We start from the raw sequence: 132,555 nt of genomic DNA on the forward strand, positions 1-132,555 counted from the left end.
ACACAAATTAGTCTGGACTGAACCGGAGGAATACAAGGGGGTGAGAGGTGCAGGGTAGTGTCGTGGGAGGCTAGCATCCTGTCCTTACCTTTGGGTCCTTGTCTATGTTGGTGCCACTGCTCTCCTGGCGACGGGGAGCTTCCAGTTGCTGCTGGTCTGCGACTCTGCGCAGAGGTGGGAGATGAGAAGCGGCTTTCCTGCTCAGAGCTGCTGCCAGCTAGAGGGTGGCTCAGCAGGGACGAGGAGAGAAGCCACAGCTTAATGGCAGGCCTCGGCGGGGATAGGAGCCGCAGCATTGTGAAAGGGTGAGGATGGGGGAGAGGAGAGTTAGCTTCCGAAGTTCCAGGTAGAGGTAGGACGGAGGCACCGGGCAGAGCTTCACATGTTAGAGGGAGGATGCTAGGCAGGGGGGACACGCCGGGTCCCCTGCTATTGCCAGCCGTGCTGGGTCTCTTGCTACTGCAGCCCCGCCAGTCCCCTCCGCCAGCAGCAGCGCTGGTTCCCTGCTAACAACGGCCGCATTGGGTACCCTCCTACCTCATCATTGCTGAGACGCTCTCACAGCCGCGCAAGGTCCCCTCCTCCCACAGCAGTGCCAGCAGTCATCCTCCGGCAGCAGCGCCTGGTTCCTTCCTCCAGCAGCAGCAGCACTTTGCCCAATGCTACCGCTTGCCGCGCAGGTTCACTTCACACTATTTTTTTTTTTTTAAATTGACAAAAAAAAAAATCAAGCGGGTGACTGACAGCTGCCGCCCGTACTAGGTGCCGCCCCTAGGCCCGTGCCTCACGGGCCTAGTGACAAATCCGGCCCTGGTTGCAGACATTTTGCAGTTTTTTGCTGTACTATTCTGCCATGGACAGCTTGATATTGCTTGTTGTGCCCAGCGTTGCAGAGCTGCTGCTGGGAAGCCTGCTCGTGGTCAGCATCTCCCAGCGTGTCTCTAGGGGCCTTATTCTGGTCGGTGCGGATTTTACCGCATGCGGACGTCCCGCCGATGGTTATCATCTGCGCATGTGCAGAGGTCACTCTGCGCATGTGCAGGCGATTTCGCCGCACGTATTCTTGACACGCCGCACAGGGGGCGTAGAGGGGCGTGAGGGGCTACTTAGCCTCATTACCCTATGCATACGCCCCGCGTTTCATGGGCGTTCCCATGCAAACGCGGGGCGTATGCATGGTAATGAGGCCGTGACGCGTGTGTAGGGGGCGGGCATCTGACATCGCCGGATGTCAGCTGCCCGCCCCATACATGATTTCACACGGACAAGTGTCCGTGTGGTCTTGTGTGGCGGGACCTGGTGGAGCGTGCGGCCCTGCATTCGATGTTCGGCGACCATCGAATGCAGGGGCTGCTCCCAAGACGGAGGAGGCGTATCCCCGTCCAATTTCATGTGGATCGCCACATATCCGCGTACGGACGGAGGTGGCGATCCGTATGGAAGGCGGGGATTCGCCTGCACGGTCGTGGCCGCATATTCTGATCGGGCCGCACCGATCAGAATAAGGGCCTAGAAGATGACATCATCTTCAGGTGCCCCTGAAGAATCAATAAACGGCCTCAGAGCGCTACCTGGATATAAAAACCCGGGTAATGTGCGTTTACACTGCACACAGACACGTGTAATTGCAGTGTTTTACCCTGGTAGATACCAGTGTTGAATTCCCTGGTCTCTCTACCCATGTTTTGGAAGTCTGACCCGTTCACATTAACAAAAAGCCTGTGTCGGTGCGTGTCCCCGCGCAAAAAACCCGGGTACAATTTCCTAGTGGAAAAGGGGTATTAGTGACATTCTTTCTTTCCATGCTTCTATGGAAATAAAATCTTCTTGGGTTTGATGCACTGTACATCAGGAGACTTAAAGGAATCACATGCAGGCCATGTGTAATATAAATAGCTTATGTGGATAAAAGAATTAATAAAAGTGGAAGTCACTTCGCTGTACTATGGTTTATTAGTCTTTCGGCACTCCACCATGGGCACTCTCCCCAGTTGGACCTCGGTGATCTAGGCATATATGTAAACAACTGTCAACCTAATACTCTAACCTGCACCCTTAATTGTAACCCCTAACACTAATATCCTAACCCTCAATCCTAACCTATAATGTTAATACCCTTAACCTCAATCCTATCCTATAACACTAATACCCTAACCCTCACCATAATACTCTAGCCTTCACCCTTAAATTGGAACCCCTAACTCTAATAACTGAAGTCGCAAATCTAACCTGTAACACTAATACCTGAACTCTCACCTTAGCAATTTAACACTCACCCATATATCCTAACCCTCACCATTAATCATAACGCCTAACACTAATACCCTAACCCTCACCATAATACTATAACTCTCACTCCTAGTCTATAATCCTCATACCCTAACCCTCCCCCTTAATTCTGACCTATAACATTACACCCTAACACTCACGCTCAATCCAAAAATATATCATTAATACCGTAAACCCCCACCCTAATACTCTAACCCTCAACCTTAAATTTTAACCCTAACACTAATACCCTAACCCTCAATTCTAACCTCTAACACTAATACCCGAACTCTCACCCCATACCAGAACACTCACCCTTAATCCTAACCCATAACATTTGTATCCTAATCCTTGTCCTTAATCGTAACACCTAATCATAATACCCTATCTCTCAGTCTAATTTACCAAATCTCACTAACCTTTAACCCTAATACCCTGACCCTTCCCCTTAATTTTGACCTGTAACATTAATACCTAGCTATCACCCTTAACTCTAATCCCTACCGTTAATACGCTATTGTTCACACACACTAATTGTTCTAACCCTCAATCATTGCCTGTTACACTAATAGCCTAACTCTCACTCTAATGCCCTAACTCCCATCATAATCTAACCAATAATATTGATATCCTAACTCTTAATCATAACCCCTTACACTAATACCCTAACACACACACACACACACCATAATACCCTAACCCCCAATATCAATATGTAACACTAATACCCTAACCCTCACCATAATACTGTAACCCTCACTACTAATCAATAATTATCATAACCTACCCCTCCCCCTTAATTCTGACCTATAACATTACACCCTAACATTCACGCTCAATCCAAAAATATATTATTACCGTAACCCCCACCCTTCTAAACTGTAACATTAATACCCTAACCCACACCCTTAATTCTGACCCTTAATATTAAAATCCTAACACACTTTTAATCCTAATTTGTAACACTAACATCCTAACCCTCAACCGTACTCTTAATATCCTAAAACTAATACCTTATCCCACACCCTTAAGAGTTTGAGTCCAATTGGAGAAAATATGTTATGTCAAGTGAATTATCACCATTATTAACCCCAAACACTAATACTTAAACCTTCGCCTCAATGGGCAGCACAGGCAGTGTAATAGTTAACATTACAGCACTGAGGTCAACGGGGTTAAATCCCACCATGGCTCTAACTGTGCGGAGTTTGTATATTCTCTCGGTGCTTGCGTGGGTTTCCTCCGGGTACTCCGGTTTCCCCCCACAATCCAAAAAAATATACTGGTAGGTTAATTGGCTCCAAACAAAAATAACCCTAGGATGTGTGTTTGTGTGTGTGTGTGTGTGTGTGTGTGTGTGTGTACATGTGGTAGGGAATATGATGTGAATGTTCAACTATTCTCTGTAAAGTGCTGCGGAATATGCGTGCGATATATATAGATAGCTGGTAATAAATAAAATAACTAAACCCTACCATTAATACTCTAACACTCACAATGAATCCTACTACACTAACACCCCAATTCTTACCCTTCAGCCAAACCCTGGCCCTAATTCCCTGACATTTACACCCATAGTCGGATTAAGCCTTCCGGTGGCCCGGGTCACTTTAGACAAGGGGGCCCCCTCTCACTTCATTATTGGCTGCAAACTGCACAGGAGAATATTACACAGAGTAAAGGCAGTATACTGTAAACTTGGTCAATGGGTAACTGCAGGGGGAAGGAATTTATATTTTATATAAAATATGCAAACTATTGATTTTTATCAAATTGATTGTAACATTTATTGATTGTAAAATATGCAAACCTTTTCTAATTGAGGCGGTAACAGGATCTTAATCATTATGTAGGTCACTGCTTATTACCTGTTGGAAAATACCATTCATTGTTGGAAACCTTTTGTTTTACATTTGAAATCTGTTTTCCTGCTGGGTATGTATATTAGCCTACCCCCATTTGCCCTCATCCTTAATCATGCTCACCTTCTAAATCAAATTAATACGTTTTTTGTATTTTTTTTTCAGAATAAAGTGTATACTTATTGACACAAAAGTTATCCTTTAACAGGATCCAATCTTTAACCTGTATTTAATGGTTTAGGTATGTACTATTTTTAATTATTTTAATACTTTTACGGCAATTCTTTTAATGTACAAATGGTTACATATTCATATATCTTTCACTATTTAGAAATACTTTTCCCTGATGAAGTCACTTATGACGAAACGCGTTGGGCGCTCCATTTATGGATGACCTGAACCATGAAACCTTTGTCTGAGAAATAAAAATTATTTTGACATTTTTATTGTTTGGTCTGCCATAAAATTGCATGTAATTGCATGTGGATATCACATATACACACACACATACACACACACATACATACATACATACATACATACATACTACATGAAAAGCCTATGTTTGTTTCTCTGCACCTTACTCTGTAGGACTGTAGGAGACCTCACAATCCCAGTGCTGCCTCTGATTAAAAATCCTCCCATGACTAGGCTGCTGCTGTCCTCCATGGGCCTGAGAAGCATGTAATGAGCTCCACCAATCAGAGCTCAGCACACCTCTCAGTTGTTCAGAGCTCAGCACAGCCTATGCCCTCTTGTGCAAAGTGTCATGGGACTTAGTCAACTCCCAGTAATGCATAGCACACGTGTGCAGTCAGTGTGCCTTGGCTCCCCATGCTCAGCACCATTAATCATTGTCACATTGGCAGATAGGTGAAGCTGCATCACTACCCCACTCCCATGCACAAAACCTTTAGCAAAAAAATTATATATATTTAAAAAAAAAATACATGCCAACCACAGGGGGCCCCTAGCTGCACTTACTGTAATCTCTCAGCGTCCCGGTGCCCTCCACAATATACAGATAGATACAGACGGTAAATAAATAAGAAAAACGGCAGCCACACTCAGTGTACTCAATGTTTCAATTCTATTAAAATAATTTTCGTCAGCAGCATAACATATAAAAGACAAAACATACCTAAACATACCTTATATACCTTCACCGTACAGACCTCATGCAGTGCAGCTTCATGATTCTCCGCTGACGTCACCACTGTGGGCGCTCATTCCCACCATGACGCCTCTGGGGGCAGGTGCTGTTGCTGAGTGACCTAATCAACACAAAAGGGTATATAAAGGATGGAAGGACTATAAGGATGGTACCATAACATTACTATGCCAAGGAAAAGAATATTAAAGAGCATAATTGTAGATTGGATCAAAAGCCACTAGAAGCAAAAGTTAAATATTCCAAGAAGCAGCTGCTCCCATGGGAGACACACTGTTAAGTTCATAGATCCATCGAGATTCTCTCATGAGCAGAGCCTTGGCTTTGTTTCCTCCCTCTTGCTATCTGGCACACAATCAATCATCTTGTACCTCAAGGTTGACAGTCCATGGCCTTTTTCTTTAAAGGGGGATTTTTCTTTTAGGGGGATACTCAATCCCCGCCGATATTTCAGATGGGGGAAAAGATGGCAGGGGCCAATTCAATGCTGTCAACAGCATTGAAGAGGCAAATCAACAGAACAGGCCTGACTTTAAAAGTTGTTGGGCCTGTTTTGCCTAGAACGGCTGTGAATTATCTCAATCACGGCCGAATCTCGACAATCCACAGCCGTTTACACGGACACGCCCCCTTTTCACCAATATATACATGGTCGATATACAGGAGAGGAAAACGCAAATGGGCAAGGGTCATGGCTGTCGGGACGTACAGACAGTCGTGACCCGGGATTGAATACCCCCATAATACTTAAAGAAAACCCCAAATCCAACTCAAACTCCTAACCATACTAATTGCACCCTAAAAGGGTAGCCAAATGGTTCTTACCTGCCATCATATTCTATGTTTCTATGTAATCAGTCAAAAACTTCGCCCATCATTCAGTAATATGTCAGATAGTGGTGTGTGTGCAACCCCTACGGTACTCTCGGACGGTGCTTACAGCTCCCAATGCCACCAATAAAGGACAAACAAAGAGAATAATTTCCTCTTAAACTTACACACGATGGTTTATAAGTTCACCATTACACAGCATTCAGCACTTAGGGGGGTATTCAATCCCACCAGTGACAGTCCGAATTGTCGAGCATTTGTTTTTCTCGTTTTGCTCGACATGAATATTTAGCTCGACAAGTCGAGTTCTCGCCTATTCAAACTGTAATTTCTATCCCACCAGTAACAGTCCGAATTGTCGAGCATTTGCATCTGTTTTTCTCATTTTGCTAATTGAAAATTTAGCTCGACAAGTCGAGTTCTCATCTGCTCGACAAGTCGAGTTCTTCCCTGCTCGACAAGTCGAGTTCTCCCCTAGAGAGGAAAGTGGCAATTGTCAGAGATAGGCTTCATTTTTATAGTCAATTATATAAAAGTAGATATCTTGTTAAAAATGAAAATTCTCCTATAAAAACCATTTCCAAATCAGCAGACTGCACAATGCTGGTATCTCCCTGAAGTCTCAGTACAGGAATGAGAGCTCTGAGGTAAATTGCAATGCATTGCATTGTAGAAGTAAACAAAAGAATGGCAACAAACACACATTGTATTCTGAGTAATTCTGCCCCAGCATGGATACAAGGGACCTAAACATAGGTGTTTGATCAAACCAGAAGTAGACATAAATAGACATGTATACAGAAGACTTTCAATGGGCAAAATGCAGCACAGTGAACATGAAAGGTGAGCAGGAAAAAAGATAATACTTCTTATATGCCAAATGGAATAATTTAAACAAATGCGTAATAATACAAGCTGAAAACTGATGCTGACAATGGAATAATGGGTTAAAGCATACCATATAAACATGCAGCAAATGTAAAGTTAATCAAAAGAGGAATATTTAGCAAAATATCACAAAGACAGAAGTCAAGATAAGCACTACAAACATTAGTACAATCCTGCATATACATTTAACACAATTTATGAACATGCAACAAGAGAAACTCCCTTGTCACGACAGAAATAATTGTCGAGTTAAATTTGAGGGAAGAGTGATTTCAAACAGTCGAGGTCAGGTGAATTCTTTGACATTGAATAGGATGCAGGAATTATCTCGACAGATTTTACCCAAAATAACTCGACAAGTCGAGTTATGTTCAACTCGACAGTCGAGCAAACCGAAAACCAAATCAGGTGAGCTCTGCTCGACAAGTCGAGAAAACTAGACAATGAATAGGCGACCTCATAAATAACCAACCTCTCGTCGAGAAAACAACAAAGCTCGACAAAAATAAGGAGCTCGACAGACATTGAATACCCCCCTTAGTGTGTGCAAGACTATTGTGTGTGTGCTTAATGATATGCACTGCTTGTGCCTGGTGCCCAGGGCCAGCGCCACCACTAGGTAGCTCTAGACATTTGCCAAGGGCGCCTGCCACTGGAGGGTGGTACTGAGCCGCTAGGCACCATAGAAAGTTTAAGGGTCAGGGAGCGGGGAGCAGGTGAGTTAAGTGACACGACGCCCGCCCCCGGCAATCTCCGTGCGGCACCCACCTGCAATCCCATGGCACCCCCCCCCCCCCGGAGCACGGTAATGCTGCGCTGAAATCCCCCACCCCCACCCTGGAGAGAAACAGAAACACTAAATCTGGGTCAACTAAGGATGTGAGAGCAGAAAGGATGGTTCCCTTGAGAGAAAGAGAGAGTACAGGACCGAGAAGAGGGGATCCCAGGAAGGAGGGAAAGGGACAATGCACCAGGGCAGATCATTTCAAAGAGAGAGCAAGGAGGATGTGCAAAGGCAGAGAGTAGGATTCCCAAGTGATAGAAAGGAGACAATGTACCAGGGCAAAAGGATGGGGTTCCAGGAGCGCGAGAGAGAGAGAAGGGGTCCCTGGGGATACACAGAAGACAAAGATGCCACGGCAGACTTCAAGGGCCAAATGTAATAGGGTGAGAGTTTCAGAAAGTTAGAGATTTTGGGAGAGTTTTCCCATGTTTTTTAAAGCAGCAATCAATTACATGGCAAAATCAACCTGGTTTTGCAGTGTAATTGATTGCTGCAGGTTGGACTATTGGAAGTCCAACCTGCCAGTCACCAAGGCAGTCCCATTGGGAGGTGTTCCCTCCCTCCGGGATTCCTTTCTGCGGGCTGACGGGCAAATTTCCAGGACCATGATTCCCTTCTATGGGCTGTTACCAAAGCATCCCATAGAAGCTGGCCACGGCACCAGTCCCGGCACCTGTCATCATAGCACAGGCGCTGGGGCCCAGGCCAGGAGGAGAGGCAGCAGCAGCATCGGCAACAGGGGGAGGGGGTGCCAGCATCGCGGTACCCCAGCTTTGGCTGCGGCAAGAGGCAGCCCCCCCTCCCCCAAGAAGGTACAAGCCACCAATGCCTGTGACCCTTTTCTTTGTGCCCCCTGGCACCTTGTCCCTTCTCCTCTCTCTGTCCTGTGGCCCCTCATTTCTGCCCTGGCACCTTCACCTCTCCATCTGTCCTGTGACCCAACCTTTGTGCCCTAGTACCTTGTCCCTTTTCCTCTCTCTGTTCTGTGACCCTTCCTTTGTGCCCTAGTACCTTGTCCCTTTTCCTCTCTCTTTCCTGTGACCACTCCTCTGTGCCCGGCACCTTGTCCCTTCTCCTCTGTCCTATGACCCATCCTCTGTGTTCTGGCACCTTGTCTTTCCTTCTCTCTCTGCCCTGTAACCACTCCTTTATGCTCTGGCACCTTGCGCTTTTCCTCTTTCTATGACCCTTCCTTTGTGTGCTGGCACTTTGTCCGTCTTCTCTCTCTGTTTTGTGACCACTCCTCTGTGCCCTAGTACCTTGTCCCTTCTCTCTCTCTTTCTGTCTTGTGGTGACCTCCTCTTAAAAATACACATGAAGAAGTTACTTATTTGTTTTACAATATATACCTACAGGATGCGGTTGTCATCTCAGTGATCAGAATGGTGGCATTCACCCTGATTACTCACACAAAACCGGCACGCAGAATACATCAGGATTCCAACACCGGAATACCAACAGCTGGGATGAGGTTTAGGCGCTAGTGGGAGGACTACAGACCACTAGTGCGAATTTGACCCAGTTTTACTTATGGACTGTGAAATTGGGTGAAATCCATTCAGACTCGGTGCCTAATCTGTGCGCATCAGGTCGGAGGTCGTATGGGCTGCACATAAGATCAATCGCACATTGTGGGTGCTTTTTAGCATCTGCAATGTATCGTATCTGACTTCCCTAAAACTCCCCTGGCTACTCCCCATGAGTCCTTTTTACATGCGATAAATTTCATGTAAAAAATGGAACATCAACTGCCAAGTCTGATGTAAGCATTCCCAAGGAGCTGCCGGGGGAGCTCAAGGTAAATCGGGTCCGACTTGCCGTTAAGGCCAGTCGGACTAGTGTATGGGGGCCTTTAGAGTTACCCTGCGGATGGGTGGGTTTGGATTAAGCACCTACAAGGGGGATTAGGATTAGTCTGTGAGGAGGGGGGTTAGGTTTAGGTTAGACACTGGCAGGGAGGGTTATGATCAGGCTGCGTGGGAGGAGGGTTAGGAATAGGATGCTAGAAAAGAGGGTTAGGGTTGAGGGATAGAGGAGAGGGTTAGGGTGCCCTACGGGCCCATAAGCATTTTCTCCATAGGGATGCCAGGATTGGTATTATGACCGCCGTCATCCTATATGCGGGATGCCATATTTATCTATAGAAACATAAAATATGATGGCAGATAAGATCCATTCAGCCTACTGTATCTATTCAGCACCCACTACCTACAGCTATTTTGATCTTCAATAAAAATGTAATGTTAAGCTCTTCTCAGTTATGTAATGTTATTTTGTAAGCTACAGTATTCTGTAACACTGATTGTAAATTAGGCAGCGATGAAGTAAAAAAGTAAAAAAAGAGCACGAAATAATCAGAAGTACAAGATATCAGAGGCAGCGGGTTTTAGCATGTTTATTTCTACATACATTATACTGCATATAATATAAAATAGTTACTGTACTATTTGGCAGAGTAGGGGTTAGTAAATATTTCTAATAAAGTAAATAAGTAACTTCTTCATTTCTAATAAAGTGCAAGTCAGCAAATCAATGATTATCTTGCACAGGTGTAAAATTGAAATAGCAGTTCTAGAGTTACACAGCAATGTCATCTCAAAATAGGTGCAAGGATGCCACTTTCTCATTTGTGTTTGCATTGTATTTATAGACTTAGCCTAAGTTTATTTTCACTACCAATTCATATTATCATACTACAGCACAGTTAAATCTGTTTTCTGTATAAGGGCCTGTTCCCTCAATGCAGCTTATCCACTCTTGTGGTTACATGGGGAGACCTTATGTGGCCACAGGAATGCATTTTTCTTATGTGCCTGATTAAGTGGTACTCATCAATGTTGATGTTGGATGCAGCAATTGAATAGCAATAGCACATTTACAGTTAATTTATTTAAAGTGAGTATCAAGTAGTAAAAGTGCATGATTGAATGGCCAATATATCAATGCAGCATCGGCCATTGTGTATGAGCGACATATCTGGGAATGGTGACATTCACAGATATATTGTGTCGGCTGTTCACCACAGTACACTGATGCAGGCACCCAGGGCATTCTATTGTCTATTACATGGATCCTACAGTTTACACACTATGGGGCAGATGTTTTAAGGGTACTGTTAGTTGGGCGCCCACTATAGTTAGTACGCTCATACCCCCACTATTCATGTCGGCATGGAGTTGATTTTATATAGTGCGGCGAGCGCAGCAAGCCCCGCGAGGGGACGCAGAAAACTAAGCAAATAGCTTAGTGGGCGCCCAACTAACATATAAGTACCATATTAAGCCTTAACAAGAGATATTATTATTATTATAATTTTATTTATAAGGCGCCACAAGTGTTTCGCAGCGCCGTACAAAGGAACAATACAGGGAGACAAAGCATGGCATAACATTGAATAAATAACAAAAATACAGTACAAATAAAGAGCGCCACAGATCAATACACATTACAGCTTAAATGTGAGGACTCAATCAACATAAAATAGAGGCTTGAGGCCAATGATGGAGATGAGTATGCAGACAAAGATGGTCACTGAGTGTTGGAGTATAGGAGAGCTGTGAGTGAAATGTGAAGAGAAGTGGGCTTTGACAACAGGAGGGAAGGGGGCCCTGCTCGGAGGAGCTTACAATCTAGTAGGAAGGGGAGACAGACAGATTACAAGAGGTGCAAGCAAGTGGGTGTTGGTTAGATAGCAGGATGTAAACAGGCAAGGGGTCGGAGAACCAGCTGGTTTATGCAGTGGAAGGGAATGCTTTGATGAATAGGTGAGTTTGCAGTGCCCGTTTGAAGCTTTGCAAGGTCGGGGAGAGTCTAATGGAGCGAGGGAGTGCGTTCCACTGAAGGGGTGCAGCACGGGCAAAGTCCTGTACTCTAGCATGGGAAGCAGTGATCAGGGTGGAGGAGAGACGACAGTCGTCAGCCAACCGTAGAGGGCGGGAGGGTGTATGAATGGAGATGAGGTTAGAGATATATAGAGCAATGGAATTAGAGATGGCCCTGTATGTGAGTGTGAGGTGTTTGAAGAGGATTCTGTAGGGGAATGGGAGCCAGTGCAGATTTTGTTGAAGGGGAGTGGCAGAATTAGAGCGGCGGGAGAGGAAGATAAGCCTGGCTGCAACATTGAGGACAGATTGGAGAGGAGCCAGTTGGGATCGAGCGAGGCCGGTGAGGAGAGCATTACAGTAGTCAAGCCGTGAGATGACCAATGAGTGGATGATCAGCTTAGTTGCACTCTGTGAGAGAAAGGGCCTGATGCGAGCAATGTTGCGTAACTGGAACCGGAAAGAATGGGCCAGGGCTTGGATGTGGGGTGCAACGGAGAGGAGTCAAGAGTGACACCCAGGCGGTAGCTTGTGGGAGACAAAGGGTCAAGGTTTGGTTTTTTAAGAATAGGCAAGACCAGAGCATGTTTGAAGGGTGAGGGAAAGGTGCCAGTAGAAAGAGATAGGTTAAAGAGGTGAGCAAGGTGGGAGCAGCCAGTGGGGGAGAGGGAACTGAGGAGACGGGAGGGGAGAGGGTCCAAGGGACAGGTAAAGGGGGGAGAGGATGAGATGAGGGACCGGACTTCCTCAGCTGTAGTAGGGCAGAAGGATGACAGAGTGGGGTAGTTGGGAGGGGAGGATGATTGGGGTGGGTATGCAAGGGATAAATAAAAGATAAATGCAAGGGTGATAAAGAGAGATAAACGTCCAGCCAATCACATCTTTTTTTTTTTCAAGATTAAATTTTTATTGAAATTTTTTAAACATGTCAAAAACAGACTTTGTAATAGGGGATACAGAATAAAGTAGGGGGAAGGGGGGGAGGAAAGACAAGGGGGGAACGTGGGGGACGCACGCGCGTCTCAGTCCGATAGCGGCCCCGTGTTGCTGGCGATCCGCCAGCAGCATGCTGCTGGCGGATCGCCAGCAAGGATGAGGACAGATACATCTGTATGAAAATATCTAGGCATATGGGAAGAAGGCTGTCACAACCTATGAGATCTAGACTAAACATCTTAGGACGGGTTGGCTAGTTTATAAGCCATCCATGCAACCCACTTAGCTGATGGAGACGGGGAGGAAGTGGCGCAGGCAGATCCCTCCGTTTCAAACCCGTAATGGCTGTGGACCGCTTCCTCAATAGTTAGTATTGTGGGGACTAAGGGGGTCAGCCAGTGACTGGCCAGAAATAGCTTGGTAGATATTAAGATATGCCCCAACACATAATGAACATCTTTAGGAATGTGGTCTGGAAATAGGTGGAAAAATCCTATCTTCGGCAGTGGAGATATGGTACACCCCGATATATCCGAAAGGAGCATAAATACTCTGGCCCACATTCCCTTCAGTTTTGGACATGACCAAAATATATGGTATAATGTTCCCACCCCCCCACACTGTCTCCAGCAAGCACTAGCGGTAGTTGGCCACATAGTATGTAGGAGGGCCGGGGTAAGGTATAGCCTGTGTGTCAATTTGTAATACTGCTCCAAATGTGAATTTAGATAAATGGAAGCAATTATAATATATCGTTTTCCACTCATCGTCTGATATGGACGTCTGTAAATCTCGTTCCCATTTACATTGAAAATTTAATTTGTTAGGCTGCTGTGAGTCCGTAAATAAATTATACCACCATGTTATGGAGCCTCTGGTGTTCAATCTTGTAAATCTGTGAGAGATGAATTTGGGCAAGGGTCCTATTTTGTGTGGGTGGGGGCCCGTGCTCTGCAGCCAATGTCGCATCTGAAAGTATTTATAGAAATGTTTGGAGGGGATTGCGAAGGAGTTTTGAATGTCACTGAATGGGATCAGGGTGCCTTCTTTAAGAAGAGAGCCTAATGTAAGAATACCCTGGGAAACTCACATGTCTATAGACAGGTTTGGAATCATATGGGCCAATCCCTCTAAGGACAGATCAGGAGAAGGAAGAGTGATTTCTGGTGTCCTCGACACCAAAGTTAGCCAAGAACGTCTAGTAGATACCAGTATAGGAGAGTGTTCAATGCTCTTTAGGACTGCTGATGGGGGGAGCCACAGAATATCCGTGATAGCTGATGGTAAGGCGAAGCCCTTTTCTAGCAAGACCCAAGGTTTGGCATTCTCTTTGACAAACCACTCATTGAGAGGTCAGGGAACGCCAATCCCCCTTTGGCTTTAGGTAGGCACATTATACTTCTGGCCAAGCTAGGATTTTTGCCTCTCCAGATATATTTCATGAATAGCCCATTAAATTTGGTTAGTAAATGTTTTGGAAGGAGAATGGGGATGGGGATGGTCCTAAAAAGATATAGCAACTTTGGGAGTAATACCATTTTAAGGGCTGCAATGCGGCCTAGCCATGACATTTCGAGAAGCATCCAGTCGTTTGTCATCTGGGAGAATCTACTTAGTAATGGTGGGTAGTTGGCAGAGATTATATCTGAGACTTTAGGGGTGATTTGAATACCTTGGTATTTTATGCTCATCGGCTGCCACGCGTAGCCATAGGTCGCCTTTAGTTCTGTCAATTGATTTTCTGGTATATTGATGGGCAGAGCTTCTGTTTTTGAACTGTTCAATTTATAGTAGGAAGCCAAAGAGCAGGTATGCAAGATCTTATGGAGAGATATAAGGGAATTGGAGGGATTAATGATCATAAGCAGGACGTCATCCGCAAATAAGGATATCTTATATGAACGTCCAAATAGTATTGGGCCTTCTATGTCTGGGGCTGATCTAATTGCTTCGGCTAGTGGCTCTATTGCCAGTACAAACATGAGCGGGGATAGCGGGCATCCCTGCCTAGTACCATTAGAGATTGTAAATGCGGACGATAGCATACCATTTACAAAAACTTTGGCCGAGGGGTTGGAGTAAAGGGCCATAATAGAGGATAAGTCTAATTCCAAATTTATGTAGGACAGCTTGTAGGTAACCCATATGAAGTCTGTCAAACGCCTTCTCTGCGTCCAACGACATAACCAACAGCGGCTCCGCCGACCCAGAGAAGGCCTCCAACACATGTATGGTTCTCCTTGTATTATCTGGGGCCTGTCGGCCCATCACAAAACCCACTTGGTCTTGGTTGATTAAGTTTGGAAGTATTTGATTGAGCCTATTCGCTATCAGTTTTGCATACATTTTTACATCGGTATTTAATAATGCTATGGGACGATAATTTGTTAAAAGCTTAGGATTTTTGCCAGGTTTTGGGAAGGTCACAATTCGGGCTTCTAGCATCTCGGTTGGGAATGAGCCCAGCTTTGATGCTTCGTTGAAGAGGGGAGCTAACAATGGAGGCAATTGGTTGCGGTAGATTTTATAGAATTTATTGATATACCCGTCTGGGCCTTTTTCAGATGGCAAATTATCGATAACTACACGGATCTCGTCTTCCGACCAAGGGCGCTCTAGGAGCGTTAACGTGGACTGGTCCACTGAGGGTAGGTCAATGTGCCTTAAGAAAGAGTCTATAATTTCTGGATTGGGTTGGGGGTGAGAGAGGGTCTTGGCGAAGGTTGTATAGGGAGGCATAGTATTCTGCAAAAGAATTAGCAATATCTAGAGGATCTGTTACCGTGACTCCCTCCAGGTTAGTAATTTGTTTGGTGCGCTCCATCGCTTGTTTCCCCCTTAGTTTCCTCGCTAGCAATCTACCTGCTCTGTCTCCTTGAGTATAACATTTTTGCTTCATTCTTAATAGGTTTTTTCGAACTTCGGCCATGGAAAGGGTATTCCATACATCCCTCGTCTTGAGAAGCTTCCTGTATAGAGATCGGTTGGTTGGATCTAATTTAAGTTTATTTTCTAGATCTAGCATCCTAGCTTCAGTTTCCACCCGTTTCTTGTTTATTTTTTTCCTATGTTGCGCCGCCGCTTGGATAAAAGATCCTCTAAGGACAGCTTTCAATGTACACCAATGTGTAAAGAGGGAGGTCTCGGAAGGAGAATTAGTGGCGAGATAGAGGTCAAGGGATTTATCAATTAGGGCTTTAGAGTCCCAATTGGATAGGAGGTACCCGGTCAGTCTCCAGGGTCTAGGGGGCACCCTGGTTGGGCATAGGTGCCAGATGAGTGTTATGGCTGAGTGATCAGACCACGCGACCAGAAGTATATCCGCGGCCCCGATCTGCTGGAGGGTCCCCCCATCCGAAAGTGACAGGTCAATCCTGGAAAATGATCTATGGACTGCGGAATAGAACGTGTAGTCTCTACAATTGGGATTTCTCGCTCTCCAGATATCATACAGGCCAAACTCATATATAATTCGTTGGAATGCTTGGGATTGTGTTCTCTTGGGGGGTGTAGCAGGCTTAGACCTGGGGGTTGATTTATCCATGCTGGGGTCAAGGACTAAATAAAATCCCCCAGGATGATCAGTGAGCCTTTATGGGTCGCATGCAGGGTTGAGCACAGTTTCCGTATAAATGGGATTTGTTTAGTATTTGGGGCATAGACACATGCGAGAGTAACTGGATTATCATTAATTTGTCCTATAACTATTAGATACCGCCCTCCTGGGTCTGCAATCGAGAAGTTGCACCTCTGGGAAAAGAGAAGGGCTACTCCTGCCTTTTTTTGGGACCATTGGCTGTGTAACATAATGGTAACTTGTTGTTAAAGAAGCGAGGCGGGGCAGAGGCGAGGAAATGAGTCTCTTGGACTGCTATAATATGGGTCTTACTTCTGGCGAAGTGTGTTAACGCCATTTTTCGCTTATTGGGGGAGTTTAGGCCCTTAACATAAAGAGACAGGATTTTAAGCTTATTCAGAGTCATGAGTAAACAGATAGAGTAGGTTTAAGAATATCATAGGCATAACAAACATTGTAGTGCAGAATGCGGATCTGAAACATCCCTATATATACCCGCCACAGGGGCGCAGGGACTAAATCAAATGTTGTATGTTTAAGATCGATGAAAGTAGATACAGAGTATCTAAGTGCGGTGTCAGTGTTGCATAGGGGATGGTAATTGGGGAATTGGGTGAAAAGGAATAGACCATGGGCTACCAGCCCAGTAGGATGAAGGAGACACAATAGGGGACATGACCAAAGGAAAGAACACCTTATAGGTGTTTGAGAAGGCCGCCCAGGTTGGCGGCACATAGGGGCGTAGGTGTCAGCACTAGGGAGCACCGGAGGGTCCCCAATGGTAGGCATATAATAAGTATACATACAGATATGCATATCTATGACACATTAACGGAATAAACAAAACAAAGTCCAGGGTATCTGACTGTACCACATATCTGCAATTCCTCCTCAAGGATATATGTAAATATCACAGTTCCATTGCTAGATAAAACGTAGCGTTTAAACGTGTTAACTCAGTAAATATAATAAGCTAGTTAAACTAAACATGTCTATTTTCATAATCATAACCACACTTGTAATCCTCTAGTGGTGGGTCCTCTGGCTAGGGTAGGCAGGGAAAACCAGACCGTGATCACCATCAGACTTGGCTAAACAGCCGTCTCTCCACTCCACCCCCCAGCCCGAACCACCAAGTGTAGGAGAACTAGGCCCCGGATCACAAATCTCTTAAACTAGACCAGAACTATCATCGCATGCAACAAAAAGAAGCAATCTAGGGCTGAGTAAAACAGAAAAAAGGGAGGCATATACTTTACAGTCAGGCATTATGTTTGGCTGTTGACCATTCCTGCGTCACCCTATTGTTGGGCGGCGTGCAGAGGGCAATGTTCCAGTCCGCTAGAATCTTCTCCCCGGCTGACGGAGAGGTGATGATGGTTGTGGTCTCATTACGTCTCACTATCAATTTTGTTGGGAAGCCCCAGCGATAGGCGATGTCCGCATTCTTGAGAGATCTAGTGATCGGTGCAAAGGACCTCCTCAGAGCCAAGGTAGAGGTGGAGAAATCTGCAAAAAACTGTAGATCGCCCAGGATTGATTCAGATTCATCCGAAGATCTCGCTGCTCGGATGACGTTCTTTTATGTGGAAGTAATGGAATCTCATCAGGGTGTCACGTGGCGCTCCTTGTGGTGCGTTTTTAGCTTTTGGGATACGATGAATGCGGTCTAGGAGGAAGTCGGACACATGTACCGTTGGTAGGAGTTTTGTGAACAGGTCCGTCACATATTGCACTAGGTTATCTGCGGTAACTGATTCTGGGATCCCCCTGATTTTGAGATTATTTCTGCGTGACCTGTCCTCCAGGTCACACAGTTTACCGCGCAGGACTGCATTCTCCTCCTGTAGTTCTTCGTGGAGGACAATCAGCTCGTTGTGGGACTTCACGACCTCCCCCATCTCAGTTTCTAAGTGATCAACTCGTTGCCCCACCGCGTCAATAGATTGCTGGCATGATTGAACAGCTATTTTGAGTTCTTGCGAGAACGCCTGCAGCAATTGTTTCATGGCTCCAATTGTTAGTGGGTCGTTGTCCCCCATATTAGGGATATGAGTGTCCGGTGCCAGAGTGGGTTCGGATGGTACCCCACGGCACGGACCCCCCCTGCCCGCTCCCCAGACGGCGCAGCAGGTACCACCCCCACCCCGACTCGCCTGGGGCGCTCCGGTACCTTGCCTCTGCCCACGATGTACACCAGGGTTGGTGGTAAACCCATGTGCCCGTAGATACTTTAAGATGGGCACACGGTAGTTGTGAAAAACAACAATGTGGGGTGACAGCAACTTATTCATAGCTCTCTGGAAGGTTGTTTGGTCACCATATAAGCCAAATGGTAGCAATTTGTACTAAAATAAGCCCTTTGGGGTGTCACGCCTGGGGTCTGAGTCAACGTGGCGAAGGCCTCAGGCGTAGGCTCGGACCGATGTTTGAATTGATTAGACCTTTGGACATGTACACACAGATATGCACCCAGAGGCAGAATGAGCATGGAGAAGACAATGGTAAAAGTACAATCACATTTATTGAAGCTCAGCAGATGATAACAGCGAAGATTGTACTTGGCAACTGGCAGACAGTAACGTATGCACAAGAGCAGGAATTGGTACACAATAACTGTGATGCAACGAGATGCTAAGGTGCAGTGCACGGATGCAGTTTGTAGATGCGGCTAAAAGCCGGTAACCACAATGAGGGCAAAGTACGTTACTTGGGACTGCCTTGGAATACTGATGAATAGGAATGTTGTTCAGAACATCGGATGCTTTAGAACGATGGTTACAACATCGGATACAGGAACGATGGCTGGAACATCGAATGTAGAAACGATGGTTAGGATATCGAATACAGGAACGATGGCTGGACCATAGAATGCAGGAACGATGGTCAGAACATCGACTGTGAACGATGGCTAGCTAGGCAATTAACTACTGAGGTGAGTATCCCTTTAACTGGACACAGTAGCTGGAATACCTGGAACAAAGCACACTGCAGCAGAGAGACACAACTGTACCAACAGGAGACAATTGAAGCACTAGCAACATGTCTTGGCTTTCCCAGTATACATATACCCACTGAGAAGCCAGGATTGGTTAGGCAATTATGACAGGGAACCAGACTACACATGATTGGCAGCAGAAGATCTCACACAGCCTACCACAGGTGTTAATTACTAGCAAGCATATTCTCTCTAGGAAGCATGATTGCAGTCTAATTGCAGCTGGCTGGAATACACAGAAGTGAATAGCAGACATGACAGACCAGATACACAGGATTCAGGCAGGATTGTGACATGGGGTAGATAAGGCTGTTTTTGCCTTAGCAGTTTCTGTCAAAAGAATCGGTACTTATTTCCTAGCACGGCACCCATCGCATAGATTGTATGCCTCAAGGTGCCCACAGACGCTACAATTGTACTGTGCTATGCGTTTTTGACTGTACAATGGTTCTATACAATTTTTCTTCCAGCTTGCTATGAGATGTGCACTTGGATGTGATGTGATGAACCCATGTTTGTAATGTTAAATTTCAGACGTAGTCTAAAAAGTACGTGCAGCACGTACTTTTTTAGACATACAATATCGGGCTCCCGGGAACGCGCATCGCATCGCACAAGCCCATAAACACCATCCAATAATTGTACATAAGATGCAATTTGTGCTTAAAAAGTACAAAACGCATTCGATAATTGATGCGTCTGTGGGCACCTTAAAGGTGCCCACAGACGTATCAATTATCGAATGCGTTTTGTACTTTTTAAGCACAAATTGCATCTTATGTACAATTATTGTATGGTGTTTATGGGCTTGTGCGATGCGATAAGCCTGATATTGTATGTCTAAAAAAGTACGTGCTGCACGTACTTTTTAGACTACATCTGAAATTTAACATTACAAACATGGGTTCATCACATGCATCCAAGTGCACATCTCATAGCAAGCTGGAAGAAAAATTGTATAGAACCATTGTACAGTCAAAAACGCATAGCACAGTACAATTGTAGTGTCTGTGGGCACCTTAAGATGCATAAGATCCATGAGATCCATAAGATGCTATAAGATAAAAATCGTGAGCCCCCAATAACCATTGTTAACGCCACCAGCACTATCAACGCCAACCCGAAGCGTGGCGAGCGCAGCGGGCGGCGGTACGCGTCCTCCAACCTTTTCATACCCCCACTATCCATGTCGGCGTGGAGTTGATTTTATATAGTGTGGCCACGCTTCGGGCTCGGTGGCTCGCTGCGCTCGCCACACTTTATAAAATCAACTCCACGCCGACGTGGATAGTGGGGGTATGAAAAGGTCGGAGGACGTGAACCGATTAGAATGGGGCTGAAAATGGGAGCGCGCACCCGGGGATTTATCGCCGGGGCACACTCTCATCAATGGCAATATGGTCGCCAGCGACCATATTCCCAGCAATTTCAGCCCCAATCGCCCCCGTGTGTACACAGCTTTAGGTCATAGAGCTGGTCCCCCTGGCTGCAGACGTGAGGCTCCACCTTTGACCCTGTCATGAAAGTGCACTCCTATGTTCTGATTGCCCCACAGCCACATGTATAGCCAAACAGGGGCAACCATTGATGGATAAAACCATCAATGGTCCCACACGGTTGAGTGCACACCATCGATGCTCTCTATTAATGTTAATATCAATGGTAAACTCACCGATGGCCATCCCTACTATGCAGTGCTCCAAAACGTTGCATATTTTAATAGTATATATTATCTAGGAAACAAACTTATGTTCGTTGAGCCTACACTTTAGCAAATGTGACTAAAATATGCACACCATTGCAGCAAAAAACAATCTCTATAATTGCATTTAGATGTTTTATAATGTATATATGCCCATGAGTCATAGTAGACTGCGCTACCATACCCTCCAACACATACTTGCCTACTTTTGAAAATCATTTTCAGAGAGATTTGAGCGGGTCAACTAAAGAGTGGGGCAGCAGGTGGCTCATTCACAAATTGTAGGCAACGCTGACATACACCAGCAGAGCAGGGTTGCTGTCCCCAGAGTGGGGTGGCGGCAATGCAGGAGAGTCAGCTGTGGTGGCAGTGCAAGGTTGCCAACAGTGCCATCCTGCTGCCTGGCTGTTGTGGGGATAGAGGCTTGGCGCAGTTTAGGAACATGCTGTGGCAGCAGTGGGAGAGCAAGATAATTCGAAAATCCTATTGAATTAATGGGCGGCTGCTGACTGGCTGAGAGTCCCCTCTGTCACGGCTTTCAGTTAATTAGTGGCTTTCCGATTGAAAGCTGTCAAACATGGTCCCGCCAATGTCTAACTAGCATTACTGCCACTCTAGAGGCCGACGACGAGTTTTACGTGTCAAACTCAGACAGGTCAACTAAGGGTGGTCGACCAAAACATGGTTGATATAAACCTTATCGACCCGGCGCCCGGATACCAAGGCAGAGTGGAGAGATGCCTGTCCTGCCCAAAGTCTCCTTGCTCTGCAGACGTGTGCCGACAGTCGGGATCCCGACAGGCATTCACCGGATGTCGACATAGACACTAAAAAAACCATTAAAACCTCATTTTGACCATGTTGTCCTTTTGACTGTCAACCATTAGCAGTCAACTATATGACTGTAGACTTAGACATTATAGATCTAAAATACCATAACCGCAGAAGCATACTGTACCTGCAAATACATAAAACTACAGGATCGGGACACTTGAGCGGCAGACACGCAAAGGAAGCGTTGCCTTGTGGAGGTGCCATGGCCATACACCCCATTTTCCATTACTATTGCAGCATAGCAAGCACTGTGTAAGCTGCTGGCCATACCCCCAGCCCTTCTGAATAGATGCTGTGGGCATGTGCACAACATCTTTTCCCCACAGAGCAGAGTAGGCAGGGGGAACTCGCAAATGCCTCCACCCACCCGCCGGGAGACACTTCTGCTCCTGGGTACTCTTCATCCTCTTCGCTCTGTCGCTGACCGCCGACTGACCTCTCACCTAATCACCCCCTCCTACTCCCGTGTCCAAGACTTCTCTTGCGCTGCCCCCCTGCACTGGAACAACCTGCCGCCACCCATCAGGCTTTCTGATTCTCTTACCTCCTTCAAGCGCTCCCTCAAAACCCACTTTTTTCAACTAGCCTATCCCTCCTCCTAACCTCTTTTGATCCTGCCTCCGTTCCCATCCGTTCCTGCCTCCGTTCCCATCCGTTTTTTAAAATCCCATTGCAGTTGTGCAGGACTTGGGATTTTAGACAACTAAAATCCTGGGTAAAGCCATTCAGACATACGCTAGTCAAGGGATTGTGCAAATGCACGTGAAAAATCCCGGGATCATACGCTCCAACAAGATCCTCTCCATTAGACCCGGTTCAACCCCGGGTTTTTAAAAATCCCGGGTCCATTGCAGGTGCGCAGAACCTGGGATTTTAGACAACTAAAATCCTTGGTAAAGACATTCAGACATATGCTAGTCCTGGGGTTGTGCACATGCACGTGAAAAATCCCGCAAACATGACCCTCACCATTAGGTACAAAATGATCTGTTCCTGGACATCCATCTTAATGTATGATTACCATCACTTGTGTGGAAACACCCTTCTAGTCAATTAACTAGTTTAACACAGGTGATGGCAGTTTCAACACAAGTGATGGTAATCATACATTAATGGTGCCCATACACGCACCAATCCCGGCGTGCGTTCTGGGCTAAAATAGCATTGCATGTGTTGTGCAGCACATACTTTTTGTACTGTGCGATGAGGTACAGTGGGAGCGCACACCTCAAAGCACAGATCACACCGCCAAGATCGGTGCGTGTATGGGCACCTTAAGATGGAAGTCCAGGAACAGAGCATTTTGTACCTAATGGAGAGGATCATGTTGGAGCGTATGCGGGATTTGGAGTATGTCTGAAAGGGGGTACTAGTTATGGCCCTGTGTGCAGAGATCAGAGGTAGGAGCAGATAGGAAATGGGGGTGGGGGTGGTGCGTTTGTGGGCTAAAAATTGGCACATCTCAAAGTGAAAGAAAAACCTGTCACATCTCAAAGTGAAAGAAAAACCTGTCATCTCAAAGTGAAAGAAAAACCTGTCACAGCTCAAAGTGAAAGTACATAGCAGAAACCGTCATTTTTTAGTAGTATGCAAAAATTAAATATAGCTCAGAGCCAAAGAACTCCAGAGAGAGAACACGCGATTATGCTCGAAATGCTCGTCCCCGTTTGCCGTGCGCGCTCCCTCCTCTCCCGCAGTGTGCCCACTTCCTGACGTCAGGCTCCGCCCCAGGGGCGCGCACAGCCAGTCAGTTAGGAAGAGGGGAAAGAAGATGGCGGATATGGACGAGCAGCTCTCTGACGAGGAGAAGGTGGGTGGTGTGATACATGGTGCTGTCAGTGACCGGGCGGGAGAGTAGTCCGAGTAGATTGGCGGCTTTGGCCACGCACGGTGCTGTTCGTGTAGGGGCGGGTGACTGGTGGCGTGGATGCACTTGGTTAGGGGCTGGGTGACTTCCGTTTGGCCCCTGGGTGTCAGCTCAGCTAGGGATAGGCTGCGGCCATCTCACCCGCCACTGTGTCCGCTCCATGTACGGCCTTTGCCAAAAATAGGAAGCACAAGGGCGGGGACCGAGGGCTCTATTGGAGACCGGGGGCCCACACAGGTGTGCATAGGCTGTCATCCCGGCTTCTGTCTGCGCTACGTGTCCCACATGCCTGCTTTCAGCAGCCGTCACCTCTTCCTTAGCAGCAGCATGTTTCCCTCTGCACTGTGTGTGCATTGCTGCCGTTTCTGTGCAGCACTGCCCTCCTTCCTGCCTGATAGCCCCCCCCCCCTACCTCCTTAAAGTACTGCCTAATTGCTCCCCCACCCATTTAAAGTACTGCCTAATTGCTCCCCCACCCATTTAAAGCACTACCTAATTGCTCCCCCACCCATTTAAAGCACTGCCTAATAGCACCCCCCCCCCCCCCCCACCTAGGGATGGTCATCGGCTATCGATGTTCCCAAAACATCGATGGTTGGGACCTAGTGCTCGATGTTTTGGGCATCGATAGTGGATGATCGAATAGTTATATGCCATCGATGGATGGCTTCCGATGGTAAAAGTTGGGGGCCAGGAGGTGTGCGCATGCGCAAAATAAACTTAAACTGGATTGATGGCTAAAGTTTCTTCTGCGCATCCGCACGGATCCCGGCCGGGCAGGCTGCCCGAAGCGACCCATCCCGTTGCTCTGCACATGTGTGGCTAAGCGATGGCAGGAACCATCGATGGTGTGGGGCCTGATGGCACCCCCACCTCCTCAAAGTACTGACTAATATTGCTCCCCCACCCCTTTAAAGCACTGCCTGATAGCACCCCCCCCCCCCCCCCCCCAAAAAAAAACCTACTGCTCGGTGCCGCCTCCCCCATTAGCACTGCTTGGTGCCCCGGCTCCCCCCCCCCCCCCCCCATTAGCACTGCTTGATGCGCATCGCGTCGAATGGTACACATTTTGTGCATACAATCATTCAATTTCTCGGCCAGATGAGGTTGAAATCGAAGGATTGTATACAATGTCTCAAGAGTGTATGGGCAGCATAAGTGACTCCCAAACTGGAAATAGCTCATTTTGTACATTCTTCCTTTGGAGTTGGGAGGGGGGGGCGGGGGTGTAAGGCAGTTTAAATATTACATTTCATATACATAAGATTTGACCCCCAAATCCGACTACCTTATGTGGAAGCTCTGCTGCCTCCCTCCATGTGGTATCTGTATTACGGACATCCACCTTTTACTACAGACCTCAATACCTTAAGGTGTGATATTGTATACAATTTATTATTTATTTACAGTTTCCTATATAGCGCAGCTGATTCTGTTGCGCTTTACAATTGTAGACAGTGATAAAACAAACTGGGTAACGACAGACAGACTTGGAGGTTAGAGGGCCCTGCTGCAAGTTTACAATCTATAGGTATATAGGAGGAAAACACAAGGAATAATTGTAACATGTATATGCACCAAGGAAGTACATGTTCCTGTGCTAGTGCACTCCAATTAAGGATACCTTATTGTTTGTAATTAAAGAATTATTATGCAATTTTCTTTACAATACAGGTTGAGTATCCATTATCCAAAATGCTCAGGACCGGAATCATATTGGATTATGAATTATTCTGTATTTCTGAATATTTTAATCATGTATCTTGGGGTGTCTTGCATTTATGTTGTATAACAACATCAAAAACATGAAATAGACACACACCCACATCTATTTTATTTGTGCTTAAAACAAAGCATGAAACAAAGTTTGTGTACTATCTCAGGTACTGAATTTGAATGCCAATCAATAATTGTCTTGCATATTTAGTGCCAGTTACATATCATGTCCTTCAGTAGTGCCAGTTACAGATGTCCCCTGTAGTGCTTTTAGCAAAAAAAATTATATATATTTTTTTACTTTCTGAAATGTATGGTTTTCAGAATAATTTGGATAAGGGATACTCAACCTGTATAATCCCTTTTATAGATTAGAGCAGTTGTAGCCAACTCTAGTCCTCGAGCGCTACCGACATTTTTCAGGCAACCTAGCTGCTGCAGAGGTGTAATCATTACTTATACCCCTTTTACACCAAAAATCCCGGATCTGACCCGGCATTTGGAAGAAGGATCCAAGCCGGGTTGGATCCGGGATTTACACTGTGGTGCCCACCCGCAGTGTAATCGAAGCAGCGGCGCTTGGAGGTGACATCATCTCAGAGCGCTGGGACCACGGTGATCCCCGTCGGAAACACCGATCGCCGTGCTGGGGGGCAGCCCAGCACCAAGCCGTCGTCCGGGAGGTGAATGGATGCCGCACACAGGCATCCATTCACTGCTGTCTGCAGAGTATAGCAGGCTGTCTGTGCCCCCCACCCCCCCTGTCCAACCTGCGGACGCTGCAGTCCGCAGGTTGTATGTCCCCCATCGATGTAAATGGGAGCCGGGTCGGATGACCCGGCGTACCCATTTACACTGCCCTCTACCCAGGTCCTAGCCGTGTTCTACCCAGGTCAGGACCTGGGTAGAAGTCCTGTGTAAAGGGACACGGTGTGTCCCATTTACATCGCCTCTGACCCGCCAAAGACTCGGGTTTTGCGGTGGTGTAAAAGGGGTAGTGACACATTTTAAATGATCCACAGGTGGAGCTAATCAGTTCACTTGTGATTCTGTGAGGAGATCTGGAAAACATGCACTGTTGGTAGCTCTCGAGGACTGGAGTTGGCTACCCCAGGATTAGAATCTCTAAATTAGAGACCTGCACTCACATTTCAGCTGAAAGATGAGGTGGCTGTTTTCATTAGATGTTTCAGGAATGAGTTTAAACCAGGGTTGGAAATAAAAAACAATGTTGTTTGGTTTAAACCAACTTTTTTTGCATTAACATTTAATGGGAAAAAAAAATTAACGTGATGTGCAGGCCGTACTTTGTACTAAATCGCATCTAGTTCAAAATCAATGCAACATGCTAAAACACTGCATTTTGAACTGGATTCTTCGGGCTGTACCCACTCTGTGGAATGCCCTCCCAAACACAATAAGACTCTCCTCCAGTCTCCAAACCTATAAACGTTCCCTAAAAACTCATCTCTTCAGGCAAGCTTATCAAATTCCAGAACCAGTCACAGAACCTTGCATTCTGGTGGAATTGGTGCAATAAAGAATACATTATCTATCCTTATGTATCAATGCCTATTTCCCTATAGATTGTAAGCTTGCGAGCAGGGCCCTCCTACATTTTGACTCTGTAAATACCCTTTTTGTTGTATCACTGTCTCCTTTGTAAAGCGCAACGGAATATGCTGCGCTATATAAGAAACTGTTAATAAATAAACTGGATGCTATGCAATCTAGTACAAAAAGTAGAAACTGCACATACTTTTTGAACTTTGTGATGTTAGCTGGAGCGCACATTGCAAGGCAAAAAATGCACGTGTATGGGCTACTTTAGAAAGCTTGATCAACTTAATGCTTTCTAACATTAACAATGCAAAGTTATTAGGCTTTGATATAATTAATTTACAATTTCGAAATAAAATCAATTTGAGAGAAATGCATAAACACAAAAAAATTATTTGTATTGCCTGTTTAATGTGTTGGGGTTGTTTACTCTTTAAGAATGTTAACTGATTTTTTTTTCCCTGTCCTATGGGAATGTTGGGGAAGAAGCTTGATGCCAGGCAGGTTTAGCACCTCTTAACTGATTTACATCCCTATTGGGCCCATTTGCCATTAAATATTTGCAGCTAATTCTTTTGGGGACACCGGTTTTTGGCGGTTAACAGCAAATATTAAGTACTCCAGCATGTAAGATAGAGGGACTGCAGCAGGAATGTCTGATCCCTCCTGTCCTGCTCAGTCATATCCCCCATAGTTTTCTGTAGAGGATGTGATATTTGCTGATGTATCATTAAGGGGCAGCATTGCATCTGGTACCTGAGATAAAATGGTGTGTGTAGTGTCTGAAGCATCTGTTCACAGGCACTATTAGGAGGCGCAGCTCAATAATTATTCCATGTAAATTCTCATCAACAATATATGAATTTATTTAAAAAATTATATTTCATAAAAAGATTTAATTTGAAGTGCACTTCACAACAATTCATAAAAATAGTAGACAAAACAAGACATCCAACATATAACGCACAAGGCTGGCATATGGTTATTATTCAGAGGCTGGGAAAATGGCTCAGAAAAATTAGGCATATATATTTAAAAGCTCAAGGCAATGATCCTTTATAATTACCAGTCCTGCATAAGGATGTAAAAATTCTCTACAATGGCTGTACAATGCAATGTTCTGGGTCTTTATATTCCCAGCTGAGTTTAAATGTCCAGATATGGATCTTCCCTCTGTTACCAGAGATGTGCTCGGATGAGTTCTAGTGGGAACAGTTCTTATGCTGTGTACACACGGGGGCAATAGGGTCTGTAATCGCTGGGAATATGGTCGCAGGCGACCATATTGCCAGTGATTGGAGTGCGCACCAGCGATAATTCGCTGGGTGCGCGCTCCCGTTTTCTGCCCCATTGTAATCGCTGGTCGCAGGAGCTTGCTCCTGCGACCAGCTAATTACATCTGCGGCTCCCCCAGCAGAGGTTCCTTTTCATCAGCGACCATCTCTGTGTGTACGCACCTTAATGCTGGCCACACTTCAGACCAACTTTCCTCCAACCATCCAACTAGTTGGTTTGTTCGACTGAAAATCTGGCACTGGATGGGAGCAAATGCCAATGAGCAATCTCACAAACTCAGGAGAATGGACAATTAAATTCAGTGAAATTGTTTAACCCCTTCCCGACATTTGACGTACATTTACGTCATGGTCGGGAAGTACTTCCCGACACATGGCATAAATGTACGTCATGGTTTCTAACTGTCACTGCGTCTAGAGACGCAGTGACAGTTAGGTGATGTCTGCTGTCCCTGACAGCAGACATCCCCCCTCGTCGCCCAGGGGGGGCAGGGGTGCCCCCCCCGGTCGGCGATCGCTGTGATTGGCTGTTCAAATCTGAACAGTCAATCACAGCGTTTCCTGTGTTACCGGCGGCTAAGCCGCTCGGTAACACAGAAAACGGTGGTGATCGGTGCAGCACCGATCACCACCGAGCGGCAGCACCCCCCTCCCACCCGCCGGGCACTCACCCGGCAGCAGCAGCAGCTCCAGCGGCTCAACCGCTACGTCCGGAGCGCACGCTACGCTCCCCTCCTCCCCCCTCCCCCCCGCAGCAGCAGCAGCAGCAGCAGCAGCAGCATCATGCTGCTGCTGGAAAAGTTAAAAATAAAATAAAATAAAAAAATGTGCAAATGTGTGTGTATATATATATATATATATATATATATATACACACATATATATATATATATATATATATATATATATGTGTGTATATATATGTATATATATATATATATATATATATACACACATATATATATATATATATATATATATATGTGTGTGTGTGTGTGTGTGTGTGTGTGCGTATACCGCACCGATCACCAACGATCGCCAGCCCCCCCCCCCCCTCCCACCCGGCAGCCCCCCTCCCTCCCACCCACCCGGCTGCCGCAGCGCCAGCACCCCTCCCACCCCCCCGCCAGCCGCAGCGCCAGCCCCCCTCCCAAAGCTGGTGACCAAAATGGGGTCACTTGTGGGGGGGTTCCACTGTATTGGTGCTTCGGGGGTCTTGCTAATGCGACATAGCACCCACCATTCATTCCGCCACCAAAAATCACTCCTTCCCTTCTGAGTCCTGCCATGCACCCAACTGGTATTTTTTGGTCACACGTGAGGCATTGCCGTACTCGGGAGAAATTGGGGCACAGATTTTGGGGTGCTTTGTCTCCTTCATTCCTTGTGAAAATAAAAAATTTTGAGCCAGAACTGCATTTTTGTGTAAAAAATTACATTTTTTTACACAAAAATGCAGATCTGGCTCAAAATTTTTCATTTTCACAAGGAATGAAGGAGACAAAGCACCCAAAATCTGTGCCCCAATTTCTCCCGAGTACGGCAATGCCTCATGTGTGACCAAAAAATACCAGTTGGGTGCATGGCAGGACTCAGAAGGGAAGGAGTGATTTTTGGATTTTGCAGCACAGATTCTGGTTGAATGACCCCCGAAACACCCATACAGTGGAACCCCCCCACAAGTGACCCCATTTTGCAAACTACACCCTTCAGGGAATTCATCAAGGGGTATAGTGTACATTTCAAACCCCCAGGGGTTTCACCAATTTTGATACAACTGAGCTGTGAAAATGAAAATTTTTTTTTTTTCATTTTCACTGCCCAGTTGTACCACAATTGGTGAAACCCCTGGGGGTTTGAAATGTACACTATACCCCTAGATGAATTCCCTGAAGGGTGTAGTTTGCAAAATGGGGTCACTTGTGGGGGGGTACCTAACTTTTAGCATCTTATGGTGCCTAGAAACCTACATGGTTCCTAAAAAATAATCTCATAAAAAGGAGGCTCCAAAATCAAGTAGGTGCTCCTTCTATTATGAAGCCTGTGGTTTGGTCACCGTGCACACTAGGGCCACATATAGGATATTTATGAAAACCAAAGAATTGGGGGAATCAATTTTTAGTCACATTTCTCTAGTAAAATGTACTGTGTTCCTTAGAAAAATGTATTAAATTTGCAAATCTGCAAAAAAAATGAAATTTTGAAATTTCACCTACACTTTGTTTTAATTCCTGTGAAACACCTAAAGGGTTAACAAACTTCCAAAATGCTGTTTTGAATACTGTGAGGGGTGCAGTTTTTGAAATGGCATCATTTATGGGGGTGTCTCACATACAAGTCCCTCAAAGTCACATCAGAACTGAACTGGTCCCTAAAAAAATCAGTGTTTGAAATTTTCTTGAAAATTTGAGAATTTGCTATTCATATTTGAAGCCTCCTAGTGTCCAAAAAAATTAAAAGGAAGTTGAAATAATGATGGCAACATAAAGTAGACATATGGTCTATGTTAGTTATTAACTATTTTGAGTGGTATGATTATTTGTCTCACAAGCAGAAAATTTAACATTTTGCAAATCGCTAAATTTTCCATTTTTTCACGACATTTTGGTATTTTTCACAAAAAAACACAGACTGTATCGACCCAAATTTACCACTAATTTGAAGTACAATGTGTCACGAAAAAACAATCTCAAAATCACTGGGATAAGTAAAAGCAAAAAAAAGTTATCCCCACTTAAGTGAGACATGTCAGATTTGAAAAAAATGGCTCTGTCAGGAACGCAAAAACTAGCTCTGTCAGGAAGGGGTTAAATCAAATAGGTCCAACTGGAGTACATTGTCTGAGTGACAGCTGTTGTTCATTTTCCGATTTGGGAAACAAATTACTTAATTACAAATTACATTTGCTCCTATCCAGTACCAGGTTTTTATTCCATCCAACCAACTAGTTGGATGGTTGGAGGAAAGTTGTTCTGATGTGTGGTCAGCATTAGCCAGAGAAGGTTATAGTTACCACCAATGGAATCAGTAATCTGCGGTGATGCAATAAAATAGCAGCATAGACCGGAATGTACAGCTCAAATATGCATTTCTCCGCCTAATGTATTTCACATCAGCGGGTTCCACAGTTGAGTACCTGAGATGGCGGTAGCCTATGGGCTACAGACCTTACTGCCGGCTGGGCAGTGCAGTCACCGGGGTAGCACTGACCGCGCATGCACAGACCTCCAGGGTCCTGGTGAAGCAGATTGCAGAGCCTCAGTCCTTGCAGGTACATACATTCCCCCAAAAGGATATATTGCAATGTGGTCCTTGGCAGTAATACCCGCCCAGATCGCATTGCATATAAAATCCTTCAGTAAGTGGGCCTCTATATCTTTGAGATGTGTGGGAATTACTGCATTGTTTCAGCTAACTTAGATGAAGACTACAAGAATCTGGAATACCAGGGATTTTTTTTTGTAATGTTTTTGTGCCTGTGGTCATAGCATATATAAAAAAAAAAACAGGGTTTAATAAAACAAAACAAAAAACCCTGTTTTCTTTAAACCAATCAACCCTGTTACAAACACCTAGGAATCAGAAGAAAAACTGAGCACTCATTGCTTTCTTAAATAAAACAATCCCCACATAAAAATTGTCTACAGCCAAATCACATGCTAATGTTTTTGTTCTTCTATAGAACCCTTTTCAAGGCTTAACTGATAGCCCACAACTGGTTTAGGCAGGAAGTGGTAATGTGTTACACACATAGACAGAAACCCTTGGTTAACATGTCTTTTGTATATTACATACTGTATAGTCACTGAAATGCAGCAATAAGTACATTTAAGCCAAGTCTGAAGGTGCCCATACACGTTAAAATTATTGTGTACAATGTCGCATCTTTTCTCATCACAAAACCGAGATGGGACAATAATTGTAACGTGTATGAGCACCAGCAATTTCAGCCAGGTGGCATGGTGTAGGCATTTCTTTGAAAGGCAAAAGCAAAAAATAGCTGTATGTCTTGTGGCTAATATGCAGACATCCCACCAGTTTCCTCACATTACAGTATGTTTTATATTTGGCCCTTTGCATCTTCTTTCTGGATAGGAGCGATCCAATTCCTTGATATTTTGTTTTGCGTATAGTGTGGTATGCCCAACTTATCACGTACAGATTTACCAAACTCAATTTAGCAGTTATTTAATGTTATGACTGATACTGTAAAATCGCACTCCATTCTGTTTGCCAGCAAAACATTTATAATTGGTGTCTAGCAACAGGTTTGATCAAGTAAATATTTAATGAATTATTGCAGTTTTATAGAAAATGTTTGCAATGAAAGAACATCAGTAGAGCAAGCAAGCAAATGGTGTAGTGCAAAATGGAGAAAATGTGAAACCTACTAGTATAACTTCTGCTAAGAATAGAGCAGAGACGTTATTTTAGCTTTCATTTAATGATGAGATTCCATGAACTAATTTCTGACCACTTTGTATAGTATAAACATCTGTGTCTCCAGTTAAGGTTGTGCTACAGCCGAAAAGTAGGCTAGCCTATAAATAGGAATACTGAGTCTCAAAAGGTATATTGTTCATCATGACTGGAAAAATAAATAGTCGGTTTATTATGTTTTTGGTGCTAATGTATACTGCGAGATAATGAGGCATAATTTAGGTACAAAGGGTGTTAATTAGTTGTAGCTGTTTCAATGCTATCAATTGCAGAGCAATTTGCCCCTTTCGCATGGCCCGCTGAGTGCCAGATTCACTAACAAGGGCTCTGTGTATGGAGCAGCGAGCACATTAGCGACATCCCTGTCACCATAAATTGCGTCAGTTTTGGTGGATCTGCCTGTCACATAATTTAATTTCCTCCTTAACATATATGTACCTTCATATATGTAAATAAATAACGCTTTTAAACTAATAGGAGACAGGCACACAATTTTCTTCAACCAGGGTGTGCTGGCTCCTCCCTTCTCATTCCCCTCCCCAAGTAAGTTTTAGAAAATGTCCCCTCAGGAGAGGATGCACACTCCTGGAGCTCCAGAGAGTTTTTCTTCAGTTTTATTTTACTTTATTATTTTGGGGTTGCTGTTTGGGCTTAGCAGCTTCCCTGCTTCGAGGGAAGCCGGGGGAAGGGACAGTTGCCGGCCTCTTCAGGTACCGAACTGATCCCTGCTGCAGGTCCACTGACCTGAGAGGGTGATGTCACCGCGGGCATTGCGTTGCAGTGCACACATCCCTGGCTCAGCCTGAAGTCATCAGTGGTGAGTGTTACCTGGGGTACCCCAATTCATGTGCGGCAAGATGGCTGCAGCGGCGGTGTCCCTGGACAGGGACCGCTGACAGCCCCGCTCACACTGGATGCCAGGGGCTGCCACTGGACCACCAGGGCATGTTCCGATTTTGAGGTTAACATTGTTTTAACACAGGTGCCAGTATAAATATAAGTATAGTCCTGAGCACCATTACAGGGACTGGGCTTAGCTCAGAGTGGGACCAGAGCCTGAAGCACGCCTATACAATGCTTCCTGCTTCTTCCTCATGCTGTGGGCGCCATTACAGCAAGCAGCAACCACTCCGCAGTGGTGCAGCCTTTGGGGGAAGAGATCACTCAGCAGTGACAGCAGGTATAGTGCTAATTAGCGCTTCTGTGTGCCTTGCAGCCACTGTGGTGTATATATTGTATACACAAGGTTTAAGGGTGTGCCGGTTTTCCCATACACCTCTGAGTCTCCCCCACTGCTTTTAGCATTGTAAACACTGTCTGTAATTATATATATACCGTATATACTCGAGTATAAGTCGACCCGAATATAAGCCGAGGCACCTAATTTTGCCACAAAAAACTGGGAAAACTTATTGACCCGAGTATAAGCCTAGGGTGGGAAATGCAGCAGCTACTGGTACATTTCCCTGTATAATAATACCAGGAAACAACAGTCGTCTCCCCCTCCATAATAGCAGAACACCACAGGCTGCTCCCCCTGCCTAATAGCAGGACACCACAGGCTGCTCCCCCTGTCTAATAGCAGGACACCACAGATAGCTCCCCCTGCATAATAGCAGGACACCACAGGTGGCTCCCCCTGCATAATAGCAGGACACCACAGGCTGCTCCCCCTGTCTAATAGCAGGACACCACAGATAGCTCCCCCTGCATAATAGCAGGACACCACAGGTGGCTCCCCCTGCATAATAGCAGGACACCACAGTCTGCTCCTCCTGCCCAATAGCAGGACACCACAGGCTGCTCCCCTGCTCACCCCTGGGACACCACAGGCTGCTCCCCTGCTCACCCCTGGGACACCACAGGCTGATCCCCCTGCTCACCCCTGGGACACCACAGGGTGATCCCCCTGCTCATCCCTGTGACACCACAAGCTGATCCCCCTGCAAGGGACAAAACACATGGAGGGGAGAGGAAGCAGCCATCGCTTACCTCCTCAAGCGTCCGACTCCAGGGGGCTTGGGGTGCGCCGCTGAATGGCTCCACGGGAGGGGTACGCAGCCGCTGCTGCCACTGCCCTGCCGTCCACTTCGCTGCCCGGCTCCACTTTGAATAAAGGCGCGGCTACGGCAACATGGCCGCCGGCCTCCTTCACTGAGGACATGTATAGTGCAGGAGGCCGGCGGCCATGTTGCCGTAGCCGCGCCTCTCCTCAAAGTGGAGCCGTGCAGCGAATTGGATGGCCGGACTTAGGACAGAAGCTACTGACTCGAGTATAAGCCGAGTTGGGGACTTTTTCAGCTAAAAGAAACGCTGAAAAACTCGGCTTATACTCGAGTATATACGGTATATATATATATATATATATATATATATATATATATATATATATATATATATATAGAAAAAGGGGGGATTAGAGTGCGCTAAAGAACAATGAATGTCACTTAAAAGGTTGTATATTTAATATAAAATATAAAAAGTACACATATACATTATGTACAATAAAAAAAACCTTCTTTGGGGTATTACAAATATGCACAATACAACAATTGGTGAACTTTAGTAGGATTTGCTTGATTCAGAGAATTCTTAATCGCAGATACAAGGCCCAACGCCGTTTTGTCAAATCATGACTTCATCAGGGGCAAGATATTGCAATCAGTAGTCACTATAGATATTCAATGCAATAAATACTTTAGGAATCAGGTGTCTCAGAGACAATCCGGTATGCTTCCAGCAATCAGAAAAAATGAGAGATATTCCTAGTTTGGTTTAACCAATTCAGAAAAATTAGCAGATGCAATGGAATCCTCCAAATAAATTAGTAAGTGCAGGAGCAGTCACATACAGCATAGGTTCACCAAAGATTCACTTTGGTGAACCTATGCTGTATGTGACTGCTCCTGCACTTACTAATTTATTTGGAGGATTCCATTGCATCTGCTAATTTTCCTGAATTGGTTAAACCAAACTAGAAATATCTCTCATTTTTTCTGATTGCTGGAAGCGTACCGGATTGTCTCTGAGACACCTGATTCCTAAAGTATTTATTGCATTGAATATCCATAGTGACTACTGATTGCAATATCTTGCCCCTGATGAAGTCATGATTTGACGAAACGCGTTGGGCCTTGTATCTGCGATTAAGAATTCTCTGAATCGAGCAAATCCTACTAAAGTTCACCAATTGTTGTATTGTGCATATTTGTAATACCCCAAAGAAGGTTTTTTTATTGTACATAATGTATATGTGTACTTTTTATATTTTATATTAAATATACAACCTTTTAAGTGACATTCATTGTTCTTTAGCGCACTCTGATCCCCCCTTTTTCTTTATGTCTATTTGATTGGGTCTTGTCTAGCAGAAGACCCTTCAGAGGTGCTGCTCTCATTCTATAAGCGCAGGAAAGGGTCTCTCCTTTGTATATATATATATATATATATATATATATATATATATATATATATATATATATATATATATATATATATATATATATATATATATATATATATGAAAAAAGAAAGTGGGGTTTCAGAGGGCGCTAATATATCACAACAATTTTGATAAAAATGGTATTTATTACATCCTTAGTAAAAATTGTCATAAAAAAACACCTCTTAGGGTGTAATGTTTATACATAAACAATGAAAATAAAACTCTGGTGAGACATTATGAGTCGCAATTGGAACGATGACACTGGTGGTATAGTCAATTCAGAATGGAAGGGCCTTCCATTCTGAATTGACTATACCACCAGTGTCATCGTTCCAATTGCGACTCATAATGTCTCACCAGAGTTTTATTTTCATTGTTTATGTATAAACATTACACCCTAAGAGGTGTTTTTTTATGACAATTTTTACTGAGGATGTAATAAATACCATTTTTATCAAAATTGTTGTGATATATTAGCGCCCTCTGAAACCCCACTTTCTTTTTTAATTTCTATTCCCTGGATCTTACCTAACAGAAGATCCCTCAGAGGTGCTGCTCCATAGTTCTAAAGCGCAGAAAGGGGACCCCCCATATCTTGTTTTATATTTATATATATATATATATATATATATATATATATATATATATATAGTGTTCATTCTAGCACCCGCTATATATGAAAACCCATGCAGTTCCTCTTCCCTGCCTGGGGTGTCACTGTCTGCTGTAGTCATTCTAGCACAGTGTGGTCTGTATATCAGCACTGATATGCAAACCAGACCTGTCCTAGAAATACCAGAGCAGACAGTGACACCCCAGGCAGGGAACAGGAACTGCATAGGTTTTCATATATAGCGGGTACTAGAATGAACACTATATATATATATATATATATATATATATATATATATATATATATATATATATATATATATATATATATATATATATATATATATTGAAAAGCATTGTCACATATCTGCCTATAACTGCACAGTCTTGGTTGTTGTACTAAGAGTGTTCAGTGTGTGTGGTGTGTGGGAGGTGTCATTTTCTCCACAATGGTGAGAAAAATAACATGTATGATTTGCAGCCAATCTCTACATCTCAGGTTACTTGTGAGCAATGTATGTCTCCACAGCTTAGTGGTCTTTCACAAGGTGAAACCACCCTGGGCCACTAGTATGAAATCTATGCTGGAATCTGTCTCATCAGCAGCTACTACATTGCAGACGCATGCGCACGTGTGGACCAAACCCTTTTTGTGCATGTAACACCTGTGATCGGTCGCTGCCCATTTTGGAGGGTGCCACCACCATATTCTGGGAGTTCACCAGAAAGTGCAGGCGTTCCCTGGCCATTGGAAGTCGCCAGCGGCCTCCATGGCGCTGCGAACAAGGGTAAAAACATTCAATGGTGACTGGTTTCTCCCTACTTGCTCGGCTGCAAATGAAATTGCTGCTGTTCACATGGGTGAGTTTTCGGATCCTTGTGGGGCGGCTTTTACCTGATCGCTCGCCTCCGAATATATGCAACCCAGCGATCACTTCTGAATCAGGCCCTAATAACAGAAATGCACAGAATAATATGGCCCCTGCTCTAACCCTTGGAATTCAAACCCCACCCATTATGTTAATATCCTTTTATATGAAAGATTTTCAGCAAAGTCTTTTGCCTCCTGAAAATCTCTTGCTCTTTGGGGAAAATAGCTCAGTGTGTACGCACTACTTTGGTGACAGATATATCTATAGGTCCATACACACTGGGTGACTATGCGCAGGGTGTATGGACAACGATGACCGCTGTCATCGCTGCGGGGAAAGCCGCTCAGTGCATACACACTGAGCGGCTTTCCCCCAGCGCAGATGGCAGCAGCGCTCATCGCCGGGCCATGCACACTGGGCGGCTTTAAGCTGAAAGCCGCTCAAACCTGCTGTTTTGAGCGACTTTCATCTCAAAGACGCCCAGTGTGAATATCAAAGATTTTGGCAAAGTCTTTTGAAATGAAAATCTTCTAGTGTGTATGGACCTTAAATCATTTCATGCAATGTATTTGCACAGGCTGGTAAACATTTTAAGTGAATCTTCTTCTTTATATTATATTTATATTATAAGATCACTTGGAAAAGTTCAATCATTTGTATCTTAGGTAACACGAATACTCCCAAGTATTCTATAAAATCTTTAATACCCCGTTCTCACTGCAGCCAAATTCCCGGGTCTAGCATGTAGACCCGGGAATTTTCCTTTTAACACAGGAATTTTGGCAGTGTGAACGGGTTGCATATCCGGATTTCATACACGTGTAAAACCCTTCTTTTTACCCGTGTCTGAGATCTGGATATGCAGACACGGGTTGACCCGTTCACACTGCCGAAAAACCTGTGTTTAAAGGCAAATTCCCGGGTAGAACTTCTTCACCTGGGAATTTGCCTTGCAGTGAGAACGGGGGTCCAGCGCGTCAGTCCCCGGCATTTTAATGCCGGGTAAAAGCCGTGTCTTTCTCACTCGCGGTGAGAACACGGCATAAGATGTACACAGTAGAGCAAAAGCAGTCTTGTAATACCCCGTTCTCACTGCTAGGCAAATTCCCGGGTCTAGCTTGTCGACCCGGTAATTTGTCTTATAACATTTTTTTTGTTTGTTTGTTTTTTTCAGTGTGAACGGGTCAACCCGTGTCGAAATTCCTGGGTCTCCAACCCTGCTTTTTGCCCGGATTGAGACCTGGGTATGCAGATTCGGGTTGACCCCATTCACACTGCAAAAAAACCTGTGTTGAAAGAATTACCGGGTAGAACTGCTTCACCTGGGAATTTGCCTTAGCAGTGAGAACGGGGGTCCATTTTTGAATTTGTTCTTGCGATGCCTGTATAGTAAGTAATGTTAAAGAATGGAACGAAATCACATGAAATGGTTTGTTCACACAGCCTTTCTGACTGTGTATTCTGTTTTGTTATGTAGCGCCTCAACGATTAACAGCAATCCGTTTACATCAAACTGTTTTTCATTACAGGTAATGAGCCAATGTAGCAATGTTCTGCATAAGCAGTTGCAACAAAATGTTTTAATTTGCACAATCCAATCATTTTGTCAAAACATTTTTTCTTCTACCTCCTGTAAGCAAGTCTTTAAAGACTGCAGCCCCCCAGCTTCTGATGAATCCTATTTATTACCAGTTATTTATATAGAGCATATTCTGCAGCTCTTTACAGAGAATATTTGAACATTCACATCAGTCCCTGCCCAAGTTAAGTTTACAGTCTATATTCCCTACCACATGTACACGCACGCACATTCATTTTAGGGATAATTTTGTTGGGAGCCAGTTAGCCTACCTGTATATTTTAGGATTGTGGGAGGAAACCGGAGTACCAGAGGAAATCCACACAAGCACTGGGAGAATATACAAACTCTGCACAGTTAGAATCAAACCCAAGACCTCAGTGCACAGTGGCAAACCTACTTCTTTGATTTGCTACTGCTTGCAGTATCTTAAGGAGAGATTAATTTTTTTGGCATAGGATATTGGATAACACCGACCACTCCTCCATTATGCATTTCACACCCTTCTGCGTGGCATCCTCAAAAGAAAAGACAGATGGTATAGTATCTAGCGATATTGGCGGCGTGCATACACACTTGCTGTTGGGGGTGAGTGGGGGCCATGGTGCACGTGCAGGACGATGGAGGACATAGTTAACGACCCACAGGAGCGTGCATCGTTGACAATATGAAGTGTATACTATAAGCCAGGTATGTCCAAACTATGGCCCTTCAGCTGTTGTGAAACTACAGCTCCCATCATGCCTTGCCACAATTTTGCTATAAGGAAATGCTAAAAATATAGCAAGGCATGCTGGGATGTGTAGTTTCACAACAACTGAAAGACAAAAAGTTTGGACATGCCTGCTCTAAGCGATATAACATACAATATTGCTCAGAAGGAGCAAAATGAGCTTTATCGTTTGATATATTGCTTAGTGTGTATGGGGCTTAAGGTTTTATAAGATGATGCGGTACTTATGTAGTATCTGGGCTGCCGATTTTTTGATTGTATGCCTTAAGTTAAGGCATACAATCAGATGCGATGCGATGCGATATCGCATCGCATCGCATACGATGCGATGCGATGACCCGATTTTTCCATAGGATTCAATGTTAAAATGGACTGAGTCCATTTTAACATGGAATTCAATGGGAAAAAGGGGTCCTTTTCATACCCCTACTATCCAAGTGGGCATGGAGTTGGATATAAACCTGTGGCGAGCGTAGCGAGCCACCGAGCCCGAAGCGTGGCGAGCCACCGAGCCCGAAGCGTGGCGAGCGAAGCGAGCCCCGCGAGGGGACGGTATTCTGTGTCCCCTCGCGGGGCTCGCTACGCTCGCCACGCTTCGGGCTCGGTGGCTCGCTACGCTCGCCACAGGTTTATATCCAACTCCATGCCCACTTGGATAGTAGGGGTATGAAAAGGACCCCTTTTTCCCATTGAATTCCATGTTAAAATGGACTCAGTCCATTTTAACATTGAATCCTATGGAAAAATCGGGTCCATCGCATCGCATGCGATTTGGTCGGGTGCGATGCGATGCGATGCGATGGACCCGATTTCAAAATCGGCAGCCCAGTTACTACATAAGTACCGATGATGCTTAATAAGTAATCCACACACAGTGTTAATGAACCATCCTTTTGTAATCTAGACTGCATATAAAAACTGCATGATGAACCAGCAATGCAAAATTTAGATTTATTAGTCCAAAATGAAGTCTTCAATAGTTTACTGGCAGTGCTACATGGCCAAGATCAGCCTCTTTTGCACTGCTACTGAACAGCTGTAGGTTCTTGCCAATGGCCTTGGTTTTATAACACTGAAATTGATATGATTTGTCAGTTTTTGCTTATCTAACCTTTAACCCCTTCCCGACATTTGACGTACATGTACGTCATGGTCGGGAAGTACTTCCCGACATTTGACGTACATGTACGTCATGGCTTTAAACTGTCACCGCGTCTATAGACGCGGTGACAGTTTGGAGATGTCTGCTGTCCCTGACATCCCCCCCTCGACGCGGTGACAGTTTGGAGATGTCTGCTGTCCCTGACATCCCCCCTCGTCGCCCAGGGATGCCCCCCCCGGTCGGCGATCGCTGCGATTGGCTGTTCAAAAGTGAACAGCCAATTGCAGCGTTTTCTGTGTTACCGGCGGCTAAGCCGCTCGGTAACACAGAGATCGGTGGTGATCGGTGCTGTTAAGTACAGCACCGATCACCACCGAGCGGCAGCCCGTCCTCCCACCCGCCCGGCAGCCTAACCTCCCACCCACCCGGCAGCCTAACCTCCCACCCAGCCAGCAGTCAGCAGCCGCAGCGCCAGCCCCCCTCCCACCCCCCCCCACCAGCCGCAGCACAGTATGAAATAAATTTTAGTGACAAAAAATGAACTATATATATATATATATATATATATATATATATATATATATATATATATATATATATATATATAATATATATATATATATTATATATATATACAGGGCTATTTTTGTGCAGGCTCCAGCAGGAACTGTGGCCCTTATTCTAGCTCACTCTTTCTGACAAAATATTTCTTAGATGGACAAAACCATGAGCACTGCAGGTGAGGCAGGTGTTACTTGTGCAGAGATAATTAGATTTGGGTGGGGTTTTACATCTGCCTCACCTGCAGTGCTCATGGTTTTGTCCATCTAAGAAATATTTTGTCAGAAAGAGTGAGCTAGAATAAGGGCCACAGTTCCTGCTAGAGCCTGCACAAAAATAGCCCTGCATATATATATATATGTGTGTGTGTATATATATATATATATACACATATATATATATATATATATATATACAGTGATCGGTGCTGTTAAGTACAGCACCGATCACCACCGATCGCCAGCCCCCCTCCCACCCGGCAGCCCCCCCTCCCACCCACCCGGCTGCCGCAGCGCCAGCACCCCTCCCACCCCCCCACCAGCCGCAGCGCCAGCACCCCTCCCACCAGCCGCAGCGCCAGCCCCCCTCCCAAAGCTGGTGAGCAAAATGGGGTCACTTGTGGGGGGGTTCCACTGTATTGGTGCTTCGGGGGTCTTGCTAATGCGACATAGCACCCACCATTCATTCCACCACCAAATATCACTCCTTCCCTTCTGAGTCCTGCCATGCACCCAACTGGTATTTTTTGGTCACATGTGAGGCATTGCCGTACTCGGGAGAAATTGGGGCACAGATTTTGGGGTGCTTTTTCTCCTTCATACCTTATAAAAATGAAAAATTTTGAGCCAGAACTGCATTTTTGTGTAAAAAAATACATTTTTTTACACAAAAATGCAGATCTGGCTCAAAATTTTTCATTTTCGCAAGGAATGAAGGAGACAAAGCACCCCAAAATCTGTGCCCCAATTTCTCCCGAGTACGGCAATGCCTCATATGTGACCAAAAAATACCATTTGGGTGCATGGCAGGACTCAGAAGGGAAGGAGTGATATTTGGTGGTGGAATGAATGGTGGGTGCTATGTCGCATTAGCAAGACCCCCGAAGCACCAATACAGTGGAACCCCCCCACATGTGACCCCATTTTGCAAACTACACCCTTCAGGGAATTCATCAGGGGGTATAGTGTACATTTCAAACCCCCAGGGGTTTCACCAATTTTGATACAACTGAGCTGTGAAAATGAAAAATTAAATTTTTTCATTTTCACAGCCCAGTTGTATCAAAATTGGTCAAACCCCTGGGGGTTTGAAATGTACACTATACCCCTAAATGAATTCCCTGAAGGGTGTAGTTTGCAAAATGGGGTCACTTGTGGGGGGGTTCCTAAATTTTAGCATCTTATGGTGCCTAGAAACCTACATGGTGCCTAAAAAATAATCTCATAAAAAGGAGGCTCCAAAATCAAGTAGGTGCTCCTTCTATTATGAAGCCTGTGGTTTGGTCAACGTGCACACTAGGGCCACATATAGGATATTTTTGAAAACAAAAGAATTGGGGGAATCAATTTTGGTACTTATGTAGTATCTGGGCTGCCGATTTTTTGATTGTATGCCTTAAGTTAAGGCATACAATCAGATGCGATGCGATATCGCATCGCATACGATGCGATGCGATGACCCGATTTTTCCATAGGATTCAATGTTAAAATGGACTGAGTCCATTTTAACATGGAATTCAATGGGAAAAAGGGGTCCTTTTCATACCCCTACTATCCAAGTGGGCATGGAGTTGGATATAAACCTGTGGCGAGCGTAGCGAGCCACCGAGCCCGAAGCGTGGCGAGCGAAGCGTGGCGAGCGAAGCGAGCCCCGCGAGGGGACGGTATTCTGTGTCCCCTCGTGGGGCTCGCTACGCTTCGGGCTCGGTGGCTCGCTACGCTCGCCACAGGTTTATATCCAACTCCATGCCCACTTGGATAGTAGGGGTATGAAAAGGACCCCTTTTCCCATTGAATTCCATGTTGAAATGGACTCAGTCCATTTTAACATTGAATCCTATGGAAAAATCGGGTCCATCGCATCGCATCGCATCGCATGCGATTTGGTCGGGTGCGATGCGATGCGATGGACCCGATTTCAAAATCGGCAGCCCAGTTACTACATAAGTACCTCAATTTTTAGTCACATTTCTCTAGTAAAATCTACTGTGTTCCTTAGAAAAATGTATTAAAATTGCAAATCTGCAAAAAAAATGAAATTTTGAAATTTCACCTACACTTTGTTTTAATTCCTGTGAAACACCTAAAGGGTTAATAAACTTCCAAAATGCTGTTTTGAATACTGTGAGGGGTGCAGTTTTTGAAATGGCATCATTTATGGGGGTGTCTCACATACAAGTCCCTCAAAGTCACATCAGAACTGAACTGGTCCCCAAAAAAATCAGTGTTTGAAATTTTCTTGAAAATTTGAAAATTTGCTATTCATATTGTAAGCCTCCTAGTGTCCAAAAAAATTACAAGGAAGTTGAAATAATGATGGAAACATAAAGTAGACATATGGTCTATGTTAGTTATTAACTATTTTGAGTGGTATGATTATTTGTCTCACAAGCAGAAAATTTAACATTTTGCAAATTGCTAAATTTTCCAATTTTTTGCGACATTTTGGTATTTTTCACAAAAAAACACAGACTGTATCGACCCAAATTTACCACTAATTTGAAGTACAATGTGTCACGAGAAAACAATCTCAAAATCACTGGGATAAGTAAAAGCAAAAAAAAGTTATACCCACTTAAGTGATACATGTCAGATTTGAAAAAAATGGCTCTGTCAGGAAGGCAAAAACTGGCTCTGTCAGGAAGGGGTTAAAATAAAATAATCTATAGTAGTATATTGCTTACCATTATACCTTTGCAGGGTATTCTATAAATAGACTTAAATTGCTTCAATTTCATTAAAAACTAGAATTATTATGGATTTTAAAATCTTTGGATTAGTATACAGTATTCTGTCACAAAAAAACAGCGTGAGGATGTGCTACACACGGCAAACAGATGAACATTTGAAGAGCCACATGCTAGAATGTCTTTATTTTTTCGCCGGCAGCTCAGTGTCTTCGGCAGGGCCATGCACGCCCTTTTTGTGACGTCGGCTGCCCAGGACCACCCACAACAGTGATGCCGGTGGGCCCTGTCCACCACCCTTATGCTGCCCCCGTGCAGCAGTGCGCTGCCCGCTACAGTTCCTAGAAGTAACACTACAAATATGTGCAGATTTGTAAATTAGGAGAGCATACATTTATTGCAAAATACGTACAATGCAAGGAATTCTTTGTTAATGACTGGACTGCTTCAAATGATTAGAATATCCTTTAAGAAGAGCTCTTTTGATCATGGCAACACATGTTATTACTCCAGTGAGAAAAATCCCAAATCTCACACAGGTGTCATTTGCTGTCATTTGCAAGGTGTGAAAATGTGCATTGTCCCAAGTCCCATTATCTTAAAATGTAATGTGAGGTTTGGCTCGTCATTCAAAATGGGTCCATTATCTGTCTCTGGGGAGAACCTAATAGGATAGCCCCCAAAACAATATTGAAGAAACATTGGGATAATAATTTTTTGTCCCCAATGTTTTCTCGGTACTTGTGTATTATAGCGGCGCCCCCGATGTACATCGTACGATGAACGCATCGCATTGCATGCCATGTACCCGATGGCATGCGATGCGACGCGATTTTGACCCCCTATACGATTAAAAATCGTATGAGCACCCTAAAGGGTGCATACAATGTTAAATGCACCCCCACGCCACCCCCCCCCCCCCCCCCCACTATAAACGTGAACCCGAAGTGTGGCGAGCGCAGCGGTACGCGTCCTACGACCTTTTCATACCCCCACTATCCACGTCGGCGAGCCCGAAGCGTGGCGAGCGGACGCGGATACCTTCACAGGTAAACGCGTCCCTTCGCGGGCTTCACAGGTATCCGCGTCCCCTCGCTGCGCTCGCCACGCTTCGGGCTCGGTGGCTCGCTGCGCTCGCCACACTAATCTATTCTCAACTCCATGCTGACGTGGACAGTGGGGGTATGAAAAGGTCGTAGGACGCGTACCGCCGCCCCTCGCGGGCTCGCAGCGCTCACCACGCTTCGGGTTCACGTTTATAGTGGGGGTGCATTTAACATTGTATGCACCCATTAGGGTGCTTAACATTGTATCGCATCGCATCGTATGGCATTGTATGCCATGTACAATGGCATACAATTTGAAAATTGTATGCCATCGTACACTAACCAACGACATCGCGTCGCATCGCATGCGTTATGGTATACGATGCGATGGGCGCCGCCAAAATACACAAGTACAGTTTTCTCCCTACTGTGCGAATTGAATTCACCCAGAATTGGTTAACATTGGCCACAATGCCCTATATTCTAAAAAATAATACATACATTTTTGTCCCATGATAGCAAACTCAGAAGGTGCATAGTACTGTACATCAATGAGCTTGGTGCCTGTTGTATTTTGTATAATTGTCAACGTTGTAAAATTTTACCACTGTGTAAATACTTGATGACATGTCAAGTTTTTTCTCTTTAAAAACCTTCAGTATCTAAAAAAACTAAATATTATGTTTTAGATATTTATTGAAAATTTTCATAGAAATGGGGTACAGAAAAAAGAAGTAGGGAAACGAAACAATGGGGGGGGGGGGGAAAGGTGAAGGTTGCACAGGGTCCAGTATTGTACATAAAAATGTAAATAATCACATCAAGCAATATAAGAAGCAATTGAACGGGATTATTGCAGTTTGAACAGTTAGTATTAGGTGTCGTCAGGGGTAGTGATAGATGTTGGGGAGGTAGTTTCTTTCTCATTGAGACTAAATTGTAGGGGGCTTACTCGGGATGGGTCTGGGAAGTACTGAGCTCCTTCGCCCTCTGTGACATATGTGCGCCAGTAAGTCCATTTGACTATTGGGGAGGGTGCCAAGCAGTTGTAAGGTATGAATTCCGTTTCCATAATGAAGTCATAATGGGTTTTATGGATCACTTTCAGGATCAGAGGGGGGCCTGCTTGTTTCTAAAGTTGTACCAGGGCTGCAGCTATTAAAATATGGGCCAAAACATAATGTTTGTGGCTAGGGACGGAAACAGGGATGACATTCAGTAGAGCCAAAGAGGGGCATGGGGTGAGCTGAAGACTGAGAACAACATTGAGTAGATCAAAAACATCTGACCAATATTTGGTCAGTACTGGGCACATCCAGAACACATGAAATATGTTTCCCACCTCCCCACATAGGCGCCAGCAGAATTTAGAGCATAGAGTAAAGACTATGTAGTCATTTGACATGCATTTCGGTATTTATTAACAAAATGGGTAGAAAACCCAAGGAGTTATGGCCCCTATACCTCAGCGGCTATGATTCCCAGCAATTTGATGGGGAATCAAGGAAATTAAACCTGTTAAAAATGCCCAATTCCTTGATGCCCACCAAATATGGTTAGGATTGATTGATCCATGGGGCTATTCAATAACCCCCAAGTGAGCCTGCTGGCAGCACTCATCAGAGACTTTTCCATGCCTGAACAGACATTAAAAGAAACTCTAACTGGTGGATAACCAGTGCCGCGGCCCTGTTAACACAATTTTTCGAACTTATCACGATTTCCGTGAGTTAATGCCTGGTAACGTATTGACTTAATAGGTGTTAAAAACATGTTTGGTGAAAAAGGGTCTGGAATTGAATAGCCTCAAGCGATATGCCCTTTATGCGATATATCACCCTTTTTCACTACCGTTAACTTAAGTAAATAATGCAAGGACCTGATTCATGGAATTCCCATTGACTTTTTATTATGTTTTTTTTTTTTTAGGTGCGCGTAGCAGCAAAATTCATCATTCATGCTCCACCAGGAGAATTCAATGAAGTGTTTAATGGTGAGTGATACTATTTATTTTAAATTCTACTTGGCATCCATGACTGTGTTAATAGTTACAGACCAAATAGTACAGGCAGCACTGAAAGTGCCTTGGTGCTCTTGAGTGGTTTCCAAGGTCTTATATGCATAGGGAAAAGAGAAAAAGTCACTTCTATTTTATGATTTGAAAGTAGTAAGTCGCTGTAGGTGTAGTAATTTGAGTGCAGCTTAAACCAGAGAAAGAGATTCTATGTGACACTAGAAATGGGGGGAAGAGAAGATTCTGAGCCTGAAGTTTAGATTCCCTCTGAGATATGAAAAATGTACTTTTCTAACAACAATAAAATATTAATGCTATTTTACATCTGTACTACACAACAGAAATACTGTATAGCAGTTACTGTCCTACGCTACTGAAATCAATAAAAAACTTTTCGGTACTTGTTTCCTAGAACGGCCACAATCGGGGGTAATCGTGTACCTTAACTTAAGGTACACGATTACGATAATATTTTTAACATTGTAATCGGTAAAAAAATGGGAAATGGGCCGATATGGGCCATTTCTCATTGTATATGCGCGCCCCCCCCATTGTGACCGGCACCCCACGATTGACGCCAACCCGAAGCGTAGCGAGCCCACGAGGGGTGGCGGTACGCGGCCTCCGACCTTTTCATACCCCTACTATCCACGTCGGCGTGGAGTTGAGAATATAAAGTGTGGCGAGCCACCGAGCCCGAAGCGTGGCGAGCGCACGCGTATACCTGTGAAGTTATACGCGTCCCCTCGCGGGGCTCGCCATGCTTCGGGCTCGCTCACTTTATATTCTCAACTCCACGCCGACGTGGATAGTAGGGGTATGAAAATGTCGGAGGACGCGTACCGCCGCCCCTCGCGGGCTCGCTACGTTCGCCACGCTTCGGGTTGGCGTCAATCGTGGGGTGTCGTTGAGGGGGTTAAAATTGGGGTCTGGGGAGAATTTTACATTGAATCCAATGTAAAATAGGGTTCCAGGGACCCTATTCACATTTCAATCAATGTAAAAATCGGGGCCATCGCGTCGGTCGCATCGCATGCGATGCGACCGACCCGATCAAAATCGGTGTGGCCGTTCTAGGAAACAAGTACCAACTTTTCCTCTCTATAGCATTATGTATTTGTTCTTGCAATATTTTTTGTGTTATCTGTTTTGATTGAAAATTTAGGAAATCCAATGTGCAATAGAAAAAATGTCATCATATAATAAAAACAATATTTGCTAACACACATAGCACTATCCATGACCATAAGGTATAGCAGAACAAAATACATTTCCCACCGTCAAATATCTGGCTCAATGACAGTTATTCTGATAAATAACACTGGGGTAGATGTATGAAGCAGTGATAAGGAAGGAGAAGTGCTAAAATGCCTGGTACTTTATCACCGGTCAATCATCTCATAACTGTCCCTTTCTAATCCCAGCCTGTAACTTAAGACTCAGGAGCTGATTGGCCGGTGATAATGTAGCAGGCACTTTATCACTTCTCGCTTCATACATCTAAATAATGCAGCACTCACCTTACAAAGATGGCCATGAATCTCCCCAGCGGCAAAGCGAACAGGCTACAGTGTGCATGTCCCAGCTTACAGAGCAGCGGGCAGCTGTGTCAAGAGCGGGTCCCGGTGTAGAGAGTCAATCCACCCCAGCCGGAAGGAGGTCCGGCATGGTTCTCCGGTGGGTCATTCAGCCTGGCAGGCGTCCTGAAATCAAGGCACAGGCTTGCAGCAAGTGGGTAGGCCATAACCCGCAGAGATGGGCAATACCTGCCCATAGGCTTAGCAGCACCACTACACAGCAGCAAACACTTAGAGAAGCCACCACAGGGATCAGGAGGGACAGCAATATCCTAGAGATATAAATACCTTTAGGCAGGAGCTCTTTGTAGAAAAGTCTGCCTCAGTTGCTGGATAAGCCACGCCCCTGCATTTTTGTTGTTGAATCCACTCTTCGGGCGGTATTCAATGTGAATACCTGCGAGGTGCAGCGAATCCTTTTTTGGATTCGCTGCACATTCGCCACGTTCCGGAGCCGGCGGGCTCCGGTATTCAACGAGTCAGGGGCAGCGAGCCCCTGACTGGCGAATATGAGCTCCTGCGGCGATTGCCGCAGGGAGCCTGAGGACGGTGCCAGGCAGAGAGATGGAAGTCTCTCTGCCTAGCCCAGACCTTTGTGGGGGGTTAGGTGGGCTCCCCGGGTGCCAGGCAGCACAGGCTGCCCCCCCGGGGGTGCCAGCAGGGGAGCGTATATTCACTACACACGATCGTAATGATCGTGCAGTGAATATATGAATATGTAATGAGCGGCTCGGCTCCGGCGCCCCCTGCTGGCTGCTGTGTAAAAAAAAAATATATATATTATTTTTAAAATTAAATATATATTCATGTGCTTACAGCACATGAATAAAAATAGCATGCCCCTCCTCCGAATAAAATTCCTGATTTTTTGACACCAAATGTAAAAAACAAAACAATTTATTATGAAAGTTCACATTCCACTTCGCCATAAAAAGAAAGCAATTGCTACTCGGTGAATCATGGCGAAAAAAACCTTCAAATGTATTCGCCATGTGGTCATTGATTAGGGTGATTCACCGTTTTTGACAGAAATTCGCCAAACAGCACAAATTCGCCAAATTCGCCCTTCATATTAAGGGCGGTATTCAATGAGCCTGATTCGCCATGTTTTTATGGCGAATTTGTGCTGTTTGGCGAATTTCTGACTAAAACGGTGAATCACCCTATTCAATGACCACATGGCGAATACATTTGAAGGTTTTTTTCGCCATGATTCACCGAGTAGGAATCGCTATCTTTTTATGGAGAAGTGGAATGTGAACTTTTAAAATAAAGTGTTTTGTTTTTTACATTTGTGTCAAAAAATCAGGAATTTTATTCTGAGGGGCATGCTACTTTTATTCATGTGCTGTAAGCACATGAATATATATTTAATTTAAAAAAAAAAATTTTTTTTTTTTTTACACAGCAGCCAGCAGGGGGCGCCGGAGCCGAGCCGCTCATTACATATTCATATATTCACTGCACCCGATGTTACGATCGGGTATAGTGAATATACACTCCCCTGCTGGCACCCTCAGGGGGCAGCCTGTGCTGCCTGGCACCCGGGGAGCCCACCTGCCCCCCACAAACGTTCTGGGCCAGGCAGAGAGACTTCCATCTCTCTGCCTGGCACCGTCCTCAGGCTCCCTGCGGCATTCGCCGCAGGAGCTCATATTCGCCAGTCAGGGGCAGCGAGCCCCTGACACGTTGAATACCGGAGCCCGCTGGCTCCGGAACATGGCGAATGTGCAGCGAATCCTAAAAAGGATTCGCTGCACCTCGCAGGTATTCACATTGAATACCGCCCTAAGAGGGGAATGTAACAAGGTCTGACTTTGAAAAAGTGATTTTCTTGGGTTTTGCAGTGGAATTTCATGCAGTGATGTTATAGGTGAAATCTGCAGATTTTTGGTAACTTCCTGTTGATTACATCATTAGATGTAGTAGACTAGATGCATAGCCTATATTTATAAAGACAAAATTGTATAAAACTATTTTAATAAAATGTGATTTCAAATGATGTAAACATGGCAATATACACTTTTAAAGCAGTATTGTCACAAGGACTTTTCACTGCTCTTTTTCTTTTAATTGGCTCTGGATTGAGCACTCTATTTTGTGATCTGTAACTGGTTTCCAAGTAGAGCTGTTGTGTTGTGCTTACTTCTGGACCTGCTTTTATCTAAATAAAATGCTAAATGCAATGTCAGGTCACTAGAGAACTTGGTGAAAGGTTTCAAGAAAATGGTTAAATGCCTCCACTTTTATAGATTTATGGGGGGGTTCAATAAGTGCCATTTGTTACATAAGCAAAAAAAACAGCTAATCCGACCAGACTATTCAATTGCGGTAATTTTTGCCACTATTGAAGGCATTTTTCGCTCATTCCTTTTCATTTTTGGGGGACAAAAAGGCATGGGGAAAAAATGCTTTAAAAAGTTTCTCTTTACTACCAAATTTTTTGCCTAGGTGAAAAATTGTCCCTCCATTTGAGTAGGGTGAATACCAATTTGCCCTAAAACATGGGGCATTTTTTAAATGTTTTTTTACTTAGGTAAAACATCCTTACCCTGAGAGCACATGTACAACATTAATTACACACTCACAATGTACTATATCCACTTCTACAAGTAATCAGATATATGAGCTTGATTTCCCTAGCAAATTAGTCTACAGGGCACCATTTAATTTCCAGAAGCTAAAATCACAGATCGTAAATTAACATCAAATATTACATAGGGCTTCTCTTATTAAGGGTTTTGATTAACTTTGCTATTCAGCAGAAATTCCTCTTTCTCTCTCCTCTGGTGCAGGTGGTAGTTTGTTAGGCTTGTCAACATAATAATACTATAAATTTGTAACACATCTCTTTGTCAGTACATGTGCCAATTCTTAATGGCTCACTGAAATTTTGGAAAGTTTACCAGCTAGCACCAAATATGTTAGTTCCAGGTTTAAATTTAGCCCTCAATAGATTATAATTAAAAGAGCAATTTATTTATTGTGTTCAATATAGCAAACCAAACCAATAAGCCCAAACCGTCAAACCCACAAGGTTTATGTATTAGTCTTACTGGCTGCCACCAAATCTTTGATCATACTACTCTTGCAACTTCCGCACTTTATAGTTGTGTGAATTGTATGATTCTATAATTAAAATGGTCTCTTGTATAAAAGTAGAATTGGCACACTTAACTAGATTGCAGCTGGCACACTGATAGCTTAAAAGTTGCCAATCCCTGTTTTAGACCATCATATTTCTTCTTGAATATATACGGACCCGGTATATTGGGCAAATACATAAATGACTATTTTTTTTTCCATTTGTAGCTGATGTTTAAATGGACTGTTACATTATAATTCTGATTTGATTATGTGTATTTCTTATGCAGATGTTCGGTTTCTACTTAACAATGATAACTTACTCAGGGAAGGTGCTGCTCAGTAAGTGAACTTTCATTAAGATTATTCTACATTAGAGTAAGTACATTAATTAGAGGAATCCTGCACACATTTCAGAAATACTATTCTGTTGTAATATGCTTGTGCTTAATGCTCAGCACACCTGATTTGTATAATTACAGCCACTGCAGGGGCCTACTTTCTCAAGACCTTGATCCTTGCTGGATTTCATCTGTTCTAACTTCATTACATCAACTTTTATTTATCAAATAAAGCTACTTTTTGATGTTAATATTATAAGTCAAAATGTACATGGAATGTACATTAACTCCTTCAGTGGTAATTTTTTTTTTTTTAGGGAGCGCTCCCCACTGGGCGAGTTTTTTTCCTGGGGAGCGCTCCCTAAAAAAAACCACCACTATAACTCCTGAGTCCGGGCAGCGCTGCTAAACACTCTATCAGCCGCTGCCCGGCCCTGCCCCAGGCTGTGTGCGGCATGATGTTACAAGGTCACGCCACACACATCCAGGCAACAGGAGCAGGTCAGTGGCTGAAGCTGAGTGCAGCACTGATCTCAGCGGCACTGCCTGGCAGGAGGGAGGTCAGGCAGAGGCACTCAAGAATTTTCCGGGTTTGCGCACTTTAACATAACCCGGAAAATTTCAGGAGTGCCACTGAAGGGGTTAAAGAACAAAGGTTTTACACTTTCCTGGCCCAACTTGTGTCCTCATTTTTTTTTTGTCTTTTAAGTCTGAAGAGATGAAAAACGGTAGCTTTAGAGTCGTCTCAGATTCCAGGGGTATTGACTTTTAATTAAAACTGAAAATGACAAATTAGTATAGAATAAAATAGATACAAAGCTTTTAGGACATTTAAATACATAATTGGTGATCTAGTATAAAAATGTACTGAATGTAGATTCAATAGAATTGTACATATTACAGTATACATTGAAAATATATACTCTTTGGATGAAAAACCCTAACGCACAGCTTGCAGAGTTGACCAAATTCACTTAAGAAGAACTCCACTATGGAAGGGTTCCCTTGCCCTAGATCTCTACATTTCCTCTTTTTTTTTTCCAACTGGGCCCAATTATCAACATTTTTTTGCTAATTAAACTCATGATCAATGGTGCTGAAGCCAGTCAGCTCTTAATGGTCATGTAATTGAGAAAGGCTAGTTGGGGCTGATGGCTGGAGCACCATTTATCATTCCTAATGAGTTTTAAATAGCTTAAAAAGTTCACAATTGGGGCCCCCAAGACAGTTATGTGGTATATCAAAGTAATGCAGCGAGGTTACCCCAAACAGCGAGGCTCCCGGCTAATGCAGGTATGGTATGGCAACCTGTCGGAGTTTTTCTTATAGACATTCTAATTCTCAGTTTCTATCCTCGAATATGACAATAACCATGACCTAATTAGAAGGGTGGTAGAACAGTGGGAGCTTAAGATTTTCCAGAAAGAAGTGTTCCATGATTATGCTTGCCAAGAAAAGCGGCTTGTTTATTTCAACAACGAACACTTAAGACAATTTCTTTAGTTTCTTATGAAACTATTACTTGGGTGGTGCTCCATTGCAAAGGAATCCTTTTGAATAGCTTCACTGTTCAGTGAAATTTCTCCCTGTTTAGAGTGACCTTGATGACTGTTGCATAAATCAGGGAGCGTATTGGTACAGGTGGTTGTGGCTTCCATCTCCTCAAAATAGTACGGACAAAATAATTTATAAACTCTGTCGGTGAAAAAAAAGTCTCTTGCCTGCCTAGACAAGGCACCTTGAGATGTAAGACCTTGTTGCTACCTGGTACTAGCCCAGCCTCCACTTTGGAGCCTGGCAATACTTAGTGTATTTGCTTTCCATATCCTCTTACTTTTAGAAGTGAATTTGTAAAAAAAAAAAAAATGTGTTAACCTATTCTTATGTCATTCAGTTCATGACTGAAATGTTTTTATTTTCTACATTTAGTGCCTTTGCGCAGTACAACTTGGATCAGTTCACACCAGTAAAAATTGATGGGTATGAAGATCAGGTATGCATACGTATCTATAGCACAATGTTAACCTGCTATATGTATTCCCCAAGAACATTCCTTAGTTTAGTGCATTTGAAATTTAAGTTTTAAATATAACTTTGTAGATTTAAATGTTTGACATTTTGGATGTGATAACAATGTGGTTTGGAGAGGGCCTTAAGGAGGATGCATATGTATGTAATCAACAATAATTTGAAAGTTGTAACCAAATAAATCAGAGTGCCATGTACATTGTTATAATGGTGTCACGTGTTCAAAACTGTACTGATCTCGCAATGTAGCTGCATGTGTGTGAGGTTGTACTTCCACATTGTGCTGGCCTGTATGGGTTACATTTGTGTAACCACAACCTTGCTGAACTTTGCCTATGTGGGAACACCACTTCCACCTAAGTTCCCCTCTCTGGGTATAAGGGTTGATGCATCCAATTATGCATGACTCTACATGGCGGTATTTGTGTTCTCTTATCTGACAGTGCTACACTAATGGACACATGTTCAGTAGTACAGCCCAAAGTCACCAAGTGCTCCTTCCACAATCACTGAGGAACATATCTACAATACATTTATAGGAGGCCTTCACAAAGAGAAAATAGCCATGTGATCATATAGATAATAGAAATAATAAAATAACAGAAATAGAGGGACTTCCTGTGGGCGTTCCTAGGAGCAGGCAGCTTTTTATATGAGCTCTCCGCTCCCATTTACCCCTATTGACATTTGGGGTCAACCACGTTGCCCCAAAACATCACATGGGACCCCGGAGATAATAGTGGGTAAGAGGCATACCGTCCCCGGCTCCCCACCTTACTCTTCCAGAATCTCAGTGCTGAAGGTGCCGCCTGTGTTCTGGGCGCCATCTTCCTCTCTCCCCCTGAAGCAGCCGTTGACTCAGTGTCCTGTCCACCTTCTGCCGAAGCACTACGGTAGAAGCCAGCAGCGGGTGATACACCTCCCCGAAGTCTACCCCTGTGATACACGAGTCTCGCCGGTGAGCTGATTGCCGGGTACAACGGCTGCGAACCTCCTCTCTCCCCCTGCAGCTGCGGACTCGGCGTCCTGTCCCTCTCCTGCTGGACCATTACTGAGGAAACCAGCAGCGGTAAGATATCTCCCCACAGTCTCCCCTGTGTTAAAACCTGACGTCAGAGTCCTGCTGGTGTGTGGAAGGGAGCCGTCATCTCCTCCTCCCCGCTCACTGCTCTAGCTATAGTTGAAATCTCCACAGGCCACCCCTCTGTCTCCTGAATAAGCTAGTCACAAATGCAAAAGTATTGGTGTCTGTATTAGTAAATGGTTTGCAATTGGCACAGTTACTCTTTTCTTCTTGTAGCTAGAAATAAACTTTAAGCATTCACATTTGCCATAAAATATTAGCACAAGCCTGTTTTAGCTATCCTTTACTAAGAGCATAAACTGTAGTTTTCTAATTTTTTAACTGCTGCATCTCTGCCAGTGTATGTTCTTGCCCATAGCGGCTTTACAGCCATAGATATCGTGCCTGGTAAACATTGTATAGTGTGTCCTCAGATTTAGGCTCTGCATTAAATATCTTAATATCTAAAATCACCAAATCACTTTTCGATCTCCCCTTGCACACCCAATGGAACCTTTTAAGACAGCAGACTAAAAGTATATTTGCTAAAATATATATTTCTATTGAAATTTTAACATATATTAATAACTTCTTGCAACTTAATGGAATAAAACTAACCAGTTGCTACTAATAACATTTCTGAATGAACATATTTGCTATTCTGTATTCATTTTAAGGAGTGCAAAGACCTAAAGGTGTCTCCATATATTGTAACCAAGATCTCCGAATCCTACTTCCATGTGGTTATTAAATCTATTTAATGATCTCTCATTGTGCTGGGTGAAAACATTTTTTTTTACCTGTTACTTTGGCAATAATTCATATGAATTGGTCCTGGTCCACTAACCCGAGGCACCCCTGCAAGGCACCGAGGCACCCCACGGCACACAGTTTTGGAACTACTGTTCTATGCTGTTAAGTCGCACCCACAAGCTACTGCTTGAGGGTTTTCATCAACAGAATATCTCTGGGAGGAATTTTATACTTAATATAGCCAGCACAGAAATTAGGTCCTATAACCAAATGTTTCCATTCATCTTTACTAAATTTGCTGTTGAATTTTGGGTACCTGTGTAGTAGCACAGTGCCCGTTACGTAGTTTGCGTAGCGTCTCTGTCAGAATCAGCGTAGTGTTCGTGCGGCCAGCGCAGTTAGCGTAGTCAGTCAGAAGTAGTGTAGTGTTCCCGCTAGCATAGTCAGCGTCCCTGTCAGAAGTAGCGTAGTGTTCCCGCGTCCAGTGTAGTCAGTGTCCCTGTCAGATATGTGTTCCTGAAACACCCCCGCTATCCACGTCGGCGTGGAGTTGATTTTAAAAAGTCTGGCGAGCCACTGAGCCTGAAGCGTGGCGAGCGCAGCAGAATACATGTAAAGTAATCTAGGTGCGCTCGCCACGCTTCAGGCTTTCTCCACACCGCCATGATTAGTGGGGGTATGAACAGGTTGGTTGGACACGTAACTCGTCCCCTCGCTGCGCTCGCCGGCTGGTGAGGATAGTGGGGGTTTAAAATAGACTGTCTCTGAAGCGGACACGGGCAGGATTCCCGTACCCTGCCGCAATAATACTGAGACGCAGGAGCGTCTGAAACGCACCTGCATGTCAGATGGAGCACCTCTCTGCCGGCGCCCACATGATCCCCCTCTCCGCCGGCGTCTGCCAGCGCAGGGGACCTGGCGGTTACCTGCGCTGTGTGAGATGTGCTCACTAGGCTTGGCATTGGACGCCGGGGACTTAACCGGGCTGCCGCGGAGTCTCTAGGCTAGGCAGCCGTTGGGCTACGCTGACAGCGTAGTTTAGCCTACGCTGAAAACGTAGCGTAGCCGGTTGCCATGCTATTACACAAGTACAGAATTTTGTAGTCTTGGTTCATGTTTCACTTTAAAAACAATGTTCTGTTCTGTTTAGAGTATCATGGTTTGACAGAATTCGTATTGTGTTTTTTTCTTGGTAGGTATTAATAACAGAGCATGGAGATCTTGGTAACGGAAGGTTTTTGGATCCAAAAAACAAAGTTTCTTATAAATTTGATCACTTAAGAAAGGAGGCCAGTGACCCCAGGCCTTATGAAGGAGAAAATGCCATAGAGTCATGGAGGAATGTTGTCGACACGGCAGTGAGATCCTATGTTAAAGACCATTATCCAAATGGCGTTAGCACTGTACGTTTCAAATACTTTATTTCAATTTACAGATTTAATAAAATGTTCTGTAATATTGGCTGACCCCTCTTGGGCTTTTTTGTTCCAGCATTAATAAATATTTTAGTTTTCATTGGCTGAATCCACTTCATTTGTACAGGTTTATGGCAAAACGATTGATGGACAGCAAACAATAATTGCATGTATAGAGAGCCATCAGTTTCAAGCCAAAAACTTTTGGTAAGTAATATATTGTTGTTGTTGCTATTAATATTATTGTTAATAATTCTAAACTGGTTAGTATTTATTAATGATCTCTACTATATTTGATTCTTCAGCCTGTAGTAAAGTTGTCAATTGCTCAATCGCGTAACTGCTATAATAAATAAATAAATATATATATATATATATATAAAGGGCTCTTGTGGTGACTCTATTTGCCCACTGCTGTCTTCAGCCACGCTGTGCTCCAGGATTGTTGAGTATTAGCCTCATGCATTTGAACCTTTAATTAAACTACGCACTAAGTGCACTGTTGAAATATTGCTGGGAGTGCTGGTCCTCTCTGTGGGTGTGTGTTGGATAATACCCATATGTCACCAGTGTTGAGAGATATAGATATATATATAGCATTTATATATACTGAAGCCAGTTCAGTATTCTTAAACTAAAATCTTAACACATATTTGCTAATCTATTTTATTTTCATGCAGGAATGGGCGCTGGAGATCAGAATGGAAATTTACAATTACACAATCTACTACAAAGGTGGTGGGCATTCTAAAAATTCAGGTACATTCATTTTCTGCTGGATTTGTTAATTTTGGTATTTAACCTTTTTTTTTTTTTCTACTGTAAAATTGCTTTGTATCCCCCTTTTTTCTTTGCTTTGTCTGATATGAATCACCCAAACTATTTTATTTTTTTATTCAACATAATCAGCACTTTTCAGATAATCTTTCCATTTCAACTTGCTGTGCCTTATATAAATCGCCCCCTCCGTTATTGAAAACTGACCCCTGCCGTTCTTGTTGTACTTAAGGGGTGTACACACGGAGAACTTTTAACAGGAGATTTTGACTATATAGTCAAAATCTCCTAGAAGGTTAGCCAAAATATCCCTATTTTTCTCCTGCTTCGTCAATATTGTCTAGCAGAAATTGCTTAGCATAGATTGATTGTGCAGGCAAGGCAGTTTTGACCTAGATAATAGACTATCAGTGCTTAGACTAGGGGTTCCCAAACTGTGCGCCGCGGCTCCCTGGGGTGCCGCGGCGCTGTGACGGGTGCCACAGCCAGTGTGCTTGGCAGTGCACACAGACAGCCGCCGGCACACGCCCCGCGCAGAAGATTACTGGGACAGCCGCTTTGGCTGTACAGACAGCTAGGGTTGCCGCTGCCACATACACTGCCTGAATGTCCAGCACCAGCCAGCCCTTTCTTCCTGCATATGTAATGAGCGGCTGCCCGCGGCGGCATGACGTCACGCCGCTCATTCCGAAATGCTCAGTGTGTTCTGGGGCAGGACGACGCTCCCTCCAACCACTGTGTGGAGGACTGTGGCCGGTCGGGATGAGATTTGAAGCATCCTCCTCCTCAGTTAAGCTGTCTGGTCAGCGGCCCGCAGCATGTCCTCCGGCTCATGGCTGTACAGAGGACACTGGACTACTGACGGACACTGTGACAGCATGGCTGCTTCAGTCTCTGCAAGAGCCATCAGCAATATAAGGACCACACTGTATTCAAGAAACAGTGCTATATATAGATATATATCTATATAGATAGATAGCTAGATATCAATAATCCAATAAACAGGCAGTTTCCCTGGGGATGTTCACCTGCCCCGGGGCCCTCTCGTGAAAGTAATATAACAATAATCCAATGAACAGGCAGAGGCACTCTGGAGGTGTTAGTGTGAAAAATAAATCTTTAGTGATCCAACGCTTCGGGGTTAGCGAACCCCTTTATCAAGGTATCTCAATGGGTTTTTTTTTTTTCAATTTTTGATCTGTATTATAAAGTGCATAATAATTTCAGATGACATAGTCCATGACGACGTTTCGAGACCCCAATGGTCTTTTCATCAGGTCATACAGTGCAAAAAAATAGCAACATATAGTATGCAGGTGTTAGAACAAACAGCCTGTTTGTTCTAACACCTGTATATGTTGCTATTTTTTTGCACTGGGTCTTGGGGCCCAATTCAGACCTGTACTGCGAATTCACATGACCGATTCTCAGACGACTGCGCATGTGCATGGTACTTTATACGTATAAAGACTGCCTCCACTGGCTTCTTGCAGGGTGATTGATACCCTGCGGCCATAACTATGTATTTTCTAGGATTTCCTCAGAAACCGCAGGCATTCCCCGGCCATTGAAGAGAGGGCTGCTGACATCAGGTCAGCGGCCTCCTCCCTGTGGCCTTCACAGCGCTGAGTAAGTCTAGACTTAGTGCTTGCAGGCAGGGGGAAAATCATTCGATGGGGAGTAATTTGAGCTCAGCGGGTGGCGTTTACCTGTTGCAGGTCTGAATCGGGCCCTCAGATGACCAGAGTGCCTTGAAAAAGTCATGGAGACCCAAAGAGTGCCTTGGACTGAAAAAGTTTGTGAACCACTGGCTTAGACAAAATCGCTTAGTCAAAATCTCCTGTGCATCTAGACAAAATCTCTCCCTAAATTGCTTAGTCAAAATTGTCCATTAGTCAAAATCTCCCCGTGTGTACACCCTTTACACATGCCTAATACCCCTTTCACACCAAGATACTAATTACCGGGTTAAAGCTTTTCAATCCGGTAATTTGCTGAATTTACACCACCTTTTTCCACTGCTCAACTGTGTTCTTGCTCTAACACAGTCTTGCTTCATAATCCTGCTTTTGTTATCATATAGGTTCATTATTATGAAGATGGCAATGTACAGCTAGTGAGCCATAAAGATGTTGAAGAGTCACTTACTGTGTCTGTAAGTATGTTACTTTGTTACTTAGAAGCCAGAAATATAAATATTGTCTTACTGTAGTTAAATTGATTCTACTATCTGCAGTTTTTTTTGTTTTTGTAGCTGGGTGAATGTATTTGGTATATGAGCTGGTTGGGGGTGGGTAGATTTGTTTTGCTGGTGCACTTATCAAAGAAAACAAATCTAATACCATAGCCTGCTGAAAACAAAAAGTTTATGAAATTGATGCCTGAAAAACATGAGATGACTAATATTCAGTCATTAACAGTTGAAAAGAACAACTTGCTTTTAGCTATATAATGCCAGTGATTATGTCTGAATAATCATTCATTGTGAGTGTTTGATTCAGTGTGATAAGAGAATGCCAAGACACTGAATTTGATTGCACAGCTGCCAAATAAATCCTACTGTGCTTATAGACATAAACACATAGCTGAAAATAACAGCCAATTGCAGATCTGATTATTTAGTAAATTACATTTTCCTATTTTGATCTTCTTGTGTATTGTTTGTAAATTAGACTCTGCTGAGCAACCTTACAATTGACATTTTTGGGCTGGAGGCTGTCAGGGTTATTCAATGTTGTTCTAGCAAAAGTGGGTCATGGCATAATAGCTACAGCCATCAGTCAGCTACAAGTATTGTGCACCTGATTTATTTGCATAATATGCTCTTATTTCATAATATATCTTTATCATTCAGAATGAAATTCAAACTGCAAAGGAGTTCATTAAAATTGTAGAGGATGCTGAGAACGAGTACCAGGTATGCATCTGCTGTAACTTGATGGAACTGAAAAAGTATAGTGAATGCTTGCATTTGAGTGAATCTTTATCCGCAGCTAAAGACACAATGGGGTAATTTCCTTGATGCTGCTTTCACATGGCAAACCTGGGTCAGACCTATTCACACTAAACCCGGGTCACCCATTAAACACTGCAACACATGTTTAACCCTTTTTTTTTTACCCGGGTTGCTCATTTTGGGGGTTTTCACACTGCATGTCGACCCGGCATGAACAGCGGTTATTTGTGAGAGGGGTATAAGTGGAGCATTCAAGGCTGACCTATACCCTTTTCACATCGTAAATGCCAGGTCGCACCCAGGATTTGGACACTGGTCCATAAAGGGAGTGACCCAGCATTTGCGAGGTGAGAATCCCAGTGACCCGGCAATAAGCCGGGTCCCTGATGTCAGAGAGGGGGCGTGGTGACAGACAGTCATCGTGGGGCTGGAGAGGAGGCAGTGCTTGGAGCTAAGGCTTCCTCCTCCCTATAGTGTGAATGGGACCCGGGTCGCTCAAACTGGGTTACGTGTAGACCATGCACAGCAACCCAGGTCTGACCCAGGATTAACACTTCTTTAACCTGGGTCGAAATGCTTGGTTGCTGGACCCGGGTAATTTTAGAAGGCTCTTTCACACCTCACGTCGTTACTTGTGCAATGTGAAAGGGGTAATTTTTGGCTCTTTCTACCAGTGGGAGTAAATAAATACAAAATACACCTGGTTTTAGATGTAATATTAAAATCTTTAAATACAGAGGCTAAAACTCCTGAAGAGACATACGCTTTGAAGAATCCCAGTGTGTACTGTTTGCATACTTCCTTATTTTTGTACAGTTTTCTGGCCCATTTTTAAGTGAGTGAGAGAGACGTATTTGTTCAAGGTTATTTGGAGAACAAGGGGAATTTAACCCTTGAGATCCTGACAACTTCATCAAAACTAAAAATCCGGATAGAGTCCCACTTTTTTTTTTGCATGATTTTACAGTTGATGTCTGCTTTCTCAATGAATGTGCTTCCTTATTTGATATTGCGGTACTTGTGTAGTTTCACGGCGCCAGCATGGCACCGTGCGTCTGAGTCCTCTTGCGGGGCTCGCTTCGCTCGCCCACGCTGCGGGCTCGGTGGCTCGCTACGCTATTTAAAATCAACTCCATGCCAACATGGATAGTGGAGGTATGAACTATCCATGTTGGCATGGAGTTAAGTTACTTTTTTTGACATATTTCGTGGCGAGCGTACACCCGGAAGTAGCACGGCGCCATGAAACTACACAAGTACCCATATTGCTTTAAAACTGGACAATTAACACAATATACAGCAGAAAGTGTTTAGTCCAGACATATGAGCTTCTTACTACCACACCTCCCCTATCTAGTTCAGTAACTCAGGAGTTTCCACATTTGATACTTTGTTGTCTACTTTTCAAACTGGTTTGGCTAACCTCTTATTACTCTTATTTTAAGGGGGTATTCACTTCACAAGCTGTCGGGCTCGTTCTGCCGGGAAGAGACGAGCTGCCGGCTGCAGCTCGCCTCTTCCCAGCCGCAACTCGCGGCCACGCCCCCTTTCTTGTCCTGCTGCAGGCGGGTCCTTGAATCCCGTCTGCGTGTTCTCAGTGGAGCTGGCCAAGAACGGGACAGGGTCATGGCGGTCGAGCAAGCTCCAGATTGAATACCCCCCTAAGCATTTTATTTAAAGTAGTTAGAAAATAGATTTTTTTTTAAAGTAATTTTTCTGTAGTATTTTTTTATACCAAAGGTATGTAGAGAATACAGCTTTTTGCTAAAATAACAAATAAAAAACACCTTTTTGTTAATTTTGGGTAGATATCTTTTACTATGTCAAAAGAATAAGCAAAATAATTTTTTGCAAACTTGCATTTTTTTTCATGATAATTCTGAAAGGAAAGAATAGGTAAAATATGCTTAGCAAAGGGACAAAAAGCCTCAGCAGTGAGGGGACAAATGGCACTACCATCGCTTTTTTAATAACTAATCATAAAATGTTTTGATGGTTCAGAAAGGAAATTAAGTAACACTCTATTTATTAGTTATGCTTACAAACATCATTTTGGTATTACAATTGATTGTTATTTAAAAGAATAGATCTACCTTCAAGTACTGTTTTATATAATATAACACAAAAAATTGTATGTGCCCACTGCACCCCTCTTATTCAGCTTGTTATGTAGCTGAGCTAATGGGCTTTCTTGTTAGCCAGGGAATACTACTGTACCTTCCTCTGCTGTGAAATATGTAAACTTGATTTACAGACTCATTATCATGAGGGGTATTCAATGCTCTGACGGCAAACTATGATGGCGAGCAGTGCCGATAGCTCGCCGTCAGAGTATTAAATTAAATTCCCTCCCCTTCACTTGCCCTTTCCCTCTTGCTGGTTCATTTTGGCACGGTGGAAAGGGCGAGTGTGGCCATTAAAACGGCAGGGCTCACAAACTTCAGCGGACTTGCTTTATAAGCAGAAAATCCAGATGAGATCTATATCATGCAAAATTATACTTTTCTATCCTGTCTAGTTCTCTCAATATATAATGATATGATGCTAATTTATAAACCATGGGTTGTCATATTCATGCAACCTTATTCCCCAGTCTAATCAGCTTCTTCTGTACAACACCCTAGCTATGGTGTATAATTCTCTCATTTCTAGTTTTGTGTCTTCTGTAAACACAGAGGCTTATACCAGTTTAAAGGTGCCCACACACGCACCGATCCCGGCGATGCTATGCGATGGGGTGCGCGCTCCCGCGGCACCTCATCGCACAGTACAAAAAGTATGTGCTGCACATACTTTTTGTACTAGCTTTTTCTAGCATAGCATCGCATCGCATGCACAAGGCAAACGATGCGATGCTATGTGTGCTAGTAAAGCCCACAACGCACGCCGGGATCGGTGCGTGTGTGGGCACCTTAAGATTAAACAATGTCATTTTCAAGACAGAAAACTTGCATTACAAGTGATTACTATTTGGAGGCAGTTTTTCAGATGCATTTCAATCAGTCAAGGTGCATGTAATCATTTAGTCTTTTAAATAGTAAACAGGATCTCTAGATCAATGTTAGTTGCTACTCTGCTCTTTCTGTCTTGTTTAAAACATGAAACTACACATAAAATAAACTGAATATGCACATCAGTAGTACAATTCTTATTTTCGATATAAACATTTTACCTAGCACAGACATATCCGTTCTAATAAATAATTTTATCTTGTACAGAATAAGAGACGCTAATATAGGTGTGTGGATGTGGAACTGTACATTTACCCATTCATACACAAGATAATGGATGCAAATGCAGGTGCGCCATTCATGTATGCACACAGTCTCATATTGTAACACCAGGCAGTGAGTACAAGACACCAAAACAAATTCTAGGTATTATTTGTGCAGGATCAGCATCTATATACAGAGCAGAGTTCAAGACCAACCCCAACAAACTGAAAGCACCTGCTAGAGAGAAGTCCTTAAGTTGGAGGTGTTTTGCATATCTATTGTATTGGGATGGTTACAGTGCCAGTGTGTAGTAGTAGTAGTTGGGGATGTGTTCAGCATGCCAGCGTTCAATAAATTCCGACACGGCATTCCAACTTCTCTTGGGAGGCCGGCATTAATTGAAATGCTGGTGCCAGAATGACGAAAGGTCGGTAACCGGGGCAGGTTAGCGTTATGGTGGGGTTGGTGTTAGGTTTAGCAACAAGTGGGGGGACTTAGGGTTAAGGCTGTAGGGAGGGACTGTTAGGCACTTAGAAGGGGGGCTTAAGCTGCAGGGTGAGGGGGGTTTATGTTTAAACAGTAGTTAGGCTCTAATATGGACGATTAAATATATTTGTGAAGCATGTGACTAAGTAATCTGCTGAATGTATAGAAATCTTGTGCGGTTTTTCGAATGAAAATAATAGAGCAGTTTGAGCCTTACGCAACAAAGGGTTTTCCTACTCCTTGTTGGCGCTTCTCACTTTCCAACATCCATATAGGTCTTTTTTTGTGTGTTTGTATTTTTTATTCACTACCTACACAGGATGGCTGGCACACTGTTACCACTTTCACATTGCAAAGACAGGTCGGGCCCGGGATTGCGATCCTGGGTCAGATCCAAGACCGGCCCTTTCACATTAAACCCGGGTCTCCCACTATACAGCGTTTAACCCATGTCTAACCATTTAGCCCATGTTTAACCATTCTTAGAACCAGTGCCAAATTGCCAGGTTGGTTGACCTGGGTTACAAGCTGTGATGCATTCACACCGCACCTCGACCCAGGTACATTTATCACCAACATGGCCATACCCCCGGACCGAGGTGTGACGTGAAAGGGGTATGTCTAAATTGACCCCAAAAGGTCAACACGTGAAAAGGCTGACGTGATTTTTTTTCCTTCATTCTTTTGGACTTTTTCATACTCCTATTGGGAAATGGTAAAGTGTGCCAAGCACATCAGTAGCGGACACTAATTGGGGGTCCACATGCTCAGGTATAGACATTGACACCAAAAGAAGTTTCACTCGTGTTGACCTTTTGCTGGCGGCTTAATGACGGTTGACTTAGTCATTGTCTGTGAGCTTTTTACACAACCCCCTACACAGGTTGGCAAAATGTACATGTAACAGCACGACTATATATTTTATATTGACATCATGCTTTTCCTGACAATACCATATGATGGCACTTATGAACACTTAAAAATACATCTACATAAAGTCTTTACTACATACATATTTGTAATTATACAGTGATATAATTATACTTCCGTGATGTATTTTTTTGCTCTAAATGGAATGTAAAGCATGCATTGTCAAATTCTAATAGTGTTTTTTCTTTCCATCGTAGACTGCAATCAGTGAGAACTACCAGACTATGTCGGACACTACTTTCAAAGCCTTACGCCGGCAGCTGCCAGTGACTCGCACTAAGATTGACTGGAACAAGATTCTTAGTTACAAAATTGGAAAGGAAATGCAAAATGCCTAACCAGAACATTGCATGACTGGATGAATTTTAGTGTCTGTGCATACAAATAAACATAGCTACAAACGTATTTGGAGCTGCCAACTTTCCTGGTCAGCATGGCCTTTTGCTATGAAAAAAATAAGAAATTGCTATAATTAAAGTAATTCAGCTACAGCACAAGATTGATCGCATCAGTTTTCTTTCAGTTCTTTACCATGTTTTTTTCTGGGGTGTATTATGTGCTGAAATTCATTATTTCCCTAATAGCCAACATATTGAGAAGTAAAAGATACATTTTTAAGGTATAGGACAAAGTTTAGAAGTAATGCGAAAATAAGAATTTGAAAAACACCTCAAATTCCCATAATAAAGAATTGTTGATACTGAACCTTTTAGTGCACGTGTGGAATAATGGCATTACTATACATAGAAGGTGGTCATTGGTAATTTCTAGCTATACAAAGTCCTTTAGTCTTTTTCTCTTCACTATATGGGAAGTAAGCTTCATGGTGCGTCTTTGCTCATTTAAACTTTTTTTTTTTTTTAAATGATATCTAATTTCTCATCTTAACTTTCAGAATTTGCTAAATCCGCCATTGCTTGAAATATTAAATGCTTTGTTCGTGTGATAGCGATTTAAATTGATCTGGAATCCATCTGCCCTTAACTTCCTATTTTTTATTATATCGCCACCAATGTATTATAACAAGGCAAAATTGTAATATATATACATATATATATATAAAAAAATTCCTGTACTCCTTATAATGTCTGTCAGTTTATTTTTCTGTTCTTCACTTGAAATGTATTACAATTCAATGTGACATTAAAATGCAGATTTTCTATGCGTCTGAGTAGGACTTGCTTGTTGCAAATACTTGTGTAATATGTTAAAAAATTAAGTGTAAGGTGTGTCATACCACTATCCAGGATAACACCAAGATTCAGCAAATGTTCAATGTCTAATTTTGTACCCTAAGCATACAGTAAGTGGCAGCATGCTAAAGTTTTGTAAGGACCTCTCTTTTTCAGGAATCATCAACTCCTGGAGCAAGCAATTAAGGGTTGTTACAGGATTCTCAGTGACCTGAGCAAAGGACGGGTACAGTTGTGTATTAACTGGGGATGTGCACATCTGGATTTACCCGGGTCTCAAAATGGGATCTTATTGGCTATCAGCTGTCACATGTTTTGGCTGCAAAACATGTGACAGCCAGATAGCCAATAAGATCCTGTTTTGAGATCCGGATCTGCACATCCATAGTCTTCACTGCATAGCTGTGGTTGACCAGGGCATGATGTCTAATTATTTCAAACAGTGGTAACATGGGAGACCGTATAAGAACCCTGTGGCACTGGTGATGAGTATAATCCAAAAGAAAATCCCTGTTACCTACCACTGAGAAATGATTTGAAACTGCTAAGGACTGTGCTATCCAGTCCAAATAACTGTTTCAGGTGCTCAATCAGAAGCGAATGGTCCATGATCTCAAATGCTGCAAATGATCCAGAAGACTTAGAATTGAACAGTCACCTTGCAACCAGTAGTTCATTAAGTATACATAGCACAGTTGTTTCAGGGCTATGTATTTTCCTGAATCCTGACTGGAATGGATCACAAATATTATAGGTTATTGCAACTAGTTTCTCAATAACCAATCATAGAAAACAAAAAATTGAAATAGATCAGTATTTGGTGATGTAGTCCTGGTCTAAATTATGTTTTTAAAATGAGATTCTTCAGAGGTTAATGAAAAATGCCTTTCTGCAAAGGGCACTGAAATATTTTGCAAATGCAAGACCAATTATGTCAATACACTCTATTAGAATCTTAGTTGAGGCAGGGTCCAGATCACAGGAAATGGGACACAACATTAAGGTACCTGTAATTTCAGCAATGTCTTTTACATGCATTGGGTCAATGCTTATCCATGAAGATGTGGCTCAGTTATCAGGGCTCAAGTAACTGGTGTCCTCGGCTGTGGCAGCAGTGAGCCAGTGGATTGTTCTGGGAACTTGAAACGGAGGGGCTTAATAGAACAACGGTGTATACTACACACTGGAAATTGTGGATACCACTAGGGAGAGAGGTGACGGAAATCTGATCAGAGGCGCAGAGTTTTACCTCACTAATGGTCTTCTCCAGGGACCTCTGCAAGAATGATATGGGTTTCACTCTGTCACCCCTAAGTGTGTCAGTGCTGCTTGGTATTTATCGAAGGATCAGTGGTCAATCTGGGAACCGATGGTAACACTGGTAGTAGAAGGAGGTAATCGAAGAATATCAGGGAGGTGGTGGGAAGCCAGGGATAAGCAGCAGGACTAAGTAACTCAGGATTCAGGTAACCTGGAGCGTAGAAATCAGCCTCTAGGATCTTTCAGGTAGACAATTGTTCAAGGCGCTGAATTGGGGATTGGAGTGCTCAGGTCAGCTGACCCCGGGTGTCATGGCGGCGCCCATGCAGCTGCAAGCAGGATCACAGCAATGAGGTGACCATAGGACCTGCAACATAGTATTGAAAAACGCGTGGGTAAGAGTCAGTAATGGAAATATGGCACTTCTTTAATGGCACTGCTCGGATAGAAGATACTTTTTCTACAAACTCATGGCATCTTGACGGGAGGGGGGGGGGGGTTTAACAGGCTGAAGGCATTGTGGATTGCTAAGCATCTACACTGTACTGGTCTAATGTTTACTGCCATGATCTTATTTGACAGGTGTAATGGTGTGTACACATGGTGCGATTTTAACTAGATAGTATAGAAAATAAAAGTTAGGAAAATCGCATCGCGTTTGGCTGCATCCGATGCGTGTCATAAATAGACTGTGTGTAGAATAGTCTATTTCTACTATCTCTGAACGAGGGCCATGTAGTCTTTTCAGACAACGTGACTAGTGATACATTTAAACCACCAAAGGGGCTCCAGAAATAGTTTCCTCGTAACAGTCATCGGGAAGATCATGCCTTGGCCAAAGAGGAATTCAAAATGCCAAAAGTTAGCTACTCTGAGTTCAAAATCACCTAGTGTGTATGGGCCTTAAGAGTCATTTTTAATAGACATCCACTGCATGGTTTTGCGATCCACTTTTGTGAGTGAGGTTGCAGCATCAGATCATCTGCATGAACATCAGTTATCTATTCCTTAGACTGTCTAGTAAATACATGCTGCTGAAACCATTGACAACTCAGATAATTGATTGGAAAATAAAAAATTGGACAGTAACCCAGCGCTGATTCAAGATAGTAAGATGTAACTTCTCTTTTTTCTCCCAGAATTTTCTAGGGCTTCAGAGGATTCACATTGACCTGCGTGTGGGTCCCTATATGCACATAGCGTTTTGTTTGTCTTGTGTCTACCACTTCATTAACATCTGCATATAGGCTGTGAGTGACTTGACTGGCCTGGGAACTGGTCCCTAAGTTCACTTAAAGGTTTCTTTAAGGTGAATGTATCTTCTCATAAATCTCAACACCAACAGATGGAACACACCATTAACATATAAAAACCAAACTGACCTGTACAAAGGTCCCTATGTTCACATAGCGTTTACTTTCACTTTTGTATCCTCCTTAGGGCAAAAATGTAGGCAATGGAAATTTCCTTTTCTCCATAGATATTTATTTCCAACAGGTAAAAAACAACAGCGTAAAAATGGGAGCCTTTTCAGAAAAGTGCCAATATACACAAATGTTTTCCTTCTCAGCCGGAATGAGTTGGAACAAATCGTGATGCCCACATGGTATGGGGTGAATATTGGTCTCTCCTGTGTCCATCGTCCCTGTACCCCAACGCATTTCTGACATCACTGTCCTTCCTCAGGGTGTACTGAACATGTGGCCATTTGGGATATATACCCAAAGGAATGCTTAGGGGGGAAAGACTGTCCATCCTCCAACTCTGGGCATATATAAAACCCAGCATTTAATCTATGATTCTAGGTTCATTTAAATATATTGCACATCCCCTTATATTCAACATATTAACATATAATCCTAGAACCATTCATAATAACATATACATTCCATTCCATTATATATAAAAACATAACCAATATAGTCTATTTCTGATATTCTTCCTGACAATCTAACAATTCCGCTTATTTTGATCCAATCGCGGCTCCTCCGCGTCACATCCTATTCGTGACACGCAGAAGTGACCTGCATAAGGTTAGTTCTCATACAGCTCCTTCACATTGTACTGGAAGTTTGGCCGCGTCACCTCCGGCCCGTAGTACGCATTTAGATGGAGTGAAGTGCACCATGTTGGAGCCACATTCCATCATATTCGTTCTGTGACGCAGATATGGGGCATCAAATGGAGCGCATTCTCCTGTTCATTGAAGTGATAAACATTCAGAGTATCTCATATTGAAAATAAAACATTAAAGGAAAAAATAACAATTAATAACAAGTAACGATAATAGGGATGGAATTTTAGATAGACAGGTATAAACTTTTTTATATATACAAACTATACACTATCATGTAGCTTATTCCCAATTAAATTGATCAGTAAGCTAAAATTCATAATGACCATATATATCACATTAACAAAGTAGGAGGCATGATACAAAGGATGAATGGTTCTTTACAAAATTATCCACTAATGTAGGTAATATTGTACTAATAGGTGAAATGTTAAAATAGCCCTAGAGAAACCACTTGAGCTCAAAATCAGCATTGAGTCCTCATGGAATCAAGGTCACCATATCAATCATCAAATTATTGATGGGTGTGACATGGAAATCCACATATAGATTGCTTTGTGCTGTGTGTATATAGCAAGGTCACGTCCGCCGTAACCAGAGTTACAGGCCACTAAATTCTTTATGGAGAAAGAGGAGATGTCTGAAGATCATGCAAATTTTGTATTGGAAGGCCTTAAAAACAATTACTTTTGGTTTAATGGCGTATTTTACATGCAAGCTAGGGGCACCGCCATGGGCACCAGGGTGGACCCGAGCTATGCCAATCTCTTCATGGCATGGTGGGAAAAGTGGGAACGCTGTCCCACATTTACTGGTCATGCCCTAAACCAGTGGTAGCCAACCCTAGCCCTCGAGAGCTACCAACAGTTCACATTTTCCAGACAACCTAGCTGCTGCACAGCTGCACTCATTAATCACTGACACATTTTAAAAGATACACAGATGGAGCTAATTAGCTCACTTGTGATTCTGTGAGGAGACCTGCAAAACATGCACTGTTGGTAGCTCTCGAGGACTAGGGTTGGCTACCCCAGCCCTAAACTGACTAGATTGTGGTCCAGGGTGTTTGCCTTACTCTCGGAAATTTCGGGGACTCATATCCCTCCCCACCCGAAAAATAGCATTATTCCACCTGTTCCCAGACAATATCCCCCAGGATACTCACTACATTCTGGGTCATGTCCTGACCTCAACCAAACTATTCCTAGCAAGATACTGGTGTACTCCCCTGGGCCCAACTATCTTGGCTATCGAGGAAGCTGTCCACAACCACTTCCAGTTAGAAACAGCAGGCTCAGCCTACACATCGCCCCCTAAACCTCCCACTCCAAAATGGGCAGCCTGGTTCACCTACAAATTGACAAATACCTCTCAACACCCGCTGATTTAATCAGCCATCTGTCAAAAAAAGGGGGATGGAGTTACTTCTGCACCAGTTTTATTAGTTATCGTGATGGTTCCCCAATTATAATTGTTTGTTGTAATTACAGTCAGAGCAAAATAGGGGGTGCTGCCAAAGACAATAGATTAGGACTAGAGAAGAAAAAAGAAAAGATTGTCTTTTTTGCTGGCGCACTAAAGAGAGAAAAGTTTTTATTAAAATATACCTTTTATTAATATTCAAATAAAACCGTTACGTGAAATATATACCACTTAATCAATAAACATTTAACAATATGTTTTAAAAGATGCGCGTGCTGAGTATGTGTTCTTTTATTGTGGGTAGTATTATATAATCCTATACGTGTAGGCTAAGAGCGTCGGTTTAGTTCAAACACCAATGCCGTTTCTGTGTATATTAATATGTAAGTCGACTATGGGCACAAAACAGATTTCAAGAGACTTTTTTAACCGTTGTATGATTAGTCGTCTGTGTTCAATGCTATGGGATATCAATCACTACCCAATATAATAATAGGGAGGATGTTGCTGTATATTATTATACCATTTTATTACACCTCTTATGACACCTCTTGGAAGACACTTGGCATTTTATTTCTAGTAGTAGCAGTGTCAATGTGGAGGCTGTCTGCTTTTTCAAAGATTGGTAACACTGTTGCCCTTATTTAGATGAAGAATGGGCTTTGTATCAGTGATTTTTCTTAGGAGAATAAGAGATTCAGTTGGTGGTTATCACAGTAACTACGCTGCTAATATATTGCAGTGTTTTTTCAGCACAGTATACGTTGATGGGATATACCATGTATACGATGTTGGTCACCTCGGTATTTGTATTGCACCTTGGTTTTAGGTGTCATCAAGGTCACAGTAGCTGTATCGCTGTTATAGTGCTACCTTGTGGGTATTGGTCACAGATACTCTATCCCTTTATAAACAATTATTTATAGGTATCCTTGGTGTAACGGTAGCTGTATTCCTTTTATGGTGCTACTCTTTGTATAAACAAGGTCCTATTAGCTTATATGTGGGTGGTTATCTGTCACCTTAAGGATCATTTGCATGTGCATTTAGATTATGTCCTTAGATATTAGGTGTTTCCAAAAATGTGAGATGGTTACTGTATTCCTGTTATGGTGTCTACCATCCCCAGTGCAGATTGATGTTTGATATACATGTTACTGTGTGGATTTAAATATCCTGAAATGTACAGGATATCTTATGTCGGTTACAGTATAATTTTATAACATTTATCCAAATTAATCTTTGTAAATGGCTAAGTAAACATCCCCTTTTAGATATTTTGACCAAAAACGGCTTGGGGGACTGTATGTATAGTTATGTGCAGACAGTCTTGACACGTAACTTATTTCACATACAGAAAAAGAAAGCAGAAAGGGTACTTTGATGTGAATTCAATTGCTCATTCACATTTGAGTGTGTACCCACGTCCACAACCTTACGATATAATTGGTGGTTTAAATTTCTCATTGGGTGTGTGTGCGTACCCTTTCAAATCTTGCAATGTAAAATTTTTTTTTGCTGGATTGCTTATCCCAAATCTTTGGTGTTTTTATGTGGTTGTGTGCGGGAAACGGCTTAAGAAATTTATATATACAGTATAATTGCCGTGTTTGATGTTTAGACAATCTATGCGCACCACTTGTTTTATATGCAAGAGAGTGTATTTTTAATGCAGTGTGTGTCCATACCTGCAATCTTGCAATACAATGGGTTGTGCACTTGTTTGTGCCCAGTCACTGTGGTTTTCTTAATTTATGGTTTTACACAGAGAGCGGCTTAAAAGATTTTATATATAATTGCTGTGTCTTTTTCTGGGCCATCTCCCTGACTGCCCCAAAATAATTTGTATTGATTAATTCCCTACCATCAACGCTCATACATACGCGTTTATTTAGTTGGAATATTGAAATATATATATTTTAAACATATATTTTAACACCTCTCTACATGACCTATCATTCAGTGTCACAAATCCCTGTTTTTTTTTTACTATTTTCTATTACAATTGTATGTCTAAGTAATAAAAATCTCTGAATATCTAAATGTGTATGATGTAACTTACACATGATTCATTGCGAGATTATTTGTATAATTCTTATTGCTCCCCCATCCCCCCCCCCTATTTCTTATACCCCTTTTACACCGCCGAAAAATCCGGGTCAGCCGCGGGTCAGACTCGGATCTTCGGCGGTGTAAATCCCTAACACCGTGTCCCTTTACACGGGACTTCTACCCAGGTCCTGACCTGGGTAGAACACAGCTAGGACCTGGGTAGAGGGCGGTGTAAATGGGAACGCCGGGTCGGATGACCCGGCTCCCATTTACATGAATGGGGAACGTCGAACCTGTGGACCACAGCGTCCGCAGGTTGGACGGATTGTCAGTCTGACACTGACAGCCGGCGCTGCTGTCTGCTATACTCTGCAGATAGCAGCGGCGGCGGGGGAGGGAGGTGAATGGATGCCTGTGTGCGGCATCCATTCACCTCCTGTCCAATGGCGGGGGTGCGCGCGGGGACTGGGGGCAGCCTAGCAGCTTACCTTAGTGCTGGGCTGCCCCCAGCAGCGTTCTGGGTACGGCGGCGTCGATCGGTGCTTGAAGATGACATCGCGGGAAGGGGCGGGAGGGGGGTGCGGGCATTTAAGCCCGTCCGGTGTAAATGCCCCTAAACGCCGGGTCGCACCCGGCTTCAACCAGGGTCCAAAAAGCCGGGTTCGACCCAGCGTTTTGGTCTAAAAGGGGTATTATTCTGTACCCCCTCCCTTTATACTTTGAAAACTCATATAAAAATTGAATCTTTTAAAAAAAAAAACAGCAACTATATTAAGAAGACCGACTGTAATTCATACATAGACTCTACCAGTAACAACACCACAACTGGTTAAAAAGCATCCCTAACAGTCAGTTTCAACGCATTCAGCGGAATTGCTTAGAAATAAAGGTTTATGATGAACAAGCTGACATTCTGGAGAATAAACTTCAGACAAAAGGATTTGATAGATCTATGATAGAGATGGCAAGGAAACAAAGGACAAATATAGAATGGCCATGATATATAATGAGAAAACTCCTGTTATAGATCGAAAACAGAATATACAATTTATCACCCAATTTAATAATGACCATAAACAGATTGAAGCTATAATTAAAATCATTGGGGATTGCTAACAAAAGACTCTCTACTTAAAGAACAAATAGAGGAAAAACCTAAGTTTGTGTTTGGAAAGCCAATAACATTAAGGATGCCTTAGTCAGGAGTGCAACTAGCACCCCAAAACCCATGGGGAATATAAAATCAAAGGGGTTTTATAGGTGTGGCTTCTGCAGTTTGTGGAAATTGTCTAAAAGTGATAGCTCTAAAATAACACACTATAGATCTCAACAAACGGGCAGAAGGTATGAGATAAGAGATTTTATTATCTGCAACTCAAAATACTGCATTTATTTATTAGAATGTACATGCGGTAGTCAATATGTAGGTAAGACTACCCGCATGCTCAAAGTGAGGCTTGCAGAGCATGCGACAAACATTAGAATGGGTTTAGAGACGCATAGTGTCTCCATGCACTTTAAAACAGTTCATGATCAAGGGATTAAACATTTAGGGGGAAATTTACCAAGATAAATTTGTGAGAAAAAAAAATCGTATTTTCATACGAAAATATGATTTTTTTTTGGCGTATTCGTATTTCTGGCATTTACTATGCCAAAAATACGAATTTTCGTATTCGTATTGATGGGACATTTGTATTTACAAATAGGAATGATTACACCATCGATAGAATATGACAGAAATCGGTACTTATGTAATATCTGGGCTCCCGTTTTTCTTATGAGACCGCGTCCCCTCGCGGGGCGCGCTGCGCTCACCACGCTTCGGGCACGGTGGCTCGCTGCGCTCGCCACACTATATAAAGTCAACTCCATGCGTTGTTGGATAGTGGGGGTATGAAAAAATGGGGTGCATTTAACATGGGAGCCCAGATAATACATAAGTACCCAGAAATCACCATTCAAGAGAATGGTGGTTCCTCCACCATTCCGTGAGTCACTTTTCTTATAAGAAAAGTGACTTTCGGAAAATGGCTGCCCCCATACGAAAGACAGTTTTTTTAAATTGGGTTTCCTATGGGGCAGCCATTTTCAGAAAGTTCCTTATTTTTTTCATACGCGAAGCCAGCCGTGGTACAGTACTGCGGCTGCCGATCAACTGCAACGTGAGGAGGTACCGACTTCACGGGGGGGTGTTCTTAAACACAATGCGGGGAGGGTTTAACGGGGTTGGGGGTGCGGAGGGGTTAACGGGATTGTATGTGTTAACCCGCGCGGGGGGGGGGGCGGCGGTCGCTGAAGACTGCCTTAGACCCTGTATTTTGAAGGTTTCCAAAAACGGGTCTGCCAGTGCAAAAAAACCGCACTTAAACGGTAATATACCGTTTAAGAGATGCGGTGTGAAAGGGGTTTTACCTGGCAGACCCGTTTTTGGAAACGTTTCCAAATACAGGGTCAAAGCCAGTTTTGCGGTCTGAAAGCAGCATTAGTGGCAGCATGCTAAAGTTTTGTAAGGACCTCTCTTTTTCAGGAATCATCAACTCCTGGAGCAAGCAATTAAGGGTTGTTACAGGATTCTCAGTGACCTGAGCAAAGGACGGGTACAGTTGTGTATTAACTGGGGATGTGCACATCTGGATTTACCCGGGTCTCAAAATGGGATCTTATTGGCTATCAGCTGTCACATGTTTTGGCTGCAAAACATGTGACAGCCAGATAGCCAATAAGATCCTGTTTTGAGATCCGGATCTGCACATCCATAGTCTTCACTACATAGCTGTGGTTGACCAGGGCATGATGTCTAATTATTTCAAACAGTGGTAACATGGGAGACCGTATAAGAACCCTGTGGCACTGGTGATGAGTATAATCCAAAAGAAAATCCTTGTTACCTACCACTGAGAAATGATTTGAAACTGCTAAGGACTGTGCTATCCAGTCCAAATAACTGTTTCAGGTGCTCAATCAGAAGCGAATGGTCCATGATATCAAATGCTGCAAATGATCCAGAAGACTTAGAATTGAACAGTCACCTTGCAACCAGTAGTTCATTAAGTATACATAGCACAGTTGTTTCAGGGCTATGTATTTTCCTGAATCCTGACTGGAATGGATCACAAATATTATAGGTTATTGCAACTAGTTTCTCAAAAACCAATCATAGAAAACAAAAAATTGAAATAGATCAGTATTTGGTGATGTAGTCCTGGTCTAAATTATGTTTTTAAAATGAGATTCTTCAGAGGTTAATGAAAAATGCCTTTCTGCAAAGGGCACTGAAATATTTTGCAAATGCAAGACCAATTATGTCAATACACTCTATTAGAATCTTAGTTGAGGCAGGGTCCAGATCACAGGAAATGGGACACAACATTAAGGTACCTGTAATTTCAGCAATGTCTTTTACATGCATTGGGTCAATGCTTATCCATGAAGATGTGGCTCAGTTGTCAGGGCTCAAGTAACTGGTGTCCTCGGCTGTGGCAGCAGTGAGCCAGTGGATTGTTCTGGTAACTTGAAACAGAGGGGCTTAATAGAACAACGGTGTATACTACACACTGGAAATTGTGGATACCACTAGGGAGAGAGGTGACGGAAATCTGATCAGAGGCGCAGAGTTTTACCTCACTAATGGTCTTCTCCAGGGACCTCTGCAAGAATGATATGGGTTTCACTCTGTCACCCCTAAGTGTGTCAGTGCTGCTTGGTATTTATCGAAGGATCAGTGGTCAATCTGGGAACCGATGGTACGGTGTCGATCTGGTAACCGATGGTAACACTGGTAGTAGAAGGTGGTAATCGAAGAATATCAGGGAGGTGGTGGGAAGCCAGGGATAAGCAGCAGGACTAAGTAACTCAGGATTCAGGTAACCTGGAGCGTAGAAATCAGCCTCTAGGATCTTTCAGGTAGACAATTGTTCAAGGCGCTGATCTGTTCAAGACTGACTCCTTTTAACCCCCTGATTGGAAGACTGTCATGTGACCGCAGATTGAGCTGGGATTGGACAGACAGGTTACACTGAACCTGAGTCACATGACACACATTGGGGATTGGAGTGCTCAGGTCAACTGACCCCGTGTCCCATGCAGCTGCAAGCAGGATCACAGCAATGAGGTGACCATAGGACCTGCAACATAGTATTGAAAAACGCGTGGGTAAGAGTCAGTAATGGAAATATGGCACTTCTTTAATGGCACTGCTCGGATAGAAGATACTTTTTCTACAAACTCATGGCATCTTGACGGGGGGGGCTGGGGGTTTAACAGGCTGAAGGCATTGTGGATTGCAAAGCATCTACACTGTGCTGGTCTAATGTTTACTGCCATGATCTTACTTGACAGGTGTAATGGTGTGTACACATGGTGCGATTTTAACTAGATAGTATAGAAAATAAAAGTTAGGAAAATCGCATCGCGTTTGGCTGCATCCGATGCGTGTCATAAATAGACTGTGTAGAATAGTCTATTTCTACTGAACGAGGGCCATGTAGTCTTTTCAGACAACGTGACTAGTGATACATTTAAACCACCAAAGGGGCTCCAGAAATAGTTTCCTCATAACGGTCATCGGGAAGATCATGCCTTGGCCAAAGAGGAATTTAAAATGCCAAAAATTAGCTACTCTGAGTTCAAAATCACCTAGTGTGTATGGGCCTTAAGAGTAATTTTTAATAAACATCCACTGCATGGTTTTGCGATCCACTTTTGTGAGTGAGTTTGCAGCATCAGATCATCTGCATGAACATCAGTTATCTATTCCTTAGACTGTCTAGTAAATACATGCTGCTGAAACCATTGGCAACTCAGATAATTGATTGGAAAATAAAAAATTGGACAGTAACCCGGCGCTGATTCAAGATAGTAAGATGTAACTTCTCTATTTTCTCCCAGAATTTTCTAGGGCTTCAGAGGATTCCTATTGGACCACATTGACCTGAGTTTGGGTCCCTATATGCACATTGCGTTTTGTTTGTCTCGTGTCTACCACTTCATTAACAGATCTGCGTATAGGCTGTGAGTGACTTGACTGGCCTGGGAACTGGTCCCTAAGTTCACTTAAAGGTTTCTTTAAGGTGAATGTATCTTCTCATAAATCTCAACACCAACAGATGGAACACACCATTCACATATAAAAACCAAACTGACCTGTACAAAGGTCCCTATGTTCACATAGCGTTTACTTTCACTTTTGTATCCTCCTTAGGGCAAAAATGTAGGCAATGGAAATTTCCTTTTCTCCATAGATATTTATTTCCAACAGGTAAAAAACAACAGAATAAAAAGGAAGTAAAAATGGGCGCCTTTTCAGAAAAGTGCCAATATACACAAATATTATCCTTCTCAGCCGGAATGAGTTGGAATAAATTGTGATGGCCACATGGTATGGGTTGACTATTGGTCTCTCCTGTGTCCATCGTCCCTGTACCCCAACGCATTTCTGACATCACCGTCCTTCGTCAGGGTGTACTGAACATGTGGCCATTTGGGATATATACCCAAAGGAATGCTTAGGGGGGAAAGACTGTCCATCCTCCAACTCTGGGCATATATAAAACCCAGCATTTAATCTATGATTCTAGGTTCATTTAAATATATTGCACATCCCCTTATATTCAACATATTAACATATAATCCTAGAACCATTCATAATAACATATACATTCCATATTATATATAAAAACATAACCAATATAGTCTATTTCTGATATTCTTCCTGACAATCTAACAATCCCCCTTTTTTTTGATCCAATCGCGGCTCCTCCGCGTCACATCCTATTCGTGACACGCAGAAGTGACCCGCATAAGTTTAGTTCTCATACGGCTCCTTCACATTGTACTGGAAGTTTGGCCGCGTCACCTCCGGCCCGTAGTACGCATTTAGATGGAGTGAAGTGCACCATGTTGGAGCCACATTCCATCATATTCGTTCTGTGACGCAGATATGGGGCATCAAATGGAGCGCATTCTCCTGTTCATTGAAGTGATAAACATTCAGAGTATCTCATATTGAAAATAAAACATTAAAGGAAAAAATAAGGTACTTATGTATTATCTGGGCTCCCATGTTAAACCCCACCCCATTTTTTCATACCCCAACTATCCAACAACGCATGGAGTTGATTTTATATAGTGTGGCGAGCGCAGCGAGCCACCGTGCCCGAAGCGTGGCGAGCCCCGCGAGGGGACGCGGTCTCATAAGAAAAACGGGAGCCCAGATATTACATAAGTACCAAAAATAAAAATTAATAACAAGTAACGATAATAGGGATGGAATTTTAGATAGACAGGTATAAACTTTTTTATATATACAAACTATACACTATCATGTAGCTTATTCCCAATTAAATTGATCAGTAAGCTAAAATTCATAATGACCATATATATCACATTAACAAAGTAGGAGGCATGATACAAAGGATGAATGGTTCTTTACAAAATTATCCACTAATGTAGGTAATATTGTACTAATAGGTGAAATGTTAAAATAGCCCTAGAGAAACCACTTGAGCTCAAAATCAGCATTGAGTCCTCGTGGAACCAAGGTCACCATATCAATCATCAAATTATTGATGGGTGTGACAATGAAATCCACATATAGATTGCTGGAGAAAGAGGAGATGTCTGAAGATCATGCAAATTTTGTATTGGAAGGCCTTAAAAACAATTACTTTTGGTTTAATGGCGGATTTTACATGCAAGCTAGGGGCACCGCCATGGGCACCAGGGTGGACCCGAGCTATGCCAATCTCTTTATGGCATGGTGGGAAACGTGGGAACGCTGTCCCACATTTACTGGTCATGCCCTAAACCAGTGGTAGCCAATCCTAGCCCTCAAGAGCTACCAACAGTTCACATTTTCCAGACAACCTAGCTGCTGCACTCATTAATCACTGACACATTTTAAAAGATACACAGATGGAGCTAATTAGCTCACTTGTGATTCTGTGAGGAAACATGCACTGTTGGTAGCTCTTGAGGACTAGGGTTGGCTACCCCAGCCCTAAACTGACTAGATTATGGTCCAGGGTGTTTGCCTTACTCTCAGAAATTTCGGGGACTCATATCCCTCCCCACCCGAAAAATAGCATTATTCCACCTGTTCCCAGACAATATCCCCCAGGATACTCACTACATTCTGGGTCATGTCCTGAACTCAACCAAACTATTCCTAGCAAGATACTGGTGTACTCCCCTGGTCCCAACGATCTTGGCTATCGAGGAAGCTGTCCACAACCGCTTCCAGTTAGAAACAGCAGGCTCAGGCTACATATCACCCCCTAAACCTCCCACTCCAAAATGGGCAGCCTGGTTCACCTACAAATTGACAAATACCTCTCAACACCCGCTGATTTAATCAGCCATCTCCCTGACTGCCCAAAAATAATTTGTATTGATTAATTCCCTACCATCTACGCTCATACATACGCATTTAACCCCTTCCCGACATTTGACATACATTTACGTCATGGCCGGGATGTACTTCCCGACACATGGCATAAATGTACGTCATGGCTTTAAACTGTCCCCGCGTCTATAGACGCGGTGACAGTTTAAACATGTCTGCTGTCCCTGACAGCAGACATGTCCCTGCATGCCCAGGAGGGGCTGCGATGCCGCCCCCCCGTCGGCGATCGCTGTGATTGGCTGTTCAGTGTGAACAGCCATTCACAGCGTTTTCCTGTGTACCGGCGAATAACGTTCGCCGGTGACACAGGGATCGGTGGTGATTGGTGCTGTAAAGTACAGCACCAATCACCACGGGGTGTAAGGGTGACACTGGTGTCACCCCACCTCACCCCACCCGCCCCCAAAGGCCGTGATTGGTTCGTCGGACCGACGAACCAATCACAGCCATGGAGGGTGATTTAAACTAACGGTGACTGCACTGCAGACGCCATTCCGGTCTGGAATTGCGTGCAGTGCGGTCACCGTGCCTATCTGCCGCGATATACTGACCTGATCCTTGCAAATACTTACCTGATCACTGCTTCCTGGATCTTGTTACTTCTTGTGACTTCCTGTGTTGTGCTGTGCTGTGTTGTGCTGCTGCAGTGTGATAGATTTATAGATAGAGAGATAGAGAGAGAGAGATAGAGAGAGATAGAGAGAGCTAGTGACAGAGAGTGCTATATTTTGTGCTGCTGCAGTGTGATAGAGTTATAGATAGAGAGATAGAGAGAGATAGAGAGAGATAGAGAGATAGTGACAGATTGTGCTATATATTTTTTATATATATACAGCTGTACTGCGTGTGCAACTGACTGCTGCCCCCCCCCCCCTTTTGTGCTGATCAGTATAAATTAACTGATCAGCAACTTTTTGGGGGCGCAGGGTTTTTTTTTTATATATATATACCTGTCAGTGCTGCTGCTGCAGTGTCATAGAGTGATAGATAGTGAGAGATAGAGAGATAGTGATAGAAAGTGCTATATTTTGTGTCTGCTGCCCCCCTTTTGTGCACCCCCAGCAACTTTTTGGGGATGCAGGGGTTATTTTTTATATATATAACTGTCAGTGCTGCTGCTGCAGTGTCATAGAGTGATAGATAGAGAGAGATAGAGAGAGATAGTGACAGAGAGTGATAGAGAGTGCTATATTTTGTGTCTGCTGCCCCCCTTTTGTGCACCCCCAGCAACTTTTTGGGGGTGCAGGGGTTATTTTTTATATATATAACTGTCATTGCTGCTGCTGCAGTGTCATAGAGTGATAGATAGTGATAGATAGAGAGAGATAGAGAGAGATAGTGACAGAGAGTGATAGAGAGTGCTATATTTTGTGTCTGCTGCCCCCCCCCCCCTTTTGTGCTGATCACTATATCTGAGGTGATCAGCAACTTTTTGGGGGTGCAGAGGTTTTTTTTTTTATATATACCTGTCAGTTGCTGCCAGTTGCACTGTCAGTTGCACCAAAGGTTGTGCACCTGCTGCCCCTCACTGGTAATCAGTGTCGCATCACTGATCACCTTTTTTTTTTTTTTTTGAGGGTGCTGTGGGGTCTTTTTTTAATTTTTTTTTTTTTTTGATCAAATTCCTGTTGCCTTTGAGCGCTGTTCAGTGACGGACGTTACTGACCAACATCTGTGCTCAATTTTTGGCGCAGGACCTTTTTTTTTTTTTTTTTTCTGCACTACATACACACTACACACTACATACTACATTGAAAAAAAAGTTTGTACCCCCCCTACACTATACACGTGTTAAAACATTTCACTACCAGAAACACAAAAATAAAAATGGCATCCCAAATGTCATCCCAGTCATCCAGAAGAATGTATTCAGCGGAGGAGGCATATGCCATGCTTGCCTCTGACTCTGACACAGCCAGTGAGGCAAGCGGGGAATTTGAAGGATTCATCTTAAGCTCCTCTTCCTCCTCTAGTGATGAGGGACCCCCTCAAAGACGCCCCCGTAGAGCAGCTGAGACCCCCCCCCAATAATTGATCTCGTATGGACCCCACCACCAGACAATTTTGAGCCCCAGGTTCCTGAGTTTTTGGCCATCCCAGGAATCCAATTTGATTCCACAGGTCTCAGAGAAATTGACTTTTTCAAATTATTTTTCTCTGATGATTTTATAAATTTAATGGTGGACCAAACTAATTTATATGCCCAGCAGTTTATTGCTCAAAACCCCACGTCATCATTTGCTAGGTGGACCCCTGTAGATGCAGTAGAGATGATGACGTTTTGGGGTCTGGTGTTTCATATGGGCATAGTAAAAAAGCCAGAAATTAGGCAATATTGGAGTACAGATGTTCTGTACAGCACCCCACTTTACCGTATGGCCATGACCCGGACTCGTTTTGAGTTAATCCTTAAATTTTTGCATTACAACGATAATGCACAGTGCCCACCCAGAGATGATCCCACCTTTGACCGGCTATTCAAAGTCAGGCCGGTCATTGATCATTTCAGTGCAAAATTTGAAGAGATGTACATCCCAGATAAATTCATTTGCATAGACGAGTCCCTTATACATTTTAAAGGAAGGGTTAAATTCCGCCAGTACCTTCCCAGTAAGAGGGCAAGGTATGGCATAAAAATGTATAAGCTGTGTGAAAGCACCTCAGGGTACACTCACAGGTTTAGGGTATATAAAGGGAAGGATTCAAGAATTGAACCGCCAGAATGCCCCCCCTCCCTCGTAGGTGTTAGTGGAAAAATTGTCTGGGATTTAGTGCACCCCTTCCTGGATAAAGGTTATCACCTCTATGTGGATAACTTTTACACTAGCATCCCCCTGTTTAAGGCCCTTGGTTCAAGAGGTACAGCAGCTTGCGGTACTGTGCGCAAGAACCAAAGAGGCCTCCCAAAAACGCACATTGCCCAAGTAATGAGAAGGGGTGAAAGCAGGGGAATATGCACCGAAAATATGTTGTTGGTCAAATATAAGGACAAGAGGGATGTCCTTATACTGACAACAATTCACGGAGACAGTACCACCTCCGTCCCTGTACGAGGTACCAGTACCCACACCTCAAAACCTAATTGTATCCTGGATTACAATAGGTACATGGGTGGAGTGGATCTTTCAGATCAGGTACTGAAGCCGTACAGTGCCCTGCGGAAAACAAAAATCTGGTACAAGAAGCTGGCCGTGTATATCATCCAGATGGCACTGTATAACGCTTACGTGCTATTCCGTTCTACCAGCCAGAGGGGGACATTTATGCACTTTCAAGAGGAAGTCATAAAGGGCCTAATATTTGGGAACCAGCAGGCAGAGGGCCCCAGTACTTCTAGTACTGGCCCCCGTATTGTACCAGGGCAGCATTTTCCTGATGAAATCCCCTCCACTGGAAAAAAGGGCAGGACACAAAAAAGGTGCAAAGTTTGCTATAAAAAGGGAATAAGAAAGCAAACTATTTTCCAGTGTGAAACTTGCCCCGACAAACCCGGCCTATGTATAAAGGAGTGTTTTAAAATATACCACACATCTATGGATTATTAGGTTCATCATTTCACCGTGCTTCGGGGGTCTTGCTAATGCCACATAGCACCCACCATTCATTCCACCAGAATCTGAGCCGCAAAATCCAAAAATCACTCCTTCCCTTCTGAGTCCTGCCATGCACCCAACTGGTATTTTTTGGTCACATGTGAGGCATTGCCGTACTCGGGAGAAATTGGGGCACAGATTTTGGGGTGCTTTTTCTCCTTCATACCTTCTGAAAATGAAAAATTTTGAGCCAGAACTGCATTTTTGTGTAAAAAAATGTAATTTTTCATTTTCACTGCCCAGTTGTATCAAAATTGGTGAAACCCCTGGGGGTTTGAAATGTACACTATACCCCTAGATGAATTCCCTGAGGGGTGTAGTTTGCACAATGGGGTCACTTGTGGGGGGGTTCCACTGTATTGGTGCTTTGGGGGTCTTGCTAATGCGACATAGCACCCACCAACATTCCACCAGAATCTGTGCTGCAAAATCCAAATATCACTCCTTCCCTTCTGAGTCCTGCCACTTTTTGGTCACACATGAGGCATTGCCGTACTCGCGAGAAATTGGGGCACAGATTTTGGGGTGCTTTTTCTCCTTCATACCTTCTGAAAATGAAAAATTTTGAGCCAGAACTGCATTTTTGTGTAAAAAAATGTAATTTTTCATTTTCACTGCCCAGTTGTATCAAAATTGGTGAAACCCCTGGGGGTTTGAAATGTACACTATACCCCTAGATGAATTCCCTGAGGGGTGTAGTTTCCACAATGGGGTCACTTGTGGGGGGGTTCCACTGTATTGGTGCTTTGGGGGTCTTGCTAATGCGACATAGCACCCACCAACATTCCACCAGAATCTGTGCTGCAAAATCCAAATATCACTCCTTCCCTTCTGAGTCCTGCCACTTTTTGGTCACACATGAGGCATTGCCGTACTCGGGAGAAATTGGGGCACAGATTTTGTGGTGCTTTTTCTCCTTCATACCTTCTGAAAATGAAAAATTTTGAGCCAGAACTGCATTTTTGTGTAAAAAAATGTAATTTTTCATTTGCACAGCCCAGTTGTACCACAATTGGTGAAACCCCTGGGGGTTTGAAATGTACACTATACCCCTAGATGAATTCCCTGAGGGGTGTAGTTTGCAAAATGGGGTCACTTGTGGGGGGGTTCCACTGTATTGGTGCTTGGGGGGTCTTGCTAATGCGACATAGCACCCACCAACATTCCACCAGAATCTGAGCTGCAAAATCCAAAAATCACTCCTTCCCTTCTGAGTCCTGCCATGCACCCAAATGGTATTTTTTGGTCACATGTGAGGCATTGCCGTACTCGGGAGAAATTGGGGCACAGATTTTGGGGTGCTTTTTCTCCTTCATACCTTCTGAAAATGAAAAATTTTGAGCCAGAACTGCATTTTTGTGTAAAAAAATGTAATTTTTCATTTGCACAGCCCAGTTGTACCACAATTGGTGAAACCCCTGGGGGTTTGAAATGTACACTATACCCCTAGATGAATTCCCTGAGGGGTGTAGTTTGCAAAATGGGGTCACTTGTGGGGGGGTTCCACTGTATTGGTGCTTGGGGGGTCTTGCTAATGCGACATAGCACCCACCAACATTCCACCAGAATCTGAGCTGCAAAATCCAAAAATCACTCCTTCCCTTCTGAGTCCTGCCATGCACCCAAATGGTATTTTTTGGTCACATGTGAGGCATTGCCGTACTCGGGAGAAATTGGGGCACAGATTTTGGGGTGCTTTGTCTCCTTCATTCCTTGTGAAAATGAAAAATTTTGAGCCAGAACTGCATTTTTGTGTAAAAAATGTAATTTTTCATTTGCACAGCCCAGTTGTACCACAATTGGTGAAACCCCTGGGGGTTTGAAATGTACACTATACCCCTAGATGAATTCCCTGAGGGGTGTAGTTTGCAAAATGGGGTCACTTGTGGGGGGGTTCCACTGTATTGGTGCTTGGGGGGTCTTGCTAATGCGACATAGCACCCACCAACATTCCACCAGAATCTGAGCTGCAAAATCCAAAAATCACTCCTTCCCTTCTGAGTCCTGCCATGCACCCAAATGGTATTTTTTGGTCACATGTGAGGCATTGCCGTACTCGGGAGAAATTAGGGCACAGATTTTGGGGTGCTTTGTCTCCTTCATTTCTTGTGAAAATGAAAAATTTTGAGCCAGAACTGCATTTTTGTGTAACAAAATGTAATTTTTCATTTGCACAGCCCAGTTGTACCAAAATTGGTGAAACCCCTGGGGGTTTGAAATGTACACTATACCCCTAGATGAATTCCCTGAGGGGTGTAGTTTGCAAAATGGGGTCACTTGTGGGGGGGTTCCACTGTATTGGTGCTTGGGGGGTCTTGCTAATGCGACATAGCACCCACCAACATTCCACCAGAATCTGAGCTGCAAAATCCAAAAATCACTCCTTCCCTTCTGAGTCCTGCCATGCACCCAAATGGTATTTTTTGGTCACATGTGAGGCATTGCCGTACTCGGGAGAAATTGGGGCACAGATTTTGGGGTGCTTTTTCTCCTTCATACCTTCTGAAAATGAAAAATTTTGAGCCAGAACTGCATTTTTGTGTAAAAAAATGTAATTTTTCATTTTCACTGCCCAGTTGTATCAAAATTGGTGAAACCCCTGGGGGTTTGAAATGTACACTATACCCCTAGATGAATTCCCTGAGGGGTGTAGTTTGCACAATGGGGTCACTTGTGGGGGGGTTCCACTGTATTGGTGCTTTGGGGGTCTTGCTAATGCGACATAGCACCCACCAACATTCCACCAGAATCTGTGCTGCAAAATCCAAATATCACTCCTTCCCTTCTGAGTCCTGCCACTTTTTGGTCACACATGAGGCATTGCCGTACTCGGGAGAAATTGGGGCACAGATTTTGGGGTCCTTTTCTCCTTCATACCTTCTGAAAATGAAAAATTTTGAGCCAGAACTGCATTTTTGTGTAAAAAAATGTAATTTTTCATTTTCACTGCCCAGTTGTATCAAAATTGGTGAAACCCCTGGGGGTTTGAAATGTACACTATACCCCTAGATGAATTCCCTGAGGGGTGTAGTTTGCACAATGGGGTCACTTGTGGGGGGGTTCCACTGTATTGGTGCTTTGTGGGTCTTGCTAATGCGACATAGCACCCACCAACATTCCACCAGAATCTGTGCTGCAAAATCCAAATATCACTCCTTCCCTTCTGAGTCCTGCCACTTTTTGGTCACACATGAGGCATTGCCGTACTCGGGAGAAATTGGGGCACAGATTTTGGGGTGCTTTTTCTCCTTCATACCTTCTGAAAATGAAAAATTTTGAGCCAGAACTGCATTTTTGTGTAAAAAAATGTAATTTTTCATTTGCACAGCCCAGTTGTACCACAATTGGTGAAACCCCTGGGGGTTTGAAATGTACACTATACCCCTAGATGAATTCCCTGAGGGGTGTAGTTTGCAAAATGGGGTCACTTGTGGGGGGTTCCACTGTATTGGTGCTTGGGGGGTCTTGCTAATGCGACATAGCACCCACCAACATTCCACCAGAATCTGAGCTGCAAAATCCAAAAATCACTCCTTCCCTTCTGAGTCCTGCCATGCACCCAAATGGTATTTTTTGGTCACATGTGAGGCATTGCCGTACTCGGGAGAAATTGGGGCACAGATTTTGGGGTGCTTTGTCTCCTTCATTCCTTGTGAAAATGAAAAATTTTGAGCCAGAACTGCATTTTTGTGTAAAAAATGTAATTTTTCATTTGCACAGCCCAGTTGTACCACAATTGGTGAAACCCCTGGGGGTTTGAAATGTACACTATACCCCTAGATGAATTCCCTGAGGGGTGTAGTTTGCAAAATGGGGTCACTTGTGGGGGGGTTCCACTGTATTGGTGCTTGGGGGGTCTTGCTAATGCGACATAGCACCCACCAACATTCCACCAGAATCTGAGCTGCAAAATCCAAAAATCACTCCTTCCCTTCTGAGTCCTGCCATGCACCCAAATGGTATTTTTTGGTCACATGTGAGGCATTGCCGTACTCTGGAGAAATTGGGGCACAGATTTTGGGGTGCTTTGTCTCCTTCATACCTTGTGAAAATGAAAAATTTTGAGCCAGAACTGCATTTTTGTGTAAAAAAATGTAATTTTTCATTTGCACAGCCCAGTTGTACCACAATTGGTGAAACCCCTGGGGGTTTGAAATGTACACTATACCCCTAGATGAATTCCCTGAGGGGTGTAGTTTGCAAAATGGGGTCACTTGTGGGGGGGTTCCACTGTATTGGTGCTTGGGGGGTCTTGCTAATGCGACATAGCACCCACCAACATTCCACCAGAATCTGAGCTGCAAAATCCAAAAATCACTCCTTCCCTTCTGAGTCCTGCCATGCACCCAAATGGTATTTTTTGGTCACATGTGAGGCATTGCCGTACTCGGGAGAAATTGGGGCACAGATTTTGGGGTGCTTTGTCTCCTTCATTCCTTGTGAAAATGAAAAATTTTGAGCCAGAACTGCATTTTTGTGTAAAAAATTTAATTTTTCATTTTCACTGCCCAGTTGTACCACAATTGGTGAAACCCCTGGGGGTTTGAAATGTACACTATACCCCTAGATGAATTCCCTGAGGGGTGTAGTTTGCAAAATGGGGTCACTTGTGGGGGGGTTCCTAACTTTTAGCATCTTATGGTGCCTAGAAACCTACATGGTGCCTAAAAAATAATCTCATAAAAAGGAGGCTCCAAAATCAAGTAGGTGCTCCTTCTATTATGAAGCCTGTGGTTTGGTCAACGTGCACACTAGGGCCACATATAGGATATTTATGAAAACAAAAGAATTGGGGGAATCAATTTTTAGTCACATTTCTCTAGTAAAATCTACTGTGTTCCTTAGAAAAATGTATTAAAATTGCAAACCTGAAAAAAAAATGAAATTTTGAAATTTCACCTACACTTTGTTTTGATTCCTGTGAAACACCTAAAGGGTTAACAAACTTCCAAAATGCTGTTTTGAATACTGTGAGGGGTGCAGTTTTTGAAATGGCATCATTTATGGGGGTGTCTCACATACAAGTCCCTCAAAGTCACATCAGAACTGAACTGGTCCCTAAAAAAATCAGTGTTTGAAATTTTCTTGAAAATTTGCTATTCATATTGTAAGCCTCCTAGTGTCCAAAAAAATTAAAAGGAAGTTGAAATAATGATGGAAACATAAAGTAGACATATGGTCTATGTAAGTTATTAACTATTTTGAGTGGTATGATTATTTGTCTCACAAGCAGAAAATTTAACATTTTGCAAATTGCTAAATTTTCCATTTTTTTACGACATTTTGGTATTTTTCACAAAAAAACACAGACTGTATCGACCCAAATTTACCACTAATTTGAAGTACAATGTGTCACGAGAAAACAATCTCAAAATCACTGGGATAAGTAAAAGCAAAAAAAAGTTATCCCCACTTAAGTGATACATGTCAGATTTGAAAAAAAGGGCTCTGTCAGGAAGGCAAAAACATGCTGTGTCAGGAAGGGGTTAATTAGTTGGAGTATTGAAATATATATATTTTAAACATATATTTTAACACCTCTCTACATGACCTATCATTCAGTGTCACAAATCCCTGTTTTTTTTACTATTTTCTATTACAATTGTATGTCTAAGTAATAAGAATCTCTGAATATCTAAATGTGTATGATGTAACATCTAATCTATAATCTAATTATTTGTATAATTGTTTCCCCTCCCCCACCCCCTATTTCTTATTCTGTACCCCCTCCCTTTACACTTTGAAAACTCAAATAAAAATTGAATCTTTAAAAAAAGAAAAAAAAAAGAAACTATATTAAGAAGACCGACTGTAATTCATACATAGACTCTACCAGTAACAACACCACAACTGGTTAAAAAGCATCCCTAACAGTCAGTTTCAACGCATTCGGCGGAATTGCTCAGAAATAAATGTTTATGATGAACAAGCCGACATTCTGGAGAATAAACTTCAGACAAAAGGATATGATAGATCTATGATAGAGATGGCAAGGAAACAAAGGGGGTTATTTTGGTTCACTCTTTCTGACCAATTCCTTCTTCGATGGACAAAACCATGTGCACTGCAGGGGGGGTGGGGGGTGGGGCAGATGTAACATGTGCAGAGAGAATTAGATTTGGTGAGTTATTTTGTTTCTGTGCAGGGTAAGTACTGGCTGCATTATTTTTACACTGCAATATAGATCTCACTTTGAAGTAAAACCCCACCCAAATCTAATTATCTCTGCACATGTTACATCTGCCCCACCTGCAATGCACATGGTTTTGTCCATTTGAGAAGGAGTTTGTCAGAAAGAGTGAACCAAAATAACCCCCAAAGTAAGGACAAATATAGAATGGCCATGATATATAATGAGAAAACTCCGGTTATAGATCGAAAACAGAATATACAATTTATCACCCAATTTAATAATGACCATAAACAGATTGAAGCTATAATTAAAAATCATTGGGGATTGCTAACAAAAGACTCTCTACTTAAAGAACAAATAGAGGAAAAACCTAGGTTTGTGTTTGGAAAGCCAATAACATTAAGGATGCCTTAGTCAGGAGTGCAACTAGCACCCCAAAAAACATGGGGAATATAAAATCAAAGGGGTTTTAAAGGTGTGGCTTCTGCAGTTTGTGGAAATTGTCTAAAAGTGATAGCTCTAAAATAACACACTATAGATCTGAACAAACGGGCAGAAGGTATGAGATAAGAGATTTTATTATCTGCAACTCAAAATACTGCATTTATTTATTAGAATGTACATGCGGTAGTCAATATGTAGGTTAGACTACCCGCATGCTCAAAGTGAGGCTTGCAGAGCATGCGACAAACATTAGAATGGGTTTAGAGACGCATAGTGTCTCCATGCACTTTAAAACAGTACATGATCAAGGGATTAAACATTTAGGGGGAATTTTACCAGGATAAATTTGTGAGAAAAAAAATCGTATTTTCATACGAAAATATGATTTTTTTTGGCGTATTCGTATTTCTGGCATTTACTATGCCAAAAATCCATATTTTCGTATTCGTATTGATGGGACATTTGTATTTACAAATAGGAATGATTACACCATCGATAGAATACGACAGAAATCACCATTCAAGAGAATGGTGGTTCCTGATTTACTAAGAGGCTGTATTGAAAATACAGCCGCTAATTGGCGTAAAACGCCCGCAAATGGCGGGCCAAATGCGGCAGGAAAATAATTAGATCTGCAGATAGAAAATCTGCAGTCAGATCCGTACAGGCTTCAGTGTTAAAAATAAAAATAAATAAATTAAAAAACGGAGCGGGGTCCCCCCCATAGCCGTAACAAGGACTAGGCTAAAAGAGCCGGAGCTGGTATTAAAAAAATCAGGAAACCAACCAAATAGGGTTTCCTCAATTTTTTAAGACCAGCCCCAGGCTCCAGGTCCAGGGCTGGTTCCCAAAATACGGAGAACAAAAGGACTAGGGGTCCCCCGTATTTTAAGAACCAGCCCCAGGCCACACCAGCCAGCAGGGTAATGCCACAGCCGGGGGGAGATTTTCTATACAAGTCCCCCAGCCATGAACATGAACCATCAGCAGCTCTTCTACCAGTGCGTGACAGGGGACCGCCGGGACACTCACGTTTTTTTGCGAAGACCTCGACTACTTCAGGACAGAAGAGGACAGATTTTCGCCATAGGAGACTTGTAAGTAGAATTTGCTTCCACAGGTCCCCTATGGATTACTTCGGACCCCAAACCCGGACGCCAACATGGACCAGGACACCGGACCAAGACCAAGGGCTACCTACGGGCTCAAGATAGGTAAGTATCAGTATGTGTGGGCTTTGGATGTATTAAAGTTTTATTTTTCTTGGGTGTCAGTGTGTTTATTTTACATACTGTGGAACTACAAGTGCCAGTGGGCCCTTTAATGCCCCGCATGCTGGGACTTGTGGTTCTCCAAGTCCCAGCTTGTGGGGAGGCTTGCTGGGACTCATAGTTCCACAGTATTAAACAATAGTTTATTCTATCTTTTTACACTGAATCAGCCCGGTGGCCACCGGTGAGTCCTGGAGGGGGGGACCCCTTTATTGGGGGGTCCCCACTCCCCCAGGGCCCCTGGCCAGGCTGACTGGTCAGTAGGGATGAATGCTTTGGCCGGGGGAACTTGTATAAATAGTCTCCCCCCGGCTGTGGCATTACCCTGCTGGCTGGTGCTTAAAATACGGGGGACCCCTAGTTATTTTGTCCTCCGCATTTTGGGAACCAGCCACGGACCCTGGGGCTGGTTTACAAAAAAAAAAAAAAAATCGGGGAACCCCTATTTGGTTGGTTGGTTTCCTGATTTTTTAAATACCAGCCCGGCTCTTTCAGCCGTTTTTTTTATTTATATATTTTTCTAATTTTTTTTTACACACTGCAGCCTGCACGGATCTGACTGATCCATGCAGACTGCCTGTACGAATTTGTATTAGCGGCTGTTTACACCATAGGAGGGTTACAAAGCAGTTGTATTTGTACGACCTTTGTAAATTCCCCTCCGGAACACGACTTTGCATACGGCTGAAACTAATACAATTTTTAGTATTCGTATTCTTAGTAAATTTCCCCCTTAGTCTCCTTCGGTGGTATACAACTGATTTCCACACAATGGAGGAATGGTGATAGAGATACCGCTCTGGCTAAGTCAGAAATTAGAACAATACATGCATTGAGGACCTTGGTTCCATGAGAACTCAATGCTGATTTTGAGCTCCAGTGGTGTCTCTTGGGCAGTGTGGCGAGCGCAGCGAGCCACTGAGCCCGAAGCGTGGCGAGCCCCGCGTGGGGACGCGTATTACTTTACATGTATTCCGCGTCCGCTCGCCATGCTTCGGGCTCGGTGGCTCCCAACACTATATAAAATCAACTCCACACCGACGTGAATAGTGGGGGTATGAAAAGGTCGGAGGACGCGTACCGCTGCGTTTGCCACGCTTCGGGTTGGCATTGATAGTGGGGGTGGAGTGGGGGTGCTTTTAACATTGTAAGCACACATTACGGTCAGTGGCGTAACTATAGTGGGTGCAGGGGGTGCACTTGCTATGGGGCCCGGCAGCTGGGGGGGCCCGCGGCCCCAGCAAGCTACCCCCTGCACCACATGTTTTTTCCTTTCTTTACCGCTGACGGCGGGCAGGGTTTCCGTGTCAGCGCAGTATAGATGCCGGGCTGCCAGTAGATGGGGGTTTGGTCCAGGTGGCCTGCGCGAGGGGGAGGGTCCACGTTTGCTGATGCCGGACAGTGACGTGTGCAGGGGGGCAGGTCCAGGAAACGCTGTGGCCGGGCTGCGGCCTGTACAGGGGGCTGGTCTGGGTGCCGCTTATGCCGTGCAGCGCAGCGGCCAGCAGATTGTTAAGGGGGGCCATGGCGCTGATGTCGGGCACCGGCTGGTAAGGGGCCATGTGACCGCTGATGCACGGGCAGGTGGGGGTGGTCAGCGGAAGCAGAGTATGCTACAGTCAGGGGGGGACCAGTTGAGATGACCATGGCACATGGCTGAAGTGGTAACTCAATCCTAGTCTGCCAGCCTAGCACGACCAGGGACAGCCTAGCAGCCAAGAAGTTTCAGTGGAACAGCTGCAGGCAGTCTGGGGTGAGTAAATGTTTTATTGCTATTTAATTACCCCACTTGTATGTATTTATGTAATTTGTGATTATTAGTGTTGGTTACTAGAGCATAACTGCGCCCGGCATATCACTATTTTTTCTCCGCCACCCTGCATATCTCTATGCCCTCTCTACCGCCGTGCGTCTCACTGTCACTTCCCTGCGTCTCTCTATCCACTCCCTACCACCCTGCGTCTGTCACCACCCTACCGCCCTGCATCTCTCTATCCCCTCCCTACCACCCTGCATCTCACTGTCACCTCCCTTACCCGCTGCATCTCTCTATCCCCTCCCTACCACCCTGCGTCTCTCTATCCCTTCCCTAGCGCCCTGCATCTCTCTATCCCCTCCATACCACCATTCACCTATCTCCTCCATATTGTCCTTCATCTCTCAGTCCCCTCCAGCATGTACTGCACAACAGTGTAATGGTAAAGGGGTGAGCCTGCAGCGGAGTATGTTTTTTTTTCATGGGGTGGGGGCCCTTACAAGATTTTTGCTATGGGGCCCCGAAAGCTCTAGTTACGCCTCTGATTACGGTGCTTATACAATTAATTATCTTATAGGGGGCACATTTAACATTGAAAACACCCATTAGGGTGCTTATACAATTTTAAATCGTATACCATTGTATATGGCATACAATGCGATGGTATACAATTTAAAATTGTATAACATCGGCTACCATCGCGTAACATCGCATACCATCGTATGCCTTATGGTATGTTATGCGATGGGCGTCATGCTAGGAAACAAGTTCCTGAATTTTAGCTTACCGATCAATTTAATTGGGAATAAGCTTCATGATAGTGTATAGTTTGTATCTATAAAAAAATATATATATTTTTTTTCTTTTTATCTTCCAGTTTATACCTCTCTATCGATCTAAAATTCCATCCCTATTATCTTTACTTATTATTAATTGTTATTTTTTCCTTTAATGTTTTATGTTCAATATGAGATACTCTGAACATTCATTACTTCAATGAACAGGAGAATGCGCTCCATTTGATGCCCCGTATCTGCGTGACAGTCCCTCCCCCTAAAACATTCCTTTGGGTATATATATCCCAAATGGCCACATGTTCAGTTCCCCCTTAGGAAGGACGGTGACATCAGACATGCGTTGGGGTACAGGGATGCTGGACACAGGAGAGACCAATATTCACCCCATACCATCTGGGCTTCACGATTTATTCCAACTCATTCTGGGTGAGAAGGATAAAATTTGTGTATATTGGCACTTTTCTGCAAAGGCTCCCATTTTTACTTAGTTTTTATGCTGTTGTTTTTTTACTGTTGGAAATAAATATCTATGGAGAAAAGGAAATTTCCATTACCTACATTTTTGCCCTAAGGAGGATACAAAAGTGAAAGTAAACGCTACGTGAACTTTGGGACCTTTGTACAGGTCAGTTTGCTTTTTATATGTACAGGTCAGTTTGCTTTTTATATGTGAATGGTGTTGGGATTTATGAGAAGATCACCTTAAAGAAACCTTTATGTGAATAAGGGACCAGTTCCCAGGTCAGTCAAGTCACTCACAGCCTATACGCAGATCTGTTAATGAAGTGGTAGAGATGAGACAAAGAAAATGCTATGTGTATATAGGGACCCACACGCAGGTCAGTGTGGTTCAATAGGAATCCTCTGAAGCCCTAGAAAATTCTGGGAGAAACAGAGAAGTTACATCTTACCATTTTGAATCAGCGCCGGGTTACTGTCCAACTTTTGATTTTCCAGTGCATGTAAAGGAGTGGTGCTCCTTGGATGGAAACCAGGCGACAGATTTGGGAGCGCAGTGGAGCTGGGATAGTTTTCATTGTATTGTCTAAACTCAGATAATTGATGTTCATCCTTTTGCTGCCCCTAAACACCAGCAGCAAGTCAGTCATTCTTTGGCTTTTGGGTCACTGTGAGCGACATCGTAATCCTGGATCTGCACATGAGTAGTATGGCTTCTGTGTATGCTAGGTTAAAAAAAACATTGGAGATCTTTCTCTTTCTCCTGAATCACGCAATGAGTTTTGTTTTCTTGAAATACTAGCCCATGTGCCCAATGCTGCCCAGGTTTACATTTTCAAGTTAAATTGTCAATGAGTTGGATATAACTGTCAATATAATATTTTTGGTTTGGGGGGGGGGGGGGGGGCAGTAGCTCTGATCCCCAGCTTTCCACTTTCCTTAAGTTTTATAATCCCTGTCACATTGTGAGACAAGGCTTTAGGGTACACATTTAGGGGGAAATGTACTACAATGGGAGTTCAGTTTCACATGGGATGTTACTCTGGGCAACCAATCAGAAGCTATTTCTTATTTATTTAGCACCTTCTAGAAGATAATATAGTATCTGATTGTCCATAGCAACATCCCATCTGAAATGGATCGCCTATCTTAGTAAATTTCCCCCTTAATTTCTCTTTCGTCCGTCCTGGTGACACAGCTTGACCTTGGGATGTAGGGGGGTCTGCCAGGAGCCAGGCACCTATGCTGACACCTTTGAGAGGCAGGCTCCTCCCTTCTGCATCCCAGCATTCCTCAGTTTCATTTTAGGTGCCGACCGGAGTGGGTGCCATGCTGACAAGGCTGCGGTTGGCAGCCGTTTTGAAAGTAGCTAGGGTTCATTTATTTTTTATTAATATTCACCTTAGTGCAGGTTTTCTAGCAGAATGTATAAAGAAAAGAACATGCAACAAAAATTGCATGTCCTTATCAAGAGGCGCTGCTGTGCTTAGTACATAGACAATAAAGCATGAATTGCCACAATAGCACAATTTATTAAAAATTTAGCAGCATACACATAAAATATACGAAGTGCACTTAAATTTACAATAAGCAATATGACATACAATACATACAACATAAAACATAAAACATAAAACATAAAACATAAAACATATAGAGGCTTATATTTAGCAAAATGGCTGGTATGAGGCTGGATATAGGCTTGGATCATATAGGCATGAGAATATTGTATTCACAAGGCATATAGTATATTTACCAGTCCCGCACACTTTATTGGGTCATCCTTGGTGGCATTGGGATGTCCCCTGGGATATCAATCCTCTATGGATGGGGTGAAAGTTCTAGTGTCCTCCCTCTGTTACCAGAGGTGCTTCTCCAGTTAGTTTGTATGGGGGAGGTGTCCACAGCCACAGATGCGCTTTGTAACCGCTTTTCAATAGGAGTCCTTGTAGCGTTTCCCCGGGCCGTGTTACTGGGTCAGTGCAACCACAAGACGCGTTTCTCCGCCTGCATAAGCTGTCGGCGGCTTCCTCAGTTGTGGAGCAGAAGTTTTTCCACTGAAAGCGCAACAGAGGCTGACAGAAGCGTGTCCTGTCATCTCTCTGCACAGCGCTCTGACTCCCTCTTTTGGGGGTCTCCTGGGCCCTGGGGAGTTTCCTGATCCGGATCCCAGGCTAGGGGGGGGGGGGGGGCACAGACTCTCCAGCGATGGCACCACCATTTTGATAGGTTTACAGGCAGAAATCCTATTATAGGAGTTGATGCCTGTGACAGGAGCCCAGCGTTGCTCTGCGCTTCCAAGTGGTCCCTGAGCAGAGGGGAGTCACTGGAAGAGAGAGGAAACACTTGCTGGGAGAGGCTGTAAGGGGGAGGGCACCAAAGAAGCGTCCCTCCCCGCTGAAGCAGAGATTTGGTCTCTTCCCAACTCTGGTCTGGCGTGCTTTTCCCCATGCCTGTGCAGAGTTGGAAGGATCCTTACAGCAGACAGAGAAGTACTCTGATACCTTATTCTGTGCAAACGCCTGACATTGTGCACTGTTTGTTTATCATGGCAGAAAGGTGTAGCACTGATGTAGTGGGGAGGGATTCGCTGCCTTGTTAGCAGACTGCAGGTTTTGCAGGGTCAAATTAACAGCTGAACAGATGGACCACTGGGATTTATGTCCTGCTTGTGAATCTGTGCCTTGTGGTGCCCAAGCCCAGAGGTCTGAACAACCTGAGCCTGTGTGGGTGGCTGCACTGGGGAGATCTGTGACTGCACTTGTGCAAGTATTAAATAGGCAAAGGGATGAGCTGGCTAGGTCACCTAGACCATTTTCTTCCTCTCAGCGGGTTCCATTACCCCTTCCCAGGGGGACTCAGCGTTACTGCAGGCCATGCAGGATACGGCCCAGAATGTTCATAAAATGAATTCTTTCATGGAACAATTTACTAGGTCCCTGAGGCATTTTCCCCTAGACACCCTTTATCCACCCCTCCTCTCCTTAATTTAGATTCTGAGGAAGAGGGTGAGTGTGCTGACATGGTTTGGGAGCAGAGAGAGGAGTTTGAAGCTTCTACTCCAGGTATTGAGGATTTAATCTTAGCTGTTAAGCAGACATTAGTCACCTAGGGGTGTTCAAGAAACGGCGCAGAGATGCAGTTACATTTTCTTCTGATGAGGGCATGAAAGACCTGCTTGGGGAAGCATGGAAAACGCCTGATAAAAAGCTTATGATGCCAAAGAAGTTTGCAAACATGTACCCAATGCCAGAGGAACAAGTTAAATTATGGGAAAAGGTCCCACTGGCGGATGCCCCGGTGGCAAGATTGTCAAAAGCTACAGTGTTTGCTGCGTTTCACGATAGGCGAGATGCATCTACAGTTCCAGGCTCTCCCTTGGGTTGGCCACGGCACCAAGAGCATTCACGAAAGTGATGGCTGTTATGGCAGCGGCTTTCAGGTTTAAAGAAATTGTGGTAACCCCTTACTTGGACGACCTGCTGTTCAAGGCGGAGTCAGCAGCAGCAGAAGTTGCAGGAAAATCTGGAAGTGACAAAGAATTTCCTACGGGATGGGTGGATTTTGAATCTTCCAAAGTCTCACTTGGTTGCCACTCAGAGACTGCAGTTTCTGGGTGTAGTGCTGGACACTCATTTACATTGAATCTTCCTTCCAGAATTAAAAGCCAGAGACATTTGTTTATTAGTACTCGAAATTCTTCAGTCACCGAATCCATCAGTTTGGAAGTGCATGAAGCTTCTAGGCAAAAATGGTAGCAACTTTTGAAACCCTGCAGTTTGCAAGGTTTCATTCTCGGACTTTCCAATGGAACATTCTTTCCTCTTGGTCGGGAAACCCGAAGTCCATGAAGCAATAGACCTTGATCCTGTCTCGGGAAGCAAGCGAGTCACTGAATTGGTGGACGGATCTGGAAACTCTAAAACTGGGTCGCTCTTTTCAAGCTTGGGATTGGTTGGTGGTTACAACCTATGCCAGTCTCAGGGGGTGGGGAGTGGTCACAACTCAACTCAGGCTGCAGGGTTTGTGGACCAGCGAGGAATCGGTTCTGCCGATCAATGTTCTGGATTTTCAACAGGCAGGGAATTGGCTGAAAGGATTGCCCATTCGAACTTAGTCGGACAATGCCACAGCGGTGGCATACCTCAAACATCAGGGAGTCATGCGCAGCAGGATGGCAATGCTCAAGGTTGCTCACATTTTCCAGTGGGCAGAATTGAATGTCCCAGTTCTGTTGGCTGTCTTCATTCCAGAGATCCAGAATGTGGAAGCGGATTTCCTCAGCAGATCGGATCTGCTGGAGGGAGAATGGGCCTTACACATGGAAATGTTCCAGGAAACTGTAGATCTCTGGGGACTCCCAGAGGTGGACCTTATGTCATCCCGGTCCAGGGATCCAAAGGCATGGGCAGAGGATGCCATGACAATTCCATGGGGTTTCAACCTGGCTTACGTATTCCCACCCTTTCCAATGATCGCTCGGGTTTTCAAGAGGGTGAGGACGCAAGGAGCAAGGGTAATCTTGATTGCTCCAGATTGGACCAGAAGGTCTTGGTACTCGGACATTCTGAGGTTATTGACTGTGTTGTGGAGACTTCCACAACGACCGGACCTATTCAAACAAGGTCTGTTTTTACACCAGGACCTAGGTCATCTCAATTTTTATGGCCTGGCTTTTGAGAGTGCCTTGTTAAAAAATAAGGGTTTTTCAGATTCTGTGATTCAGACCATGCTCAGTGCTCGCAAGTCTGTTTGAGCGGCAAATTATCATAGAGTGTGGAAGATCTAGATCAGATGTGTGAGAGGCAAAAGGTTCACACATCTGGATTTAAAGTGAGTAGACTTCTGGACTTTCTCCATGATGGTTTTTCAGCAGGTTTGAGCCTTCAGTCATTGATGGTTGAGTTATCAGCCTTGTCTATATTTTTCCAAAAGAGTGGCATTATTACCAGAAGTTCAGACTTTTCTACGGGGAGTTATATGTCTGAAACCTTCGTACAGACAGCAGGTGGCTCCCTGGGGTCTCTCATTGGTGTTGTCTGTGCTTCAGAAACCTCCTTTTGAACCGTTAGGTCGGCTGACCTGAAATTCCTTTCTTGGAAGCTGGTTTTTCTTAATGCTATTGCATCAGCGAGAAGAGTGTCTGAATTGGGGGCCTTATCTTGCATTTAATGAAGACAGGGCCGTCTTGAGGACAGTATCAACATTTTTACTGAAGGTTGTGTCGGGGTTCCATTTGAACCAAGAGATTGTTCTTCCAGTGTTTAATCCTCCGGAGAAGGATAGAAATAGGGACAAACTAAAAAAGTTGGATGTGGTTCGCGCAGTGCGCATTTACAGATAGAGCCAGGCCCATCTTGACTAAGTTTCTGCACCTAGGTGCAGAAAATGCTTCCTTTCAGCTATTGTTCTCAGCTGCAATACAATAGAGAGAACAATACAGCAAGGGGATAAACAGGGGATTAGTGTGACTGATCTTTCTCAGTAAATCCTATTAGAGGCCAAGAAGAAAGAGGCTACATATGTATTTGGACAGAGTGAAGGATTTTAGAAAATCTGACTTGTTGTTCGTACTTTATGATATGTACATAATAGAGGGTGGCCAGCTTCTAACCATTGCTAGGTGGTTAAGGTCGATCATTGCTTTTGCTTATACTAAACTGGGCAGACCGATTCCCTCCAGGATCAATGACCATACCACCAGGTTGGTTGCCTCCTCTTGGGCTGTGCGTCATGGGGCTATGGCGGAGCAATTGTACAGGGCTGCCACGTGGTCCTCTTTTCACACATTTACCACATGTTACAGGTTCCATGAGTTTACGTCGGAGGACACTTCATTTGGATGAGCAGCGTTGAGATCTGCAAGTCTGAGCATACCCTCCCAAAGGACTGGCTCTTGAACATCCCAAGGTTAAGCTGTGTCACCAGGATGGACGAAAGAGAACAGGGGATTTTTGTAAGAACTTAAGCAGCCCATACACGTCACAATGCGGGCGTGCGTTGTGGGCTGCAATAGCAGGGATCACATTGCATGTGCATGCATTGTGCATGCAATGCAATGCAATTTGATGAACCCTAAGTACAAAAAGTATGTGCAAGCACATACTTTTTGTACTGTGCGATGAGGTGCGCGGGAGCGCGCACCTCAAAGCACACATCGGCTCAGCACGCTTAGCAGCGTGTATGGGCAGCATTACCGTTCGAACCCTGATTCCATCCTGGTGACACTGAGCGTAAGAGAGGGATCGCTTTAAGTTATACCGTTTCATGTGTTGCCATGTTATATGGTTATGATTTCATTGTGCATATTAATATGTTGTTCGTTGTACTGAGCAATGTATTCTAGTGTGCTCTCGAAGTTGAACTGAGTAATACTGGGATACAGAAGGGAGGAGCCTGCCTCTCAAAGATGTTAGCATAGGTGCCTGGCTCCTGGCGGACCCTCCTACATCCCAAGGTCAAGCTGTGTCACCAGGATGGACTCAGAGAAAGGGGTTAGAACGGTAAGTTCTTACAAAAATCCCCTTATCCCCACCTCCATTTCTGTCACTTATTTTAGTTAGTTGATTTATGGTTATTTCTGTTGGTTACTCCAGTTCATTAGGTTTTCATCCAAATCCATCCAATGAAAGGCCCAGAACTAGCTCCCTGGGTCAAAGTTCTGGTTAGCTAAAGGGAGATTGAAGGAGGTTGATAGGTTACCAGCCAGTCAGTTTCTAATTGTCATTTTTTATGCACAGCACATAAAATGACTGCTGGAAGCTGTATTCTTTTTACTTTGGCTAGTATTCAATCCAGGGAGCACAGGGGCAGCGTATGCTGTAACGCTTACGCCTGTGCTCATCAGGCTTTTGCTGGCATTTTGATTCACCACCTGCCCCACTGTGCACCCTATTCAACGCCTCAGGGGTGGCAGGCATGATGATGAACCGGCCAGCGTCCAGCAAGGCAGGAGGGGGACAGGGTGGCGGCCGCAGTGGAGGGCTGCAGGGACCCCCTGCCCGCTGGTGGGTGGCATGCAGTGGGGTCTGGCAGTGCAGGGTCAGGTCGGTAGCGCTGGCGGGCAGGGGGTCCCTGCGGCGTATGTGAGATCAGTGGCGGGGTCCCTGAACTAGTAGTTCCCATCTGCTGCATTGACCCCGCCGCTAACTTCACATACGCCGCAGGGGGTCCCTGCAGCCCTTATGTCTGATCCATATATGAGATCAGCGGCTTCCCGATGTAATAGAATGGAAATGTCATCAGCAGCGCAGCAGTGTAATGGAATGGAATCAACAGCGCCCCCCTGCATATGTAAGTGGAAAAAAAATTAAACAAAAAAAATCTTAATATATTAAGATTACATTAAGTGGTGATTGTAAAGAAATATAATTAGCAAGATCCTTCAAGCAATAAAAAAACAGATTTTAGACACCAAAAAAAATGAAAATAACACAGTTCACCTTAAAAAAAGATGTTGAATGCAAAATGGTGAAACTCTGCAAAAATCACGGTGAAAGCAGTTCTCCATTTTAGAATTGAATACACTTTCAGCGAATTAGAGTCAAAACCCCATTGAAATACCCTAGAGAATTGCATCGACTATAAAACTGTGAATTGGCAGGCATTCACTGTTCGGGTTCAGCAAACAGTGATAATTGTTTCAGTGAAAAAATTCACTTTTTCACTGAAAAACAGCCCAGTTCACCGAAAGAAAGGTGAATCAAGAGCATTGAATACAGGCCTTTGTCTCTCTCCAAGCTGTAACATGTATAGCCCCTGAGGTTATAAATAAAGCTCATTTTGTATTTTTATTTTTTATATTGAGCAGTTGGCAGTATGGCCAAATCAGTTGTACAGACAACAAATGCTGCAACCTCTGACCATATTTTTGCATTGTTTTCATCTGAACGCACATGTTGCCCAGTATGTGTACTGCAAATAGGAGTTGCTAAAGGCTCAGCTATTTGCGCCCCCATAAGGTTTCAAATTTGTGCAAAATCTGGATTCAGGCGGGCACGCAAAAGCTGAAATGCAGTGTCATTTAAATGCAATGGCATATTGCACCCTGCAGCTGCAATTGAATTGCACTATGTCTTAATGTGTGAAACACTAACCCTATCACTATTCGCTATATTTTTTTTTTTTCCATCAATAGATTTTTATTGGTGCAGAAAATGTATATGGGGTACAAAAAAGAAAAAGGGGGACATTCAAGGGAAGGAGGGGGGGGAGGGGGGGGGGGGAGCATGGATAGCAAACATAATGGGGATTACAGATTAGAAATAAGTTATAACTTTTCACTGCGCAGAGTGATCCATGGTAAAGACATAAATACAAACAATACAACACCTGCAATAGTTTTTATTAAACAATACTGCCCTAAAGCCCAGAGATGGTGGACTCACAGTCATACGAGGTGGAGGGGGCAGAGCCGTGTGGTTGGACTTGAGCTGGGGAGGCATCAGGAGGTTCAATCATACTGAACTGCGGCGAACTAGAAATAGTATCAGGGGGGAGGTGGCCAGCACCCTCTCCCTCCGAGATGTATATGTACCAAGGCTGCCAGCGGGGGTGTGGGGGGGAGGGTCTGGCTGAAAGGGGTAGGGCGTTGGTTTCCATAAGATAATGGTGGTTAGTCTTCAGAATAACCTTAAGGAGGGATGGGGGGGGGAGGGTTGTTTCCATTGCTGTGCTAGATTAGCTCGAGCAGCGATGAGGATGTGCCCTAGGACATATGTTTTCTGTGTCGGGACATCCTGGGGGTAGATGTGGAATAGGGCGATATGAGGAGAGGGAGTGATAGACATCTGGATGACTGTGGAAGCTAAATTAAAAACCTCTTCCCAGTACTCCCGGAGTTTTGGGCAGGACCAAAAGATGTGGTATATGGTCCCTACACAGCCACACTGCCTCCAGCACTTATTAGAGCAGGAAGGCCAAAAGGTATGGATGCGGTCAGGGGTTAGGTAGAGTCTATTGACAAGTTTGATATGCATCTCAGTGTGGTTTAGGCAGCGGGACATTGTGTAGGAAGATAAAAATATATGACGCCACTGGGCTGGCGACAGTGGTCCGCCAAGGTCTACCTCCCACTTCCTGTGGGCTGAGGTTTTGGAAAATTCAAGAGGGGTCACCAAAACCTTGTACCAAAACGATATATCCCCCTTAGAGTGCACCATGTTGGGCCTAGCGAGAGCTACTTGAGAGAGTGCATTTGGGGGGGAATAATTATGGAAGTTGGTTTTCCACCAGTGAGCAAGTTGAAGATAGTGGTAATATTCCGACTTGGGGAGAGAGAATTGGTGTTCAAGGGAGGTGAAGGGGGTTATAGAGTGGGCTTCCAGGATGTCGCTAAGGGATTTAATCCCACAGACTCTCCAGATCGTCAGTCGAAGATTGGGTATCAATTTCGCTACCGTGGTGATAGGCAAGGTGGCAATGAGAGAGTTCGGAGGGGGGAGCGAGGCCGTAAGTTGGTCCCACATGTGGAGGGAAGCTTTTGTGGATGGGAGCAGGTTCAGGAGGGTGGGCCTAACATGTTTCGGGATCTTGAGGAGGTCTGATAGAGAAATCAGGGGGGAGCGAGTTTGTTCGATAGTCACCCATGCCCTGGAAGGGGTTGGGTCAGTGTAGTGTTTAATTGGGGCTAGTAGGCATGCTGCTTGATATTGGAACAGGTCGGGGAGGTCAAGTCCCCCGAAGGCTCTTGGAATTGACATCCTGGTGCGAGCCATAGCCGGGGGTTTCGCTGCCCAGACATATTTTGTCAGAATGGAGGTGGCAAGTTGTAAAGACTTTTTAGGGAAGACATAGGGGATGGTACGAAACAGATACATTAATTTAGGGAGTAATGACATCTTAAAAGCTGCCATGCGTCCCAACCAGGAGATTTCAAATGAGAGCCAGGATTTGGATAGGGCGGCAAGGGAGGTGAGGAGGGGGGATAGGTTGGTGTCGAAGACGTTTGCCATAAGGGGTGTGATGTGAATGCCAAGGTATTTTATTGATTTGGTTTGCCAATTGTATTTATATGTGGCTTTCAGTTGAGATAGTGAGTTGGGGATGTTTATCGGGAGGGCATCAGTTTTAGTAGTGTTGAGCTTGTAGTATGAGGCTTCGCTATATAAGGCTAGTGTTGAGTGAAGAAACGGAAGGGAGGAAGTAGGATTGGTCACAAAAAGGAGTACATCGTCTGCGAATAGACTAAGTTTATGGCTGGTGGATCCTATTTGCAGACCTGGGAAGTTTGGGTTATTGCGAATGGAGATGGCCAATGGTTCTATGGAAAGAACAAAGATTAACGGGGAGAGGGGGCAGCCCTGTCTGGTACCGTTTGAGATCTTAAATGGGTCCGAAACAAAGCCGTTGGTGAACACCCGGGCCGATGGGGAGCCATATAAAGACAGGATTGATGTAAGAATCCGACCTCTGAAACCAAAGCGTGACAACACCTCCTCCATATATTTCCAGTTTAGTCTATCAAATGCTTTTTCCGCATCTAAAGATAGGAGGAGGAGGTGCTGCTCCGCCGAGAGAGAGTCGACCAGGTCAAACACTCTTCTGGTGTTGTCCGAGGCCTGTCGACCTGGGACGAACCCCGCCTGGTCCGGGTGCACCAGCAAGGGCAGAATTTGATTAATTCGGAGCACCATAAGTTTAGCAAATAATTTAATATCAGTATTTAATAATGCAATAGGGCGATAATTCTGGCAGAAGGCCGAGTTTTTGCCTGGTTTCGGGATAGTTACTATACGGGCCTCTAGGAGCTCTGGGGCAGCATGACCTGTGGAAGACAGTTCATTAAACAGGTTTGTCAAGTATGGGGATAGAAGGTCGCTAAAGGTGATATAGAAGTCTGTGATAAACCCATCGGGCCCAGGGGCTTTGTTGCGAGGAAGGGATTTGATGGCCGATTGGACCTCAGGCTGTGTCCAGGGGGCATTTAGGGATTCTAATTGTTCCGGGGTAATGGAGGGGAATTGTAAGTCATGCAGGAAGCTTGAGATGGTATCACTGGTGGGCTGGGGTGTGGAAGGGTCTGAAGACAGGTTGTACAGTTTGGAATAATAGTCTGCAAATTGGTTGGCTATATCTTTGGGGTTACTAAATTTCTCTTTGGACGGGGAGATTATGCATTTGATTCTATTCCTGGCTTGTTGGGCACGTAATTTGCGAGCAAGCATTCTGCCGGACCTATTGCTGGAGAGATAAAATTTATGTCTTATTCTATTCAGGGCGGACTGGGTACGAGCCAGGAGAAGTTTTTGGAGCTGACCCCGTGTGTTGGCCAGCTCCTTCTTCAGGAGGTTCGATGGGGCCGATTTATTTTGTAATTCCAGTGCAGCCAGCTTAGTCTCCAAGGCTTTCTGTGCTGCAATAGCCCTTCTTTTTAGGGTAGCTCCTGCCTGTATGGCCGCCCCCCTGGTGACCGCTTTAAAGGCGCACCAGTGGGTGGTCACAGAGGTGTCCTGCGGTGTGTTATTGGACATGTAAGAGTTGATAGATGTTAAGATAGAGGATTTGGCGATGGGGTCTGTCAGCAAATGTGGGAAAAGCCGCCACGGTCTGGGGGGGATTTTAGATGGCTGGAAGTCCCACTGCCACACAACTGGAGCGTGGTCAGACCAAGTGATTGGAAGGATGTCCACCATCTTGGTGTGTTGCAGGATAAAATCGATCCTGGAGTATGTGTTATGTACAGGGGAATAGAACGTATATTCACGCCCGGTAGGATAAGAGGTTCTCCAGGTGTCGTAGAGATCAAACTCTAATAAGAGGTTTCGAAATGCTGAGGACATGTTATTGGAGGAGGATTGGCCGGTGGGGGGCCTTCGGGATTTGTCCAGTGAGGGGTCCAGGGTCAGATTAAAATCGCCTAAGATTATGAGGGAGCCTTTGGTGGAATTTCTAACTAGGGAGAGTAGTTTGCGCAGGAAGGGGAGTTGGTTGGAATCGGGAGCGTAGATGCAGACAATGGTCGTCAGCCTGTCCTCGAGGAGACTTGTCAAAACTAGATATCTGCCGTTCTTGTCTGTTATTTGGGAATGATGGACAAAGGAGGTGTGTTTGCTAAACAGAACTGCTACTCCATTTCGTTTGGATGGGCCGTTGGCATAGTAGGCTACGGGATAATTAGAGTCCTTGAAGGTAGGGGGATTGGGAGAGGCAAAATGTGTCTCTTGGAGTGCAACCACTTCCGCTCTTTGCTTATGAAAATATGTAAGGGCAAGCCTTCGCTTATTGGGGGAGTTCAGACCTTTAACATTTAGCGATAAAAATTTAGGCATTTAGGGGCTTAAGGAGGTGCGGTAAGGAACTATGGGTATCGACATGGAGGGCATTTGGTCCGGTGGGAGCTGGGGCAACAGTCATTGCTATCCAGTGCTGAAGGGAGATGGGTGTGGGGGAGGGTGAGGACAGAGAGCGAGGTGTAGAGGGGGAGAAAGGGAAAGGCAAAACAAAAGGGTCCAGTAATTGGGCCCGCATGACTACTGCAGGGGAGAGAGAAAAGAGGGGGAACTCGTGCAGTAGTAACTAGAGGTTAGGGGGGTGGCCTGATTCTTGAACGGGGAGAGAAATCAAGGCCGCCACTCATAAATGTACAAACAGGCATAAACATACAATGGAGGAGTCTAGCATATTATAATGTAGTAGAACCTGAGAATGTTGCAAACATACTTAGAAGAGAGGAAACAGTGGTCCATAGATAGTGGGCCACCGTTCGCAAGAAAGGATTCCTTTTTGGAGGCACACTTTTAAATAGATGAAGATGGTGTTAATTGTGTGAGATAAAACTTAGCTTTTATTTCCAATTAATTTAAAATATTAACTCTAGAATTACATATGTTGCATAGTTTACCATAAAGAGTTAAATGAGTAAAGAAAGTTTTTATAGTGAAAAAACAAACAAAGAATAGGGGAGGGTTGTTAGCCACTAAAATTTACTATGTATTCTTATCGACACAAAGGTTAGTTTACCATGTGAATTCGTCGATACAGTGGCTAATGGTGGTGTTGTTAAATAAACATATATTGTTAATATATGATTAATGGGGGTCCTTAATAGGCCCGGCTGATGACACGTCCAGAGTCTATGACAGGTTTATACTAATGGTACATCTCGTATCTTCAAAGAAAAATCTTTATGTAAGAAATTATTTAACCAGGTACAAACACTTAGTCATAGAGAGACCCGTTGATGATAAAAGGTGGTATTAATGCATGGACATACATACATATATTATTAACATATCAGGTATCCTTAGAGATTGGAAAAGCGGGAGTACAGTGGATTAGGTTCAATTCTTTCTGCTGCCCAATGTCTTCACAAATAGGAGCGGACAGAGGGTGAGAGAAGAGATTGATGCACTGATGGAAAAAAGAGCAAATGAAAAGAGGACACTTCTGTACGTGGTGTTAGATCCGCCCTGGTACACTAAGTATTGCAGGGAGGAGATGCGCCACCAGAAAGTCTCTCCTCCACGGAAAGAAGAAAAGAAGAAAAAGAAGAAAGAATATATATATTGATGTTCAGAACAGCAAAAGGTTTAAATTGGGTGGATTGAGTGTGTGTGGATGTTGGAAATCAGGCTGCGACACACAAAAAACACATTATGACAGATCTTTAGTTGCGTCGAACTATTAATCAGAGTATATCAGCGTCAAAGCTGGGCAATGAATAAATAAAAACTACCAGTTAGCAAAGTATATTTAATCCGTCGACACCAATGTGTCTACTTAGATTGGCAAAAAATGTGCCAATAAAGCCATGAATCCAAACTTAGATATTGCAGTGTGGATTTTGTTAAATGCAAAACCGTGATAACAATATTGATGGCAGCTGAGTAGCAGGGTGTGTTCAATCTGTCAACCCACCAACGTTTGTGGTTAGATTGGAAATAATCACACAAATGTCAGAAACAAAAATTATGAAGCCCGGCAACAAAGTATGGATAGTATGTCGACACAGATGTGTGTCGTCAGTTGTTACTATATGCACCAAATAGATACATATAGAGCAAACATTTCTGATTATATATCGCGTGATGTGTGCCTGTAGACAAAAAATGTAATAGATGTCAGAAAATAAATCTATATAGTCAGAGTGTGGCTGGAATAAAAATAACGCCCGATTAAATATTAGATTGTACACTGATTATTAAAAGACTAAGAGGAAAGGGAGAGAAGAGAACAGTGTTAATTGCAGGGAACACTCACAAACAACCCGTCGTCAATGAGCGGACGGGAGGTATTAGGGGATGAAGCCGGCACACTGTGATAGAAATAAAGGAGGGAGAGGGGAGCGGTGTCCACGGGCAAACGCTGTGTGCGGTGTTAGGTCTGTCCTGTTGCAGCAACAGAGCAGGACCAGAGATGCGCCGCCAGCGTGTCCGTAGCAACCTAGGAAAGAAGAAGGGAGGGAGAGGATACCTGACGGAGCGGCGGGTAGCTGGAACGAAGTCGGAGCTGTCAGTGTCCCGATGTTCGGGGAGCTGCTGCAGCCCTGTCAGCACTGTCAGAACGCGTTTCACCACGTGGGCTTGATCACCTGAAAGCCTAACGTGGTGTACGCAGTGTCAGGTATATAAAGGGAGCCGGCTGATCAATTGATATGCTTCAGCTGACAGAACTTTGGGCGATCATTGGTCATTATGTGTGATTTGCATGGACTCTAACGTAGAACGAAGGGGCATGATCATTTGTAATACCCAGAAGTGTGGATTTATACATGGTCATTACTGGTTGATTACAGCTGTACATGGAATATCGTATCCATGTACAGCCGGGGGACACTTTAATTAAATTAATTGAAGGCATTCAGTGGGTGATAATAGTTCATATTTCACATCGTTGGAGAAATTCTTTATTCTTGAAAATGTATCACAGAGTAAGGGACCTTAAATATGGGGTTTGTTTGACATTTGAGGGGAAATAAAGTATATAGGCGTATGCCAATAATTAGTAATATACTTATGCATCACCAAGGGTGAGGTAATTAATTGAAATAATTAGAGAATATGGATAAAAATATATATCAATATATAAAATAATAGAAAATGAATCATAAAAGTGGGGAAAATTTGAATTAATTGAAAGCATGAAATGGGTGATTTTAGTTCATTTTGAACATCATTGAAGAGATTCTTTAATCTTGATGATGTATCAAAAAACAAACAAGGGACCTTAAATATGGGGTTTGTTTGACAATACAGGGAAATAAAGTAAAAAATCTATAGGCATGTGCCTATAATTGATAATATACTACTTGCGTCTCCAAGAGTCAGATAATTCATAGAAAAAAATAATAATAAAAAAATAATAAATAATATGGATACAAATGCATATATGGATATATAGAGTTATGAATATGGAAAATAAATCATAAAAGTGAATAATGGTAAATAATAATAACTAAAAATAATAATGGTGATAATAGTATGGGAAGAGGGTTCGAATATTACAAAATATCACAAATTGACACGGACTAGGTTTCATCCGTACCAGAGAATAAGAATAAGAATGGCGTAGCATATTAATCGTCTCAGAATGAGACTGAATTACTGATGGTCTGTGTCTGAGATAGTGGAGAAGGAGTGATAGCAAATATTAAGTGGATAATAATTATGAAAGACGGAGTGCATTTGGAATAAAGGTGTGATGGTGAATAACTCAAGTGTGTAGTAAGTGCTGTTATTAAAAGATGTTTGGTTGGTGAAGGTTGAGATAACTGTGAGTGGATAATAAAGATAAAATTATTATCTCTGCGTGACTGTTGAAATATAAACAAAAATATAAACAAATTGGGTAGTGTGACAAAATTGGCAAACAAAACGGAGTGTGAAACTTGCAAACGAACAGCCTGTGCAGGAAGGTGGGTATGTAAGTGAGTGAAAGTATGTAAGGTGATCCTATTTAGAAGGTATTCAAAAGCGCCTATCAGACAATGATAGGCCATATGGTTGAATATTGGGCACAGATCAGCAGGATAAGGATAAGGAATGATTTGGATGCATTTAAAGTTTTAAAACAAGATGAGAGCTATGTCAAACGAAAATACCATAATTAATGTACTCATTGAGACCCTTGGGGACAAGGGTACCCAAATAAAATGTCCATTGACTCTCTTTTTTAAGAAGTTGTGTCATGGTGTCTCCACCTCGTATCCCCAGGTTTATTTTCTCCAAGCAGAAAACGCCCATTTTATGTTGTTGTCTGTCATTTCGATATTGATGAAAATGCCTAGCCACCGTGGTTATCTGCTTCATGTTGGTCAGGTCTCTGGAGGCATTCCTTATATTTCCTAAATGTTCCAAGATCCTGTTTTTGAGCATTCTGGTGGTAATGCCTATGTATTTCTTCCCACAGGAGCATGTGATACAGTACACCACATTGGTTGTTTTACAGTTGAAATATTCGTTAATGTGGTGTAACCTCCCATATTTATCTGTGACAGATGTAGTGTTGGTCACCAGATTGCAAATTTTGCACGTACCGCATGGGAATGTACCTTTGCACACGGGATCCTTTTTGGGCCTGGGGATGAAATGGCTTTTTACCAGGGCGTCCTTGAGGTTGGGCGATCTCCGCCAACTCATTGATACAGTTTCGCCTAAATCAGTGCAGAGGTCTGGATCAGATTTAAGGATATGCCAGTGTTTTTGAATTGAGTCCCTCATTTCTCTCCAATTCTCACAGAAATCACCAACAAACCTAGGAGCACTATTGGTATGTTTGGTTTTGGTTTCGAAGACTAATTTATCCCTGTCCGAAGCCATTATGGCTGATCTGGATTTTTTAATGAGACGGTTGCTATAGCCTCGATCTTTTAGGCGTAGCGACAGTTCCCAGCTTTGTCTGTTATACTCGTCTTGACTGGAACAATTCCTCTTGAGCCTAAGAAATTCTCCTTTGGGGATATTCCTGATGGTCGGGGGGAAGTGCGAGCTGGAGTTATGTAAAACGCTATTCGTAGCTGTAGGTTTGCGGAATAGTTTTGTGGCAATCTGATCGTCTTTATCACGGTATATCAGTAGATCCAGAAAGGAGATGGTGTCTTTACTGAACTCGTGAGTGAATCTCAAGTTCAAATTATTGTCGTTCAGACGCTTCATGAACTGTGCGAGTTCCTCTTCCGTGCCATCCCAGATGATCATGACGTCATCAATATATCTCAGCCATACGATGACTTTCTGTGTGAGGACATCTTCTTCATCCTTAAAGACATGTTCCCGCTCCCACCATCCAAGAAAGAGGTTAGCATATGTGGGCGCACAAGCCGCCCCCATAGCTGTGCCCCTAACCTGGAGGTAGAAGCGGTCATTGAAAACAAAATAATTGTGGTACAGTATGAAATGCAATAATTTAAGAATGAATTTCTGGAAAGCACCCATTCCTTCCATCTCAAGAAAATATTTGGTTGCTTCAAGGCCAAGAGAGTGTCCTATTGACGTATACAGGGACTCGACATCCATGCTGACTAACAGCTGATGTTTTTCTAGTTTGACATCGTGTAGTCTTCTAAGTACGTCAGTTGTGTCTTTAACATAGGACAGAAGATCTGTTACGTGTGGTCTAAGATGGACATCAATAAATACACTAGCATTCTCCGTCAGGCTATCGCATCCCGACACAATCGGTCTACCCGGGGGCACCGTGATGTTTTTGTGCACTTTGGGTAACAAATAAAGAGTTGGAATTCTTGGACTCTCTGTGTGTAAAAAGGAGTGTTCTGCCTTCAGGATTGTTCCATCTGTCAAAGCTTGATCAATAATGTGATAATACAGTTCAGTGTAGTTGGGGGTAGGATTCAGTAGGAGATTACGATAACATTTGGTGTCATTCAATTGTTTCAGGGCTTCATTAATGTACATATCCTGTGGCCACAGGACTATGTTACCGCCCTTGTCTGACGGTTTAATGACCAAATTGGTCCAGCTCTGTATCTCCTGAATGGCTTTCTTCTCACCTATCGTGAGGTTGTTATTGCCACCGAACCATTTCTTACGTCGATTGTGAATTTTGTCCATTTCATTGGATACGAGAGTCATGAAGACCTTGACCTCTGGACTCGTTTGCTCAGAGGGAGTAAAAGTGGAGCGTTTTTTACAGTACGGTCTCTTGGGAGGTCCTAGGGTTAGTGATATAGGACCTTCTTCAGCCAGTTCTTCTAGCATAGTGATGGCTTGTAGCTCCTGAGTGTTCCAAGAGAGGTCTGTACTCTGGGGATCGAATTGATAAAGTTGATCCGATTGTGAATCCTCACTTTTATGAAAAAACTTTTTTAAAAGGAGTTTGCGTCCAAACAACCTTAAATCACGCTCCCATCCAAACCGATTGAATGGTCTGGATGGTGAAAAGGATAAACCTTTACTTAAGACGTTGGATTGGTCCGTAGTGAGGGTACGATCTGAGAGGTTTATGATGTTCAGAGGGTGGGTGTTTAGAGTGGGTATTTCCGCGTTTGGTAGCGTCTCGGAGATGTGGATTCCCATCTTCGCCTTCCTCTTGTTCTTTTTCCCTCTCCTCGTCCTTTTGGTTGTCTTGACAGTCGGCTTTCTTCTAAAAAAGTAGACTGTCGTTCAGCCGTCTTAGTGCGATAGTTGGTATTAGATCTTATACTTGTCTCAGTGGTATCGTCGTTATCAGAGGATTCAACTTCGGATGAACTGTACTGCTCTGGTCTATTGGTCCCAGTGTTGTTACGATGAGTTTGTTTCCACTTGTAAATGTTACCGGAGTCAAAGTCCCTTTTGTCCCTCGCGAATTTGGACTTTTTGCGTTCGATTATGGTTAGTTCGTATGTATCAAGGCTCTGTTTAATGGTTTCGAAAGCTTTTTGAAAGGTGTTATCCTGTTCCCAGGTTTCTAGTTTTTTACCTAAACTGGTAATCTCTTTATCAACTTCGTCCAGGACTAGGTGATTGTGCTTGATGAGAATCCCAATCAGGTCCAATGAGCATTTGGTTAGGGTGTTTTCCCAGTCAGTTTTTAATGATTCCGTAACCAATTCAAACGCTGGAAATGTTCTAGGTCTTAGGCCCCTAGGGACTATTTTTTGTTTAAAGTAATTTTCAAGACTGGTAAGATCCCAGTTAATTCGAACTTGTCTTTGTAGTAGTCTCTTTAATTTAACAAGATCATCATCCCAGTTGGGTTCTGATCCCAAGCCGGTAGAGGAAGTAGGGAAAATGCCCTCAAGGTCCTCTGTCTTGCGTCTGGCAGATAGCTCAGATAGTAATTTTAAACCTGACATAGCGTACACCCGTTAAGGTGAGAGGAAAGAAAAGCAAGGATACAGTGTGAAGGATGATATAGGCGGGAGGATAAGAGTCCACCCTGGGCATACAACAGGGTCCGTGCAATGGATACAGAACTGAGAATACACTCAGATAGTATTAGCGGGTAACAAATAAGAATAGTATCCTGCACAGGACAAAAAAATATATTTTTTAAATTATGTAATAATCTCAAAACCAACTTATAGAGTGATATGCCTGTACTCGTACAGCAAATATTCTGTGTTGGAGGTGCCCCCAGGAATCAAGTACTCACATACTTAGAAGAGAGGAAACAGTGGTCCATAGATAGTGGGCCACCGTTCGCAAGAAAGGATTCCTTTTTGGAGGCACACTTTTAAATAGATGAAGATGGTGTTAATTGTGTGAGATAAAACTTAGCTTTTATTTCCAATTTATTTAAAATATTAACTCTAGAATTACATATGTTGCATAGTTTACCATAAAGAGTTAAATGAGTAAAGAAAGTTTTTATAGTGAAAAAACAAACAAAGAATAGGGGAGGGTTGTTAGCCACTAAAATTTACTATGTATTCTTATCGACACAAAGGTTAGTTTACCATGTGAATTCGTCGATACAGTGGCTAATGGTGGTGTTGTTAAATAAACATATATTGTTAATATATGATTAATGGGGGTCCTTAATAGGCCCGGCTGATGACACGTCCAGAGTCTATGACAGGTTTATACTAATGGTACATCTCGTATCTTCAAAGAAAAATCTTTATGTAAGAAATTATTTAACCAGGTACAAACACTTAGTCATAGAGAGACCCGTTGATGATAAAAGGTGGTATTAATGCATGGACATACATACATATATTATTAACATATCAGGTATCCTTAGAGATTGGAAAAGCGGGAGTACAGTGGATTAGGTTCAATTCTTTCTGCTGCCCAATGTCTTCACAAATAGGAGCGGACAGAGGGTGAGAGAAGAGATTGATGCACTGATGGAAAAAAGAGCAAATGAAAAGAGGACACTTCTGTACGTGGTGTTAGATCCGCCCTGGTACACTAAGTATTGCAGGGAGGAGATGCGCCACCAGAAAGTCTCTCCTCCACGGAAAGAAGAAAAGAAGAAAAAGAAGAAAGAATATATATATATATTGATGTTCAGAACAGCAAAAGGTTTAAATTGGGTGGATTGAGTGTGTGTGGATGTTGGAAATCAGGCTGCGACACACAAAAAACACATTATGACAGATCTTTAGTTGCGTCGAACTATTAATCAGAGTATATCAGCGTCAAAGCTGGGCAATGAATAAATAAAAACTACCAGTTAGCAAAGTATATTTAATCCGTCGACACCAATGTGTCTACTTAGATTGGCAAAAAATGTGCCAATAAAGCCATGAATCCAAACTTAGATATTGCAGTGTGGATTTTGTTAAATGCAAAACCGTGATAACAATATTGATGGCAGCTGAGTAGCAGGGTGTGTTCAATCTGTCAACCCACCAACGTTTGTGGTTAGATTGGAAATAATCACACAAATGTCAGAAACAAAAATTATGAAGCCCGGCAACAAAGTATGGATAGTATGTCGACACAGATGTGTGTCGTCAGTTGTTACTATATGCACCAAATAGATACATATAGAGCAAACATTTCTGATTATATATCGCGTGATGTGTGCCTGTAGACAAAAAATGTAATAGATGTCAGAAAATAAATCTATATAGTCAGAGTGTGGCTGGAATAAAAATAACGCCCGATTAAATATTAGATTGTACACTGATTATTAAAAGACTAAGAGGAAAGGGAGAGAAGAGAACAGTGTTAATTGCAGGGAACACTCACAAACAACCCGTCGTCAATGAGCGGACGGGAGGTATTAGGGGATGAAGCCGGCACACTGTGATAGAAATAAAGGAGGGAGAGGGGAGCGGTGTCCACGGGCAAACGCTGTGTGCGGTGTTAGGTCTGTCCTGTTGCAGCAACAGAGCAGGACCAGAGATGCGCCGCCAGCGTGTCCGTAGCAACCTAGGAAAGAAGAAGGGAGGGAGAGGATACCTGACGGAGCGGCGGGTAGCTGGAACGAAGTCGGAGCTGTCAGTGTCCCGATGTTCGGGGAGCTGCTGCAGCCCTGTCAGCACTGTCAGAACGCGTTTCACCACGTGGGCTTGATCACCTGAAAGCCTAACGTGGTGTACGCAGTGTCAGGTATATAAAGGGAGCCGGCTGATCAATTGATATGCTTCAGCTGACAGAACTTTGGGCGATCATTGGTCATTATGTGTGATTTGCATGGACTCTAGTGTCCACGTAGAACGAAGGGGCATGATCATTTGTAATACCCAGAAGTGTGGATTTATACATGGTCATTACTGGTTGATTACAGCTGTACATGGAATATCGTATCCATGTACAGCCGGGGGACACTTTAATTAAATTAATTGAAGGCATTCAGTGGGTGATAATAGTTCATATTTCACATCGTTGGAGAAATTCTTTATTCTTGAAAATGTATCACAGAGTAAGGGACCTTAAATATGGGGTTTGTTTGACATTTGAGGGGAAATAAAGTATATAGGCGTATGCCAATAATTAGTAATATACTTATGCATCACCAAGGGTGAGGTAATTAATTGAAATAATTAGAGAATATGGATAAAAATATATATCAATATATAAAATAATAGAAAATGAATCATAAAAGTGGGGAAAATTTGAATTAATTGAAAGCATGAAATGGGTGATTTTAGTTCATTTTGAACATCATTGAAGAGATTCTTTAATCTTGATGATGTATCAAAAAACAAACAAGGGACCTTAAATATGGGGTTTGTTTGACAATACAGGGAAATAAAGTAAAAAATCTATAGGCATGTGCCTATAATTGATAATATACTACTTGCGTCTCCAAGAGTCAGATAATTCATAGAAAAAAATAATAATAAAAAAATAATAAATAATATGGATACAAATGCATATATGGATATATAGAGTTATGAATATGGAAAATAAATCATAAAAGTGAATAATGGTAAATAATAATAACTAAAAATAATAATGGTGATAATAGTATGGGAAGAGGGTTCGAATATTACAAAATATCACAAATTGACACGGACTAGGTTTCATCCGTACCAGAGAATAAGAATAAGAATGGCGTAGCATATTAATCGTCTCAGAATGAGACTGAATTACTGATGGTCTGTGTCTGAGATAGTGGAGAAGGAGTGATAGCAAATATTAAGTGGATAATAATTATGAAAGACGGAGTGCATTTGGAATAAAGGTGTGATGGTGAATAACTCAAGTGTGTAGTAAGTGCTGTTATTAAAAGATGTTTGGTTGGTGAAGGTTGAGATAACTGTGAGTGGATAATAAAGATAAAATTATTATCTCTGCGTGACTGTTGAAATATAAACAAAAATATAAACAAATTGGGTAGTGTGACAAAATTGGCAAACAAAACGGAGTGTGAAACTTGCAAACGAACAGCCTGTGCAGGAAGGTGGGTATGTAAGTGAGTGAAAGTATGTAAGGTGATCCTATTTTGCGAGCAAGCATTCTGCCGGACCTATTGCTGGAGAGATAAAATTTATGTCTTATTCTATTCAGGGCGGACTGGGTACGAGCCAGGAGAAGTTTTTGGAGCTGACCCCGTGTGTTGGCCAGCTCCTTCTTCAGGAGGTTCGATGGGGCCGATTTATTTTGTAATTCCAGTGCAGCCAGCTTAGTCTCCAAGGCTTTCTGTGCTGCAATAGCCCTTCTTTTTAGGGTAGCTCCTGCCTGTATGGCCGCCCCCCTGGTGACCGCTTTAAAGGCGCACCAGTGGGTGGTCACAGAGGTGTCCTGCGGTGTGTTATTGGACATGTAAGAGTTGATAGATGTTAAGATAGAGGATTTGGCGATGGGGTCTGTCAGCAAATGTGGGAAAAGCCGCCACGGTCTGGGGGGGATTTTAGATGGCTGGAAGTCCCACTGCCACACAACTGGAGCGTGGTCAGACCAAGTGATTGGAAGGATGTCCACCATCTTGGTGTGTTGCAGGATAAAATCGATCCTGGAGTATGTGTTATGTACAGGGGAATAGAACGTATATTCACGCCCGGTAGGATAAGAGGTTCTCCAGGTGTCGTAGAGATCAAACTCTAATAAGAGGTTTCGAAATGCTGAGGACATGTTATTGGAGGAGGATTGGCCGGTGGGGGGCCTTCGGGATTTGTCCAGTGAGGGGTCCAGGGTCAGATTAAAATCGCCTAAGATTATGAGGGAGCCTTTGGTGGAATTTCTAACTAGGGAGAGTAGTTTGCGCAGGAAGGGGAGTTGGTTGGAATCGGGAGCGTAGATGCAGACAATGGTCGTCAGCCTGTCCTCGAGGAGACTTGTCAAAACTAGATATCTGCCGTTCTTGTCTGTTATTTGGGAATGATGGACAAAGGAGGTGTGTTTGCTAAACAGAACTGCTACTCCATTTCGTTTGGATGGGCCGTTGGCATAGTAGGCTACGGGATAATTAGAGTCCTTGAAGGTAGGGGGATTGGGAGAGGCAAAATGTGTCTCTTGGAGTGCAACCACTTCCGCTCTTTGCTTATGAAAATATGTAAGGGCAAGCCTTCGCTTATTGGGGGAGTTCAGACCTTTAACATTTAGCGATAAAAATTTAGGCATTTAGGGGCTTAAGGAGGTGCGGTAAGGAACTATGGGTATCGACATGGAGGGCATTTGGTCCGGTGGGAGCTGGGGCAACAGTCATTGCTATCCAGTGCTGAAGGGAGATGGGTGTGGGGGAGGGGGAGGACAGAGAGCGAGGTGTAGAGGGGGAGAAAGGGAAAGGCAAAACAAAAGGGTCCAGTAATTGGGCCCGCATGACTACTGCAGGGGAGAGAGAAAAGAGGGGGAACTCGTGCAGTAGTAACTAGAGGTTAGGGGGGTGGCCTGATTCTTGAACGGGGAGAGAAATCAAGGCCGCCACTCATAAATGTACAAACAGGCATAAACATACAATGGAGGAGTCTAGCATATTATAATGTAGTAGAACCTGAGAATGTTGCAAACATACCATTTAACACATCTAACTAACCATTGGTAGATTAAATGAAATTATGTTAAACTGTCTAAGGTGCTATCAAGTACCGTAACAAATAGTTAACTAAGAATAGAAAAGTTGGAACTACAACAATGGGACTAGGCGTCTGGCACCCTACTTTGCTAAACAAACAGAGAGAATATACTCATCACTAAGTCCTCTTCCCAGCGGAGGAGGAAGTAGGGGGAACGATCGTAGAGTCCACGGGTCTGCAGATATGAACAATCGTGAAGTCTAACAGTTTTTCAGGTGTCGGACCATTCCTGGCGCATGGACTGCGGGCGTCTCGGATCTTGAGGTCTGGTGACCGAGATGTCCCATTCAAGTAGTAGCTTGATCCCCGCATCCAAGGAGGATATGGTGTACGTGGTGTCGTCATGATATATTATCAGCTTGACTGGGAACCCCCAGCGGTACCGGATGTCTTGGGATCTTAGTGCCGAAGTGATGGGGGCAAATGCTCTCCTGTTAGCCAGGGTAGCGGGGGAAAAGTCTTGAAACAGTTGGAGGCCGCCCAGGACGTCGGTGTTCTTTTGCTCACGTGCCGCTCTCAGCAGCTGCTCTTTTATCGTGAAGAAATGAACTCTGAGGAGGGTATCCCTAGGTAGGTCGGCGGAGACCGTCTTCGGTCTGGGGAGGCGGTGTATGCGGTCGATCAGCAGCTCTTTGGGATCGGTGGAGGGGAGAAGTTTGCGGAACAGGGAGACGGCATATCCTTCAAGCTCAGAGTTAGCCACAGAATCGGGTATGCCTCTGATTTTCACGTTATTACGTCTGGACCTGTCCTCTAAGTCCGCAAGTTTGGACTTAAACTGGGTAATCTCCTGTTGTTGTTGATCATAAGAGGATATAAGGTCGTTGTGGGATGCAACCAGTTCTTCCATTTTCCGCTCTAGGTGATCTGTTCTATCGCCTATTGCCACCAGCTCAGTTTTGACCTCTCGAATGGCTAGTTTGAGATCTTTGGCTATCTCAGCTTGGAACGCCGAGAAAACCTGGCATAGGGACTTTACCGTCACTGGTTCATCCGAGTTTGCATCTATCCCTGCCACACCACCTGCAGGGACAGGATCCTCTATTACTCCCAGGGGGGAGGGTATATGCTTCGGGGGGCTGGTGTGGGGGACAGGAATTTGAGAGGATCTCCGCGAGGACATGGAAATTTTTGCCGGGACAGCGTCTCTGGCTCTCTTGGAGGGCATGTTGGTAGCGGCGGCACAGTGAAAAAGGAGAAAGTTATAGTGTGGTACCGTGGGGGTGTATGCCTCAGGTTACGATGGCATGGAGGTTGCTAGAGTCCAGGTGTTAAGTAGTGGCAGCCATGAGATCAGGGTGATCACATTTGTACAGATAGGGGAGGGGACAAAAGGTGTAGCATAGATACTTATATAGACAGGATCTTGTGTGGTTATGTTCAAATAGCGACGTCTTCAGTGAACATAAAGTATAGTGTAATCCACAGGCTGGCCAGCAGGCCTATGTACACAGCTGCAGTATACCAGGATATGAAAAATAATAAGATCACGGAGATCTGTTGGGGGGATGGTGGAGGGTGACAATTTCCACCTGCAGTTGCAGACCAGGGAGACAGAGCTTCTGGCTATGTTGAGAAAGATTCCTCTGTCTGCCAAACCACTTCAGTGTATATACCTGCCTGCCGAACGGGGGTGCTGCTATAAGGTTTGCAGCTACTTTCAGGGAGCAGCTTGTTAGTGTGATCCTGGTGGGGTATAGTGACAGGGAGCTTGCTTGAATAGGAGAAGTGAGGCAAAACTAAAATGGCCGCCAGTCTGTGTAGCCCAGGGCTGTAGGGCTGTGTCTCCTGTCCTTCCAACGTGTGGGACCCAGCACCAAGGCTTCCTGGGGGGCCCCTCCAGAGGTAGGAGGCTTAATGGAGGGTGGGAGGCAGGGTGGAAGTACCTTTTACGGGTTTTTAAGCCCGCGATCGATGCCGCGATGTCCGCGGTCCGGCTGACTGTAGAAATTTAGTCCCCGGCTTCACCGGCCGCTCCGGCGGGGTAGGCCGCAACCCGCAGAGACGCTTCCCAGCGTCTCCCGGCTCCGCAGCGCGCCCCGACAGGCGTCCCCGGTGTCCGGCCGCAATGTAGGCACAAGAGGTGGCGGAGAGGGGCACAGGATTTCGGGTAAGAGCCGCAGTTAGTTAGCTGGAAGCTGGAGCTCAGTGAAAGTGCTGCTGCTCCTGGTCCCGGTCAGGCCACGCCCCCCATTCGCTATATTTTTTACTATATATAAATTACTTTAATCTGCAGATTTTTTTAAACTGCAAGAGGAAAGAAAGCAAATCCAGCATAGAATGCACATTTTTAAAATGGAAATAAAAAATACCCCAAAAAACAAAACCATAAGTTATAAACACCCCAACACCTATAAGGAAACGTGCTATCTTGCCTCCAGTATCACATCTATTGCAATAATAATGCCAGTGATGGTGACCATCATCATTATCAGAGGTGATTTAGAGCTACCCTCCACTATGGCTACACTCTGATGTCATGTGTGTGCACTATGATGTCATGCACACAGTATGCACTGTGAGAGGCAAACAAACAGCAGCCGGTACTCTCAAGTAGTGCATTCAGTCAGTGTGTTGTGGACGCAAACCTGTTCCTTGGTTATGTGCACTGCGATGTGTCAGGGAGGGGGAGGGAAGGCACCTTTCTTCCAGGATTGGCTACAGTGTGGCAGCAGAGTGAGTCCTCCCCAGCTGCAAACACAGGCGGCAGTGCCGGGCCAGCAGAGAGCAGCGCGCACACTAGGCAGCAGCACTGAGATAGAATATGGCTGAAGCTGGGGCGGGCTTCCTGGAGCAGCTGAAGTCGTGCATGGTCTGGTCCTGGACGTATCTGTGGACAGTGTGGTTCTTCTTCATGCTCTTCCTGGTGTACATCCTGCGTGTGCCGCTGAGGATTAATGACAATCTGAGCACAGGTAGGAGGAGGAGGGGCGCGGGCACTGCCACGTTCTCTGCACGGGGGACTGAGTGGGAGGGAGGAAACTTTCTGCTGCACTTACAACTTAACGCGAGTGGCCCTGCTTCCCCTGCTGCATGGTGAGTGTGCCCCGTAGCAGGAGGACGCCGCTCACCCAGGAACTTCTCTCTTTCTTTCCTAATTGTTTTGTTATTCAGTTTTCAATGGGTCACTGTTAGGCGTCTGCTGGGTCCTAGCGCCTTCTATTTGTTTGCTGCTATAACTTTGTTGGGGAAACCTGCTGGCAGTGATGCGTCCTTAGCATGGCACCCATTCTGTGTCTTGTGAATGCAGCTGACAGGGACAAGCAAACAGTGACAAGCAAACAGTGACTGCATGAGTGTTGTGTTCATGGTGGCAAGGATTAGATGGCATCACTATTATCATAAAAGTTTCGTTTTATTATACTTACCTTTTCTACAGCAAGAAGGTGTGTGTGTGTGTGTGTGTGTGTGTGTGTGTGTGTGTGTCAGGCATACAGTGGGAGCTGGTGCTTACTACTGTATGTATTGCTGCATTTATATGACGGCTGAATTGACCTCTGTATGATTGGGCACAGCAGCTTGTAATGGTAGCAGACAGAGCTATATAAAGCTATATGCAAAATATTTTTAGTAAATGTGGCCCAGTTATTACAGAATGCTGCTTTAGTATAATGCTGAATTGGAGAAATTGCAACAATTGCTATACTTTGAACTGTTTCACCGTTTTTATATTCTTTTACCCTTGTTAGACAGCAAAGGTGCGTTCTTGTGCACTTTGCGGTGTGTCACACACCACCTGCGCAGTGCTTTGTTTTGCTGCACTGCATGTTTTACTGGTATTGGTGTTTTTAATTTAAAAATGTTTAAATTCATGATGGCTACAAGCAACGTGTAAACACATATTTTGGTAATAAACTTGGCAGATCTACTGTTTACAGATGGAGCCACCCTCATCTATGCTTGCCCCGACAATGCATCGCAGCGTGCCTTGTCACACAGCATGGCGAATGGTGTTACCAGTTGAGTGCAATACCAGAAATCATCCAACAGATATCGCTTTTTAAAAACACCACTGTGCATTGCGCATACGTGTAGTGTCATTTGAAATGCATAATAGCGCACAAACTACTTTACTGTACAATACTCTAATGTACCGTCAGTAAATAAGCCATTTTTCTCAGAAAATACTATTGCATAGACATGCGTCTCATTGCGCTATTTATAGCAGGCTATGGTTATAAGTGATCATGGTTGATGTATGTACTGTAGCAGGCCAGACTCCAGGAGTGGCCGGGTCAAGGACTGCGAGCAGCTTATCATATGCGATCCGAGCTGAATCAGGCCCTATATTGCAAATGTATAGGGTGGTAACGGAGATGGCTAATCAGTCGGAAATGTTGCCTTTTATGGAAGTGTTGCAGGTGGTTGCATGCTGAGATGTAGGGTGAGATTTAATAGGATGAGAGATTCAAAAAGTGAGAGATTTGGTAAGAAATCTCCAGGTTTTTTTTTAAAGCGGCAATCATTTACACCTAGTTTTACAACTGGTTTTGCAGTGTAAATGATTGCCGCTTTAAATAAAACTGGAGATGTCTTACCAAATCTCTCACTTTTTGAATCTCTCTCATCCTATTAAATCTCACCCGTAGATTCAGTCATATAGGATGCCATATGAATAATCTCCACATAACATAGGGTTTATGCAGGTTTTGATGGAGTATCTGAAGATATACCAAGCATTTATTAGACATTTGAAGACACTGAAAGTGGATTTCTCAGTCCTTGCGCATTTATACGCCAGGGAAGGGCTTTATAGCCTCATTAGCATAAAGTCATACAATTGCGAGACACAAGGACGGCCATGACTGCTCCTGACTCAGAATCAAGCCTGTATTATCAAAATACAACCAAAAGAACATTGTGTATTGAAACTCTTTTTTGTCAGGACGAATACGTTTTCTGTGTTTATTTTGTGTGACTGCAAATCCAGTGCAGCGCTCAAGTAGAAAATCTGGAGCACTTGTTTGGGTGCAGCCTTCAGGCTGAAAGTTGTCAGCCAGTCCCGGGTTGGAAGCTGGTTGATTGGTATATTATCTCTCCAAGCCTTGAAACCTCTCCCTTAAGGGGTGTATACATGGCAGACAGACAAAGCAATTTTGTCTAAGCCCATTGGTGATTTTGACTAGGCCGATTTTAGCCATATGCCAAATACACTGTGTGCGCTTTAGCCATATGCCAAATACACTGTGTGTGTGCTTAGTCAAAACAGCCTTCCTTGCACAGTCTTTTTGGCAGGGCGATAGCAACGCCGCAAGGATGCGCATCGCTATCGCCCACTGTGCACATGGTGGGATTCTGGCTAACCTTGCTAAACATTGAGTATGTATGTATGTATTTATTTATTTACAGTTTCTTATATAGGGCAGCATATTCCACTGAGCTTTACAATTGGAATCAAAAGTGATCGGACACACTGGGTAATAACTAACAGACATAGGGGGAGATTCTCTAAGGTAAAAACCCTGTTATTGGGGTTTTTACCGCATTTCGGGATGCTCTAAGCATCCCACACCACGTTACCGCGGCAGGGGGCATCGCCAGAAAAATCTGGCGATGCCCCATTTAAGCCAATGGGCTTCTAACGCAAATCCATTGCCGCCCCGCATCGCCCCCTCACCTGTGTCCGGGCAGCACAGAGCTCTGCTGCCCGGACCTGTGACCTCCTCCCTGCACTGATCCTCTTCTGGGTGCAGGGAGGAGGAGAGCCCGGCGCAGCAGCAGCGCCGGGTGTGGGAGGGAGCCGCCGGGACCTGCTGGGACCCGGCGACTCTCACCGCAAAGGACAGCTCTTAATGCAAGAGCTGTCCTTTGCTATAATTATCGCATATGTTAGAACATATGCGATAATTATGATTGAGATGGGCGGCGGAGCTGGGCGGCGAGTTTTAGAGAATCTCACCCATAGAGGTAGGAAGGCCATGCTTACGATCTGTAGGCAAATAGGAAGGATACACAAGGATAGGCGTTATCTATAGCATAGTGGTCACACCACATTACCAAGAACAGTCCTGATGGGATGTACTTAGAATAAAAGCTTTTGAAGGTTGCCTGTATATGGACAGTTCAAGAATTTGATAGGCTTATCTAACTGAGTTTTCAGGGAAGGCTTAAAAGTGTGGAGGCTTGGGGATTCTTGTAATAGATCACATCTAGTACAAAAAGCATGCAATGTGCTACAGCAGCGGGAGTTTTGTACTAGATGCGATCTGTTGCAAAAAGTACGGGCTGCACATACTTTGTGCTGTGCGATGTGCACAGGAGAGTGCATCGCACGGGCAGAATGCACCATGTATGGGCACCTTTACCTTTATATGCACCAATTTGTTTGTGGGAGGGCATTCCATAGGTGCTGCCTGATGAAAGTACTGCAATTATCAATGAGATCTAGTAATGAATGTGGATGAGAGACACAGATCTTGTAAAGAGTGAAGAGGTCGAGTTGAGAGATAATTTGAGATAAGCAAAGAGATATATGTTGGTTTAGCTTGCTTAATAGCTTTATATGTGAATAGATATATTTTATATTGAATGCGGTGGAATAAGGGCAACCAATGGAGGGACTGATAGAGCGGATCAGCAGATGATGAACGCCTTGCAGCTGCATTCATTATGGATTGTAGTGGTCTTTTCTTGGGAAGATCGGTAAGGAGACTCTTGCAATAATCAAAGTGGGAGATAATGAGGGCAGCGAATTTTGCAGTGTTTGGTGTAATATATGGACGTATATTGGATATGTTTTTTAGATGCATGTAACATTATTTAGAGACAGAATAAATGCGTGGAACAAAAGACAGTTTAGAGTTAAGGATGACACCAAGGCAGCGAGCTTGTGGGGAGGGGTGGATAGTCGAGTGTCCGTTATGGAGATATCAAGTTCGTAGCTACTCTTGGCTGGCAGGAAAATTAAGTAATTCTGTTTTGGAAATGTTGTGTTTGAGGTGTCAAGATGACATTTAAGATGAAAGGGCAGAAAGGCATTAAGTGACATGGACCAATTCAGATGGTGATAAATCTGGGGAGGATAGGTGGATTTGAGTATCATCAGTCTACAAATGATACTGAATTCCAGAGGAGCTGATTAGTTTACCAAGAGATGGTATAGATTGAAAAAAAGCATAGGATCTAAAGGTGCCCACACACTAGAACGATTTTATGGCCGATTGTCCGATTTTCGATAAATCGGCCGATATATCGTACGATATTTACCGATAATCGGTCGAAAATCGGCCGATATCGATCCGATGCACGCTCCCGTGGATCTTTAGCTGAATCTTCTGATCTTACGTGCTGCACAAAAGATCAGAAGATTTAACAAAAGATCCATAGGAACGCACACAGGATCTTAAGAAAAATCTTTGGTAAAGATGTGCGCTTGCCTGAAATCTTTGGTCCAGGGCAGACCAAAGATTTGAAGGCTAATTTATGCGCACATATTAAGATCGCAGATCTTTCTAGACTGAGCCTCGCAGTATGCCAACTGATGGAGGTAGGGAAGAGCAGGTGAAATCAGTGAAAGAGCAATTAGATAGGCAGGGAGAGAACCAAGAAAGGGCTTTGTCCTGAAGACCTAGGGATTGTAGTGTTTGTATGAGAAAATAGCTTTCAAAGGCAGTAGAGAGATCTAATTTTGATCTGGCAGTGGGCAGATCATTGACTACTTTGGTCAGTGCTGTCTCTGTGGAATGTTGGGCCCGAAAAACCTAACTGAAGTGGGTCCAATAATTTGTGAGAGTTAAAGTGTATGAGGCGAATGTAGGCAAGTATCTCAGGTAGCTTGGAGAGGAATGGGAACTTAAGGTGCCCACACACTAGAAAGATCTGCGATCTTAAGATGTGCGCATAAATTAGCCTTCAAATCTTTTGTCCGATCTGGACCAAAGATTTCAGGCAAGCGCACATCTTTACCAAAGATTTTTCTTAAGATCCCGTGTGCGTTCCTATGGATCTTTTGTTAAATCTTCTGATCTTTTGTGCAGCACGTAAGATCAGAAGATTTAGCAAAAGATCCACGGGAGCGAGCATCGGCCGATTTTTGACCGATTTTCGACCGATTATCGGTAAATATCGGCCAATATATCGGCCGATTTATCGAAAATCGGCCAATCGGCCCAAAAATCGTTCTAGTGTGTGGGCACCTTTAGAGATAGGATGGTAATTAGAGAGAGTTTCGGACAGAATTGTGTTTTTGGAATGGGTGGGATTTAAGGTGCCCACACACTAGAAAGATCTGCGATCTTAAGATGTGCGCATAAATTAGCCTTCAAATCTTTTGTCCGATCTGGACAAAAGATTTCAGGCAAGCGCACATCTTTACCAAAGATTTTTCTTAAGATCCCGTGTGCGTTCCTATGGATCTTTTGTTAAATCTTCTGATCTTTTGTGCAGCACGTAAGATCAGAAGATTTAGCAAAAGATCCACGGGAGCGAGCATCGGCCGATTTTTGACCGATTTTCGGTAAATATCGGCCGATATATCGGCCGATTTATCGAAAATCGGCCAATCGGCCCAAAAATCGTTCTAGTGTGTGGGCACCTTTACTCCGTCCTTGAGCAGAGAAGGAAATCTACCAGTAGCGAGAAAGAGAGAGATTGCAGATTTTAGTTAAGGTTGGGATAAGCACAGGAGACAAAGTTTACGGACTCTTGAGGGTTTATGATCAAAAGGGCAGGTAGTAGAGTAGGAGGATGAGTAGAGTGTTGATACTTGATTAATGATTTCTTTCATAAATACTGGTATAATAATGCTTACCCTACTGGTCATTTTAAGCATATTCATTTAAGGTATTTCAGACTAGTCCCCAGTGAATGCATGCCATACATGACCCTAGAACGTCAATGGGAAGACTTCACACATCTTGTAAAGAGAACACATTGGCCATAGCAATTAATCAGCTTCTAGTTATCATTTATCTAATAATACATTTAGTAAATTATAGCTAGAATCAGATTTTTAGCCATGGCACAACATCTCCACTATCCTCTTTAGATGGTTTGATAAGTAAAGCATGATGAATCTGTGTTAAACACCTAGAGAGCTCCGTAGTCCAGAGCAAGACTCCATGCGGGAGATAGGTTATCAGCCTGCTGTGGTTATTGCCATGCCCATAAGTTTTGTGGCCAGCATTGGCAGCACTGTTAACCTAGCTGACCCTGCACCCATTTTCCCCATCAAATAGCTCTTCTGGGGACCCCTACCTGTCCATTCTGGAGTCCTGCAGCTGGGGTGGTTTGGTCGTGGAACCGGGCGATGCTTGTGTTTCTACGAGGTTGTGGACTGATCATTCCTGTGAAGCTGGGAGCTTGACTGACGGCCAGGAACCCACGGCAGTCTCACCCGCCGGAGATGCTATAAAGCAGGGATGGGGAGCCTTCGGCCCTCCAGCTGTTGTTGAACTACACACCCCAGCATGCCCTGCAACAGTTTTAGCATGGCCAAATAGCAAAACTGTAGCAGGGCATGCTGGGGTGTGTAGTTCAACAACAGCTGGAGAGCCGAAGGTTCCCCATCACTGCTATAAAGCTTGCCCTGCAGCTGTGGCACCTTGCAGGACTCTGGACATACGTCTGCAAGTTGCCCATCTTTGGCCCTGTTGCTGAGACCCGCTTCTCATTCACCGCTGACTGGATCAAGCACACTCCTCACTTGCGGTGCATAGGTGCACCGCAGTAAATAGCAATCAACGATTTGGCCAGGTATGCCATAAGTGAATGGCCCTTACTGATCCGTTTGTTATATATTTTTTCCCATAAACTTCCTTTCATTGTAACATCGTTTTAAGTGGCAGAGTGCTTCTGTTCATGCACTTTACCAACAGGTTTTACAATCCTTACATTATTCTGCAGCTCAGTTCTGTTTTTTTCAGAGATGAAAAAAGTACATGCAGTAAAATACCTTATTAATTTGATACTATTTTTTTTTTTTTTTTTTTTTTCTATTGTTGGAGAGATATTGTTCAACAGTTGTGCACCTTTTAGCAAACAAATATTTTGCATTTTACAGATAACATTTATATTACTTTTAGCAAACATTTATCAATGAGTTATTCAAATTGTTTTGTATAGTTCTCCAGCCAATAGGCTCACAACTGTCATTTTTTAAACACATGACAGGAGCTGATTGGCTGGAGCACCATTTATCATACACAGTGGAATAAATTTACTAAAATGGGAATTCTATTTCACATGGGATGTTGCTATGGGCAACCAATCAGATACCATCTATTATCTTCTAGAAGGTTCTTCAAAAACAAGAAGTAGCTTCTGATTGGTTGCCCATGTGAAATAGATCTTAGTAAATTTCCCCCAACAAGTTTTATCATTCACTGTTATCACATGTTGATAAATGAGCATTGTTTTCCCATAAAAGATATATTTAATTTTTACAATTTTTTTTTTTACATGACATTGGATCCTCATTTAGCCATACAAATATATGAAATCACCATTATCAAAATTGATCGGTTAATAGCATAAGGTTAGAAGGGATATATTGGGATATATTCAGATCTGATCGCAGTACAACTTTGTTCTCAAAATGGGCAACACCATGTGCACTGCAGGTGGGGCAGATGTAACATGTGCAGAGAGAGTTAAATTTGGGTGGGGTGTGTTGAAACTGAAATCTAAATTGTAGTGTCAAAATAAAACAGCCAGTATTTACCCTGCACAGAAACAAAATAACTCGCACAAATCTAACACTCTGCACATGTTACATCGGCCCCACCTGTAGTGCACATAGTTTTGCTAATTTTGAGAACAAATTTGTACTGCGATCAGATCTGAATAAGGGCCATTATCTGAATCCAGGCAGTAGGGATCCCAACAAAATGCAGACAGCGGCTTACCAAGATTCATAATCTTACCGGAGCCTAGTAAGTATTTTAACCCTAAACGTCTCTTTCCCTAGTGGCTAACCCTAGTGCAGTACTGTCGGATACTGATTAGAATACATGTTTGTTTAATAAGACACTGATGGAAAAGGATTTAGTTTTTTTTTTCTTGCAATGATCAGAACAATAATTCCAGTATTCATGTGTGATTTGTGACACATGATGTTTGCACCGATGTAGAGAGACATTCTTATTTCATGTACTGATCTGCTGATGGCTGTTGACAGTTTGTGGCTTGGTCTGGACTTCCTCCTGTGGTTGATGTTAACAAATGAACTGTAGCAGCAGAGGACTTCTGATACATGTGTAGAGTTGTACATAATTTGTTAGATCTTAACTTGTGGGCCATAACAACAGTACTTGTTAAACAACATACAGATGTGATGCTGTGTACACACGGGTCTATATGATTGCTGGGGATATATTGCTAGCAATATATCCCCAGCAATAATATTGCTAGTGTCTCCTTTTCATCAGCCATGAAAAGGAGACACTGCTACGGGCGGAGGCGGAGCGCAGCAGTAGGTGACGGGAGGAGGGAGGGAGCAGCGTTTCAGGGCATGGGAGAACAGCGCTGATTTCTCCGGCGCTGACCTCCTGCCCGGCGATCGCTGGGGGAAGCCGCTGGTCTCAGGAGCATGCTACTGCGACCAGCGATCATGAAGGGCTGGCTGCGGGAGCGCGCTCCCAGCCATCTATCGCCGGCTGCACATGAAATCACTGCCAATATGGTCGCTGAGCGACCATTTTGCCAGCGATTTCATACATAATTGCACCTGTGTGTACGCACCTTGAGGATTGAAGTAATAAAAACAGGGATTCAAAACTGGAATCCTTAAAAGCCAAGTTACACATAATTTTTTAATAAATGTCTGTTATTCATAGTTGTCCTCATTATTGAATCCATGAAAGGTCAGAATGAATTCCACGATTTACCTATAGAAGACTGTACACAATATAGTTTGTTGCCCATTGTAATTTCAAAATGGCCCCCCCAAAAACCCTTTGGTAGTAAGCTGAGTACAGCAAGGTTCAGGGGTAGATTTTATCAAGTGGCAGCTTTCGCAAGTCACCACTTTTTTGTGCTGGTTTGACCTCAGAATTTGAAGCACCGCTAATATTAATACACAAAAAACACTGTTCTTTGCACTTTATATTAGTGCTGCTTTAAATGTTGAGGCTAAATACTTCTGCAAGTTTCACAATTATACCTCTCTGCATAAATTTACTAAGCTCCCGTGTTCTCTGGATTGTTTTTTTCCATTATAGAAGAGGGATTTGTTTTTGTCTGCTGGGTTTACCAACAGTTTTTACCAATCTTAAAGCATGCTCAGATCAGTCAGATCACTTTATCGAGTGTTACTATAACGATTTGAGTCTGAACATGTGTGGTTAGCATTACTCCCTCACA

At 43.7% G+C, this 132,555-nt stretch overlaps 2 protein-coding genes across 6 annotated transcripts in view; both read left to right on the forward strand.

Annotated features, from left to right (window-relative positions):
- Positions 1-23,349: 23,349 nt before the first annotated feature.
- Positions 23,350-67,208, forward strand: CAPZA2 (capping actin protein of muscle Z-line subunit alpha 2). The gene is made up of 10 exons (XM_083182795.1): positions 23,350-23,482; positions 47,335-47,398; positions 52,371-52,422; positions 54,351-54,414; positions 57,462-57,668; positions 57,808-57,887; positions 58,361-58,439; positions 60,541-60,612; positions 61,312-61,374; positions 66,242-67,208. The coding sequence occupies exons 1-10, from the start codon at positions 23,444-23,446 to the stop codon at positions 66,380-66,382; spliced, it is 861 nt and encodes a 286-aa protein (XP_083038921.1). The 5' UTR covers positions 23,350-23,443; the 3' UTR covers positions 66,383-67,208.
- Positions 67,209-122,914: 55,706 nt separating this feature from the next.
- Positions 122,915-132,555, forward strand: part of ST7 (suppression of tumorigenicity 7) — a 100,217-nt gene continuing 90,576 nt past the window's right edge. The window contains exon 1 of one of the 5 annotated variants that reach the window (XM_083182799.1): positions 122,915-123,170. In XM_083182799.1, the coding sequence (XP_083038925.1) occupies positions 123,020-123,170 (151 nt within the window). In that variant the 5' untranslated portion in view covers positions 122,915-123,019. Of the gene's footprint in view, positions 123,171-123,243; positions 123,292-132,555 lie in introns of those variants that run through there. The other 4 variants (XM_083182800.1, XM_083182796.1, XM_083182798.1 and 1 more) reach the window with 4 other exon arrangements.

This window comes from Crinia signifera, chromosome 4, assembly GCF_055691185.1.
Source record: "Crinia signifera chromosome 4, ASM5569118v1, whole genome shotgun sequence".
NCBI classification, from domain to species: domain Eukaryota; kingdom Metazoa; phylum Chordata; class Amphibia; order Anura; family Myobatrachidae; genus Crinia; species Crinia signifera.

Bases quoted from the DNA above. Each gene is read 5' to 3' on its own strand.
- CAPZA2 (XM_083182795.1), top strand. From the start codon at position 23,444: ATGGCGGATATGGACGAGCAGCTCTCTGACGAGGAGAAG. The intron at 52,423-54,350 runs GTAAGTGAACTT...TTCTACATTTAG, and splicing joins CTCAGGGAAGGTGCTGCTCA to TGCCTTTGCGCAGTACAACT. The intron at 61,375-66,241 runs GTATGCATCTGC...TTTCCATCGTAG, and splicing joins ATGCTGAGAACGAGTACCAG to ACTGCAATCAGTGAGAACTA.